This window comes from Rhinatrema bivittatum, chromosome 4 (genome assembly GCF_901001135.1).
Source record: "Rhinatrema bivittatum chromosome 4, aRhiBiv1.1, whole genome shotgun sequence".
NCBI lineage: Eukaryota > Metazoa > Chordata > Amphibia > Gymnophiona > Rhinatrematidae > Rhinatrema > Rhinatrema bivittatum.
This window is the reverse complement of record NC_042618.1, coordinates 230327677-230471855: the sequence shown is the minus strand read 5'-3', so window position 1 is coordinate 230471855 and position 144179 is coordinate 230327677. Positions and strand designations below refer to the sequence as shown.

The 144179-nt window shown below is 44.5% G+C and overlaps 2 protein-coding genes across 12 annotated transcripts in view; both read right to left on the bottom strand.

Moving 5' to 3' along the window:
- Positions 1-8462, bottom strand: part of HDHD5 (haloacid dehalogenase like hydrolase domain containing 5) — a 26490-nt gene extending 18028 nt beyond the window's left edge. The window contains exons 1-2 of the mRNA XM_029599864.1: positions 8280-8462; positions 2905-3108 (exon numbers count right to left, since the gene is read on the bottom strand). Coding sequence (XP_029455724.1) covers positions 2905-3108; positions 8280-8396 — 321 coding nt within the window. The 5' untranslated portion in view covers positions 8397-8462. The remainder of the gene's footprint in view (positions 1-2904; positions 3109-8279) is intronic.
- An 18714-nt stretch (positions 8463-27176) lies between these two features.
- On the bottom strand, positions 27177-140799 carry ADA2 (adenosine deaminase 2). 11 transcript variants are annotated; one of them, XM_029599854.1, is made up of 13 exons: positions 140656-140786; positions 117486-117624; positions 117250-117364; positions 97093-97190; positions 87094-87426; positions 78015-78240; positions 75125-75335; positions 66438-66565; positions 63718-63808; positions 43183-43291; positions 34402-34559; positions 31721-31923; positions 27177-30622 (listed from the first exon to the last, which is right to left on the bottom strand). In XM_029599854.1, the coding sequence occupies exons 5-13, from the start codon at positions 87398-87400 to the stop codon at positions 30511-30513; spliced, it is 1545 nt and encodes a 514-aa protein (XP_029455714.1). In that variant the 5' UTR covers positions 87401-87426; positions 97093-97190; positions 117250-117364; positions 117486-117624; positions 140656-140786; the 3' UTR covers positions 27177-30510. The 11 variants fall into 11 exon arrangements, with proteins under 11 accessions (XP_029455714.1, XP_029455711.1, XP_029455715.1 ...); XM_029599851.1 differs by lacking the exon at positions 117250-117364; XM_029599855.1 differs by lacking the exon at positions 117250-117364 and having other exon boundaries at positions 87094-87423.
- Between the last annotated feature and the right edge of the window lie 3380 nt (positions 140800-144179).

Here is a 144179-nt window from a genome sequence, read left to right as displayed (position 1 = left end):
GTCATTGCCGGCGAGTGGCAGGGAGCAAGAACCGTTCCCTCCCCGGCTGACGCTGAAGCTGGGCTGCTGTTCTTCTCCCCTTCCATCTGTACCAGTGCTTCCACACCCAAGTTGTTTGGATAATCAATGCACAGAAATTGAAGATGAAACAAACAAAACAAAAAAACCAAGAAAACATAAGGCGATACCTTTACATTGGACTAACAATACATTTCTTGACTAGAATTTGGGAGCAACATACAACAAGCAGAAAAGATGACATTGCAAAAAAGTACAAGTGAATCATACAAGACAAACAAGGAATCTTATGAAACCATTCAGCTTCAGCAACGTTACAAGCAAGACATTCATGAGCAAATGTTGCTAACAAGAATAGAAAGACTTATCGTCACTGTCATCATTAATGCAAGGGCTGTTGAATCTGAAGTACAGCAGCCGGAAACCAGCATTGGTTCAGCTGATCACCAGCAGCCACTACTGAGCATGCGGGCACCATCAGCTCTGAGCATGAACCATAAAGGAGCAGCTGAAGACAGAGAAAAAGCTGTATCCTGCCTTCCAGCCAGACACCTGATCTGGTGAAGAACAATACAATCCATCATCAGTACCTGGGAAATGGTCTTATTACTGTCCTCTCTGTACCCTACAATTGATCTTACTGTAATTTTCACTATCATTTATAGAGGTCCATATTCAGCTGCGGGCCAGCTTGGAAAGTTAGCTGGATAAACTTTGAAAATCGGAGTTATCTGGTTAAGATAACTCAGGTGGCTCTGCCCTAGAATGCCCGTGATACAGTTAGATAAGCTTTCAGCCAGATAACAAGTTATCCAGCTAAGTCAGCAGCGGTCAAACTGGTGGGATTTTCAAATTCTGGCATTTGTCTAAGTGCCAAACACGCTGGATATGGGCATCAGTTTTTTCACCCATTTTTAGCATTAGTTCTCTCTTAAGAGAGGTTTAAGAGATCATAAAACATATGGGGACAGACTTAAAGATCCAAACATATATACCCTTGATGAAAGGCAGACTAGGGAAGATATTTCCATGTATAGGAAAGGAGGTTCTAGCATGAGAGGTCATAGGATGAAGGTGAAAGGAGGTAGACTCAGGAGTATTCTAAGAAAATATTTCTTTTCAGAGAGGGTAATGGATGCATGGAACATCCTCCCCATGGAGGTAGTGGAAGCAAGGACAATATCTGAATTCAAGCATACGACAAGCACAGGGAGTGCTCCAAGGGTGTGGTAGGGATTGTAAAGCTGAATAGTTGGTGTGGATGAGCAGACTAGATGGTCTTTTTCTGCCATCACATTTCTAAGTACCGGTGACTGTCTATGTTTCCCCCACCCACACTCCCACCCAAATAACTCAGAAAAAACTTTGGCTGGAGGCACTGAGGGATGTGACCCTTCTAGATTAGATGGTTGAGATGTAATTACTGAGGGGGGGGGGGAAGGGTGTAGCAAAGAAATGAGTGCATGAGAGATTGAATAGAAAACTTATGAAGAGACACAGAACCAAGGGTCTTCTTTAGAATTTGCTGGTTTGTACTTTTTTTTTTTTTTTTTAAATCACCTTCTGCATGACTCTGGCAACAGACATACAAAATAATTACCATGCCAATAAATCTGACCTGAATGCAAGCGGTACCACTGCAAGTACAACCAGAGGGACTAGGAGAGGCCAACATGTTGAACAGCATCAAAAAGAACTATGTTCCACTTGGAAGTGAGTGGGCGGTGGGGGCTGTGCTTGCAGTTTGGTTTTTGTTTTTTTTTACTTTCTGCTGTCAATTCCACCAACCAGCCTGGCATCTGAAAGGTCACTTTTGTCTGCAGGTATTCCGTGCATCAAATTATGCACTCGCTTTACAAAGAAGAGGTGAAGCTCAGTTTTCTTCTTAAATTAATTATTCAATGTAAAATATATTGTCAGGGGCCAACCCGGTAGCTCAGAAGCAAATGCTGTGCACTCCCACACAGAAGACCCAGTTCGATCCCCCAGGTCTGACCACTGCTCCCTGGATGGCGCCATAGCGCTCCTACCATCCCCAACAGCGAGAGTGAGACCTGCCTCTGAACAAAGTCAGCTCAGAAGTCAGCTTTGCTAGCTATTGATGGAAGACTTGCAGGTTTTAATGACTACTTTTGCAAGTTGAAAGCAAAACAAACTGAAGTATGAGCCTGTTATACAGGAGTCACCATGAAATCAAGTATTTCATTTTGTTAACAGACAGGACAGCTTTGCCTCCAAAGTGACAACATGTTGTACAGGTCAAGCAAGCAACTTGATACATATAGCTGGAACCATGGAATAAAGGGAAGCTAGTAAACCAGAGAGACCCCAGTTCCGGTGGGTTGTCTGCACAGACCTATAATTATCTTAATAAAGCCCTTTTGAGGCTTTTTAGTGAGATTGTTATTGGGGTAGTAAGAAATAACTAGCTGTAGCACCCTCTAAGGGTAATTACATGTACAAGCCAAGATTTCTGGCAAACCCCCTGGCCAGCCAGGGCTTGAGGTGGAGACAGTGTTCACCAACCATCAATGCTCAATGGTGACACCTACTGGCCAGAATTAGGCTGCATGCATACATTTCTGAGACACTCATGGTCTGTCACTCTTTGCAAAGGCTGGATTAGGTGGTGGGGGGTAAAGATTATAAAATAGGTCAAATACCCCAGATAGTTTTGAATGAAGGTTCACGGCACTGTAGCTCCATTAGGAGTCTAGCCCAATTGAGCTGGAAGCCTAAAGCAGGAGGAGGAAACTAAGGGCCAATTAAAGCCTTTTTATGTATTTTGCTTTTCTTAATGCCTCCGAAACAGCTATTTGCCAGACTGTCAGGGACATGTTTAAACCAAACTTTGCACAGTGCAACATTCCACATCACCCCCTTTACCTCCACACCCAGCAGACTGGACAGCTCTTGAGCTTTGGTTTGGCGAAGACAGTTCCCAGCATTCGTCACAAACACAACTGGAACCTGAACTTTCCCACTGCGGTCAACCAGTTTCCGAAATGCATCTACAGCAGCTGGTATCGGGTTCCGTCCGCGAACCAGAACGCCATCGATGTCAAAGAGGAGTCCAAAAGAGGGCTGGGGCTGCAAACAAAAGATTCAAAAAAGTTTGTCAAAAACACAAAACTTCAGCTTTGGGTGGACAGAGAGCGTACCAGAGGAAGAATCTGGAGTTTCAGCATTAACCACACTTGTTGCAGCACACAACATACTGAATCATATGTGTCTAGCCAAAATAAAACTAGGGCCCTCTTTGTGAGAGCAGGTTCTGTTTAGTCCAAATGACCACACTCCCCTTACTCATGAACAGGCTGTTCAGCTAACTAAAAGCAATAGTTCAAGGTTATTTATTTATTTTTATTTATTTAGAGTCTTTTTTATACCGAAGTATAGCAGAGAGCCTTCACCCCGGTTATTTTGTTTCAGCTAAAATACAGCTTGCTGCCCACACTTTGAATCCCTGGCTTTGTATGATGCAGGTCTGAAGCCCTGCTGGAGGAGCTAGCTCATGATGAATTGAGGAAGCGAAGGTTTAGGACAGAGCTTTCCAAACTTTTCATGTTGGTGACACACTTTTTAGACAAACATAATTTCGGGACACAGTAATTCAGTCTACTAGCAAACCAGAGGTTAAAGGTTAAACGAACAAAATGTATTTCGACAATTTACGTATGTTTCCTTAAATATATACATAATAAAATGTTTCACGACACAACCTATCTTGTGAAAACCTTTCATTTATATTAAAAATATATAATATTCCAAGATTAATGTTATTGTTATAATTTATGAATAACAATAATAAAACAAAGTTACTGTGTTATTCAATTTACCTCTTTAATGAGATATATGAGCTTGATGGGATGAACACAGCTTTTGAATATTTGGTGTTAATAAAGTCCAAAGGGTCTTCTGCGTAATTTTAAAAAGCTGGCCAGTTTCACACTTCTAGTAAAACTACTATAAAATTATTTAATAGCCATATAGAATTAGTTGAATGAGGCTATGAGAGTGAAGTCTGGAATATATAGGAAGGGACAGAATGTCAATATAAATCCTGCACCTCCAGTTCTGTAACTCTGTGCATCCACTGAAATTCCCCCAAACAATGGAGCTTGAATGTTTCCCTTACAGCTCATCATACTGAAATATATTTTCAAATGCTGGTGTCACCTCACAGTAACAGCAGCATAAACACCTTCCACTGCCAGGCACATTGTGAACTAAAATAAAACCTCGTAAAAAAGACACTCAAAATCTATACTGCAATCCCATTGTAACATAACAGTAATAACACCAAGGACTCAAACAACAATAACCCTACCTGTGAAAAAGCAAGGGTAAATATTACACTGGGTCCTAGAATACCAATACACCACCTACTGAGGAAACAAAACAAACCAGATTGCTATAGATCCCTATGCTAGCAGAATCTCTCATAATGGTCACACACACAGAGCAGAGACAGACCCTCACCAAATACAGAATACAAAATAAAGGAGCACAAATTAGACAAAAACTGAAATGAAAACCCCAAGAAGCCAGACTCTGTGTATTAACAATGGAAAAACAGAACCCCATTCCTCATAAAACAAATAAAATCAAGAAACATAAAGCATCAGTTATAACAGTAAAACCATACTAATAAAAGAATATTTTAAAACTGATAAATAGAATTTCTATTAATTAAAATCATATACATTTTTTACAATTTCCCAAACACCAATAAAATATTTCAAAACAGCACATATATCAAATAACACCCAATAATTAAAACTAATAAGGATTTTAAAAAGCCCCTGCTGTCCATACGTGGGAGCTCTTGATTTCCAGTCACCCTGATATTGTCCAGGATTAGGAGGTTATCCTCTCTCACACAGACTCACATGTCCATTCTCTCTCACACATACACTGTCACATACATACACATTCATGCTCTTATACCCACCATAACCTCTCGCTCTCACAGACACTGACACACTCTCAGGCTCTAAGACCCTCTCTCCCCCTCCACACACACCCCACACACAAACTCTTACTCCCCTGGATTTTCTCATACACACTCTCTCTGGCTCCCTCACATACACACAAACACACACACCCATGCAAGTTCCCAATCATTCTCACATAAACACACACACCCAGGCAAGTTCCCAATCATTCTCACACAAACACACACACCCAGGCAAGCTTCCAGTCATTCTCACACACTGAAACTGACCCCCAGGCAGGCTCCCATTCATTTTCACACCACTCCCTCACCATCTCCCAGGCATGCAAACATTCATTCTCACACACACACAGTCCCCCAGGCAGGCACCAATTCATTCTCACACACACACATATACTACACACTGGCCGGCACCTATTCTCACACATACAAACCCCAGGAAGACACCCATACATTCTCATACACAGACACACCCTCAGGCAGGCACCCATGCATTCACACACATACACCCCTAGGAAGACTCCCATTCATACACATGCACACACTAAAGGCAGACCCCCTCTCTTTCTTTTGCCAGCAACCTCAGAGCCTCTCTCATTCCTCTGCTGCCACTGTCACTGATGCCGCATGGCTACTGGGGAGGCGCTGATTGCTGCTATTGGCACTGAAGCCCATTCTGCTGCCTCCTCTGTGTAGGCCCCGTGGGTTTCCACTTCCTCCATGTTGATCTCGTACATTGTGAGATCCGCATAGAGAAAGTGCTACTCTTGCACATTACCAAAGATTACATGTGCCAATCAGTAAAAAGTAATTTATTTCTTTTTTTTTTACCTTTGCTGTCTGAACTTAGTTTTCTAATCAGTTGGTCACAGGCTTTTTTGTTCCACCTCTCCTTTCTTATTTTTTTGCCAATTCCTTTCATATTGTCTTTTTTTCTATTTCTTTTCTCTCCATCTATCTTCTTCCCTCAAACATTCAGTCAGGTTCTCATTCTCACATGCTTTCTCTCTCTCTCACACACACACACACACAGGCTCTCACTCTCACATGCTCTCTCTCATACAATCATTCATACAGTCTCTCTCTTGCAAATGCTGTCTGACTCTCACACACCCAGGCTCTCTCTCACTCCCACATGCTGTCTTGCTCAAGCACAGGCTCTCACTGTCACATACTCTCTCTCATACAATCATTCATACAGTCTCTTTCTTGCAAATGCTGTCTGACTCTCACACACCCAGGCTCTCTCTCACTCCCTCATGCTGTCTTGCTCAAGCACAGGCTCTCACTATCACATGCTGTCTCTCGCACACCCATACAGGTTCTCACACGCTGTCTCTGCAAACATTCAGGTCCTCACTCCCACACCCAATCTCTCAACGCACCTCATACACGCACCCAATCTCTCAACGCACCTCATACACGCAACCCAATCTCTCAACGCACCTCATACACGCACACAATCTCTCAACGCACCTCATACACGCACACAATCTCTCAACTCATCTCATGCACACACTCTACGGGCCCTCAGCCTCTCTCTTACCTCTGGGCCTCCTCTTCACGGGTCGCTGCAGCGGCCCTGATCTTCTCGGGCCGATCGCGGGAGCGGCGGCCCTGATCTTTTCGGACCGATCCGCGGTGGGGGCCGCCTCCTCTTCTCACACGCTGTAACGACGCTGCTCCTCTTCTGCACGCAGCTGATGCTCCTCCCCCCTTTCTGCCCATGCGGCTCCGGCAACATTTTCCTTCCGGGGCCGATGCGGCCCCGGAAGGAAGCGGAGCATCTGCACGTTTCGACGTGACCTTTTTCTTCAGGCCGTGGTGAGGTGAGCTCCACCACGGACCTCCCGATCTTCCTGCTGTGTGTCTGCGGCACACAGCACAGCGATTCTTTACTGCTCAGCCGCCAGTGGGATGAGCTCCACCGGCGGCCGCATTGGCTCCCACTTGCCGGTGTGTCACGTGCACCGGGCTTGCGCGACACACCGGCACACCTCAGGCGACACACTAAAGTGTCGCGACACACACTTTGGAAAGCTCTGGTTTAGGAGCATCTCAGGTACTGTGGGGAGAGCTAGGCCCAGCCAGATGTCCACTGGCTATGAATAAACCCCCATCATTTATACAGCTGTGCTTAAATAGTAGCCTGCAAAGAAATGCCGTTGCTGGCACATCTCTTGAGAATTTGCAGTTGAATTGAGTTAATGTAGCACCAGAAGGATTGCTAGCTTTTCTGGTATCTCCCTCACTACCAATCTATACCTTGTCTAATTTGGTTATACCCTCCTGTAATCACGTCAGAAAATATGTTTTGTTTTTGCTCTGTTTTCCTACATTAAAGAATCAGTGCAAATGCAACTACTGAGTGGTCCTTCCCCCCCCCCGACAACTACATGACCATCTGCTATAAAATGTCCCTTTCGGAAACAAGTTATTTAAAAAATTGTTCTCTCCCCCCATTCTAAGCCACTTTCAAACTGCTGCAGCAACCTGGCAAACGTGGCATACTTATAAAATTAACTAGATTAGTTCACAAGAATCATGCAGTAAGTTAAGTTATGTGTTATCAAGTAAAAGTAAATTAAGAACAGACTCGGGTGCAGAAAACCTGATCAAGCCACTGGGTTGACCGGGGATGCTGTAGAGGTAGCATCCACAGTACTAGTTGTCAACCTTAACATGGTGATTGTTAAGGCTGACAACCAGTCACTAAATTTAGAGCCCATGATACAGGGTTCCAAAATGAGCCCTGGCCTCAGAATCGTTGTTGCAATGAGCAGACTGGGAACAGTGGGAGTGTGGATCTGTTAAATTAGGGTAAAAAAAATCCACAGGTAGTTTTAAATGAAGGCTCATTTCACCAGAATCCCAGTATTTGTACCGAGTAAGCTGGAAGAAAAAGGGGAAACTACCAGCCCAAAAAACAGTAACATACAAAGTGAGTAACAATATTCAACAAAAACAAAAAACTATGCCTGCTAGTTTAAGAAAATGTGCCTTCTTTTCCATCTCCTCTGGTAAGTGAGAATCACAGAATTTAAAAGAACTTCAAAAAGAAGCCTTAGATTGACATCTTCCTTTATTACTTCTTCTTCCGCCTGCAACTACTTCTTTACCTACTACCTCGAGAATCATACACCCTGCCAAAGAGTAGCAGGGCGGAGCATTATGCACGCAAAGGACAGAAGTCCTTCAAGCCATACTCAGCCAGGTAAGCACCAGCATCGCAGGTGCAGGAGGATACACCCTGCAAGATGGCACCCTGGATACCGGCGCCCGCCTGGTCCACTGCCATTATTACCTCGAAGCAGCCTCCCGAAACGCTTCTGTTCCCTCCGGGGCTCCTATGCGCTACCCACCGGCCGCATTTCAGCAAAGAGAAGCTCCGCTTCATCGCCAAAGTGAGCACCACCGCCATTCGGTCCAGACGCGGGAGAGACCGGCAGCAGCCACTTCCGCCCCCGGCACTGCCAGCTGAGGAACCACTCAGCAGCCCGTTTCCCCGTCATGTGACCGCACGTAACGTTAGAGTCGCGCCAGTTACTACAACTCCCATAATGCACCCGGAGAGATTAACGATAACCTTGAATTTTGATAAATGTAGGGGATTTTTCAGTTCAGTCTTTTATTATTGTTATTATATACTGCATAGTATTTAAAATCCACAAAGAAAAATGACATTAATCAGAAAGGCAAATTATAGAATTCTACCATATGTGGGAAATATATTCAAAAAAGCAAGTTACAGAATTCTATCATATATAGGAGATCCAATAATCAAAACATTTGTCTAAATTCGAGATACAAAGGAAGGAAAAAGATACATCCTATTTTGATTGAACGGCAAACTCACAGAATTATAAAGCAAACTAACTAATAAAATCAATGTGCCTTATCTTCTAAGAATTAATCTAAACAGTTTCAAAAAATCCCCAAGCTGAGAAGGGTTAAAAAAAAAAAAAGATTTCTGATCCTATCTACTTCTACATTAACAAGAGTAATATAGATAAAATGATGTACCTGCCACAGGAACTTCATGCAGGAGTTTTAAAAATTCCTCCATCCCAAGTTGGGTTTTTCTAGCCACATCTGAGTACATTTTTATACTCTAACCCAGAATTTTACATCCCCTTTAGGCAAAAGCAATGTTTGTACCCAGTCACTATCAGAGCCTGTAATAGAGGAATCCAGTAATGCCAGGGCCAGTGGAAGCACTAGGCAGACTGGGCGGCATCATCTCTTCCTTCCAGCCCGCGGCAGGGCCCAGAAGAGGAAGTGCTGTAATGGGTCCTTGGGTGAGGAGGAAGTGCCATCTCCATTAAGAGCGGGAGCACAAGCACATTGTAGCATCAGTTGGCATAGGAGTGAGGAACAAGAGGCCTAGCAGGCAGCCCGTGTGCTGTCAGATGGAAGAGCAGCTGGACCCCCAAGGCCAGTGCAAGAATATTAGGTGCCCTAGAACAACCTTACAGCCTGGTGCTACCCCACCCAATCTCCCACACACAATTAAACATTAACAGGCCGATGCAATACAGTACGCTCAGCCGAGCTCACTGGTTAACTAGCGTGGTTGGGTGTGCATTTTGGATGCTATAAGGGCATCCAACCCCCCACGAAGCCAATAGCGCTCATCACATGCAAATGCATGTTGATGAGGCTATTAGCTATTCTCCCTGACAAGCACACTTTTACCCTCAGAAATTAAGGCCTGCTTGGCGATATTAAGTCGGAGGAACAAAAAGGAGAACCTTAAAAAAAAATTTTTTTTTAAGTGTTCCTGAGGTCAGGTTAGGAAAAGGGACACAATTAACGAGCGTAACAAGTAAAATTGAGCATCAGTTTTCCTAACCCGCTGACAGCCACCTCTCCTGGGCACCCGGTGCCGAGGAGGCGCTAGGGGCCCACAGTTCCCCTAGGCCTCATTTTTACCGCAGCAGCTGATTTAAATATTAAATCGGGCACCCCGGAGAGGTCGATCAGGCACATGTTGGGAGAGCGGGTGCTCAATCATGAGTGCCCATTTTCCCCTCGCCGATATTGCATCAGCCAGTAAGTGTGTACAAAAATATTTTAATGATAAAGGACATCCTGAGATAAAAATAGCACTTACAACATGTATATTATATTTACATGCACAACTGTGATGCAAAAAGGACATTTGGAACCAATGTAGTATTAGGCCTATTTTAATACTGCTGGGTGTGGGCTTGGACCTCAGAAAACCATAAGCAGACTGAATTGCAATTACTATATAGTAAACCTCCCATACCTTAACACTAGCTGCCATCACGCAAGCAGTAACAACCTTACCTATGAACAGGCAACACAGGCTGCTATAGACCACTACACAAAAAGTATGCAATAGCAAAGTAACCCATCTTGGCAGGGGCAGATTGCTCTATCGGGGGATCGGGCATCCCCCGGTAGGCCGGTCGCTCTAGTCTGGTATCTCCTGGGCCGGCCTGGGCGGCGAATACCCGGGCTGGTCGTCAGCAGGAATCCGCCCCTGCATCTTGGTCACACACAAAGAACACAGACCATCACAAAATACAAAATAAAAAGACCATAAAGTATAAATAGAAATATACAGTCAAAAACTGAACTGGAAACCACAATATAGACTCTGTAGGCAGTGCAACAATGGAAAAACAGAACTATTATATCATTCTCGGAACATATTAATCAAGTCTGCGTAATTGGTCCATTTGATCACAACACCCTGTATTCTGCGATATCCCTTGGTTTGCTTTTTGCTGTGGTAAAAATTTATGGGACTTACTGGTATCTTCTGAATTGCAACTCCTCTAATTAGTCCCAACAGCATGCCATGCGAGGCATTTCCCTTGTGAGCATTACTTGGTCTGCTCTCACTCTCTATCAATCACTACGTTTATACATCCTAGCACTGGCAAACATTTACCCTTTGAAATATTACTCCAATTGTGTATCCATGGGTGTCGTTTATTTTATCCAATGTCCCTGTCCATTGTTATATGTTGGAAAAACCACCCATGTGTTAAAAACTAGGATTGTCAAATACCGCTCCTGTTTGTGATCTGCTACGTTTGGCGGCTTGCAAGCTGCTGCACTTACCTCCCAATGCCACTCAGCCTCCACATGCCAGGAAGCCAACAGAGCCCTTCTCCCATGCCACCATTTCTAGAACCTCAATGGCCATCTTCAGCACATTGGGAACACCACCGGCTCCAATCTCCATGACCACGTTGCTGCCAAGGCTCTACTTCCCCATAGGCATGTGTGCGCACACCTCTGCGCACATAATATGTACTCAGTGGAAGGAAGGCAGGATCGGCGGTCTCTGCTGACATCATCCCCTTGGTCCTATATAAGCCTCAGTCTTGCAACACTTCTCTCTCAGCAAACGGGTCTTCTACACAGCCTGTGAAGTGTGTGTTGCTGCTTCTTCATTCCTGGATCCTGGTTCCTGTGTTGCCAGTTCTTGCCTCGTCTCTCCAGCCCAGGCTTGCCTCTTCTCTTTAGCTCCACTTGCCTTGACTCCTTGTCTTCCCCTGGTCTGACCTCTGGATCTGACCTTTGCCTAGTCATTGACCATTCTTGTTTGCCACCTGCCTCTGACCCTAGGAAGGCCCTGGATCAACACCTATGTCACTGCCACAGAGACTCTCTCCTAAGATCTGCTGGCCCTCGGACCCCAAGGGGAAAAGGGTTGGTATAGGTAAAGCTCCTAGTTGGTCTCTCTCTTATGTCGCTCCACCAGCTGTCAGTGAGGGCCTACAGAGCCTACCACATAGGCTGAGTCAATCTCACCACAGCAGCAAGGGTCACAGATCTTACACGATCGGGCAGATTGGAAGCTTCTCTAGTCTCACTGGCAAGGCAAATCTCATATCAATTCTGAGGTCTGATTTTTTTGTAATTGAACAGAGCCATCCATTCAGTAGAGGTGGCAATTTTTCTGCCACTTTGATTCAGAGAGAACAAAGGTGGAGTTTTGAACTCCAATAATTGGCACTTCTAGGTCTTAATCGTGAAATTGATTGGCCATCTTTCTTTTTTCATTTTCACCATCTAGTCTCTTGTCTCTGTATTGTATTATGGACCATAGTCAGCAAATTGGATTGGCAGTTTCTTTTTCTCTTGATACTGGATTGATAACTCACTCAAGACCTTGATTGGCTGTTCCAGTTCAGGTGATATGTATTTGCTTGATTACAGCTTTTTGTCGTGTTTTTTGTCTATAAGATGTTTTTTTATGTATAAAACTATATCTGATTGATTTTTTTTTTTATTAAGTGACTAGATAATTGGATCAGGGAAGAGCTCTCGATATGATTTACTTGGATTTTAGTAAAGCTTTTGATACAGTTCTGCATAGGAGACTTGTGAACAAATTGAGAAGCTTGGGAGTGGGCACCAATGATGTGGAGTGGATTGCAAACTGGTTGACTGACAGGAGACAGGTGTAATGGTAAATGGAATCTACTCTGAAGAAAGAACGATGTTAAGTGGAGTGCCACAGGGATCGATTTTGGGACCGGTTCCATTCAATATCTTTGTGAGCATTAATGCGGAAAGGATATAAGGTAAAGTTTGTCTATTTGCGGATGATACTAAGATTTGCAACAGAATGGACTCGCCTGAAGCTGCAGAGAAAATGAAAAGTGATTTAAGAAAGCTTGAAGACTGGTCGAGGACTTGGCAGCTAGGATTCAATGCCAAGAAGTGCAGGCATGCATCTGGGGTGTGGTAATCCAAAAGAGCTGTATGTGATGGGTGTGAAAGTCTAATATGCACAGACTGTGAGAGGGACCTTGGGGTGATAGTGTCTGCTTCACCACCTTCACATCACCAATGTGACAAGGCGATAGCTAAAGCCAGAAGAATGCTAGGCTGCATAGAGAGAGGAATACGCAGTAAGAAAAAGGAAGTGGTACGGCCTCACTGTATTCGAATCTGGTGCCTGTATCTCAAAAAGGATAGATAGGATGGAGGTGGTCCAGAGAAGAGTGACCACAATGGTGTGGGGTCAGCATCAGACTTATGAGGAGAAGCTGAAGGATCTGACTATGTATACCCTAGAAGAGAGGAGATGCAGGGGAGATATGATACAGACCTTCAGATAACTAAAAGGTTTTAATGATGCACAATCATGAAACCTTTTCCACTGGAAAGAAATCAGTAGAACTAGGGGTCATGAATTGAAACTCCAGTGAGGATGACTCAGAACCAACATCAGGAAATATTTCTTCATGGAGAGGATGGTAAATGCCTGGAATGTCCTTCCAGAGGAGGTGGTGAAGATGAAAACAGTGTAAGAATTCAAAGGGGCATAGGATAAACACCGTGGATCTCTAAAGGCTAGAGGTTGGAAATGAAGAAAAGCATGCAGGGGGGTAAATTGTTGGTGCGGTGGTTACTACCCTTTACCAATAAGTCTAGATACTGTTGATGCAACACCATCATTGCTTTCTGCTTCAACAGCAAGGGCAAAAGAGGAATTGGTGCTGGATATAGGTGAGATTCTTCAAACTTGGACATGTAAAGATTGGCTAAATTGGGGGCCATAGTAGCACCCATGGCTGTTCCGTGAGTCTGCTGATAGAATTGCTCATTAAAAATAATTATTGGATGGATTGAACCAGGCACTAAAAGCTTTTCACATGTATTGAAAAGAACTAAAAAATCAAAAGACAGCTGAATTATCTTCCAACATCATCGCTATGACCATGTAACCCCTCTTTTCAAGTCATCACATTGGCTCCCCATCCAGTTTAAATTTCTTTTACTCAGGTACAAGTGTCTTTACCTCCTCATTACCTATCCTCTCACATCTTAACCTATGTCCTATCTCCACAGGTGTTTTTCTGTTTATTTATGAAATAGTACAATGGTTTAAAACTGTGTAGCTACTTAGAAAATTCACAAAATATACAGTCTTATAAATATCAATCATAGAAAAGTAAAAAAATCTTTATTAATTCATCAATACATAACAGAATCAAATCAAATAACTTAAAATGACAAAATAATCCAAAGAAAAAATATAAACTACCAATACAAATGAACATCAAATAATTTAGAAAATTACAAACATACAAATAAAACCACTAAAATAAAAAAATATTTAAGCATGTCATTTACTAAATGACAGGCCCAAAAAACATACATAAATACATACAAATATACACAAAACAACAACAAAAAAACCCACTATCAAAATATATGAATGCAAAAACTAAAAAAAAGAAAAAGTAAAAAATGGAAAAACTTGTGTCGTTTCTTTGAGTACCACTTTGTAAAAAAAACAATACCCCCAAAATATTCCAAAAAGTTATGTAGTGATCCTGTAGTAAGATAAAAGAATATACAAATTGTTATGGGAAGAGACCTAAGGATGAGAATGTGGGTTTATAGCTCCTCTATGTGGAAGCTGGTGAATGGTATGTCCATACCTGGGAACCTTTGATTTCCTGTCACCCTGAGATCATTATGGGGGGTGAGGGGTTCTGGTAGCAGTATGTGCACAAACTTTTATCCATTGGAGGAGAAGTCCATAAACTACTATTTATCTTAGGAAAACAGCCACTGCTATTACTGGAATTAGTAGCCTGGGATCTGTTTAATGTTTGGGTACTTGCCAGGTACTTGTAACCCATATTGGTCAGTGTTGGAAATAGAATCCTGGGCTTGATAGACCCTTTGTCTGACCCAGTATGGCAACTTCTTATGTTTTTATGAATAAAACGGCTACTTGAGGAAATTGCAAAGTGTATTTTGCAACATTGAACAGCTTTTACATTTTATTTTACATACATATTATACATATTTATTGAAATCTCGTTTTCTTTTCCGCTGTCCTACATCTATTTTCACATGACTATATATATTTAACTCTGTTTCCCTACGCTAGTTCTATGTAATTTCTTTTCTTTGGTTAACTATGTTCAATGTAAACCGGCATGATGTTCTTACTAATGTCGGTAGATAAAAGCCTTTAAATAAATTATACATCCCTTCTGCTATTATTGCCTGCATATGTGACTAATACAGAACTTTTACCATTCCTCATGAAATATCAAACAATAAAATCAAGAAATCTAAAACAATCATAATAGTGAAGCCCTAATTAAAATGATAAATATTTCAAAACTGATGAATAAAACATTCAATAATTAAAAACTCATATACAAATATGTTAAACTTTCCCAAACAACAATAAAATGCTTTAAAAAGCAGACATATCAAACACCCAACAATTAAAACTAATAAAGATTTTAAAAAATCCCCCACTCTCCATACCTGGGAACTTTTTTTTTTTTTTAACTTTTTATTTGTAGTTTTCCAAATGTACAAAGAACGAAGCTTTGCACAAAAACTTAGAAAGTTTAACAAGGAAAATGAAAGCATAAGACAATATGTCATATAACAAATATAATACCCTCTTTAATTAGACCTTCCAACCATTTTTTTTTTTGGGGGGGGGGGGGGGAGGAGAGAAACACAGGAGATTAAAAAAAAGGGACAAAAAAGAGAAACAAATTCGAAATTAGACTAACATGAACCCAACCCTAATTCATACATTGGAATGTCACAACTTATATCAAGAAAGCACTGGGAATCAGCCATTTTCAACCCATCAATAAAGGATTTAAGTTGTTCTGGTACAAAAAATGATTCATTTCAAAATTTTATAACATACTTACAGGAATATCTGAATAAAAGAGAAGCCCCCAAACCTTGAACCTCCGAACGTAAAGCCAAGAAATTCCTATGCCTTGCTTGTATTACCCTAGCCAGGTCAGGATAAATCCTGACTGGGTGCCCCAAAAAATCCGCTGACATTTTTAAAGTAACTTTTCATAATGAAAGACACATCATGTTCACTACAAAAGGAAACTATTAACGTGGCCCTCTCAGTTATCTCAACAGAAGTAGACTCAAGAAACTGAGTTAAGTTAGACAAATCCAGAGAAGCTTGAGGGGCATTACTTAGAATAGGAATTTTCTTAAAAGAAAGGAAATGCATTCTATTAATTACAGGGATAGACTCAACCGGAAAATGTAAAATGCCCAAAAAGAACGTCCTAAGAGTCATTTGGGGTAATTCTTCCATTACCCTGGGAAAATTTGTAAATTGCAAATTATGAGATCTCAAACAATTTTCGCAGAGTTCTACTCTATGGGCTAGGACCCCGCTCTCTTGAACCCTGGTAGCATTCATAGACTCCATTTTAGAAACGGCAGCTTCTAAAATTTTCTCTGAATGTTCCAATGTTGTTCTCTGCTGAACTTGAGCAAGGGACCCCAGTTCTTGAGATAAGGAATCCATCTTGACATTACATTCAGAATAAAAGGAAGAGAGGATGACAATCAAGTCCCACAATGCGTGGAGAGTAACAACGGCTGGTTTAGGAGGTAAGAGAACTCTCTTACCCTGAGATGACTCACCAAAAGCCGCAGAAACTCCAGCAACCATCTGAGTGTTGAGACTTTTCACCCCCAGATGATATTCCAAGCTAGAGAGTGCTTGTGCCGATATACTCAAGTCCTGGGCATCCCCTTCGCGGATCTCTCCAGTCGAAGCGATACCTCTAACGCCAACAGCTTCCTTCACAGAGTTGCTGCTAATGAGGTCATCATCGAGTGCATCGGAGATGTTAGCGCTGCTGCTGCTGCTGCTGCTGCTGCTGGGGGCAGACGACGATCCAGCAGGCTCAACATTGCTTCTTCCCTGGCCAAAAAAGGCTATCCTGCTCCTGCCTCAGCAATGGGGGTACGTGTCTGCGAAGCTTCAGGGTTAGGGGAAACACATTCCATGGTTGTCATTCCCCTCAAGGGGAGATTAGGGTCTGGAGGAAAGACCCAAACTATTTGGATGGCATAAGGAAATTCAAATAGAAAAAAAATCAAGAAAAAAAATGGCAGAGGCAAAACGGAAAGGTTACCACTCATGCAGCTATCTTGACTCTTCCCCGATACCTGGGAACATTTGATTTCCAATCACCCTGAGATTGTCATGGATTAGTGGAAGGAAAGAGGAGGCCATAAACTCTCTCCTCTCTCTCTCTCATACACACATACTTCCTAACCCTCATGCACGCTCACACACATGCCCATTTACATACAAGCTCATTCATCTATACACCCACACACACACACACATGCTCACTGATGCTCATTCACGTGTATACATACCCATAGACACATACATATACTCAATTCACATGCATGCTTACTCTTCTCTCCCTCTAGAACAAGCAGCAGTAGCCTCCTCATTGGGCACCCTCTGCCATTGGGATACCTCTCTCTTGTGGGGGCAACACAGCGCCTGCCTTCAGGTGGCGGCCCTGCTGACACTGTTGCTACTTCTCTTTCAGGCTGTGCAGCCTAGCCAATATTGCTCTGCCTCCTGAGTCCTATCTTCTTCAAGTCACGCAGACCCAACTGATGCTGCTGCTTCTTCTGTGGGCCGTGCTGGACACACAGACACTGGTCTACCTTGCTTCCTCCTCATTCCAGCCAACACTGCTGCTGTGCCTTCAGGCCATGCAGCCATCATTGATGCTCCACCTCCTTTTTCCAGCCTCATGGGCCCAGCTGAAGCTCCTGCTGCTTCTTTGGACCACGGTGCCATCTGTTCTGCTCTGCCTCCTTTCAGCTATTCTCATTTCTTTGGGTGTGCGGCCCACTAACGATGCTGCTTCTACTCCTTCAGGCCCCACTGACTGGGTCTGCTCCTTTCTTTGGAGTCAGCAGCAAAGGCCTGGCTGGCATGGCCTGAAGGAGCAGAAGCAGTAGGGCTGATGCCTATCAGGGCTGGTGGAAGCACTAGACAGCCGCCCCCAAATCTGTGGCACTCTAGGTGGCTGCCTAGTCTGCCTTAGTGCTTCCACTGGCCCTGCAGACCCCCCCCCTCCCCCCTAACCCCACAGTCAAGAGCAGGAGCCAGGAGAAGGAGTGGGGCCACAAATGGTCAGGTGGAGGAGCAGCCCGCGATCCCAGGCACAGAGGCAAATGGCTGCTGTGCTTGGAGGCTCTGGCCACGCCCATTCCCCACCCCAGACCGCCCCTTTTTTCGAGCCCTGGGACATACGCATGTCCCGGGGCTTTATGCATGCCGCCGGCCTTTTGAAAATAGGCCCGGCGCGCGTAGGCTTTGAAAATTTGCCCCTATGTGCGCCAAAGCCAGGAGATATGCGCATGTATTGGCCCGGCACGCACCGCATGGATTTTAAGAAGTGCACGGGTACGCGTGAGTCTCCCGGTAAACAAGTAAAAAAATGTCTTCTTTAAAGGGGCGGGGTGTGGGCATAGTCTGGGCGGGACATAGGTGTTCTGGGAAATATGAATGAAACCAGCACGTAAGTATTTATGCACACCAGTGCACGTCAGGGTCCCTATCTGCGTAACTTTACTTCTGCTATGGATGGCACATAAGTCATGACACACAAAAAAAAAACAAAAACTAGGCTAATCAGCAGGGTTTTAAGAGTCAGGGCTAATAGGGAGGCAAGTTAGCTAAGTTATTTAGGAAGTCCTCTCCTTTATTGGGGCGAACTGGAAATGAACTGGGGAAACAGGTACTGTATTTTCCGGCGTATAAGACGAGTTTTTAACCCCTGAAAATCTTCTCAAAAGTCGGGGGTCGTCTTATACGCCAGGGGTCGTCTTATAGGGCGAATAATTACCGCATTTTTCGCTCCATAAGACGCACTTTTTTCCCCCAAAAGTGGGGGGAAAATGTCTGTGTCTTATGGAGCGAATATAAAAAAAAAATAAAAATCTAACAAACCCCCCCCCCTTCTGACCCCCCCCCAGACCTGCCAAATTAATTTACTACAACCCCCCCCCCAAGACCTGCCAAAAGTCCCTGATGGTCCAGCAGGGGTCCGGGAGCGATATTCTGGACTTGGGCCAACGGCCCTTTGCCCTTACTATGTCACTGGGGTCGACCAATGGCAGCGGTAGCCCCTGTGACATAGTAAGGGCAAAGGGCCGTCGGCGCCATTTTGATTACTGGCAGCCGACGGCCCTTTGCCCTTACTATGTCACAGGAGCTACCGCTGCCATTGGTCGACCCCAGTGACATAGTAAGGGCAAAGGGCCGTCGGCGCCATTTTGATTGCTGGCAGCAGACGGCCCAAGTCCAGAAGATCGCTCCCGGACCCCCGCTGGACCACCAGGGACTTTTGGCAGGTCCTGGAGGGGTCAGGAGGGTGGGGGGTTGTATTTAATTAATTTGGCAGGTCTTGGAGGGGTCAGGAGGGTGGGGGTTGTATTTAATTAATTTGGCAGGTCTTGGGGGGGTCAGGAGGGTGGGGGAAGCTGAGGGATTAGTTTTAAAGGGTCGGGGTGGGTTTTTTGTTTATCGGCTCGGGTGCAGCCAATAAAAAAAAAAACCCAATCGGGCCGGACGAAAAAAAAAAAGATGATGTGAATCGGAACCGGAATCAGAACCGATTCCGGTTCCGATTCACTTCTCTATTACCGGTACCTCCTTCTCTGCCTCTCAGATCTCGCACATGCACGTCTGCGCCGCTTCACTGCAGTCCTCAGGAGTGAGATCTGAGAGGCAGAGAAGGAGGTACTGGTAATAGGATACAAGGGTGGGCCAGAGGGATGCGTTACCGCTCTGATAGTCTTGGAGACAGGGAGGGCTGGGCAGGCAGGGAGAGCTGACCAATCCAAGCAGGATTTGTATACAACAACCAGCCAATGGCCGGTAAGGTACATCGCTTGCCGTGATTGGCTGGTTGTTGTATACTGGGTACCACATACAGTATGGTTATGTAGTGACACAGAAGGGTAGTCTTATACGGTGAGTATATCCCAAACTCTATATTTTAACTGGATAAGTTGGGGGTCGTCTTATACGCCGGAAAATACGGTAATTGCATCAGCACGCATATCTACTAAAATCCCCCTACTTGTGCGATTTAGGCAGCATTTGCGCACACATGCGAATGTCAATGTAAAATAATGCGCACATGTACACGTGTATAGCCAGTTTTATAACAGGCGCATATATACGCACGTATGTTATAAAATCGCCGCGTCCACATGTGCGAGCCGGCAAACATGCACACAGGTGCTGCCTCACACAGGTCTTAAAACTCACCTTTAAGGTAGCACATTTAAAACAAATCAAAGAAAGTATTTTTTTTTCCCCTCAGCGCACACCTATAGTAACAATCTATCAGGCTGATACAGAAAAACGCGCGGGAGAGCACAGGCCACTCTCCTGGGCGCGCGATTCAGGAGGGTGGCCTATGCAAATTAGGGCCCAAGGTAAAAGGAGGAGCTAGGGACACTAGCGCGTCCCTAGCGCCTCCTTTTTGACAGGAGTGGCGGCTGTCAGCGGGTTTGACAGCCGACGCTCAATTTTGCCGGCGTCTGTTCTCAAACCCGCTGACAGCCACGGGTTCGGAAAACGGTTGCTGGCATAATTGAGCGTCCGTCTTCTGACCCGCGGGCCGATTTTTAATTTTTTTAATTTATTTTTTTTTAATTTTGGGGCCTCAGACTTAATATCGCTATGATATTAAGTTGGAGGGTTTTTTCTGCTTTTCTGTAAACTTCCCTGGCGCCGGCAGAAATTAACGCCAGCCTTTGGGCAGGTGTTAATTTCTGTTTCGTGCAGGAATAACTAATAGGGCCATCAACATGCATTTGCATGTTGAGGGCGCTATTAGTTTCGGGGGGTTGGACGCTCGTTTTCGACACGCTATTACCCCTTACTGAATAAGGGGTAAAGCTAACGCATCAAAAACGCGCATCCTACCGTGGGTTAACAGTGCGCACTGTACTGTATCGGCCTGTATGATGGCAGAAAAAGATATAAAGGCCCATCAAGTCTGCCCAGCAGAAGCTGTAACTGCTGCCACTATGCAACGCCTTCTGTTTTATTTTAGTTATTCATTTAAATAACTTATAATCCCGCATTATCATTAAATCTTGATGGGTAACACAAATGATATTTATAACAATTGAACATAAAATTTAAAAAAAATATCACATATATAAAACATTTCAGCACCAACCAGCAGTGATGAAATAAAACCATGATAGCAATGTTGACCCATTTTCACTTTAATTAAAAAACCTGACAGTAAGCCTGCGAACTGACCTGCAGCAGTTATAAAACCAGTCACAGCACAAGCCACATCTCTAAAAGCCTGAGAAAATAAGAAGGCCTTCAGTAATTTACAAACTTTAGGTTTGCATGTTTTGCGATTGCTATTTTACCAGCCAAGGGATCCATTGTATTTATCCCATGCCTTCTTGAATTCCAGTATTGTTTCTAGAAAAACATAGTAAATGACAGCAATAAAAAAATGCAAAATGGCCCAGCCACTCAATGGGAATTAGGAATGTGTTGTGAAAGGATGTGGTGAAAGCAGTTAGCGTAGCTGGATTTAAAAAGGGTTTAGGCAAGTTCCAGGAGGAAAAGTCCATAAAACATTATTCTTCCTCATCCTGTCAGACCAGTCCAGGTATGTGGGATTTGTTCCCCCCTACCAGCAGATGAAGGCAGAGAGCAAACTTTGTCCCAACATCACTGGTCCCTATGTAGCTTGGTACAGCACAGAAGATATCAGTCGTTATCTGACTCCAGCAAAAGGTAGGTCTGGTCCAGCAGGAGAAGGAAAGAAGTTCCTGCGGCAAGGTTAATTTCCCGTCCTAGCTGGGGCCATGTCAGGGGAGCATCGGGGGAAGCTGATCTTCCCCAGGGAATCGGGTTACACTGGAGCCTTGTATTCCCCCTGCTTAGAGAGAACACCTTCCGGTCTCAATAAAGCTGAGTAAAAAAAAAAAAAAAAGAGAAGGAACAACTGTAGCAACACCAGCGGGGTAACCGGGGAGGGGGGTGCCCTTTCTGGCTCAAGGGGCAACTCAGCCCTTTCAATAGTTCCTCTTGTGGCCTCCACGCACCTGATGGAATTAGGTATAGAAAAGGGCAGGAAGCATGGTCGGGGGCAGGTTGTGGCGGCAGCCAAATGGCACCAGTTACTTTTGTAGGAACTAAGACAAAATGGAGCCCTATAGAGGGGGGCAGGAACTGGAAAAACAGGTCAGAGGCCACAGAGAAGGGAGTCAATCATATAGCACCCTCTGAGATGCAGGTGAATTCAGCAGCCATGTTTCCGGCAATGCTAGCATCAGGAACTCAGCCAGAGGATGGTTCTGTCACACCTCTGTGGCATCGCAGCTGTCTAGGGCCAATCCTAGGGAAGAACAGGAGCTTCAGATGCCTGAGGGCAGGGCTGGTGCAAGGGTATTAGGCGCCCTAGTCGAACCTTCTACCTTGCACCCGCACCCCTCTCCCCAGTCCAGGGCTTGGCTCCTGCCCCAAACTCATTCACTCAGACAGGCCCCCTCTCTTACACACATTTAGGTTCCTTGCCTCATTCACACACGCACTCTTACACAGGCTCCATCCCTCTCTCTCACTAACACCATTGCTCTCTCATACACACACACATACACACACGCACAAACAGAGGTGTTTCTCATGGCCTGCCGAGACTCTGCTTTTCTTGGCTACGAGCAGGATGGCTGATGGTCACTGTCTGCAAAGTGTCTGCATTTCTCAGCCATGAGCAGGATGGGTGCTGCTCGCGGCCCACTGAGTCTCTGCGGCTCACGGCAGTGAGTGAGATGAGCTCCACTTGCGATCCCCCATGGCTGGCGCCCTACGCGACTACCTAGTTCGCCTATTGGGACACACCGGCCCTGCCTGAGGGGCCTAAGGAAGAGCAGGATTTTTTGTCAAATTTGTGTTATCATGCTCAAGGCATTTTACAAAATTAAGGGGAGAAAGCACTGGCATAGCAGGCCAGGGACACATGTCTCACTCTAAGGAACTGGACCCTCTGCTGAAGAAGCTTTAGCTAGAGTTGGGGCTGAATATAACCTCAGCAGGCTCAGTACCTTCGCTGCTGGCCCAGGAGGATCATGGGGAAGGAACACCACAAGGGGATTCTTGGGTAGAGGAGGAGGAAGAAGGGGAGCTGACTTTATCTGCAGAAGAGGATTCAACGGTTAGGTTGTTCAGAAAAGAGTAGCTGGGGACCCTCAAGAGTAATGCAGTCCTTGAGGCTGACGGAGGAGCAACTCAAAGGGGACCCTATCCTGGCATGCATAAAGAAGCCAGCCAATGTAGTCCCAATATACGCTGCTATTCAGGATATGCTAGGCGCTGAATAGGATAATCTAGATTCAGCTTTAAGGATTAGGAAATCAATGGAAAGGCTATAGCCTGTGTAGCAGTCTGAAAAAGAGCACCTAGTTTGGATGTCAAACATGGACGCTGCAGTGGTAGCAGTCACAAGCAAAATAACCATTGGTAAAGATTTATCAGATTTTCTAGGTAATTAAGTTTATTAAGTGTAACCCCTGTCATGGTTGAACCTGGGTAACAGTTCCAGAGGCCATATCTCAAACTTCATGGGCCGCTGATGTGGTCCATCTCCTCTCTTTCTTTCCCCTTTTCCCTTCATCCTCTCACACAGGATGACTAGAAGTCATTCTCTCCTTGGATCTTGGTGATCTCAGATTCCACTTGCTGGAACTTCTCCCAGATTATAGTGAAGTAAAACATTAAGTAAGCTTGAGTCCCAAGTTGCTAGGCACTCCAATTTAAATAAATTAAGTAAAATCTTTAAGGTGGATTGGGAGGGTGGAAAGAACTCCCATCCAAATAATATGCTCCATGGAGCCAGAAGTTAATCAATAAAAAAAAATTAGACAATAGTACAGGACATGCTGCCTCTCCAAAATCAAAAAGGGAATCCACACGGTAAAATGGTGCATTAGCACTAAATGCTAGAAGGACATACCCATACCTGGGAACTCTCCAAATTTGGCCCAGAGACTCCGGTTTCTGAACAAATTGCCAGGTCTCCGGGCCAACACTCGAAAATTCTGGGTCCCCTGCTGCATAAGACAATATGAAAAAGTAGCTGGAGCAGTGTATGTTTGAGGAAGAGAAGTATGTGTGTGAGAATGAGTATATGTGTGTGAGAGTGAGTGAACATGTGAGTGTGCTAGTGTGAACTATAGGTTTGTGTACATGCTGCTACCAGAATCCCTCCCCCCGTAATGATCTCAGGGTGACAGGAAATCAAAAGTTCCCAGGTATGGACATGCCATTTACCAGCTTCCACATACAGGAGCTATAAACCAACATTCTCATCCATAGGTCTCTTCCCAAAACAATTTCTATATTCTTTTATCTTACTACAGGATCACTACATAACTTTTTGGAATATTTTGGGGGTATTGTTTTTTTACAAAGTGGTATTCAAAGAAACTACACAAGTTTTTCCATTTTTTTCTTTTTAATTCTTTTGAGTTTTTGCATTCATATATTTTTGGTAGTGGTTTTTTTTGTTGTTTTGTGTATATCTATTATTTGTAAACCGGCATGATATGATTGTATCATGAATGCCGGTATAGAAAAGCTTTAAATAAATAAATAAAAATAAATAAAAATATTTGTATGTATTTATGTATGTTTTTTGGGCCTGTCATTTAGTGAATGACATGCTTATATATTTTTTTATTTTAGTGGTTTTATTTTTATGTTTGTCATTTTAAGTTATTTGATTTGATTCTGTTATGTACTGATGAATTAATAAAGATTTGTTTTACATTTGTATGATTGATATTTATATGACTGTATATTTTGTGAATTTTCTAAGTAGCTACACAGTTTTAAACCATTGTACTATTTAATAAATAAACAGAAAAACACCTGGGGAGATAGGACATAGGTTAAGATGTGAGAGGATAGGTAATGAGGAGGTGAAGACACTTGTACCTGAGTAAAAGAAATTTGAACTGGATGGGGAGCCAATGTGATGACTTGAAAAGAGGGGTTACATGGTCATAGCGATGATGTTGGAAGATAATTCAGCTGTCTTTTGATTTTTTAGTTCTTTTCAATACATGTAAAAAGCATTTAGTGTCTGGTTCAATCCATCCAATAATTATCTTTAATGAGCAATTCTATCAGCAGACTCACGGAACAGCCATGGGTGCTACTATGGCCCCCAGTTTAGCCAATCTTTACATGTCCAAGTTTGAAGAATCTCACCTATACCCAACGCCCATTTTCAGACATATCTTACTGGACCCGCTACATTGACGACATTTTTTTCTTATGGCATGGAGATGAAAATAGTTTGCATCAATTTCTGGACTGGCTCAGTTCCTTGGATATTAATCTACATTTCACGATGCAATTCCATACTCAACAAATTAACTTTTTGGATATTTTAATTACTCAAAAGAAGATTCTTTTGAAACCACTTTGTATAAGAAGCCCACGGACAGAAATGTCCTATTGCACTTCTTCAGCTTTCACTCATACAGTCTAAAAAACAAACAATCTACCCATTGGGCAATTTTTGCACCTTCATCACCTCTGTTCGACTAACGTTGAATTTCTGACACAAGCTCAACGTTTATCCACCAGCTTACTCAATCGTGGATATCCTTCTAATACAATTAAAAAAGCTTTCAAACGAGCCTCTAATGCTCAAAGAGAATGGCTGTTGCTTGAGAAATCCAATAACTCGGATCAATCTCTTCTAGTGTGCACGTTGAGATATTCTTCTAAATCTGCTCATATAGCAGCAATAATCCGTAGATATTGGCATGGTCTAAAAGTATATTCATTTTTTGCAGATTTTCCAGTGATTGCTTATAGTCGGGGCAAAAACCTACGAGATCTTCTCACACATTCCTTTCTATGTCCAGAATTGACTTTGCAAACCGATCTCCCATTAGGTCATTGGCCGTGCCATAAATGTTCTATGTGTACACAAACTTTATCAGGACCCTCTTGGACTGATCACACAGGAAAAACTCACATAGCAAGGACCCATTCGGATTGCACCCCTTCTCATGTAATTTATATGATTATCTGTCCGTGCAACAAATGTTATGTAGGCAGAACCAAACGGCCTACATGCACACGGCTTACAGAACATCGTAGTTTGACTACAGAAAAAATCCAAGCTCCAATAGTATCCCATTGCATATAGCATGTGCACAAATTTGTGGATCTGAAGTGGCGGGTCATAGACAGCATTCAGATGACTAGTAGGGGGGGTGATCCACAAAGTTTACTAAACTATTACGAACAAAGATGGATTTACCGTTTGAATAGCATCTATCCTGCAGGCTTAAATGCTGCCATTGAATGGTACACAATTCTTTAAGTATATTGATTTGGACCAAATGATAGCAATCATGATGCTGGTGCTGATATCCATACGTGGATATCTTTGGTTGGAAGCCCTTTAAAAATGGTGTATGTGCGGCCCCTCTGTTAGAAGAAACATACTACCGGCTGGATGGTGAATTGCAGCTGAAGCTACATTATGTTAGTACGAATATTTATTGTGCCTCATTGAATTATTAAACTTGTCTTTGTAATTTTTTTTCATAAATTTTACAGAAATTTTCGGCCCCATGAAGAAGGCGTATGCCGAAACACGGACTGTGTCGGGCAGCCTCATTTGCAGCCTCTCAATATGCTGGGCTTATAAGTGTTTCTCCAACTAAGCTAAGTAGCTTTAATTTAAACAAAAAGCAATGAATGGTGTTTTTCGCACAGAAGTTCACTTATAATTTCTAAAGAACAATGGACTTTGCACATGAAATGTTTGGATGCACAATGCATTATAAAAAATTTCATTTATGAGCTATGATTATAACACTGGCAGAGAAAAGCCATGCTAGACTGCATTTACGATGATGCCCAAGTATGAGGTCATTTAAATGATACAAAAAATTGACAATAAGGGTCATATATCAGTTTTCAGATGGTAGAAATACATCAGTCTTTTTGTTGTTATTTATATATACATGGTGATTGCCTCACTTTAAAAACTTAGAGAGATTTTGTTGGTTGTATATATGTATATATATACACACACACACATGATATGGGAAGAGGAGCAGCAGACTGAAAACTAGAGAAGTCAGGGTTCTTACCCCACTGATGTTCTTTCTAAGTCACTTCATATCCATTGCCATAAGTGCAAACATCAACATAGAAAGGGGGGGGGGGGGAAGCCTTAGTAAATCAGGCCCATAGATTGTAAGCCCTCTGGAGACAGAGAAATATCTACTGTCTCTGAATGTAACTCACCTTGAGCTATCAATGAAAAAGGTGTAAGCAAAATATAAAATAGACCTGGTTGGCTAGGTTGAAGGACGGCAATCTATTACACATCTTTTTATTACTGAATATTAGGTAAAGTTTCAGTTTTTCACATTGGTTGCACAGTTTGAAACTGAAAACTATCAAGCGAACTCGGTAGCAAGATGAAACTTTGCACACAAATATTACAAATATTCAAACAATAAGTCTGTACATAAATGTTTTTCATTTCAAACAGAACATGGGTCTATACATTTTTTTTTTCCAATCAAATTGGACAAAATGTGTACACTGTAGATTCAAAATCTAAAATCAGATTTACAATTTTTAAACAACTAAATGTTGCTTCTAAACATTGAAGATGTCAACTGAAGAGGACAACATGACCCACCAGGTCTGCCCACCTACTTTTCTATCACAAGGATTACTCAATCTGTGGTCGTTTCCCTTCTTCCTCCTCCATTCATCTGCTCCTGTTGTCCACCAACCCATTCAGCACCTCTTGTCCTTGTGATTTCCTTTCTATAGAAAATGTTGTCCCCTGGTACTTTATTGAAGTCTGCTAGCTGTTTGAATGTTTGTATCGTATCTCCCTTTTCCCTTCTTGCTTCTAGAGAATACAGCTGTAGCTCCTTCAGTCTTCTGTGTATCATTTACAGAGCAAGCCGTGCAGCACTTTGGTGGCTCTCCTTTGAGTTGTCTCTATCTTGTGACCATCCTTTTGTAGATGCGATCTCCAGCACTGAGCAAAGTACCCAAGGTGTTGGGGGGGGGGGTAATCACCAGTTACCCGCAGATAAGCAACTTTACTGCCCGCTTTTTCTCTTTAGGCACTCAGGTATACTATCAGTTTTCCCAACAGCTCTGCCACACGGACTGCCTTCAGGTCAGCAGAGATGATGACTTGCAGGGCTTTTTCATGTTTGGTGACTGCTAGTTCTTCACCTCCAAAGAGGCACGAATATAGAAAAGGTATAGATGTAACAGTTAAAGGCCGGATTTTTAATTGGCCCACGCGCACGGCCGGGCCTTGCATGCACTGCGCGCATTTTAAAAGGGACCCGGCCGCACGCGTAACCCCTGTTACGTGCACAAGAGCCAGGCCTCGGCTGTGAGGCAGTCCGGGGCTAGATGCGCCCGGTACAGCAGCCATTTGCCGCTGTGCCGGCGCGCGCAACTTGCTCCTGCTCCTTTGCTAATGCTGAAAGCTATCAGGGTTTACAAGGAGATCTTATTTTCAAAAGGGTTTCTTAGAGGCCGGTTTCTCAAGTGTATTGGTGCCAATGTCCACATCAACTGAATTGTTTCCAACTTGCTAAATTTATTTGGCAATAGGGCAATTATGCTGACAGAAAGCATTGATGTTAATTTGGTGTTTGACTTAGATGGTATAAAATTTTACTATCCACAAATTAAAAAAATTGTCAGAAGAGGAACAGAACTGTAACAAATAAAATAATCCCCTTCCAAATTAATATATTAAAGGTAACTCCAGAAAAACAGTGGTGAGTTCAGCCAAATCATTTTTCTGACCATCAGAATAGGCACGCCCAAAAATAGTACATTCAATTGCCTTATTTTTAATCATATAGTCTAAGTGTAAAGTCCCCTCATAGTATTTTTTTTTAACATTTTCTAATGTACATAAAATCACTAAGATAAGTGATTTTAAATTAATTTAGAAGGGGATTATTTTGTTATAAAATTTTACTATCCCAGCCATAATCACAACATCATAATAAATCTGCATGGCATTCCAGGTTTAACAAAACTGTTCAAGAGTCAATTCACAGTATTAACAACTCCTTCTCATGACTCTGCAGCTGAGATCCCTCCACCTGGAAATTCACATAATGTTGTGCATGATTCTCTTTGAAAGTAGTTGGAAGCTCTATCAGACAGCTGGGGTGGCAAACACATTTGCCATTTCACCAATAACATCAGCAGCAGCTTCCTTCCTCTCAGCTGTTTACTCACCGTCTGATTCAAATTCTCTGCAGGAGGATGCCCAGTTCCCTCAGACTGGCTGAGCCAAAATTGTCTTATGCCTGGGGTGACTAGATTATACCAAAGGGGTTTAAGAACAGTGCAGTATAAGATGTTACCTCTTCCTTCTTCCAGCTCACACAGGCTGACATAATGCAGTCTTCATTATGTGGGCGAATACAGCCAATACCAGCATCCAGAGATTTCCAGCATTTTTTCAGAGACCCAGCAAATTCATACCAAATCTGGGAGTCTCTGGGTTTTACCCGGAGTGCCCAGATATTCTAATAAGTGAACACTAGAATGAAGTGAAATTTGTAAGAAACATTTGATTTTATATGAAAATCTGTTATATTTGTGCCTGAGACTTAAAATGAAACTGAAAGCCTTACTAGACTTGGGTGGCCTGTTCAAAATGAAGAAGCCTGTCTAAATTTTGGCCACTTCATTACTTACAACTGTTCTCTGTGAAGTGCTATTGCGGCTCTGTTGGATCGCGTTGAGGCTCAATTGATTTTCATTCCGTTTCTTTCGTGCTTCATTGATTCATGTTGATTTTCATTCTCGAGATGCAAAACGTAACTAGGACTGGTGCACTAAGGACTGGAGAGGTGTTCTAGAAGGAACAGTGGTGCACCTGCAAACATTAAATTTAGACAGAATTCCACACAAAGTCCTAAGATTTTTAGTCAGTCTTATGAAAACTGGTGGCACCCGAAACAAATTCCAAGGGTAGTGGCTCCAAAACCAACTGCAGTATTGCCTCCTCTCCCTGACTTTTAATGCATTTTCTTCCCAGAGCTCTGCCCTATGACCCTGTCATGAGTACATGATTGGCAGACCTTAGTCTACCTTACTATTAAGCTCCTCTTTGGGACTGGGTTTCCACTTCCCTTCTCAAATGACTCTTTCCTAGCTCTTTCCTGAGCAGGTTTATATATCCTATTACACCTGTATTCACATCTATACACTGCAAAACTCCCAACAATCAATCTAAAGTGGAAGGTGGAACCTAGAAATAGGAGAATGGGAAAAAAAGAGTGGTCATCTTGATAGGTCACCAACAATATCATCAAGTTCGCATGTAACTGAGATGGTGGCCTGTGCTACAGAATCACACTGCCATCTCTTCTGTCTCATATGCGTGGTTCACAAATTGAGTTTTGCTACACCAAGTCATTAGGAAATTAGATCACACATCCTTCATTCCTTCTTTCTGATATTGGCATCCTTATTTTAAAATTCTTTATCCCATCATCATCATGGCTTTCTCTCTCTCTATTGTGTTAAAGGGTCAGAGTATGAAAGGCGAAAACATTTATGAAACCCGTGGACACTCTCAGAATGCACACTCAGTAAGGCACGGCAGCTGCGGTTTGCTTCTTCACTTCTAGAGCTCGTCTGTGGGAAAAGTGCTGGCAAGCTCATCTATGAAGTTGCTCCATTTCTTCATCCAGATTGCTGTTGCTTTTGTTTTCATCTCTTGGGACAAGGCACTGTAACTACAGACAGGAAAGGAAATTGGTCAGGCCTAGCTTTAGATCATGATGCATCTTGTTCAGGGGAACACCAAACTTACAGGCCGATACAGTACAGTGCGCTCTGACGGAGCGCACTGTTAGCCTGCTATTGGACGCGCGTTTTTTCTTACCCCTTATTCAGTAAGGGGCGGAAAACGCGCGTCCAACCCACCGAACTTAATAGCGCCCTCAACATGCAAATGCATGTTGATGGCCCTATTAGGTATTCGCGCTCGATTCAGAAAGTAAAATGTGCAGCCAAGCTGCACATTTTACTTTCAGAAGTTAGCACCGGGAAAGTGCACAGAAAAGCAGTAAAAACTGCTTTTCTGTGCACCCTCCGACTTAATATCATGGCGATATTAAGTCGGAGGTCCCGAAGAGTAAAAAAAGTTAAAAAAAAAAAAAAAATTGGAAGTCGGCCGGAACACTGCACACTCAATTTTGCCGGCGTCCGGTTTCCGAGCCCATGGCTGTCAGAGGGCTCGAGAACCAATGCCAGCAAAATTGAGCGTCTGCTGTCAAACCCGCTGACAGCCACCGCTCCGGTCCAAAAGGAGGCGCAAGGGACGAGCCTCCTTTTGCCCGATTTTACCGCCAGGCCTAATTTAAATACTGAATCGCGCGCACCGGCGAGTGGCCGGTGCACGTGCTAGGAGAGCGGGCGTTCGCCTGCTCTCTCGCGGACTTTACTGAATCGGCCTGAGAGAGAGGGGGCAGGAACTGGTGATGAGAAGCAGAAAAAACAAACAAACAAAAAAAAAAGATGCTAGTCTGATTTTTCATATTACTACATGGGTAAGGCAAGCTTGAGGGTGACTCATGAGATGCCTGCATGACAGAAAAATAAAAATAAAAAGAAATAGGTGTGATATGATGGATAAGTAATCTGGAGATTCAACATGATAGCTGACCAAAGGAATTCTAGGAACTATAGAAAGAAGTTGGCAAAATTCTCTTCAGAGTGAAATATGAAGAGTTATGGGCGTCAAGAAGAAGCTATCCAGAGACAGAGCCATTCTGTGAGTGTGTGTTTGGGGGGCGGGGAGGGAGGAGGTTGGGGCTGAGAACTATTCTTACCGTATAGAGTTCAAAGCCAGTTGTTTTAAGGTCTTCAGATCAGCCTTCATTCCTCCAATACCCATAAACACCTCGTAGAAGTCGTATGACACACCCTTGGCTCCAAAAATGGACGGATCATCAGAACTGATCACTATAGGATGTCCATCAGCCAGAAGAACAGAAGCAGGATGGTTTCTCAGATCTGACACCATCATTAAGATCTAGAGTGGAAATAGTTTTGTTTTTTGTTTAATTCTACTTTTTTTTTTTTAACCTTTCAGAAAATCATCACTGGTAAGGAGTCATCATAGATAAAACTAACAGAAAAAAAATAGGAAAAAAAGCTGTACACTCAGTACAATATGAAAATGTTTAGATTGAAACAAACAGATTTTTTTTTTTCTCACGGTTTTCTGCAGTCCTAGAAAGTGGGTAGACTGCCAAAACAACATCTGGCCTGCTATTTTCTCATGGGGAAACCTACGAATTCTCACCATGTTTTCCTGACTGAGGCTATATATTGGCAGCCAGCAGAAAAAGTGGTATATAGGGAAGGTGACTTTCCGACAGCCCAGTCAGCAGTAAAGTTTGAGAGGGCCCTGTACACACAGACTTTACCAAGTGTTTTCAAAGCAAACTTATGTGTGTAGGTTTGCTTCGAAAGCACTTGCATAAATGGCCTGAGCACATGCACACATTCACTGGCATTAAGGCAGGCGTAACTTACACCTCTACACTTAATGCAAACCAAAATGTCTATGCGTAAGGTGCCGACTCCGCCCTCCAGCTCTGCACCCTAGAACGCTTCATAAAAGGTACAGACGAAACCAGGTTACCCACACCGAGCCCGGGACAATTTCAGAGCAGCCATTTGTGCACACAAGTCCTTGTTTTATGCATGCACATGGCTTTGAAAATTACCCCTCCCCCACCCCACGAGAGGGTCATTTCACCCATTTCTGCAGGTGAAACCATGCTTTATCCGTGGATATGAACTCTTGCCAAACAGCCTGCCTGCTACAGAGATAAAAAGTACACAGGCAGGGCCTATATGTGCATGATTTTACCAGCAGTCTGGGCAGTTGGGGACAGGGTTTGGACTACCCACATACTTTTGCATTTTGAACAGTACGTGCATATTTTCCCCCTGGGGGAAAAAAAACAAACCAAAAAAAAAAAAACCAAACTATGCGCACACGTTAGCAGGAATAAATGTGTGCGGCCAGCTTTGGTGGGGTAATTTTCAAGAGGGAAAGCCCGCGCCTATTTTCCCTTTAAAAATTGGGGTGAAGTCCACAGAACGGCAGTACTACATAGCTGGTGCTACAGCTTTAAACACTGATGTGCACCTCTGGCAGAATATTCCTGGAAAATGTTAGCGAGGAACCATATATCTTGTATGACCGAGGCATGCATACAGGACCTAATGAGGACACCTTTCAAAGTCATCGAAGGGGGAAAGAGCAATCTGCCCATAAAACCTGACTGTCAAACTCAACCTTCCCCCAAACTATGTAAAAAGCACGTGGCAGCGTTCCACGATACATACACGTGCCTTCAGTCGCGTTTGTGCAAGGTGTTCCCAGTAGGCATTATTTTGGGTGGGGTGAGAGGATAAAACACATGGATTATATATTCAAATCTATACATGTTATTTTCCATTAAAAAAACCAAAACCACAAACTACCCACACCAAAAAAGTAGGTGAAGGAATCCACGGCAATTTTTAAAGGTAAAGCATGCACGCTTTCCCTTTGAAATTTAATGCAAAATCTGTGAGTGAAAGGTAACTGGGGGACTCTGTAGCCAAGTGGCCAGTTTGAAAATTGCTCCCCAGGACTTATTGACAGACAGACTGAATTAAAAGTTGCAGGAAAAGTATTCACCAGTGGAAGAGCTGCATAGGCTAAGCTCAGGCAGTGCTGCTACCGCACCCCCACCTACACTACAATGACTTCTAGGCCTAAAAATGTCTGTGCATTATGCAGAAGGCTAAGACCATCCCTGACTCATTTGGGCAATATATTAATGGACATATTTTTGAGGGGGGGGGGGGTTGGATAAGCGGTGTCTTCTTGTTCCAGTTCATTTGAAACTGGTCTCTATTGGGGCTAAGGCACCATAAGTTTAACTCAGGAATTTTTAACCCTCACCCCCATCTCCTAACTTAGCCACTGCAGTGACCTTCCTGGGGCCCACAGATCACAGTTGCCTCCATAACTTGGTAGAGATACACTCTTGAATCTGGCCTCTGCAATGGCTGGGACTCTCTCTTCCCTCAGTCTTTTAGTGCCAGCATCTCCAACCCTGGCCAGAGTGAAAAGGAGAAGACAGGCTCGGGAACTGAACCCAGATCTCTAGCGTGTCAGCAAGTGGCACTGCTTTTTAGTACAGTAATAGCAATGCTTGATGCCCAGTGAGATGTCAGAGCTTGAACTCTAAGACCGTGCCTGGATGTTGTGGACACAGCATTAGCATTCCCTACAGGAGGCACTAAAACTTTTGGAAGGGGATCAGATGGATTTACCCCAATTCCCCTGATGTAAAGCAATGGAATAGGTCCCAGTCAAAGTCTAGACTATACTAAAGAACAACAGAAAGCTCTAAAGAATAGTCAATCACTATTTTTGTCTCATGATTTTAGGCACCTACTATAAACGTTATCTTACTGGGTACACACTTAGTCAAGTAGGCCCTACCTGGTTAGAAATGGGACAGATTTCTAGAGGGACAACCATATCCAGGGACATTTTCCTGGCTAGCGGGTGTTTGAGGAGAGCAAACCCATGGCCAATCCGGCTGGTGTTTAACAGCAGCGCATCCAACACGTTGTCATCCACCTCTGTGCCCTGCCAATCTAAGGAAAAAGAGATAGAGCACAGAGAGAGAAAGAAACAGAGAGAGGGTGAGTAAGGTTTCCTCATGACAAAGGAAGAGACATCAACAGTGCAGGAAGGGAATAAATCAATTTGAAAATCTTACTTAAAAGAAATACATATTTTCCAAAGACCTTATCCATCTTGTACTTGGGGAGGGAAACTTTCAAAGTGATATTCACAGATTATAAAGTGTTTTACCCAATGGATATTGGCTATCTGAAAATTTCCTACTCTGCATTTGGCTAAAAGTACACACATACTACAACTTCCATTTCTTAACAATATTTTGTATCTCGTGTGCTTGTGTCCAAACAGTTCAATTTTCATTTCATAAGCCCAAAAAACTTTGTTCCAAAAAGTTTCGGGATTACCAAAGGTTGGTTTTTTAAAATATTTTAGACAATGACTTTTGTGATGAGGTTGTAGAAAAAATTTCCCTCTGACAAATCTCCCATGCAGATCATTATTTTATAAGCAACTCTGTACTTCAATCTGTAGACAAGTACTCCAGTGTCAACTAAACTTTTCAGCAGGTCTTTGAAGTGATCTGTGGATTCTGTTTTATAGATCTGAATCAGTTTTCAGACAGTTCTATCAGAGATTTTTCTTGGTATTCCAGATCTTGCCTTACCTTCAATAGTTCCATGTAACTTACATTTCTTAACAGTGTTTCTAACAGCTGAAATTGCAAGGTGGAGATTTTTTTTTATATATATAGCCTTTCCCTGCTTTGTAAGAGTGAATTTTCATCATTTTCAAATGCTCAGTCAACTGTTTAAAGGAGCACATGGTTGTTGAAAATATCACAACATGAAACATTAGAAGGGTCAGAGTATTTGTTCAACCATTTATTTTATTTATTTATTTAAGGTTTTTATATACCGGCAATCATGAGAACATATCTTGCTGGTTTACATGAAACGGGAGTGCATTAAATACATCAAACTAGAACTGAGGTGACCGAAGGTACAGTTACAATTAACAAGGGTAGCAAAACTTGGTGAAGAGGAAGAAATAGGAAAGAATAAATTGGTTAAACGATATACAAGTCAAATTACAAGTTATGTGCAAGTTATGTGCAAGGAATTGTCTTCACCTTCCTAACTGAAGGCCTAACAAGTCAATCAACCTTTTAGGCCTTATTAGCAACTTTTTAAAAAAATGTATTGAATTAATGGAATGGTGTCCAAACTTTTACAAATACCATATTCACTGTTTTATTATATTCGATCCATTAAAATCTGCAAATAAATAGTAATTTTGCATTAAAAATTGCAGACAGATGTCATAATCAACTTTGTACTATGCAGAGGTTGGGTCAGCTTCTGTTCATTTAGGGGTATATTTTAAAAGACAGCGAGCGCGCAAACAAAAGTACGCTGGATTTTATAAGATATGCACGTAGCCGAAATCGGAGCGGCCTCGGAGGGAACTTTCTTTCCACCGCCCCCCGCACCTTCCCCTCCCTAACCCACCCTCCCGGCCCTATCTAACCCTTCCCCTACCTTTATCAGAAAAGTTACTACTGCTTCCGGGCAGTAGTAACTTACCCGCGCTGGCGTGGCAGGCCCCGACACAGGCCGCTGTATTGGGGCACTCGGCCACACCCCCGGACCGCCCACACGCCCCCGAACACGCCCGATCGAAAACCGCGCCTCTGGCCACGCCCCCCGACCGCTCCTTTTTGCAAGCCCCGGGACTTACGCGCTTCCCGGGGGGTTTTAAAAGGGTTATGCGCGTACCTTATGTGCGTAACCCTTTTAAAATCCGGCCCTTAGTGTGTGATCAAGACTTACAGTTTGAGCATGGATGCCTAAACTTTTGCAGAGAACTGTAGTTCCACTACCTGTGTACTTCTCCCTATATTTGAGGGACTCATTCCCGAGTGTGGGGGATTTGAACAGTGTACACAAGTCTGTATTTTCAAAAGTGCAAGCATTTTTTTTTTTTTACATGAAAAAAGTGCCTGCATATAAAGCAGGTACACACATGCATGCCCGAGGCAATTTTCAAAGTGAAAGTACATGTTTACATTCATTGTGAAAACTGCTGTAAAATCTAGGGGTGAAAAGTACTCTGCAGACTTCACACGCAACACGAGCAGTTACGAAAATTGCCTCCACAAGGGCAATGGCAAAAACCTTTTTTTTTCTTCTTTAAATTATATGTAGGACTCCGCATGTAACGTAGCGCCAATCTGTTTAAGAAGGCATTGAAGGAGGCTGTGTGGAGATGGGAGCAATGCAGACCTCTAGCAAAATGAGGATCGATGAGAAGGGGATATTGGGTCTCCAGCTAGTGAAGATGGAGAAAGGCCAGAGGATTTGGGAAAAAGAAGGTTCCACGTTCTGATCTTGTGACTAAATGTAATGGCTTTTATACAGCACCCTGTAATAGTAAGTAAATCAGTGGAAAGTGAATTGGAAGTAATAAAGATAAACAATGAACATCACAAGAAGACTTCACTGTAACCCTGGCAGGGGAGGGGGGTTAGGGGTTGCTCACACTCACGGCGTAACCCCCCAAGACTACTGAAGGGCAGAAACATCTCACTCTTCCCATACCGAGCCAGCAACTCTGCCCACCTCCCTAAACACGAAGTGCTCAGTGACAATCTGGCAAATCACACCCAGTAGGCAATCTGATTTTAATCAGTTTTAAGGCTCAGCTATTTCTTTTAGTAAGCGTGGTGTCCAGCCATCATAAAAATGGCAATATAGAATACTTTGCCCACAGCACAAATGGAGGTGTAGTACGATCATTCACATTTTCTCTATGTCTCCTTTTAAATAACAAAATAAGACAAGCTGACCTCCAAATAGTGATCTGTATTAATTCAGCCGTGGCACTAAATTTCTAAGACAGACAGTCCAGTGTAATAAAAGGGGAGTAAAAAATGGGGTAGATTTTAAAAATTTGCGTGATCGCGTACTTTTGTTCACGCACCAGGCACGAACAAAAGTATGCTGGATTTTATAAGATACGCGCGTATCTTATAAAATCCGGGGCTGGCGCGCGCAAGTGGGTGCACATTTGTGCAACCTGCGCACGCCGAGCCCAGCGCGCTGCCTGTTCCCTCCGAGGCCGCTCCGATTTCGGAGCGGCCTCGGAGGGAACTTTCCTTCACCCTCCCCCCACCTTCCCTTCCCTTCCCCTACCTAACCCACCCCCCCGGCCCTATCTAAACCCCCCCCTTACCTTTGTTGGCAGATTTACGCCTGCTAAAAGCAGATGTAAATCTGCGCGTGCCAGCGGGCTGCTGGCACGCCATCACCCGACCCGGGGGCTGGTCCGGAGGCCTCGACCACGCCCCCGGGCCGGCACCACGCCCCCGGGCTCGCCCCTGAAATGCCGCGTCATTTCGGGAACGCCCCCTCCCCTTTTATGAAGCCCCGGGACTTGCGCACGTAAATCCGGCCGGATTTACGCGCGCAGGGCATTTAAAATCCGCCCCAATGTGCGTTAAAGTTTAGCATGCATTTTCTTAACTCATCCATTAAAAAACAGGTTAACCCCTGGTGCAGTAAGCAAATGCATTGGAAGTTTAAAAAAAAAAAATGAAGTACACTAAGACAAAAGCTGCTCTGTTAAGGTGGTAAAAAGATGCACTACGCTCAGTGCACTATTTTACACTGGCCAGGTACACTAAAAACAGTAGTAAAGTCAAATAGTGCACCAACATTACTACCATTTTTAACTTTAGAAAATGTAGAGGGTCTCGGATCCAGCCTGAGACTCCCGATCCAGAGAGACTCTGCTCTGGGACTAGAGAGTCACCAACTCCCTCCCACTCACTAATCCACCCACCTAACTATTCTCTACCCTTTCAAAGAAATGATGACGTTCTCTGGAGATTCGTAGGACCTGGTTAAAATCCAAGGATAAAATGTACAATTTAAAGTTGTACTTTTGGGCTTAGCGGCTGCCACAAATCAAAATTTGGTGGCAAGGAGGAGGGACCATACACTGGGGCAAGATCTGCTTTCTCCCAGTAGGTTGAGGGACTTGCTAAACTTGCCACATTTGCTGGGGGAGGGCTGGCTTACCTCTCCTGTACAGCTGTCAATAAAAATATGGGGGATGAGCTAAGAATTAACATTATTCACCCCACTTTGAAAAACAGAGCATATCTGGATATTTTGTTTCTAGATGGCTATAAAATCTGGAAACAGAAAGAATATAATACTTCAGAGCAATTATTGTATGGGAACTCTCTTAAAACATTTCAGCAACTAAACTGAATTTGACATCTTAAATATATACTTTTTCAAATATCGACAAGCAATTTGTCATCTATATCTTCTGTGCAGAAAGTGATGCTAAAATGTAGCTCTAAATTCACCTTGGCCTTCTATAATAGTTTAAGGAATAGCAAACAGCAGCAGCTGCAGTTTTTAAGACGGAAATGGGCTGGCAATGGTGTTACCCTTTTCTGATGACTCTTGGGAAAATGTATTGATGTCTTCAAAGATTCTCTCTGTATATTCTAATTTGAGACTTTTTTCATAGGATTTATTATAGCCCAGAAAGGCTTTTCAAAACAGGGTGGAAGGAGTCTCCAAATTGCAGGCGATGTGAATACAGTGGGCACTTTCTCCGACATGGTGTGGCCGTGTGGGGTTATACATGGATACTGAAGTAATACTGCATTAATCATTAATAAGGGTTATAATACAGTAATTCCTTTTAACTCTTCAACTCTCATTTTGGGTTGTCTGGAAGAAGCTGAAGGCATGCAACATATTTCTCATTCACCTGGTGGCAATTTTGGCTTTAGCTGTACCCAAATAACTGCTTTTTAACACTGCTTTGTGTATACCAGGATGCCGGCACACCACAGACCCCATGAGCTGCTCATCCCAGGGGCCTAACTGCACATCCCTTTCTCAGGTACGGTCTAAGGATCACAGGCGTCTTTCTCCTGACTTCTGCGACATTGTCCATCCTCAACTGGAATACCTGTAGATGTGTAACTATTTTTTGGCAAACTTTACTTAAACACAACAGTTTTAGTTTCATGCTACATTAGAATAAATAACCATCAGGCCAATACAGTAAAGTCCGCGGGACTTTACTGTATTGGCCTGTATTGGCTCCTGTCAAAAAGCCTCCTTTTTGACAGGAGCGGCGGCTGTCAGCGGGTTTGACAGCCGACGCTCAAATTTGCTGGCGTTGGTTCTCGAGCCCGCTGACAGCTCGGAAACCGGACGCCAGCAAAATTGAGCGTCCGGTTTTCGGCTCAACAGCCGCCGGCCGAATTCAAATTTTTTTTTTTTTTTAACTTTTTTTTACTCTTTGGGACCTCCGACTTAATACCGCCATGATATTAAGTCAGAGGGTGCACAGAAAAGTAGTTTTTACTGCTTTTCTGTGCACTTTCCCGGTGCTGGAAGAAATTAGCGTCGACCCTTTGGGTCGGCGCTAATTTCTGAAAGTAAAATGTGCGGCTTGGCTGCACATTTTACTTACTGTATCCCGCGCGCATACCTTTTGCGCCCTCAACATTTGCATGTTGAGGGCGCTATTAGGTGCTGCGGCTTGGACGCGCGTTTTCCTCCCCTTACTGAATAAGGGGCGCACTGTACTGTATCAGTGTGTATGTATGCTGGTAAGTTCGCTTCTCTGTAACTTGCCTTCCTCAGAGAAGCTAAAGAGCATGCAAAGGGTTCACAAGAATAGTGCTGCCAGCTCTATTAAAAAAGGGTATTCCTGGAGGCATTCGTGAGAATAAGTATGTGGGCAGGATGGCATTTTTCAGATCCTTGCATGTAGTTTTATTCCCCCTTTTGTCCACCTGCAGAAAAATGAGGTGAAAAGTCCATGGGGACATTTGCACCTTTATATCCACATAAGTAACTTTTCATGTGAGCATTTTCTTTGAAAATTGCCTGCCAGATCTGCAGGTATAAAACTGCTCAAGGGCTTTGCACTCAGGCAAGCTACTGAAATTTGCGCCCACCCCCCATCTTGTATATTTTGATTATTATTTGTATCTTCTGAGTTGCATTCACTCATTTGTTTTGAGATATGGATATTTCTGCCTAGAATAATGAGGTTTGCTAAGTGCAGCATGGTAAGACAGCTCTCAGACTCTTACGATGCACATTGGGATTAGTTGTCTCCTGGACATCCCCTGTGGCCTGATCTTGGTGGAGTCTTCCTTAAAACTGAGAGGGAATCTACCAAGTGAAGACCCCCCCTAAAAAGAACAATCAGAGAATAATGCAAACAGCGAGAAATGAAACATAGATGAGCAGGAGTGTACATCTGGCACAGAAATGATAAATGGTAACAATAGTAGTAGCAGTAGTAGAAATCCTGGCATTATGAATGACTTGAACATGAGTGAAAATCTTGAAGGGCAAAGAAGGAATGCAAGAGTTTGGGTGAATGGGGCAAAGCCTGTTGATATGACCCGATTATAAAGATTAAGTAAGAAAGACTATGGAAAGGTCTATAGGTGAATGAGATATATAAAGACCATGAAACAGGCACAAGTACCAGCCCTGTGGGTGTTTGAGCAGTCCCAATATTAGATAGCAGTCTAATCTCCCTCCCTTGTCACTGTCTCAGTCTCTTCTCTCTGCTCAGCTGCCATGGGTCTGGAGGTGATGTGGGAGGCAGATCTGACATTGGGGACGCTCAAGTTCCCACAGCGCCTAGGGAAAGAGATCAGCCAGGGCAGGAAAGGACTTGAATTGCGAGAGAGCCAGCAAGAACCTGTTCAATGCTGCTCCCCAAGGGGAGGAGCTAGCAATTTATGATACTCCGTAGGCGGAGTTAGTGATCTGCTATGGGTTGACTCCCACAGAGTGGCAGGTGATATAATACCGCTCTATCGTGTAAGGAATAACACTTCATGGAAATGGTGAATCCCTGGGCCGATGGCAGCGCCCTCAAGAGGAGATCCTGAGAGGGACCACTGGCTAGGCTGGAGTATTGAGACAAACACAGATAGTTCTTTATTAGACTAAAAGTAGAACCATCAGAGGTGGCAGTAGTGAGTTGATATGCCCAGCAGGGCTGAAGTCCTTCTAATACTGGAACTGCAATCTCTGAGTTGCTAAGCTGTAAGGAGAGACTATAAGTAGTGAGTAGACAGGGTATGCTGAGCATCTATCCAGTGGTAGATGATACTCTCACAATAGTAGATATCTGCAATGTCTTCCTATGCACCAGAGAGTCTTCAGCATGCAGGAACAGGAGCTGCAGGCGAGTACTGGTTCCTATAGGCAGTCTGGAATGAGAACTCACAATAACTATGTATGGTATGGCTTCTGGAATAGAAAAGAGGCTAGGAGAGATTTAAGAACATAGGCCCTCATGGAGCGAGTACCGGTTCCTATCCATAATGGTAACTCACGATCTCCGTACCTGTGATAACATCGTGACTGAAGGGAGTCTTAGAGATTAGGAACATGGGCCCTTGTGGAGTGAGTACCGGTTCCTATCAGAATAGGACTCACTGTGTTCACGTCTGCGAACGCTTCCAGGCAATAGGAGTCTTCGGGAACGTAGGCCCTTGAGGAGCGAGTACCGGACCCCGTCCAACAATCTGAAATCAAGAAGAGAGAGAGCGGAGCACCCGAGGATCGGGTACTCCTGGTAAATACAAAAGCAGAGTAGCTTGGGAAAATCGGAACTGGAAATGAAGGATTCGAGTCCTTGCTATCTTGATCTGTAGTAGCAAGGACCTTTTAAATTGAAAATGGATGACGTCACTAGGTGGGGGACGCCCCCGAGGCTCGTGCCCTTGCTGGTACAAAGTCTGGAGCGCGCGCGCGCACCCTTACATCATCAGGAACATGGCGGATCCGTGGCGTCAGGCCAGCCCGGGGAATCTGAAGAGATGCGGAAGGAGAACGCCACGGTAGGAACTGTCTGTCAGACCTGGAGGGAGTCGCCCCAGAAGCAGAGAGGGTGGAGCGAGGGTGAGGAACAGGCACGAACGCAACAGAACCTGAAGGACTCTATAAGTGAATGGGAAATAGTAAGATCCTACAAGAGAGAGAGTGAAGGGTCTGAGTGAGTGAGTGGGCGGGAAGCTGTGATTAGCATGTAGGAGACAGCTTGGGGGTTTATGAGTGAATAAGGAAAGAGGATCGTGGGACAGAAGCTGTGGGCAGAGGGGGATTTGTGTTTAAGTGAATGAAAGCAACACAGAAGAATGAGTAGGTAAGAACTTGTTGGAAAAGGGTGAAATCAAATAAATTATAATGATGAAATTGAAGTACTGACGAAGCTCAAGCATAGGAAACAGCATGAGAAGAGAAAGTGGCTTATGGTGAAAGTGCTTATGATCAGCAGGAGAAAATATCTTAATGATTGTTTAAATTTTATTTCTTGTCATAATACCTTGGCCAAGTACGGTATAAAACTCATAGATGGATTCTGCTGACTTGAAGGAAAGTAAAAGCATTTGTGTACCTATACTTTCCTTTTCAAAGGAAAAAAAAAAAAAAAGAGAGTTAGCCTGGCCTATGCGAGAATATGACAATTCCAAGCTCCTACACAGGAAAATTCTCCCATTTCTTCTACTTTGTTATATTCCTCACCAGTTCTAAGGTTGGTTTGTTTTTTTTGTTTTTAAAGATTGCTTACTGGTCTCGCCGGCATGGAAAAAGTAAGGCAGATGGACTCCTTGGGAAGAAGGGATGGTCAAGGCATCTTTGAAATACCAGAGGGAGTTTCCACGATCTTCCTGCCCAACCTGTGAACAAAAAAAAAAAAAAAAAAGACAGATGTTCTGACCTGTGTATGACAAGAAGGCCAGGAGCTGGAGATCAATATCAAAAACGTCAACGGTTTCCTAATTCCAACGTATTGATTTTCCAAGCCATTCCTCTGCATACAATATGGGGTAGATTTTCAGACGAGCGCGAACAGCCTACTTTTGTTTGCGCTCCAGGCGCAAACAAAAGTACGCTGGATTTTAGTAGATACGCGCGTAGTCGCGCGTATCGGCTAAAATCCTGGATCGGCGCGCGCAAGGCTATCGATTTCGTATAGCCTGCGTGCGCCGAGCCGCGCTGCCTACCCCCGTTCCCTCCTAGGCCGCTCCGAAATCGGAGCGGCCTAGAAGGGAACTTTCCTTTGCCCTCCCCTCACCTTCCCCTCCCTTCCCCTACCTAACCCACCCGCCCGGCCCTGTCTAAACCCCCATCCTACCTTTGTCGGGGGATTTACGCCTCCCTCCGGGAGGCGTAAATCCCCGCGCGCCAGCGGGCCTCCTGCGCGCCGGGCCGCGACCTGGGGGCGGGTACGGAGGGCGCGGCCACGCCCCCGGGCCGTAGCCACGCCCCCGTACCCACCCCCAAAACGCTGCCGACACGCCCCCGCAACGCCACGCGCTCCGGCCCCGCCCCCGACACGCCTCCCGACACGCCCACTCCGAAAACCCCGGGACTTACGCGAGTCCCGGGGTTCTGCGCGCGTAAATCCGCCCGGTTTTGGGCGGATTTACGCGAGCAGGGCTCTGAAAATCCGCCCCTGGAGCGCAAACAAAAGTAGGCTATTCGCGCTCGTCTGAAAATCTACCCCCATGGTTTTAAGCATTTAAATAGCTGCTATAAAATAGACTGGGGCTCAGCGTGCGTAAAAGCATGCAGATAACCAGTTTCCATCTGTAATGTTGGTGCCCATTTGAGGCGAGGCATTCTGGAGGGGGTGGAATGGGGCGAATTTGGGCCTTACTCACTTATTTTTTGTATTTTAGAAAGGACGCATGTCTTGTATATTTTTATTTGAATTCTTGACAAATATACACGTTAAACTGCAATACTACCGAAAATTTAATAAAACAGATTTAAACATAAAAAGGATGCACGCAAGTTACACCCTCAAGAGAGTAATCTAACGAGCATGTCTGGGAAGACCTTAAAGATCAAACCGGCACATAGCATGTTACTTGGGGTTTCCCTCACTGAGGCTACTGAAAGTTCAGACATAATATCCAAAAAACCGATTGAGCTAAGACCAATAATCAGAGCAATTCCTGCAAAACTGCAATCACATTTTGCACCTATCAACACTTTAGCAGCTGTATTCTGCAGTAATTGCAGATGCTCTAGTGTAACTTTTGGAAGAGCCTGATGAAAGAGAACTGCAATACCCAACTGAATTCTTGAGGTCATGAATGCATGAATGAGGGTAACCAGCTTGACAAGACACTGACTGTACCTTAGAGATGTGAGGCCCCAGCAAAAGTGGAGAGTCAAGAAAATCCCTAAATTAGAGATTATATTGAAGATCATTCTAAAGTAATACCTGCCCCAACTGCGGAAATACCACCAGAGAGGTATCCTGTCTAAAAGAATGGGCTGGTTGGGTTGGACTGGCCTAATGGGACAGTGACAGGGTTGTGCAAGAAATCTGGGTTCAGCTCCCATGCCCAGTTCCTGCGCCTTGATGCAGGGCGGGAGATACCGCAGAGCAGGCGTTCACAGCCCCCGGTGAGGGAGGGAGTCCAAGTCATCGCATCAGAGTGAAAATTAGTGACCAGACACCAGGGTGCCTATGTATCAGCAGCCATTGGCCATGAATTAACATTGGGGTGGGGGACCCGGGAGGGTAGGTAAAAATGCGGGGAAACTCCATGTAGTTGCAAATAAAGGTTCAAGGAGCCTCTATTCCAGTAGGGACCGATTCCAACAGAGCAGAAAGCAGCAGGAGAAAATTGCTGGACCAAAATAATATAGTGTGGTTCATTTACTTTTCACACTTGATATATTTGAGCCACAGAGGCAAAAGCTTGTCGCTGCACAAGTGACCGCTACAGACTCAGCCATGAGATGGAAGGGTTCAGTCTTAGAGACCAATTGCCTTGGAGAGCCTTCTTCCTCTCCAGCCCTCAACGAACGAGAGGAACAAGGCTCTTCAGAAGCAACTGTTCTGGGAAAGGAGGTGAAGAAAGTTCAAGAAAAAAAAAAAACAAAAAAAAAAAACTACCAGGGGTTGTACATTTATTCCCAAGGATCAACTACATTGTTTACATTTTTTTGACCAAAATAGCCCGAGAACAGATGGAAGGCGATCTTTTATATTTTTGAATAGCAGAGAAAAATCACAGGACAAAGGCCCACTGGGAAACTGCAAAACAAAAAAAATGTGCCTGAGAGCCGTGACAGCCTGTTTAGGAATCAGGGAAAGCTGCTCTGCGGCCTGCAGTTTATAAATCTTCCAAGCAACAAAAGCCAACACAAGAGGGGATTCGGTGGCTAGCAGTCCAACAACTAAAACCTCAGCAAGTGACATAAATATCTGAGCATACAAGACGTCTGCATTAAATAGAACTAGATTCACGGCCAGTGCAAGGGTATTCAGCGCCCTAGGTGAACTTTACAGCCTTGCGCCCCCTTACACCCCTCCCCATCAAGCCCTCCCCACATACAATTAAAAAATATGCACTTATATTCAAGGTACAGTCTTCTGAGGTAAAAATACCACTTACAACATATATATTATGTTTATTTGCACTGATGTGCAGCCGAACAGAAAACTCTGCAAAAGAGACACTTGGAATCATGGTTCCCTCTAAGCTGAGTGCATGAGTGATCACTCATACATTTTGAAGCGTTGCTCACAAGTTTTACATGGTCGCTCACATGCTTAAAGGTGAATTTTAAAAGCCCGCCGTGTGCATTAATTAGGGGACGCGTGAAGATTTTAAAAGTCGCCTAGATATGCGCATAAATGCCAATGCGCGCACATCTCAAAAAAAAAAAAGGGGGTGGGGTGTGGGTGAAGTCTGGGCAGGGCATGAATGGTACATGGGTGTTTTGATGCTTGAACCAGAAATTTGCATGTAAATACTTCCGCGCTCAGACGCGCGCCAAGGTCCCCTGCTGCGTGACTTTACTTCTGCTATGGATGGCATGTGAGCAACGCTTCAAAATGTATGAGCGATCACTCATGCACTCAGACTGTGATACATTACAGGAGGACCTTGCAAGACTGGAAGATTGGGCATCCAAACGGCAGATGAAATTTAATGTGGACAAGTGCAAGGTGTTGCACATAGGGAAAAATAACCCTTGCTGTAGTTACACAATGTTAGGTTCCATATTAGGAGCTACCACCCAGGAAAAAGATCTAGGCATCATAGTGGATAATACTTTAAAATCGTCGGCTCAGTGTGCTGCAGCAGACAAAAAAGCAAACAGAATGTTAGGAATTATTAGGAAGGGAATGGTTAATAAAATGGAAAAATGACATAATGCCTCTATATCGCTCCATGGTGAGACCACACCTTGAATACTGTGAACAATTCTGGTCACCACATCTCAAAATAGATATAGTTGCGATGGAGAAGGTACAGAGAAGGGCAACCAAAATGATAAAGGAGATGGAACAGCTCCCCTATGAGGAAAGGTTGAAGAGGTTAGGGCTGTTCAGCTTGGAGAAGAGACGGCTGAGGGGGGATATGATAGAGGTCTTTAAGATCATGAGAGGTCTTGAACGAGTAGATGTGACTCGGTTATTTACACTTTCGAATAATAGAAGGACTAGGGGGCATTCTATGAAGTTAGCAAGTAGCACATTTAAGACTAATCAGAGAAAATTCTTTTTCACTCAACACACAATAAAGCTCTAGAATTTGTTGCCAGAAGATGTGGTTTGTGCAGTTAGTGTAGCTGGGTTCAAAAAAGGTTTGGCTAAGTTCTTGGAGGAGAAGTCCATTAATGGCTATTAATCAAGTTTACTTAAGGAATATCCATTGCTATTAATTGCATCAGTAGCATGGGATCTTCTTAGTGTTTGGGTAATTGCCAGGTTCTTGTGGCCTGGTTTGGCCTCTGTTAGGATGCTGGGCTTGATGGACCCTTGGTCTGACCCAGCATGGCAATTTCTTATGTTCTTAAATAATAAAATAAAGAAAACTAGGCAGATCGGTAGGGTTTTAAGGGTCAAGACTAACTGGGGGGGAGGAAGGCTACTAAACTAGGGGGGTTTGGAAGACCTCTCTTAACTGGGCGAATTGGGAACAAACTTACAGTTAGGCACGCATGTGCGCGCAGCCAGGCTAATGCATGCCTATACCCTCGTATGTTATGCAATAGCCATGTCCCTGGGCATGCACCGTACGCACATGTGCACCAGTTTGAAAGTTACCATCTTATTTTCTTTGTGCTATATACAGAAATGCAACACTAATACTGGCGCACAAAAATTGTTGGTTTAAAATAATTATAGAAACATAGAAATGATGGCAGAAGAAGACCAAATGGCCCATCCAGTCTGCCCAGCAAGCTATGCACTTTTTTTTTTCCTCTTACTTGTTATGCTTGGCTCTTAGTACCTTTTAGTTTTATTTCCCTTCCACCCCACCATTAATGTAGAGAGCAGTGTTGGAACTGCATCTAATTGAATATGTAGCTTAGTTAGGGGTAGTAACCGCCTCAATAAGCAAGCTACACCCATGCTTTTGTTTACTCGACTATGTAATTTAGTCCTTGTTGGTTGTTGTCTATATATATATATATATATATATATATAGATACTCTTTTCTACATTGCCCCTGCCGTTGAAGCAGAGAGCTATGCTGGCTATGCATTGAAAGTGAAGTAACAGACTTTCTCCCCTGCCGTTGAAGTAGAGAGCTATGCATTGGAAGTGAAGTATCAGACCTTCTCCCCTGCCGTTGAAGCAGAGTACTATGTTAGATATGCATTGAAAGTAAAGTATCAGGCTTATTTGGTTTGGGGGTAGTAATCGCTGTAACAAGCAAGCTACACCCTGCTTTTTTGTGAATGCAAATCATTTTTTTTTCCACATTTCCTCTTGCCGTTGAAGCTTAGAGCAATGTTGGAGTCGCATTAACCGTGTGTATGTATATTGAATAAGGGTATTATCTCCAGGTAGTAGCCTTCATTCCCGCGAGCCACCCCCTCTTTATTCATGTCCTCTAGATTTGATGGATCCACAGTGTTTATCCCACGCCCCTTTGAAGTCCTTCACAGTTCTTTGTTGGTCACATGAAAAAAAAATGTGCACACACCTAGTCACTCCTTGGAGGGAACATTGCTTGGAACCCATATTGCAACAGGGCTATTGTAATGCAATAGACCCTCATAAATTCTTATATAAATAAAATTACAATATAATAAATCTCCCAATCCAAAACAGCTACACTCAAACAGCAACAACCCTACCTATAAAAAGGCAACACTGCAAGTATTACATGAGGCTCTAAAACACCAATACATCTAGCCAAGTTGATAAAGATCCCTATACAGAAGCTATATGCTAGCAGAATACCTCACCTTGGTCACAGAGAGACCACATACCTTCAAATACAAACTAGAGACTCCAACAAGCCAGACTCTGAATACAGAGCAACAATGGAAAAACATTACCATTCCTTGTAAAATATCAACCAATAAAAGCATGAAATATAAAACATCAATAGTAGCTGTTGCGAGTGTGGATCCTTGGACCGAGGTGGAGTTGGTGCAATCTGCAGGAAGGAGCCCTGCAGGTCCCAAACATCCGCTAGCAGAGCTGTCTCTGGCAGAGACCCAACTGGAGCTTCATTTATACCAACCTTTGATCCCCTTAGGTTGGACCCTTGGGTGCTGGGGCCAGCAGGTCTTAGGAAGGGGCTTCTGCAGACAAATTGGATGTCTGTGGAGACAGTCAAGTCACATGCCAGGGTCTGGGGCAGGCTGCATTCAGACATGGTCAGGCATGGGCAGTGGTCAGGGGCAAGCAGAGTTCAGGCGTGGTCATTAGTGAGGCAGTGGTCAGAGACAGGCAGAGTTCAGGTGTAGTCGAGTGTCAAGCAAGCTGAACTCAGGAGCAGAGATCCGTCCAAGGGAAGGTGGGATGGATAGACAGGCAGGGAGGCCAGGAATAGCACATGTGGGCAGGCGAAGACACAGAAGACACTGAAAAACTGAAGACTGACCACAAGATAAAGACCTGACATAGGATAACCATAGATGAAGACAAAGTACAGGAACTTAGGCGCAAGGAACGAAGACCAAGAACACAGGAACACTAAAGCAACTTGCTCTACTTTACAGTGGTTGACCTATTGCCGAAACAAGGAGGAGCTACTAGGATGGCCTTTTATAGGCTCATGTTGGTGATATCAAGTGCTGCTAGCCTTTTCTCATCTTTGGCCCTTTAAGAGGAGTGAGGTTGGGTGAGTGCGAGCACCTTAGGCAGGGCCCAGGGAGTCAGAGGCAGGCTGAGCATGGTGGCTTGCCATGTGTCCATTCGGGGGCATTCCCCAGTATCAGAGGAAGCAGTGGAATTGGAGGTGGCTGAGTGTGGCAGCTTACCGCACATCCATTCGGGGTCCTCCTCAGAGTCAGAGGGTTTTGAGTCGGGCTCGAGGCTGGAGGTAAGTGTGGCTGTCTGTGGCCCTGCCCCACAGACCACCAAATGCAACAGTACCCCCTGTCTTAAACCCCCTCCCAGAGGGTTTCTTAGAATATGAAGTCTGAAATTCCCTTAGGTTGGTGTCCAGAATTTTGGAAGTGGGTTCCCATGTATTTTTTTTCAGGACATACCCCTTTCAGAAGATGAGGTATTCCCACCTCTTGCTTCTGCTCCATGAATCCAAGATCTCTTTTACTTCATAAATCATGCTATTCTCACTGCTCACTTCTTGCGATTTAGGTAGTGCTCTAGAGGGCCAGGAGAGAGCTAGAGGCTTTAATAAGGGCACGTGAAAATTGTTGTGTATGCCCAGCGTAGGATTGTAAAGGGCCCAATGTATCACAGAGCAAGATGCATGGACGACACACTGAGATGTATGTGGCAAGTGCTTAAACCACACCTTCTTGCCTGCCTTAAATTGAGGTACAGACCTCCTGTGCACATCAGTGGTCTTGTTGGCCTTTTTGGCTGCCTTTTGAATTAAGGTGTTGGCGTGGGTCCAGAGCTTCTGGAGTTCCTGGGCAGACAGCTAGGCTGCTGGTGAAGGTACTGCCATGGGGAGAGGCATAGGAGGCAAGGGTTGCATCCCGTAAACCACTTGGAATGGTGACCAACCTGTAGAACTGCAGACATGGAAATTGTGTGAGAATTCCCACCCAGAGCAAAAGGGATGCCCGATTATCGTGAAATTCATTGGCGTAGGCCCTGAGGAAAGTTGTAAGTGCCCGGTTAGTCCATTCAGACTGTCCATTTCCCTGTGGCTGGTATGCCGTTGTGAAGTCCAGGGTGATATCTAATTTTTTACACAGTGAATGCCAGTATTTTGCCATGAACTTACTCCCCGGTCCAACAAGATGTGCTTGGGTAGTCCATGTAAGCAGAAGACAAGGAGAGCAAAAAGGCATGTTAGCTCTAGGACGAGAGACCAGGAGTGAAATGGAGTGAGCCATCTTTGAAAAGCAATTAATAACCATCTCGATATGGTGGCAACATCTGAGAGTGGAAGATCCACTATAAAATCAGTGGACAAGTGGGTCTAGGGTCCTCTGGGGACTGACAATGGCTGTAACAGCCCCCAGGGTCAACCCTACAGTCTTCTGCTGTGCACAGGTGGGGAAAGAATCCATGTAGGCCTTAACATCTTGCTTCATTTGAGGCCATCAATAGTATTGTTGGAGCAGTGCAAGAATTCGGGGCCTGTCCAGGGTAACCTGTGACACAGGAGTCATGGGACCATTTCAGTATCTTTTCACAGAATTGAGTAAGAATGACTATCCTCCCTGGAGGGACAGTCATGGAGGTTGCTAGGATGACTTTAGCTGGGTCATTGTGTCCAGGAGGCTCTGAAGTGTCCTCTGCCAGAAAGGGGTGAGAGAGATCATCTGCTTGGAGATTTTTTAGAGCTGGAAGATACCTCTGTTCAAAATCAAAATATGTGACAAACAGGGACCAATAAGCCTGTCATGTATTTAGTCATTGGGCATGATGAAGGTGTTTCAGGTTTTTGTGGTCCGTATATATAGTGATACGGTGCTGAGCACCTTCTCGCGCCATTCTTCCAGTGCTAGCTTGATCGCCAAGAGTTTTCTGTCACTGATACCGTAATTACATTCTGTGGGTGAAAATTTCTTTGAGAAGAATGAGCAGGAATGAAAGACCCCTTTAGTTAACTACTGGCTTAGTAAGGCCCCTACACCCAGGGTGGGGTGTCCACCTCCAGGATGAATGGGTGCGTAGGGTCTGGGTCGTGAAGGCAGGATTTTTTTTCAAGAAGGCATTCTTTAGTTTTTGAAAGGCTGCTACAGCTTTGGGAGGCCAATCCTTCATGATAGCTCCCTTACGAGTGAGGGCAGTGAGTGGTGCCACACTGGCCGAGTAATTTGCAATGAAGTGGCGGTAATAATTAGCAAAGCCCAGAAACCTTTGTAGGGCTCGCAGTCCTACTGGACACTGCCAGTCTTGGATGCTCTTAAAACTTTCTCGGAATCCCTCCCTGAATACGATATACCCCAGGAAGGGTAGACTCTTTTTCAAACAGGCATTTCTCAAATTTAGCATATAGATTGTTTTCTCGCAGTCACTGTAGAACTAGACGTATGTCCTGGCAGTAGGAACTGAGGTCCTTGGAGAATATAAGAATATCATCAAGGTATAAGATGACACAGACAGAGTAGATGCCGGAAGATTTCATTCATAATTTATTGGAAGATGGCCGGGGCATTACAGAGCCTGAAGGGCATCACTAAATATTCATAATGTATGTCACGTGTATTGAATGCTGTCTTCCATTCATCATCAGGTTTAGTCCGGATCAAATTGTAAGCTCCTCAGAGGTCCAATTTTGTAAAGATACCAAGCTTTCTTAGTGATGGCATTTAATCCACAGTAATCGATACAAGGCCTTAATGCCCCATCTTTTTTGGCCACAAAGAACCCGGTCCCCACCAGGGATGAAGATGGTTGAATGAAACCCCACTCCAAATTCTCCCGGATGTAATCAGACATCATCGGATCTCAGGAAGAGACAAGGGATAGACTGTGCCCCGTGAAGGCTCAGTGTCAGGCAGTAGTTTAATTCCACAGTCATATGTATTTGCTGTACTGAAGAAGGTGGCCTGAGTGTGTGGTGGCCAGTGGCATATGGAGCAGAGGTTCCACGTGTTCTAGGCATGAGTTATGGCATTGTTAGCTCCAGTGAGCGAGCTGCAGCATGGCCAAATAGAACTGTGGGGAATGCTTCTGGAGCCAGGGAAGTCCCAGCACAATTCGGTGGGCAGTTCAGGTGATGACATGGAATGTTATCAGTTTTTGATGGAGTAGGCCACTGTGTAAGGTCAATGGTGCTGTGGCAAGGGTGATCTGGCCAGGCAAGGGATCCCCGTAGATGGAGGTGATAATTAGAGGAGGCTTCCTTTTGATGGTGGAAATCTGTAGATTGTCTACCAATTCCTTCATCATTAAATTTTCACAGCCATGAAGTCCACCAGTGCTAGGTGGAGAAATCCTGATTGTCCATAGTGATTGTCACCGGAAAGATGAATTGGGGAGCAGGTGTCATGAAGCCTAGGATCATCTCCTCACCAGATCCTAGGCTTGGAAGTTTCCCAGCTTATCCAAACATTGGGCAAACAGGTGACCTGTGCCTGCACAATACAAGCACGGCTCAGCTGGCAGTGGCAGAATTTCTCCTCTGGTGCAAGGTGGCCATGGCCTCGCTGCATTACTTCGTCCGAGCGCACAGAGGAAGGAGGAGCAGAAACTGGTGGCGACCATGGCCGCTAAAAATGGAGCCAGCATGATGGCTCGACCTGGAGGGAGGACCTCCCTGGCCTGTTGTTGCAGATGATGGTCCTCCCTGCCAGGTCTACCAGATCCTCCAGAGACTCTGCTAATTCCCATGCCACCAGTTCATCCTTATTCCTGGAGGGCCTGTCTTCCAGGATCATGCTACAGAGGCAATCATCCCTCCAATCAAAGTTTAGTGGCTAGGGTCCAGAACTCTATTAATGTACTCCGCTAGAGCCCGGGTACCCTGGCATAGATGCAGGAGATCAGAGTCCACATCGTGGCCAGCCAACTGAGCTTGAAGACCCTCTTGAAAGCAGAGACAAACCAGATACAAATGCTCCCATAGAGGAGATCCCCAGGCCAGGACCTTGCCATCCAGGAGAGAAAGAGTATTAAGGTGGTCTTCATGAGGTCAACAGGGAAGAGTGCCACTCTAAACCAGTGCTATATGCACCACACTTCAAAACTCATGGCACTTTTTCAGATCCCTGGTGTACCAAGGTGGAGTTGGGAGATGCGGAATGGGGCAATTCTGTGCAATAGATATGGGTGGTGCCATTGATGGCTGTCCAGGTGCAGTCTAAGCTGAGGCTGCATCCAACTGGGTGGTGAGTTACTCCATGGAAGTTGCTAAAAGTTAGCACAACTTGCAGGGAGGAGCCCTGCAGGTCCCCACTGTTGACTGCCAGAGCTGATCGTGGCAGAGGCCCAACTGGAGTTTCACTTATACCAGCCCTCATTCTCCTTAGGTTGAGCCTTTGGTGCCGGGGCCAGCCAGTCTTAGGCGGTAGCCTCCGCAGATGAGCTGGGTGGCCATGGAGATGATAGAGTAACAGGTCAGGGTCGGCTGTGTTCAGATGTGGTCAGGAGTGGGCAGTGGCAGGTGGAATTCAGGTGTGGTCATTGGTCAGGCAGTGGTCAGAGACAGTCAGAGTTCATGCATAGCCAAACTCAGGAGCAGAGATTGGATGGGATGGATAGGCAGAAGTGAAAAAAAAAAAAAGCAAGACCGGTGCCTTGGGAAGAGGATTTATTCAATTGATCAGAACCAGCCCAACTCAGGCAGAGTTTTGCCTTTATGGCTGCATCAGGGGCTCTTGAGATTAGATAAAATCTAGAGTATAGGTTCAGGCACCATATATGATTATTGGATGTATCCACGGGTTCAATCATTTTTGGTATGAATGTAGGAACGACTTTAAGATCATATCTTGGTGACTAGTCCTTCAAGTTTTTCTTAAAAGCCTGGCAACGATATCCTCCATTCAATAATAGCAAGTAGAAAGCCTCGGCCAGAGTCGGGCTGGTTCTGATCAATTGAATAAATTCTCTTTCCAAGGCCCCCGTCTTGCTTTGTTTTTTTCACATCCATGGCTACTCTTTGTGGGTCTTTCCTTGGGCAGAAGGAAGGCAAGGAACAGCACAGGCGAAGACACAGAAGACACTAAACAACTGAAGACTGACCACAAGATGAAGACCTGACAAAGAACTGAAGGCTGACTACAGACAAAGAAAGACCAGGAATCAGGAACAAGGACCAGGAACATAGGAATGAAGTCAAAGACATTGGAACGAAGACACAGGAATTCTGAAGCAACTTGCTCTACTATACAGTAGTGGGCCTATTGCCAAGGCAAGGAGGAGATACTGGGGTGGCCTTTTATAGGCCTATGCTGGTGATTTCATCATCAGGTTCACTGGTCTTTTCCTGCCACGGGTCCTGTAAGAGGACTGGGCACATGCACATCTTAAAAGTGGTGCAGGGAGGCAGTGGCATCGGAAGCAGGCTGAGTGCGGCGGCCTGCTGCACGGCCATTCGTGGGCATTCCTCTGTGTCAGAAGGTGTCTAGTCGGGCTCAAGGCTGGAAGTACGTGTGTTGGTCCGTGGGCCTGCCCCAAGGACCGCCATATGCAACAGTAGCAAAGCCATATTAATAAAAATATTTTAAAAACTGATGAATAGAATAATGTTCAATAATTTAAAAAACTCATAAAAATTTTCCAAGCACTAATAAAATATTACAAAACAGCAGACACGTCAAATAACTTGCAATAATTATAACAAATAAAGATTTAAAAATATCCCATTCTCTCCATACCTGGAAACTTTTGATTTCGAGATGCCCTGAAATTGTCGTGGATTAGCAGGAGGAGGAGGGTTGTTGCACATAAACTTTCTCCTCTCTCTCATATATATACACATCTCTGCTCTCATTAACAGATATGTTTACATGCTTACATATATACACCTGCTTTCATATAGACATGTTCACACGCACCTGCTCACCCCACTCACATATATACACACATTCCCTTGCTCTCATTCACACACATGCTTACATACATACACTTGCTTTCACAAACAACCCCCTGCTCTCACTCACACATATGCCTACTCGCTCACTCACAAATATGTGCTCACACACATAAACCCTATTCTCTCTCACACAGATACATGCTCACACTACTTTCTCATTCATAGAAATATGCTCACATGAATACCTGCTTTCACTCCAACACATGTTCACACGCAAACATACGCATGCCACTTCTTTTAACTCACACACACTCCCTCTCTCACTTATTCACTTTTGTATCCCCTCTGAAACTTGGAAGCACAAGCCAGGTCAGCAGCAATAGCCTCCTCGTCCTCCTTCAATCACCCCACCTATAGGACAACTCCTTCTTTGGGCTAGGTCAGGGGAACCCTACTCTGGCTCTCTTGTTCCTTTGCCGTGTTGTTCCTTCAGGCTATTGGGGGCAAGGTCCGACTGCTCTTTTGGACTGCTCTGCGACTTCAGGAGGTGGGGGGGGCAGGGGCCAACACTACTCTAGCCGCCTGCTCCTTCAGGCCATAGGGGTGGGGGACTGGCCCTACTCTGGCCTCCAGCTTCCTCCCGTGGCACAGGCCGCACTGCTTCTTGGGGCTGACGCTGCAGCCTGCTTCTCTCCCAGACCGCTGCTAATCCTTCTGTCGACGGTGAAAGCGATGGCATACCTTTCTTTTCCTCTTCCAGACCTGCGCTATAGGAAAAAAAAGGACATGCCACTGCCGTAGTACTCTAGGCAGCCACTTACTTCGCCTAGTGATTTCACCAGCCCTGACTAGATTCACAAAAATATTTTGGGCTCAAGTCACTGAGGCTTTTTCTTTTTTTCCCAGTCCTGTATCGATGGGAAAAGATCTTGAGGAATCAGGTCTTTAGTTTCTAAAATAAACTGCTGAGTGCTTCATCATGTTTTTGGAGTACCTAGACGATTATTTTGCTTACATATATATGCAGGCCAGTTTCTTACAGAAAATGTATGATAATATGCAGAAAACTTAGACAACAGACAATGAATAAATAAACAAACTGGCATCATTTTCATCTGTATTTAACACTACGAATCAGGTCTCTTGTTTTAAAGTAAAGAGATTTGCTAATATAAAGAAGAACACTGAAAGTGACAGGTGACTCAGTGCAGAAGGACCTGGGTCTTTCACTTCCTGGTTGGCTGGGGCTGGGGCTGCTGCAGAGTGAGGGACGACTAAGATGACTGCACTAAAATAAGGGTTAGTGCAACTAAAGACAACAGTTCCCCGCCCTGCTTCCAGGGCCGCTTTTACCTATGGTCAAAACTGGCAGCTGCCCTGGGTCCTGGCTAGCTGGAGGCCCCACTGCATGAGCGCACAGGGCTCTGCCCCTTGACTCTAGTTGGCCGGTGCAGAATCTGTACAGCCTTCTGATTCCTCTTCCAGCACCTCACCCCCTGGGCAGCATGGAGGGTGGCAGGAGGGGGGGGGGGAGGCAGGTGAGCCAGGAGTTGAACAAGCACAAGGCATGGAAAAGAGAGCCATTTTTCTCCCTAAGTCAGCTCTCCATTTCCTGTCATTCAGGGAAAGCAGAGGAGGGGAGAGAGTAAACCTGGAGCAGACATTACAAAGCAAAGAATGGATACTCTGCTCTCTAAACCATCCCCTCTTATTCCTTCCCCTCTCCTCCTTTCACAGAACAGGTAAGGAGGGATGAAATTAGAATGTACAGCAAAGAATTCACTTTTTCTCTGCATATTTCTATTTATAAATTTCTGATTACCTATTCTGTATTTGGTGAGAGTCTTGTGTTCTGTGTTTGTGACTGAGGTGAAGTAATCTGCTTCTAGTGTGTAGGTTCTATGTAGGGATTTGTGGCAGTCCAGATTGTTGTTTTCCCGAGTAGGAAGTATATTGGTGTTTTAGGGCCCAGTGGAATAGTTGCAGTGTTTCGTTTGCATATAGGGTTGTTGCTGTTTTAGTTCTGGGAGTTAGTGCTGTTTTGGTATGGCAAGAATGCTATATGGGTTGTGTGTTACTTCACAAACCGTCTGATAATGGAGGAATTCATGTCACTGTTTCTAAGGTGACAACAATTTGATTTTTTTTTTTCTCTTTCGTGAAAGCATCCTCCCTTCAGCTCAGCCAGTCTTTTCAGAGATTACCTTCAGTCAATGCAGAATGGAATTCTTTTAATTTATAAATGTAGGTATTTATTGAATTTTTTTTTTTTTTTGGTGCTGTCTATCCCCCCAAAAAATCATAGAAGACACATTCATCAAACACTGATGATTTCTAAAAAAACATTTAATATTTAAAAACATATTTAATATCTAAAAGTATGATGCCCAATTCTATGTTTTTACAGCCTCGCAGCTGTTCAAAGCAGCCATTTAGATCCTGGCAGGGGAGGAAGGAAGTCGCTTGGGAGAAGCTTCAAGACTGCCCTCCTCTTGTTTGCGGTCAAAGGAGTCGCTGAGAGAGGGGGGATACTGGTGGAACCAGGAGGGAGAGAAGCAGAGATCGTAGGGAGAGGGTTGATTGTGCTGTCCACTGCCAGCAATGTTACTCTTCTGGGGTGAGTGGGAGAGAGGGGATCTGCAAAGTACATTTCTACAAATGTTTGTTTTGGTTTTTTTTTTTTAAAGGGTCCCCAGTCTCCTGCAACAATTTAGTCACGACAGGCCAATTTTTCAGCAAGGGCCCAATTTTACAGCCTATACTGTGCCTGCACAATCGCAGGCAACCGGGAGCCCTAATTGCAAATTAGCTAAAGCACCTCTTTAAGGCATGCATGAAGGGCATCATAGATAACTGGAAGTTATAGCACTGAGTTGCTGTTTCAACTGGTCCCTTGCTTATAAAGCAGGTGTAGAGAGACTCTGAATGTGGCTTGTCTTAGCAGTGAGCATCTATACGGGATTCTCCTTGCAGAAATATGATCAGTGAAGGATGTTTAAGTACAGCTACGAAGTGCACAACCGCTGAATGTTTACTCTCCTTGAGACACTCCTAACTTTCAGCACTGGCTGCATCTGAATGTTTGTTAGAACAGATTAAGCAGCAGCCGGCTGTGAGACTCCCTGCTCCACTTGCAAATAAACTTGTGTGAGTACATAAGAACATAATATTTGCCATACTGGGTGTGAAAACAAGCAGTGATTCCCAGAGGCCTGGAGCCAAACTAGTCTAATTCCAGCCTCTCTTAAACACACGTATCTTTATTACAGCTTCACAATCACTTCCCTTCAGAAGTGTACTCTCTTTACTTACTGTTCAGCTTCCTCTCAGTTCATTGTTTGGACAGTGTTACGTTACAGGAGCTGCCTTTCTCCTGGAGGTCTGGTTATCCCCCACCTGGATCCCCAGTCTCAGGTTATGCCCTCTGAGCCCCACCTGCCACGCAAGATCCCACTCATAGAGCACACTCTCTTTAAGGAATTTAAGATGGACCAGGCATCTATCCTGGTCCTGCACAGATAAATAGGGGAACATTAGGGGGCACTATCTCACACATCCCTCACTTCAGCTTGGACCTGCAGGCTAAGCATCCCATCCAGGAGAATCCAAGACATCCCATTCCCCTTCCTCTGGTTTTCCACCAGCTACGCTTGGGAACGGGGACCTAGTGACATGTTCACCCCCATCTCTTAGGATTATCCTCAAGAGCATCATGACCACCACCTAGTGTGCCATTCATGCAGTTCACATCCCAATTCCTTTAACAAGTCTTTTGCAGCCTCTGGGCTCAAATTCCACCCCTATGGAGCTTTATGGACTAACTAGGGAACCACAAGTGACGTTTCCTCTATAACCAGCTGTACCCACTTCCTGGTATCTTTGATGTAGTGCTCCTCCTTAGCTCCTCTATATCCTCAGTTGCTGGAGTCTCCATAGAGCCATCCTCTGGGCTCTCTGTGGACTCTTCCTCCTCTATACAGTCTGCAGCACCTCCCCCTTGACTCTCTGAAGTTTCCTCATCTGTAAACTCTGCAGCGCCTCCCTCTGTGTTCTCTGCAGTTTCCACCTCTGTACGCTGTTGCTGGCTTCTCTGCAGCCTCACTTCACTGGGGTTTCTCCATGGGTTCTTCATGAAATTTCTCGCTTGCCTTTCCATACCCTCTCTCTCGAGCGTTGGCTCTGGACTCCCGGTAAGTATTTGGGTCTTCCTCAGGACCTTCTGTAGCAATCACTTCCAACTTCTCAATACTGCCTCCTGGGCTGTCTGTGTTGCCCTCTCCAGGGATTTCTAACACTCCTCTCTCAGGGTTCCTCACTCTCCCTTCTCTGGGCTTCTCACGGGAGCAGTCTCTGGACTCCCGATAGTGTTTGGGCATCCTTCAGGGTCTTCATCCGGACTACCTGTAGCGCCATCCTCTAGCTACTCAATGCTGCCCCCTTCTGGGCTCACCGCAGCCTCTCCTCCTAGGGCGCATTGCCAGAGCTCACTGAGCACCTGGTCAATCTCTGCTGCAATCACCTTTATCTCTGCCACCGTCTGCACCATCCATCTCCCTACCCAGCCAGAGACCCTGGGAGCGGGCTTTCTGGCTTCCGAGCCTCGGCTTCTCTCTTGAGCACCTGTGCCTCAGCCTCAGGAACTCTCTTCCCTCTGGTTTTGGAAAGCTGGGCACTCCTACCAGCCAGACATACATGGCTGCACTCCTTCCCCTGCAGGGTAGCTTGCTTTGTAGAGGAGAGCCCCTCCCTCTTTCCATTCACCACAACCCATTCTAGCAGCTTTTCCAGGGCCACATCCTGTTTCCTGTTCAGCACAAATCTGATGCACTAGTGTTCCTTCCTCTTTTCTTTTTTCAAGGCAAAAAAAAAAAGTAAAAAAAAACGAAAACCTGCATAACTAGCATTGACTAAATCACTTTTTTTTAATTAAACTTTTCATTTTCAAAAAGATATTACATAGTTTGTATATTCAATAATAATTAGATATATAACTTCCAAGATTAATTTCATTTACATTCTGTGAAACCAAGAAATTAACAACATTAGTAATTACAGAAGCTGGCTAGTAAGAAAGAGAGCAGTATATAACTAGATACTTTTAGCTAATATTGTGTCTGAACCATAATATTTTCAATTCCTCCCAATAACTCAGGTAAAGGATGAAATTAGGAGTCTAGGTACGTCCGCAGTTGTTCTGGATAATCAAACACATATCTCGTGTTCTGATATAAAATAACACACTTACAGGGAAATTCTAATATGAATTTGGCTCCTCTTTGTATGACCTTCTCTCTCTCATTGTCAAAAACTCTTTTCTTCTTAATTGTGTATTAAGAGAAACATCAGGAAAAATTCTAATTGGAAAACCATGAAAATGAGAATTCTGATATTTGAAATATGATCTGAGAAGAAGATCTCGCTGGGAAACATCTGCAAATTGAACAATTAATGTGGCTCGAGTTTTTATTTCCATATCAGATGATTCCTCAAGAAGTTCTGATAAATTTGTATCATCTTTTTGATCTTCCTGCTGCTGTTCCGGTAAATCACCTCTTGCAGCTCTTTGAATAATAAATAGAATATATCCTAGATATTACAGGTAATGTTGTATCTGTATATTTCAAAACTTTTACTAGATAACTTCTAAATAATTCTCTAGGAGACAATAAATGAGTCCTAGGGAAATTTAGAATTCTTAGGTTAACTCTCCTAATTTGATTTTCTAATTGCTCCAATTTGTTTAAATGCATTTTTTCTGATTTAATTAGGTTTAATTGAACTTTTTCCATCTCACTAGTTTTAGAGCCTAAGTTATTTACTCAACCTTCTAACTTTTCCATTCTTATTTGTAATGTTTTATTATTATTCAAACCTTCGTGAACCACCAATTTCTTCCAATGTAAACTTAATAGGTACTATTACAGGTATACCAGCTACTGCTCCCCCTTGCCCTTCTTCCATCCCTTTCACCTTAGAGTCCAATACGGTACTGGATTCCTGAATTTGATCTTCTAAAACCTGATTATCAGGAGATGACAGAGACCAAGTTCAGGTTCGGATCCTCGAATAAAAATTCTCCTCCTCCTCTTCCCATTGGTGGTTCTGGTGTTACTCACAACCGGTGTTGAAGTAACTGTTTTCCCTGACTAAATCACTTTTAATCCCTATTTACCTCCAGCCGGGCTTCTCCCATTAGCTGGTACAAACCTTCCACTTCCTGGCTGTCCCTGCAACCTGGTCCACTCACAGTTTCCTCTCTACCTGAAACTTTTAAACTTTGGGATTTTTTTTTTCTTCAGAGCAGCCTGAGTCACACCCTTTCACAAGCTAATGTGCTCTGTGCACCACTGCATTCTGTACTTTGTTTTAGAGTCACTGGCCCCCTGTGTTCTGTACTACAGGTCATCTTCACAACTCTTTCTGTACTTCAAACAGACACTTTCTTGGAGGCTGGGGGGGTTTTCTGTGCAAAGCTTTAGAAGTAAAAACCCATGCATGACACCATATGTGGGAATGAGCGGTGTTTCCCACAGGACTGGAGACAAACTAGTCTGATTCTAGCCTATCTTAAAACACTTATCTTTGTTACAGCTTCACAATCACACAACAGTAGACTGTCTTCCCTTCAGAACAGTGTACTCTTTACTTATAGTTCAGCTTCATCTCAGCTCAGTGTTTGGACAGCGTTGTGTTACAGGAGCTGCCTTCCTCCTAGAGACCCGGGCCTAGTCTGGTTATCCCCACCTGGATCCCAGCTCCTATTCCTCGGTCTCTGGTTATGCCCTCTGAGCCTTACCTGCCCTGCAGGATCCCGCTCTTAGAGCATAAACTCTCCTTAAAATAATCTAGCCTGGTCCTGCACAGGTAAATAGGGGAACACTAGGGCACTGCATCACACTGGGTCAGACTGAGGGTCCATCAAGCCCAGCATCCTGTTTCCAACAGTGGTCAATCCAGGTCACAAGTACCTGGCAGGATTCCTAAGGTTGATAGATTCTATGCTGTTTATCCCAGGGATAAGTAGTGGAATACCCCAACTCCACCTTAATAATGGTTTATGGACTTTTCTTCCAGGAACTTGTCCAAACCTTTTTTAAACCCAGCTACACTAATAGCTTTCACTAAATCCTCTGGCAAAAAATTTCAGGAGTTTAATTATGCATTGGAGTATAACAGTATATTCTCCTATTTGTCTTAAATGAATCACCTAGTAACTTCATTGGATGTCCTCCAGTCTTTGTACTTTTTTTGAACGTGTAAACAACCAATTCGCTTTTACCCATTCTACTCCACTCATTATTTTACATCTCCCCTCAGCCATCTCTTCTCCAAGCTGAAGAGCCCTAACCTGTTTAGCCTTTCCCCTAGAAGAAGACTTATTTCAAGCTCTGGCTTTCAGAAATGTATGTTATTGTTTAAATGAATTAAAACAACTAGCTAATAAGCAGGAAAATACACACTTTTCTAATCTTGACTTTTTGGGTAAACCTTAGTAAATACTGCTTTAATTCATACCCTTTGCTACACCCCCAATTATTCAGCCTTTGAAATCAGCTTCTGCAGTTCAACCAGCTGGTGCAAAGCCAGACTAAGGGGTACGGTGATAACTAGGGGTTGGCACAGGATGCAGTCGCTCAGGGCATAAAACCTCCTGGGGGTGCAATAATTACTGTGGGCTGGTAAAAAAGATGAAAAGCCAGGAACAGTGCTGCCTTTCTCCTCTTCTTTATTTTTAAATGTTTTACTTAGTTTATTTTAATTATATTTTTATGGTTGTATTTTAAATATGTACTGGTATTTTAAAATTTTATTATTTTTACTAGCTGCTTGTGTATTTGAATTTTATGTAATTGTTTTTTGCTATGTTATTTATTTATACATTGTAAACCACTGTGATTGATTCAGAACAATGGTATATAAATATTACAAATAAATAAATAAATAAAATAAATACCATCCAGGTTGTGGGGGGAGGAAAGAGGAAAGAGGATTAATATGGAAGAGGGGGCTGGAGGGAGAGAGGAGCAGGGATTAGGGTGAGGTCACAAATATGCTTCCCTGGATCCTAAAATGTATAGTTATGGCTCTGCCACGAATGTCTCCAGTGTTTTCTTAACAATCTCAGCTTCCTGGACTTCCAGAACTCCAAAATTAACTGCAAGGTCAAAATATATAAAGGTCTGTTATAATTTTTCAAAATGTTTTACCAAGTCAAAGCCTGCAAGTGTCTCAGGAAACGCCTCCTTGAGATCCAGGGCTGCCTGAATGGCTTGTTTAATCATGTCCAGATCCTGGTGCCTGACAAAATAGAAGCGAGAGAGAGACACACACACACAAGTGTAACAGCAGGTGGCGCCACACCATTGCTGATGAAAAACACAGCAGTCAGGCCTGTTCCATCCAGCTCCATGGGATCAAGATTACCTTTGTTCCACTGCTATAATGTTTTCTGTCTGCTCCCTTAAATGTGAATTTTCAAAAAAGTTACGTAGGTAAAAATTAGCAGTTACACAAGTAGAATAGCATACATACGAGTATATACTATTTTAGAAACCTGATTTGTCCGGATAAGTAGCAGTTTTACAGTTACTTAGCCAGATACATTGGTACTTATCTGGATGAGTGCAAAAATATATTCATGTGGGTTTTTTTTTTTTTACATGCATGCACATGTTCCTGGGTACATTTACCCGTATTTTATAATCCGTATACATGCTGATTATAAAAACCAGAGCAGTTTTGTTTGCACCCATATAGGTGTGAGTGCACACACGTTTTAAAATTATCCTTAGAGGTTTATATAAAACTTTTTTTTTTTTTTTTTGTGAAACTTTCCCTCCGAGCAGAGGGTAAAGATGTGGTGGCAGAAAGTCAGCTGTGGCGGCTGGGGTAACAGAGCAAATGGCGCATGGATAGAATAAGGAATTTGCAGAGGGCAATATTTAAACTGTCCACACTGATACTAAGTCCATGCGTACTTTTTACCTGTAGACTTTCGCCAGTTCTCAAGGGGGAAATAAAACTGCCCTGAGGGTGAAAAGTACATGCAGAAATCTGTCCCTGCTTTTTCCACAAATCCGCATCCCAAGTACATTTCTCCCTTGAAAATAACATGTGTAACAGTTAAAAATGCAAATCTACGTGTGTGCGTTTCCTCTCCCGAACTAAACACACCCCGGGAACGCCCCCTGTATATGCAGGTAAAAACACTCGTGCTGCGGAACACACAAGCTTTCATGTATTTATTTAGTCATTATTTACATTTATAAAGGGCCTGTCACTAAAGGGCTCAAAGCAGTGTGCAATCCAACAGAAAATACACACAAACAAAAGCACAGAGAAAAAAAAACCAATTTAAGCAACTTTAAGAAAACAGAAGGGCAGAACAACAGAGTTAGGATAAAATGCAAATGAAGCCAATTCCAACAGCTAGTTCCCAGTATTAACAATTCCCCCCAGTCTCAGTTTTCACCTTGAAATCTAATAATCCAAACTAATGGTTCATCAGAAGCAGCTGTACTTGCAGAAATGACCAGTTATAAAACTGCCTGATAGGCAACTAATCTCACACACATAGGTCCTGTGCACGCGCGAGTTCGCCTGGCCTGGGTGCAGGTCTTCCCGGGGAGGGGCTTACATTTATGCGTGTGCTTTTGTATTTTCAAAAAGCATGCACCTAAAAGTTCCTGAAAAGGTTAGGATAAAAGCCTGAACTGGGCTCCTTACGGTAGAATGAGGGAGTTGTCTGTGCACTCCATCACAGGGACATTTACTATATTGTTATTGTAATTCAGTTTACCCATGGCTTTCTGACCCTCAAGCCCAAATCCAATATGCGTTACAATAGGCCTTTTTGGGGGGGTTTCCTAGTTGGGAACATAGTAGAGGATGTAAATATAATATACATTTTATAGTTAGTGATATTTTTACCTTAGAAGATTGTACTTTGAATGTCCTAGTCATGTAAAATCTATCATCATAAATGCATAATTTGTAATTATGTGGGGGGGGGCATGGACTGGGGGGTGCAAGGCTGTAATACTAATACTCTTGAACCAGCTCTGGCTCAAGGAAAAGCAGGATTCCATCCGGAGCTGTGCTGCTTTGAGTCAGTGGCTCTTCCTACCCCCACACATACATTTTATATCAGAGAGTCTGTGTGCATGTGTCTCTCTCTTTGCCACAGATACACACACTCTCTTGCTGTCAGACCAAAGACATAGCCACATACTGAGAGTGAGAGAGTGCATAAGGATATGTCTTGTCTTTGCGTCCCAGAGAAACTGTGCTCATGTGCGCATGTGTTGTCTGCATCAGCGAGAGACTGCGCGCATGTGCGTTGTCTGCGTTAAAGAGATTGTGTGTGTGTGTGTTGTCTTTGTGTCCGAGAGAGACTGTGTGTGTGTGTTGTCTTTGTGTCCGAGAGAGACTGTGTGTGTGACACTGTCTGGAAGTATGGTTGTCTCATTACTTATTGATTTTTTGACAAGAGACATTAACAGCAGACCAGGAATCCAGGATATAACTATGAAAAAGTAACCAAACTTGTAAGGAGGCCCAACCAATGAATAGATAGAAGGGGTCTGCAGCTCAGTTTAAAATCTGAAATTTTTGTTGGAGATTTTTTTGACTCAATTCTGCCAGATTCCAGATCACATGATGTACCTCTTCAGGGTCAACTTGTCATGATTTTGGGGGCTACTGAAGCACATGCTACAGGGAAAGCGCACAAGGAGGTCACACGGATAACCCTGTGGGCTGGTTCTGAAAAAAATCCCCCAGGCTATTTACTGCCATTCCCCTCTGTTCACATATGCACACTCCCCTAACTCCAACTAATGTTCACCCTTACTTCTACAAAAGTTTCACTGCTCACGATCCATATGCGAACATACTTCACCTTTCCTTCCTATTGTAAGCATGGTACCTGTGTGCTGTAAAGATGATCTTTGCTCCTAGGAAATCGGGATGCTCTTCCACAAACTGATTGGCAACATCTCTATAAACTGCCATAGACCAGGACTTGTTGTGGATTGTTCCATCCAGTTCATAAACCTGTGAAAGTGACCATATAGTTAAAGGCGGGGGAGGGGGAGCTCCATGGGACAGACTAGACAGGAAAAGAGATAACGAGCATATAAAGCAGCTGATGCCCTTATCTATAGAGTGAAGAGTGGCATAATCTTAAATTAAAAAAAAAAAAAAAAATAGGAGGCTGCAGCCACTAGACAAGAAAGAGCAGCAGAGACTACTGGGAAAAGAGAGCCAGCCTGCAAGGGGAGGAGACAGAGAGGTCAGGGGTTTGTACATAGTAATGTCGTCAGAAGACGACCAAATGGTCCATCCAGTCTGCCCAGTAAGTTTCTTTTGGTAACTGCTGCTCCGTGCAGGTTACCCCTAAGCTTTATGTTAAGGGTAGTAATATTTAACCATCAAATCTAAGCAACTGTCAAACCCATAACAAAAATTACTGCTAGCAATATTTTTATGGGGTGAGCAGCCTTCTTGATCATTCAGAAGCTTGACTGTGCTTTGCTTTTGCACTTGGCAGTAGCAGCAGTCCTGTTTTTTTCCCCCTAATGTGTGTGTGTATCAGTACCCTGGGACCATAAAACTCGGGGCCCAGCATTAGCTGTCTGAATCCAGTTCCCTTTTTCCCCCTCCATCGAAGCAGAGAGAGCGATGATGTAGTTGCGTCAAAAGAATGAAGGATAATTGATCTGCAAAAGCAGAAGCGTCTTATAAATAATTGCTCTGTACCACCACCCAGCCATGAATTTGTGACTTCTATTGCATAGGCTGATCACCCCATCTTTATTGCTGGTCACCCCAAGCCTTATGTTAAGGGCAGTAACTGCCGCTCCATGCAGGTCACCCAGTCTGAAATGTTACACCTAAAGTTCATGGTGGGGGGTGGAAGAAAGAGAAAACATGGATGCAGTGGGGAAGAGAGTAAGAGAAGGAGACAAAAGTGCATTAGAAAGAGAGGAGAGAGAATTCAGAGAAACAAGATTGAGAAGAGAACAGATACAGAGAAATGTGAGTGTGATGCTATTTTCTGTAGGAAGGAGAAGAGTGTGACAGAAAAAAAGCAGATGAAAAAAGTGACAACCCCCACCCCGAAGACATTGGATGCAATATTTTAATTATCACAAAATATCTGCAACAATGGAACTTTTTCTTGGGATGGGAGGGGACTGTGTTTCAGATAAATGCCCCTCTGGCAAGGTCTAGATTGGTTTCTTGTGGCTTTCTGCACCAAGGAGTATCTAAAACATTTCTGGGAGCGGACTGAAAAGATTTTCAGCCAAGTCTCTTTTCAAGTGTTTGAAGTGGAATGTTTGGGTAGCTTTCTGCAAATCAAGGGGCTGATGTAAGCACATAGTTTAATGCATACGATAAAAAAAAAATTAACTCCTGGTGCAGTAAGCTAATGATATGCTAATGCATCAAGAGTTTAAAAAAAAAATGCACAAAAACCCAAAAATGTGCATACAGAAAGTGCTTGTGAGGATGACTGAGCAAATTGTGTGTGCTGGAGCAGGAACCACACTGACTCCAGCCTGTTCTCATGCAACTTTCACTTTTATTAACAGAAACTAATGCTAACAATCACTGCCTACCTTTGCAGTATTCTTGCAGTTTCAGCTTACACGCAGCTTGGTAGATTGCTTTCTCTCAGGACAGTGTACAGCACAATACTCACAACACACTTTTTTTTTTTTTTTTTTGAGAGAGAAGGTCAGGAGCTCCTACCTCCTGGAGAGGTAGGGTCCCCTGATCCCAGCTGGGCTCACACTCAATGTGTCCCAACAGAGTTCTCCCTGCCCTCTATGGGATTTAAGGTGGATCGGGCTCAATGCCTGGGTCCTGCACAGATTCAAAGGGGAAAACCAGGGGCACACTGCCACAGTACTTAATTCTCATAAACGTATGATTTGTACACATAAACCATGGATAGTGTGCATAAAACATGATTTATGCACACAAAACGTTTTCCGCGCAGAAAGTAATTTTAGTGCAGAAAACATGCTTCATGAGCACAAAGCACGTTTTGTGTGCATAATATCCCAACTACAAGTCCTGCTTTCTGTTTGTACAGTAACATTTGCCCTGGAAACTTTATTCACCTCTGACTAGGAATTAAGTTTCCAGCGCAAAGAAAACACGAGATAAGCCAGCACATCTCTCTGCCATCATTAGCTCAGGATTTGTATGAGAGGGCCCTAACCTGTACACACAGGGCCAGATTTTTAAACCTACGCGCGGGCGTAGATTTGTGCACGCAACCCGGCTTACACAAATCTACACCCAATTTTATAACATACAGGCTCCCATAGTCGTACAGAGCCTCTTACATGCTCTCACATACATGTTCACATTCCCACACAAAACACACAAGCTCTTATATGCTATAATTCACATGCAGGCTCCCACTCCCATACACACATACACTCCCACTCTCACATGCTCTCTCTCGCACAAACACACCACCAGGCAGGCTCCCATTCACACATGCACACACACCCCACCCCAAGCAGGCTCCCATTCGTACATGCACACACCCCACCCCAAGCAGGCTCCCATTCGTACATGCACACACCCCACCCCAAGCAGGCTCCCATTCGTACATGTACACACCCCACCCCAGGCAGGCTCCCATTCGTACATGCACACACCCCACCCCAGGCAGGCTCCCATTCGTACATGCACACACCCCACCCCAGGCAGGCTCCCATTCGCATACCCATACACACGGACACAAAACCCATGCAGGCTTCCCATTGGGAGCAGAAGGGGGAGCCTGTTCTGCTGCTCTTCCTCATGTGCTGGCCCTGTACTATTCAAAAATTGTGGGGCTAGCACTTCCTCTATGCTGATCTCATGCATCACAAGATCAGCATACAGCACTTGCTAGCATACACCATAGATGCATAAATATGCATGAGATAGAATTACATAAATGGAGGCAGATCATGCAAATCTCTCTCATGCATATTCATTGTGGATATCCTGAAAACTAAAACTGCTTGTGGTTCCTGAGGACCAGAGTTGTCATCCCTACTATAGTTGATCCAGAAAATCAGACACTGTCTGAAAAATAACCATCACAATAGCATTAATAGATGTCTTGGTCACTGCTAAGACTCCATTAAGGAGAAGAATGTGGTGAATGTGGAGCAATATTAAAAATTAAAAGCAACAGAAGAGGGTCAGCACTGTGCTTTAGCAGCACTGTGTGCTTTCATGCTGAAGACCTGGGTCTGAGTCACATATGCAGGAGGATGACATTCAGGACCAGATACATATTTACTAGGAATGATGGCAAGAGAGGACACTGTAGGGTTCATCCCAGAAGGCTTTGTGCTTGGATTACAAAGCACAAATTTCAGGGGATTCTGAGGTGCACAATGAGGAGTGTGAAAGGGGAAGACACCCAATATCCAAATATAAATAGGCTGCTATTTGTTATATCCCTTTAGAGAGGGTGAGAGTTGCATTCATGGATTAAGAGGTCCAAGAACTAGTCTCCTGAACCTCCTCATATAATGCAGCTATACATACTTCATTTTTTTTTTTTTTTGCCCAGCAGTTTTCTCTTTGCTTTTTTGGGTTTCTAGCTCAACTAAGAACTGGTATCTGTTCAGTTATGGTGCCATGAGCCTTCATTTGCAGCTATCTGGGGTTTCCCCCCTATTTTTGTATCACTTCCCAACTTATCCCAGCCATTTCAATGACAGTCCTTGGCCAGGAACACAAACTGCAGTTCCCTCCATTTAATGTGGACCCTTGGTCTGGCTACTGGGTACCACCACTGAGCAATGGCACAGACACCCTCCTCCTTCCATGCAGAGGTTTTGAATGGAGTCTCCGCAGCATCCATAGCCCCAGCTGGCTTGGGAAGCAGAAGACCCGACTCGGGAATTGACACCAGGTCCATTTGCAAGGTGATACTGAACATTTTCCATTAGGTAAGCATATAAGAACAAAAGAAGTTGCCATACGGGGTCAGACAGAGGGTCCATCCATCAAGCCCAGCATCCTGTTTCCAACAGTGGCCAATCCAGGTTACAAGTACCTGGCAAGTTCCCAAATATTAAATAGATCCCATGCTACTAATGCCAATAATAAGCAGTGGCTATTCCCTAAGACACTTGATTAATAGGAGTTCATGGACTTCTCCTCCAAGAAATATCCAATCCTTTTTTAAACCCAGCTACTCTAACTGTCCTAACCACATCCTCCAGCAATGAATTCCAGAGCTTAACTGTGCGATGAGTGAAAATAATTTTCTCCAATTTGTTTTAAACATGCAACTTGCTAACTTCATGGAGAGCCCCCTATTCCTATTATCTGAGTTCTAGTCCTCTCATAGTTTTATAGACCTCTATCATATTCTCCCCCCTCCCCCCCCCCCAAGCTGAACAGCCCAAACTTCTTTAGCCTTTTCATCTCCTTTATCATTTTGGTCACCCTTCTCTGTACCTTCTCCATTGCAACTACATCTTTTTTGAGATGCGGTGATCAGAATTGCACACAGTACTCAAGGTGCGGGCTCACCAGAGAGCACTACAGAGGCATTATGACATCCTCCATTTTATTTGTCATTTCCTTCCTAATAATTCCTAACACTCTGTTTGCTTTTATGTCCGCTTCAGCACACTGAGCAGACAATTTCAATATACTATCCACTGTGACACCTAGATGGTACATAATGGTACATGGATGGTACATAAGAATAAGAACATAAGAACTACCATAATGGGTCAGACCAAGGGTCTATCAAGCTCAGTATCCTGTTTCCACTGTGGCCAATCCAGGTCACAAGTACCTGGCAGGATCCCAAACAATAGATAAATCCCAAGTTGCTAATGCCCAAGGATAAGTAGTAGCTTTTCCCAATTTTGTCTGGTTAATAACAGTTTATGGACTTCTCCAGGAACTTGTCCAAACCTTTTTTAAACCCAGCTTCACTAGCTGCTTTAACCACATCCTCCAGAGCTTAATTGTGCATGGAGTAAAAACCTTTTATCCAATTTGTTTTAAATGTGCTACTTGCTAACTTCATATAGTGCCCCCTAGTCTATTACCTGAAAAAGAGTAAACAGCTGATTCACAGTTACCCATTCTAGTCCTCTCATGATTTTGTAGACTTCCATCATATCCCCCCTCAGCCATTTCTTTTCAAGCTGAACAGCCCTAACCTCGTTAGCCTTTCTTCCATCCCCTTTATCATTTTGGTTGCCCTTCTCTGTACCTTTTCCAGTTCAGATATATCTTTTTTGAGATGGATCAGAATTGCACACAGTACTCTAGGTGCAGTCTCACCAGAGAGTGGTACGAAGGTACTATGATATTCTCCATTTTATTCTCATAGAAACACAATGGCAGAAAAAGACCATATGGCCCATCTAGTCTGCCCATCCATCCAATTTATGTAGCCCTTACAATTCCCATCATTCCTTCAGAGATCCCTTGTATTTATCCCATGCTTTTTGAATTCAGATACCAATTTCATCTCCACCACCTCCACTGGGAGGCCATTCCATGCATCCACCAATCTCTCAATAAAGAAATATTTCTTAAGATTACTCCTTCACCCTTATCTCATGGTCCCTTGTTCTAGAGCCTCCTTTCTGTTGAAAGAAGTTCACCTCCTGTGCATGGAAACTTTGGAGGTATTTAAATATCTCTCTCATATCACCCCTATCTTGTCATTCCTATAGGGTGTACATGTTCAGATATTTAAGTCTGTCCCACATTCTCTAGAACGAAGACCACTGATCATTTTAGCAGCCACCTTCTGGACCAAATCCAACAGGTTTAAAACCTTTTGAAGATGTGGTTTCCAGAATTGTTCACAGTATTCCGAATGAGGTCTATGCAAGGGCAATATCACCTCCCTTTTTCTGCTGATCATTCCTCTCCCTTTGCAGCCAAGTATCTTTCTGGCTTTTGCCGTTGTTTTATTCACCCCCTTCAAATCATCAAATACTTAAAAATACTAGCTCGGTTATTAGCATTGCGACTTAATAAATTCATACCGGGATTAGTGCACACCGATCAAGTTGGATTCGTGCCCCACCGCATGGCGGCGGACAATATCTGCAAAGTTATAGATCTTATCTGGTGGGTGCGGAGGGAACGAATACCGGCAGTGTTACTATCTCTGGATGCTGAAAAGGCGTTTGACTTAGTGCACTGGCCGTTTTTGTTTCAAACCTTGCAAAAATTGGCTTTTGGGCCCTACTTTATTAATTGGATACAAAAGTTATATGATCAACCCAAAGCGAGGGTCAAAGTAAATAATGGCTATGGTCTGGCGTTTAACATTGGCAGAGGCACCCGACAGGGGTGTCCATTTTCTCCACTGCTGTTTGCTCTTTATTTGGAACCTCTGACCACTAGGATCAGAGCCTCCCCTGATATACAGGGAGTGCAGTTGGGTGACACTCAATATACTCTTTCTTTGTTCGCTGACGACGTGTTATTAATGCTGACAGATCCAGAACAGTCCTTACAGGGAGTGATGCACGAACTTAATGCGTTTAGTAGAGTGGCGGGACTTAAGGTGAATGTTGAGAAATCAGAGCTACTCAATATCAACCTGGACCCCACCGCGGTGCAATCCCTACGGGAAAGGTTCCCATTTAGATGGGCAAAGTCTCATGTTAAATACTTGGGAGTGCAGCTATCCCCTAATTTAGCGGGGTTATACTCATTAAATTACCTTCCACTTATTCGACACCTCACACTGGACATGAGCAGATGGAATAAGAAAAGTTTCTCCTGGCTTGGCAGGGTAGACATTACTAAAATGAATATACTAAGCTGTTATATCTTTTTGCCTCACTACCAGAGTATATTCCTTCTCCGATTCTACGTAATTAGCAGAAAAAAATTTTCGATTTGGAGTAGGCGGCCGCCGAGGTTATATCTGCCAAAATCGCAGGGAGGTTTGGGGGTTCCCAATCTTCTGGGCTATTATACAGCATCTCAATTGAGAGCAGTCATAGACGTGCATCGAACGGCTGCCCCAAAACAGTGGATATCAGTAGAGCAATCAATTGTAGGGCCTATGGCGATGTACGCCATGCCCTGGCAACCCCGACCCACCTGGCGAAAGGTACAAGCTATACCATGATCGCTGGATGTTACTCTTAAAGTGTGGGCCCACAGTCGATGCAGACTCCTTGGGGATTATACATTTTTTTATCAAACGTCCCTGATGAATAATGTCCGGTTCCCAAGTGGGTACCAAACTCAAAGGCTACACTACTGGCAGGAGATAGGGATCACCACTATCGGTCAACTACTTCTGTCTTCAACTTCTCCTGCATGCCTGACGTCGCCCAAGAATCTTCTCTTCATCAGCAGAGGCCCCCACCTAAGACCTGCTGGCCCCAACACCCAAGGGCTCAACCTAAAGGGAACATGTGCTGGTATAGGTGAAGCAGTAGTAGCACCTCTGCCTCGCCCAACTCGACCAGCCAATGGTGGGGACCTGCAGAGTGGAGATCTGCAGGTTGCATCAACTCCACCTCAGTCCAAGGGTCCACATCCACAATACATACCAAGGGTGCTCAATTTATTTATAAATCTCCTATGCGGAACAGTGTTAAAGGCCTTAATGAAATCCAAGTACACTACATTTAGTGCTCTCACTTGATCCAAGTCTCTGGTCACCCAAAGAAATTGATCAGATTCTTCTGACAAGATTTAACTCCGGTAAAACCGTGCTGCTTCAGATCTTGTAACCTATTGGTTTACAGAAACTGCATTATCATCTGTTTTAGCAGTAATTCCATTAGTTTGCTCACCACAGAGGTCAGACTAACTGGCTTGTAGTTCCCAGCCTCCTCCTTACTTCCACTTTTATAAACAGGAACCACATCCGCCTTTTTCCTGTCCTCTAGGACTACTCCAGCCTCTAAAGAGGCATTGAAAAAGTCAGCTAGCAGAGCTGCTAGGATATCTCTAAGTTCCCTTAGTATCCTCAGATATATCCCATCCGGCCCCATCACCTTATCTACTTTAGGTTTAGTTAGCGCCTCATGAACACTCAGTTCTGAAAATCAATTAAGGTATACCTAATTTCCAATCTTATTTGGGTTTGTTTTATGTAGTTCTGCTCCAGGCCCTTCCACAGTGAACACTGAACAGAAATATTAAGCAATTTTGCTTTTTCCTCATCAGCCTCTACATATTCCTCCACTTCACCTCTGAGTCTGACAATACCACTTCTTCCTTCTATTACTAACATATCTGAAAATAAGTCTCATCTCCCCACCCCCATTTTACTGTATTTGCTATTTTTTTTCTTCCATTTGAATTTATATTTGAATTTGTAACTCCTAAAATGAAACCTAACATTCTGTAACTACAGCACGGGTTATTTTTCTCTATATGCATCACCTTGCACATGTTCACATTAAATTGTATCTGCCATTTGGACGCCCATAATGTTTTCTAGGAAAGAAATGTAGTGTAGCAATGAGAGAATTCCTACGCTGTGCTGAGTTGGGCACATGCCAAGTACCAAAATTCTGAATTCTCTTCATAGCTGAACTCACAGAAATATGGGTAATCCTAAAAAAATGAAGTGCAACTTACTGGGTAAAGCATGGCACGCATCTCAATATACTGAATGTTGTCTTCATACAGTTCCAGCAAGCCTTCATAGTAATAGTCCTTGAAGACAGGTGCATAGGAGATGAGGTCACTGGCGGTAATAAAACAGTTTTCAAATCTCCTCCATACGATGTTCTGCACTGGATAGGTCGTCTCGGGGCTGTCCGTCACCAGGGTCAGGTTCCTCAGCAAACTGCAAAAGGCATAAAATGGAGACGCGCAGAAGGTGAGACGTAACCTGCAGAAACCACTGGAATAAGCTCCTAAGCAGTCAAATCAGCTGCAGAGATGCTCTTTCATTTTTAAACAGCAGGGAAATCTCAATGACATTTGTTTCTTTGTGTTTCACTTCCCATCTGAAATGGCACATAAAACGAAATGTCGTTTCGTTTCTGCATTTTACCATGCACTAAAACAATTTAGAGCTCACTTAAATGCAGAAATGAAATAAATTTAAAAAGCAGTAAATGAAATGAAATGTAATTTTTTCCCATTACATATGCATAATCAGCTTTACAGTCTGCTCCATCAAGACTTGGTCTATGTTGTCTTAGAAAAAAACTGAGAAACATCAGTTTCCTTCTGAAAACCTGAAATAGCGTATAGGAACTGAGTGCACATGTGCATTGCCTAGGGAACCTTGCATCTAATCAAGCCATTGAACTTTTTAGTATAAAAAAATACTCTTTATGCAACTCTTCTTCCAGGTTCTCCTTCCCAAGATGCTCACACTCTGATCTGCTCTTAAGAAAATGTAAGGACACTTCCATAAAGAATGTGCCTTTTTCCTGAGAAGATTAGACTCAAGATTTGCAAAGCTATTACTTCTAAGTAGCAAAAAGAAGTCACCTTGCAGAAATGCTAGAATTAATACCAAAGTTACAAAATGAATAGAAGGAAATAGAAAATGTCGACACTGGCATCACTATTTTCCCTAGCAGGCTCACGTTTCCTGTTCTACATGGTTCAGATGCAAGAGAGGAGAGTTCAAGATCATAGAGGGCATTGTACTACCCTGACAGGCACTAAAGAAACCAGCAAGGATGCAAACTCTCAGAAGATTTCCTTTCCAGCATTCTGCCAAGTCGGGAGCTTCCTAACAATTTAATAATACCAGATTTCAGATTTATACAATACGTCCTTTCAAATGGGAAATTCCACTGTGCTTTTATATAAATCTTCAAAAACATGCACAAAGTCATTACTGGGATATAGGGCCAGATTTTCAAAGCCCATAGAGAGGCTGCAGGCCTGTAGGCACTTTATACCTGTGCATCTGCAAGCTCATTTTGAAAGGGAAGCTTTTCACGGAGTTTCCCTTTCAAAATGTCTTACTCAGCGGGACCCACAGAGAATCCCTTTGGAAACTGTTCCCCTAGAGAGCATTGCGGTATGATTTGCATGATGTGGGGACTAGATGGCTTAGGCAATGGTCACAGCATTAGAAAACCTTTCATGCATAGGCCTCCATTTTAAATCCCAGCTCAGGTGGCCTATGTGAGGTGGTGGTCTCAATCAAGTTCCAGGTGCCACAGCAGAAGCTTTCACACCACAGCTCCTATCAGATTCTTACAAATCTGAATTATTCTGCACAGCTCCTCACAAGGCCACAATGAGAGAGAAATCTGCAGGACAGCTTTCAAGGTGGAAAGGAAGAAGGAATAGTGTCATGTATCAATTATACTTGGTGAACCAGGGCCCAAAAATACAGCAGCTTGCTCCAGGACATGCATAGTTAGTAGGGGACAGTGATATAATCTTGTATCCTTCAAGACTTCCTTGACCCATAATTAACTTTTCCGCCCCTGACCTTGAGACCTCAAACTGTTTTTATGATTAGCTCAAATATGTAAATTAATTAACCATTCTTGGGCCAAACTTGTGATAGAAACTGCAGTGAAGGTTCATAAGATATCTATAGACAGACATCTATATAGATACAGACATATATATATATATATATATATACACACACACACACATATATATATATACACACATATATATATATATATATATATATATATATATATACACACACACATATATATATATATATACACATACATATATACATATATACACACACATGCATATGTATATCTTATGAACCTTCATTGCAGATATCCTAAAAACCTAATTGGAACCTTCAAAACTGGATTTGAGAACCACTAGACCACAGTTCCTCCCTCATCAAATAGCCTTGCTTGTTCTGTTCTAGTACATGTGATGTTCTCTATGCAGAATGAAATGGTTTGAGGTAATAAATCAATGGTGTTTATTCAACTGACAAGTATTTATTTCAGACAAGAGGCACTCATCCTAGGTGAATACTTAATATCCTGGAGTTGGCTAGAAAGAGAAGCAAGCAGGAAAGACTAAAGAAGTTAGGACTTTTCAGCTTGGAGAAGACACAGCTGAGGGGGGATATGATAGAGGTTTTTAAAATCATGAGAGGTTAGAATGGGTAAATGTGAATCGGTTATTTACTCTTTCGGATAATAAAAGGACTAGGGGGCACTCCATGAAGTTAGCATGTGGCACATTTAAAACTAATCGGAGAAAGTTCTTTTTCACTCAATGCACAATTAAACTCTGGAATTTGTTGCCAGAGGATGTGGTTAGTGTAGCTGTGTTTAAAAAGGGATTGGGTAAGTTCTTGGAGGAGAAGTCCATTAATTAAGTTGACTTAGAAAATAACCACTGCTATTACTAGCAACAGTAGCATGGAATAGACTTAGTTTTTGGGTACTTGCCAGGTTCTTATGGCCTGGATTGGCCACTGTTGGAAACAGGATGCTGGGCTTCATGGACCCTTGGTCTGACCCAGTATGGCATGCTCTTATGCTACTCTGCATTTCCTTTCACATACCTGTTATCGAACTCTGAAATGTTGCTCAGCTGTTTTCTGTAGGTCTCAAGTAAAACCCATTCAGAGCAGGTGGGTGGTGGCTTGACTACGGGAGCCGGATGGGCAAAAATGAACCGGACAGTGCCCAAGCTGGTGAAGCAGATGTAGCAGTTGGGCCGGTAGGTAACATTTTTCACAAGCCAGTCAACGCCAAGAATCCCGAAGTCGTGTAAGTGTAAAGCAGCACCTGCAAGAGGCAGCAGGGAAAAACACAGAAACACGTGAAGATGGAGTACAGTTCAGATTCAGTCCGGACACAATGTATTTGAGGAGATGTAGATCACACTTACAGCTTTAATCTGCCCCCTCCCTCTGCATAGAGTCGCATTATAAAAAAAAAATTAAGCCTTCCAGTTACTTACCTGATTGTTCCTCACTTTTAACCTGGCAGTTTCCTCTTGCTCCTTTGGGCTTCTAGCACAACCAGAGTTTCCACTGGAGGTTTTTTAACCCCAGTTTCTAACCTCATTGCTGTCTAGCCCAGCCCAATGCAGGGACAGTCCTTCAGCTGAAAGGCATACATCACAGTTCCCTACAGATCGAGGCACGAGTGCATTCTTAAGTGAATCAGTAGGTGTCACTGTGGCACAATGAATGGGGCTACCTCCCTTCTGGGGTAGAAGCTGAATGCTACCTTCACAACATTCACTAGACCTGTCTAGCTTGAGGGATCTACTGCACCTCAGTACATGGCTCTTCCAATAAGCCATCAAATTGTCCCCCAGCACTGTCTTTTTTATTATTATTACTTATCAGTTCACGCATTTATAGAATTTGCTACAAAATTTGGGATGTCATCTTTCCTAACATCAAAGTATGGGGGAGGTTATTATGTATTTTGGATCCAGCAGTTTCTTACTGGTCCTTTGGACTTCCAGCCCAATGGGAGCTATGGTGCCATGATGAGCTTTAATTCATAATTATCCTGGGTATCTCATCCGGCCTCATCTCCCTTTCTTCTAAGCCAGTGATGACGAACTCCAGTCCTCAAGTGCCACAAACAAGCCAAGTTTTCAGGATATCTACAATGAATATGCATGAGAAAGATTTGCTTGCACTGCCTCCACTGTATGCAAATTTATCTCATGCATATTCATTGTGAATATCCTGAAAACCTGGCCTGTTTGTGGCACTCAAAGATTTGAATTTGCCATCATTGTTCTAAGCCAACCATCGAAGCAACAGTCCTCGGATAAAAGGCCAGAGAACCTCCAGAACCGGGTATACATGTACCCTGTTTTTCTAACCCAACAATAATTTTTGGACGTCAAAGACAAAAACATGCCCTGGGCTTTACATTTTCCCCACAGACCGCATTTCTGTGAGATAAATGTGCTGAAGGTTTTGTTTTCTTCCCTTTCTCAACATCTCTACAGTGGACGCAACTGGACATGTTCCATCTCACGGAATCTGCCTCCCCTGTGCTGGTCATTGATGGTACATTACGCATCAAACATCATGAGTCTGACAGCATGGCATATGGGATAAAGGGACAAGGGACAGGAGGGAGTTCTGTGCTCCACTTCTTCTCTGGTGCGGAAAATGCACTGAGCTATTAAATATGCATCAGGCAGATTTTAGCAGCTGACTGGAGCCCAGCGGCTTTGAACCAAGTTCATCTGCAGAGTCCCAGCCAGAGACAGCAAATCTAGAAACAGATGTGGCTACAGCAAGAATCCAAAGAGTGGAGAGGGCTGCAAGGGTTGCCTCTTGAGGCTCAACATGGACATGACTCTTCCATCTTTGCATCAATAAAAAGCATTTCACTCTTTATTGCTTTTCACAAAATGACAGAGAATTGACTCCATTCAGCCAATTAGACCTGGAATTTGTGAATGATAATTAGCACATGAACGAGCAGTTAGAGGAGAAGAAACATGTGATATCCTGCCAATTCATGTCATCAGGGCCAGAGCTAGATTTTTTTGCTGCCTTGAGCAAACAATTACTGTGCTACCTCCACCTTGTTCTGGGTTTTTTGGGGGTTTTTTTTTGTTAAGGCTTAATTTTTCATGTTTTTCCAATCAGGATTTTACAGCCTGGCACCCTGCCCTCCCTACGGCCTACTCTACACACACACACAAAATTAAAAATAGGGATGATAACTTTGAAACATATGTGCAAGCGCCCATACATACATGTATATGGACATGCAAAAATCTACTCCTGCATTTTATAACCTGTGCGTATTTGATATACACAGGTTATGAAATACACATAAATGCACCCTGCAACATGCATGTGCATGTACAAATAACACATGAATACATATTGCAATTATCCAGATAAATTCCAATTTATCCAGCTACGTAGTGTCACTTCTCCGGATAAGTTCTGATTTATCCAGCTAGGTCCAGCCCTGCCCAATTTCCAGGGGTTAAAACAACCAGCAGTCCCATCATGACAGGGGAGTTACTAGTGGTGTGCCACAGGGATCAATCCATGGACCTGTTCTTTTCAATATTTTTGTGAGCAATTGTTTTTAATCAGATAGACTCTGGAAAAGTCACTACTTATCCCTGGGCATTAAATAGCATGGGATTCTGCCAGATACTTGTAATCTGGACTGGCCACTGTTGGAAACAGCATACTGGGCTTGATAGACCCTCTGTCTGAAACAGTATAGTAACTCTTATGTTTTTATGTAAACTGGTGGATAAGGTGACTGCAAATGCCAGACAGATGCTTGGGTGCATAGGGAGAGTAATGGTCAACAGAAAAAAAAAGAAGGCAATATTGCCCCTGTATAAGTCCCTTTGAAATTTCATTACTATAGGAATAGACAATCTAAACATGTACATCCTGGAGGAAAAGTGAGATAGGAGAGATATGAGCGAGACATTCAGGGCCGGTGCAAGGGTATTAGGTGCCCTAGGCGAACCTTCTCCCTTGCATACCCCCCCGGTCCCAGCCATTGTTGTCCTCTCTGTCTCGCGGCTCACTAACGATCTCCATCCTCCTCCCCCAAGCAGAGGAAGCATTGGCTCAGGTGACTTACCTGCAGGCTGCAGCCTGGATTTCCTCAGCGTAGGCAGGCTAGGCAGATACTCTGCTTCCCTCGTGGATATGGTCAGTGGGGCGCGGACCATGGGGTGGGACAGGTCTCTTCTTCGCAGTGCCCTGCTGCACTGCTCCTGTTCCACTCCTCCTAGAGCGTGCGCACAGCAGATAGCACTAGATTCCCTGCTGTGTCTGCGCACTCGATTACAGATAGCCTTCTGTTTGTGGGGGAGGGGGGAGGGGGAGGGGCACCAACTCACCAATAGAAGTGAAGAGAAAAGACGCATTTAGGGGCAAAGGCTGACTCACTGAGAGAAGAGAAGCCTTTAGTCGGGGTAAGGACAGGTCACTGAAATATCCTGCCAGTTGCCACTGATGCAGTAGCGGATGTCTTCTCGGCATGTCAGTTGCCCTGATTAATTTATTTGCAGTGTGACCATCATTATGCTGGCTGGTCTTGCTGCCATGGCTGTTGCCCTTAGGATCCTGGTGCCCTAGGTAGCTGCCTAGTGTTTCCACTGGTCCTGGAGACATTTAAATACCTACATAATATCCATGCAGAGGAGGTTGGCCTCTTTCAAAGGAAAGGAGGCTCTGGAAGGAGAAGTCATGATCTGAAGGTGAAAGGGGTTAGACTTAGAAGTAATCTAAGAAATATTTATTTAGAGAGAGGATAGTGGATGCATGGAACAGCCTCCCCATGGAGGTGGTAGGGACCAGAACATATCTGAATTCAAGAAATCAAACTCAAGGAATCTCTGAGGGAGTAGTAGATATTGTAAAGCTGAGAAGTTGGTGTGGATGGGTAGACTAGATAGGTTGTATTGGTCTCTTTCTGCCATTTTATGTCTATGTAACAAAGGAAAAATAGCATCACCACCATTCTTCATAAAAAATCAAATAATAAAATCATGAAATGCAGAACAACAAACATCGATCATAATAGAAAAACCATAGTCATAAAAAGAATATTTCAAAACAGCTGATGAATAGAATATCATCCAATAATTAAAAACTCATATAAATTTATTTTTAGTTGTTCAAACACCAATAAAATATTTCAAAATAGCAGACAAACAATACACAATAATTAAAACTAATAAGGATAAAAAAAAAAAAGCCCGTGCTCAGACCTTTTGATTTCTGGTCACACTGAAATTGTCATGGATTGGTTGGGGATGAGGGAGAGAGAGACGCACAAACTTTCTTCTCTCTCTCTCACATATACACATAATATCTAATTCACACGTTTTTCGTCTCACACCTATGCTGATTCACATATGCTCCCTCTCTCACATACACACATGTTCTCCCTGTCTCACTGTTGCGCTCTCTCTCATACACATACTCCCTTTCTATCTCACTCACACACTCCCTCTCTCTTGCTCTCACACAAACACACACATATGCTGACTCTCTCACTCACTCACACTTACCAGGGACTCTCTCTCGCCTTTGTTTGTTCAGCTGCTAGTGGGAGAGACTCCAGAGGTCCCCCTGGGGCTTCTCTTCTTTCAGATGTGGGAAGGATGGGTTCCGCTGGCAGCCCCACCCAAGGGCATCTTGCTCTCTCTTCTTTTTTCAACCACAGGTTGGATGACTCCACTGGCAGTCACTCCAGGGCCTCTTTCTCACCTTTGGTTTTTCAGCCATAGGTAGCCCCAGGGCCTCTTCTTTTTCTGGCCACCAACAAGATGGGTTCTGCCAGCAGCCTCACTGGGTCCTCTCTCTAGCCTTCCTTTCTTCTGCCGTGGTGGCCCCAACAGGCCGTTCCCTGTCTTTGCCGCTACAACCCCAGGTTTGCCGCCCCATGCAATTGCAAGGTTTACACACCCAGTAGCGCCAGGCCTGCATTTCAGCCTGCTCAAAACAGGCTACACAATAAATTGATCTCAGAGCTTAGAAGAATTATCCTGCACTATTAACTTGACAAATTTTTAATTTTCTTTCCCTTTGGCCTGGCAGCTTCCTCCTCTGCCTTTGGGCTTCCAATTCAATTAGAACCAGCCTTTACTGAGCTACAGCAACCTTCATTCACAACTATTCATAGTTATATCTATCTATTATTTTTAGATCCCCCCTGGCAATTCAACTCAGCCATTTCAGCAACAGTCCTTGAACAAAGGCCACAAACTCAAGCTTCCTGCAGAACCCAGATAATGTGAACCTTAAGCCTGGCCACTAGGTGTCACAACTGAACAATGGCTGAGACTTCCTTCCACCCTAGGGGCTGCGAATGCTGTCTCCACAGCATCCCCACTTCCAACTGGACATGGAGCAGAAGTCTGGACTGGGTAATTGAGTCAAGGTCCTTCATTTGACGGTGCACAGCACTTGAGCCACCAGACCAACCTACATTTCTATCTCTTTCCCATCTAGCCTAGTGAGAATTCTCCTAGCTGGAGAATTTAGTGCCCTATGCTAAAATAGCTGGAATCCTCTCTTTACCAAGAGAGAGGCAATAATCATTCTGCCACCACATGACACCTAACAGCTCAGTCTAGTCTCAGATCAAAGATGCATCATGTGCCACCACACCATATGCACTCTCCTTAGTTACAGCCCTGAGCCTAGTTACCACAGCACTGCAGTTCCCTCCAAAACCTGGCAACAATGCAATCCTGAGTCCGCCAGTAGTTATCCCCATGGTGCAACAGTTTGGACTCTCCTCTTGGGGGCTGGTAAAGCAACCTCTGCTACATTCCAAGCCCTTATCTGGCCTTCAGTACAGATATCAGGCTCAGGATTCAAACCTAAGTCTTTCACATCAGCCATTGGCCTACTCTGATAAATTTCTCTCCTGCTAAACTTTCAAAAGGGAAACTTTGATAAAATGAGAAAAATAGTTAGAAAAAAACTGAAAGGAGCAGCTACAAAGGTAAAAAGTGTGCAAGAGGAGTGGACAGTGTTAAAAAAATACCATCATAGAAGTACAGTCCAGATGTATTCCACACATTAAGAAAGGTGGAAGGAAGGCAAAACAATTACAGGCATGGTTAAAAGGTGAGGTGAAAGAGGATATTTTAGCCAAAAGATCTTCATTCAAAAATTGGAAGAAGGATCCAACAGAAGAAAATAGGATAAAGCATAAGCGCTGGCAAGTTAAATGTAAGACATTGATAGGACAGGCTAAGAGAGAATTTGAAAAGAAGTTGGCCATAGAGGCAAAAACTCACAGTAAAATCTTTTTTAAATATATCCGAAGCAGAAAGCCTGTGAGGGAGTCAGTTGGACCGTTAGATGATCGCGGGGTTAAAGGGGCACTTAGAGAAAATAAGGCCATCGTGGAAAAATGAAACAATTTCATTGCTTTGGTATTTACTGAAGAGGATGTTGGGGAGATACCCATACCGGAGAAGATTTTCATGGGTAATGATTCAGATGGACTGAACCAAATCACAGTGAACCTAGAAGATGTGGTAGGCCTGATTGACAAACTGAAGTGTAGTAAATCACCTGGACCGGATGGTATACACCCCAGAGTTCTGAAGGAACTAAAAAATGAAATTTCAGATCTATTAGTAAAAATGTGTAACCTATCATTAAAATCATCCATTGTACAAGAAGACTGGAGGGTGGCTAATGTAACCCCAATATTTAAAAAGGGCTCCAGGGGCGATCTGAGAAACTACAGACAGATTAGCCTGACTTCAGCACCAGAAAAAATAGTGGAAAGTGTTCTAAAGATCAAAATCACAGAACATATAGAAAGACATGGTTTAATGGAACAAAGTCAGCATGGCTTTACCCAAGGCAAGTCTTGCCTCACAAATCTAGATAAAAGTAAACTGGTAGATGTAATGTATCTGGATTTTCAGAAGGCATTTGACAAAGTTCCTCATGAGAGGCTTCTAGGAAAAGTAAAAAGTCATGGAATAGGTGGCGATGTCCTTTCGTGGATTGCAAACTGGCTAAAAGATAGGAAACAGAGTAAGATTAAATGGACAATTTTCTCAATGAAGGGAAGTGGGCAGTGGAGTGCCTCAGGGTTCTATATTGGGACCCGTGCTTTTCAATATATTTATAAATGATCTGGAAAGAAATACGAGTGAGGTAATCAAATTTGCAGATGATACAAAATTATTCAGAGTTGTTAAATCACAAGCGGATTGTGAGAAATTGCAGGAAGACCTTGTGAGACTGGAAAATTGGGTATCCAAATGGCAGATGAAATTTAATGTGGATAAGTGCAAGGTGATGCATATAGGGAAAAATAACCCATGCTATAGTTATACAATGTTAGGTTCCATATTAGGAGCTACCACTCAAGAAATATCTAGGCGTCATAGTGGATAACACATTGAAATCGTCGGTTCAGTGTGCTGCGGCAGTCAAAAAAGCAAACAGAATGTTGGGAATTATTAGAAAGGGAATGGTGAATAAAACCGAAAATGTCATAATGCCTCTGTATTGCTCCATGGTGAGACCACACCTTGAATACTGTGTACAATTCTGGTCGCCACATCTCTAAAAAAGATATAGTTGTGATTGAGAAGGAACAGAGAAGGCAACCAAAATGATAAAGCGGATAGAACAGCTCCCCTATGAGGAAAGACTAAAGAGGTTAGGACTTTTCAGCTTGGAGAAGAGACGGCTGAGGGGGGATATGATAGAGGTATTTAAAATCATGAAAGGTCTAGAATGGGTAAATGTGAATCGGTTATTTACTCTTTTGGATATTAGGACTAGGAGGCAAGCCATGAAGTTAGCATGTGGCACATTTAAAACTAATCGGAGAAAGTTCTTTTTCACTCAATGCACAATTAAACCCTGGAATTTGTTGCCAGGGGATGTGGTTAGTGCAGATGGGTTTAAAAAAGGATTGGATAATTTCTTGGAGGAGAAGTCCATTACCTGCTATTAAGTTGACTTAGAAAATAGCCACTGCTATTACTAGCAACAGTAACATGGGATAGACAGTTTTTGGGTACTTGCCAGGTTCTTATGGCCTGGATTGGCCACTGTTGAAGACACGATGCTGGGCTTGATGGACCCATGATTTGACCCAGTATGGCATGTTCTTAATATATTATGAAAAGGCACCAATGTGACTAAGTCTATTTTAATCTCCCCTTTAGTTAGTGGCATGCACTTTGTTGCACAATACAGAGTATGCGGGGAACAGCAGAACCTGTAGAACAAAGTCTCCATCTTTTCAGCAGGATTTATTTATTTTATTTAGAGTTTTTCTATACCGGCATTCGTGATTAAAAAATCACATCATGCTGGTTTACATATAACAAGGGGGTGTGAACGCAGAAACGAAACATTAACAAGTGCAAAGAGGTCATAAAGTTACATTACAACAAGGTTTATATAACTGGGGAGAGAATTAGAGCAAGATAACCGAGCAGTTAGGATTAACTATTTACATTATATTGTGGAGTCTCTTATAAGATATTGCTGTCATTCAATTGGGATCTGGGAAGGCTTGCTTAAATAGCCAAGGATTGAGTTTTAGCTCTCTGATATGTGAGCACCACCTGCACAGATTTCCCACGTCATTATGCCACAGTAACACGTACCAGGGGGATTTCAGATTTCTAATAGGCGTTTTCTTCCTGCTAATTTGTCTCTGATGGCCCAGAAGAACGTGGCCATCCATGAGGCTGAGGGATAACGGGAGTCCAATAGCTATAATGGCCTTTCATACTCAGTAGGGATGTGCATTCGTTTTTTCTGTTTCGGCAGGTATCGTGCTGCCTTTATAGTACACATGAAAAACTGATATTATGTGTGTATTTTTAATAAGCAGTTATGCAGATACCTGTTTTTTCATCTGTACTATAAAGTCGATGAGGTACACAAGTACCCACCAAAATGGAAGAAGCGAATGCACATCCCTAATACTCAATCACACCTTTATGTATTTCTCAACTTATTATGAGTTCACCTTGGCCCTCAATGTTTCCAAAATTTCTACAAAATGATGCCCCCCCATTCATGGAATTTTACTGACGAATTGCAATGCTTTCTAATAACCTTTAAAATTTGTTTCTACTATTTCCTGTAGTCTGGTATATGTCTGATAAATACCAACCTTTTGGCATTTTTTTTAAGATGTTGAAGATAGCACTTTGCTCAATGAGATCCTTTGCCCTGAAGAAATGCATGCTGGGAGGAAACTGTCCAGTCCTCAAGGCCTCCGTTATCTCTGCGACTTTGATACTCATCAGCTTCTGGTTGACCTGTTTCTCCCTCATATCTAAAATCACATTGCCGCCGGTCCGAAGGAATTCCTCCTTGTTAATTACGGCTTCCCGGTCTTTAGTCAGCGGCATGAGGTAGCACATGGAAACCAAACAGAAGAGGAGGACAGCCAGCTGGCCACCACTGCCAGCCTCCATGTTCAGCAGTCCAGCTGCCAAAGCTGCTAAAAAGACAAGTGAAAACATTATAGTGTTATCATTCCCAGCCCATATGCTAGTTTTAAGATTTTTATACTATTTGTACTAGGAGTACTGATGTTCGTACATATATATGTGTGTGTGGATTTATATAGTAAGGGCCTGATTTTAAAAAGCCTTTACATGCGTAAATGCACTTTACCTGTGTAACAGGGTTTTTGAAAATTGCTACAATATATGCCATAGGATATTCACATGTAAGTGCACTTTACGCATATAAATTTTTTTTTTTAAATTGCTATGATAGTTTCTTACATTTATATGTGTAACTCCTTTTAAAATTACCTCCTAAGGATAGCTCCTTATATTCAGTTCGTGCAAGTTCATAAGCCCAACAAAATCACTACTGATGAACCTCTAAACCTAAAGAAATGCCAAAATACGAAGAAACACCTGAATATCCAGAACAGAGTTCTTTCAGTCTCTCTCCTGGTTTGTCCTCCTCAGGTAGTTAGGAGCTAGCAATCCTACCTCCAAGGGTCTCCTCTTTCCTTTCACATGGAAATCATTTAATAACTGAATTTTTATTTTTATTTTGGGGGGGGGGGGGGGGGGGAACGGGACAGCAGCAATCTCCTGCTCCTTTGTGCTTCTAGGCTCAATCAGACATGACCTCGGCTAGGGCAATGCCATCATGAATTTTCATTCTCAACTGCCTGTGGACTTTCCCTTTGTATTTTGTTTTGTTACTCTTAGGGGGCATATTCAGCAGTGGGGCATCCGGCTATGTTAGCCAGATAAACCTTTCCAGGTTGCATATTCAGCAGCACAGTCACACCGCTGAATATACCCGTCTATCGGAAACTTAGCTGGATAAATTTAACCAGCTAATTACAGGACTGCTATCGCTCAGTCCTAGAGTTATCCTGATAACTTAGAGGTCTATTTACCAAGGCACAGGGGAAAATAACACAGGATTCACAAAACTGCAGTAATGGGTACCACCGTTTTGTCAATCCTGCGGGAGTTTTCCCCCATTGGTAAAATATCACTGGGAAAAATACCAGACTGAAGTCCTCCTGCTCTGCAGCGTGCACTGGCAGCCCTGCAGCCTGACGCTGTCATCTTCTTAAAGAGATGAAACAGTGTCCCCATCCCCAAGTATAACAAAACCCCTTCGAGACCCTCTGTACCATCCCCCCCCGAATGCCCCTATTAGCAGCCAAAACTAAAAATATAAAAAGAAGTTTTCAAAAAAGTTAACAATCCCCAGATGCAGGCCCCTTCCCCTCCCACGCCACCTCTCCCTTTTCGGAAAAAAAAAAATCCAGACCTTGCACACCTTCCCCAGCCTAGCCCACCTCCCCAAACCCCCCCCCCCCCCCAAATAAAAGCAAGCCCTGGTTATCAAGTGGAGCCCAGAGCAACCCTAGGGCTCCAGACCAGAGACACTGCCATTTTCAAAATAGCACCAACCAGTTGATGTTAAACTTTTGCCCCTACCACATGATGGGGCAAAGGCATGATATCGGCTGGCTGGCGCCATTTTGAAAATGGTGGCTCTGGGCATATAGGACAGGCCAGCTGTGATAGGCGGCAGAGCTGGAACGCAGTGGCTGCAGCTACAAGAAAGACTCCCACTGCATCATGAGCCCTGGCTTTAATCCTCCTTCCTTCCCATCTCCAACAGCAAATTAGGCCAGGCTGGATCCCCATCTTGGACTACTCACTCCGTGTCCTTCTCCGGGGTCTGCATTTTAAAACGGCAACAGGCCAGGTAACTAAATGAATAGTTTGAGACACTAGCTCCCATATGTATTCCCACGGAGAGGCAGCGGGAAGATACAGAAAGCGAGGAGAGAGGCAGGAGGCTGAAGGGGTAAGGAGGAGGGACAGATACTGAGATATGGAGGAGGGGTAAGGAGAAAGAGGCAAGAAGGCTGGGGAAGGGGAATCAGGATGCAGAGAGCAGATGTCCCAGAAAAAAAATGAGAGAGAGAACTTTGATGCTGACTCTACATTCTCTGGCTCTCCTAGGCCCTACTCTCTTATCCCTTCCCCCGGTGCATGTTCCTATCTCTGGCTCCCCCAGTTTATGCCCTGGTAATGATGGATTGCAACTCTGCTCCCCCAATCTAGATGCTTCCCTAGATGCTGGCACCTCTCCTCTTACACCTGCATGACTCAATGAACAGATGTTTTTTGAATCTCAAGGGGGCTCTAAATAGTTCAATTAGCTGATCGTTGAGCCACGCAGGCAGGAAACAAGTCAAGGCATGGCTATTCACTCAGACCTTACTGATTCTTTTCAAAATCAAGGACAGAAAACTTTAAATTTGAAACCTCATCCACGGAGTCCAGCCTGTTTTGTCAAGGCACCTGTTCCAAAAAGCTAAGGTAACACACATACACACAGAATGTTTCCAGTACCGAGCCCAGAAGGTTAACCTTCTCTCCACAGAAAAGAATCCATCCCTTTGGAGATAGAAGAGTTGGAGAAATGACAGAGGAGCTATCCCAGTTTAAGCAATTCTTTTATGGCCCTTTGGAATCAGACATATAACCCGAAAAAGTGTTACCCATAAGAATGGGCATAAGATTGGATGGGATCGTGGAGGGAAGACTGGGGACCTGGGGATTCAATAGGGATTAGGGGTAATCAGGAATTGGGCGGGAGAGTGGAGAAGAAGTGGGGATTTGGGGACTGGGTGAAAAATAGGGGCTTGAAGATTGAAGGGGGATGTAGTCACTTGGGCTGGAGAGAATGAGTGGCTGGTTTGAGAACATACTAACATAGTAGATAAAGACCAAAAAGTTCCACCAGTCTTCCCAGTAAGGTGTTTAGGATTGTAACTGTCACTCCATGCAGGTTTTCCACACACACACACACACACACACTCTCACATTTCGTGCCTTCTATCTGGGGTCTAAAATGAGAGATGGGCGTAAGAGAAGGGGCTGAAGGATGTGGAGAAGTTGAGAGATGGTGTGAAGGTCCTGGAGGGCATTGGAGGGGGTGAAAGGCAAGGGAGGCAGTGAAAAGAGATGGGCCTGAGGAGGAGATGAGAGGATGGAAACAGACCTGTGGGTAAAAGAAAGGTAATGGAAGGCTGGATGAGGGTAAGAGAGAAGAAAGGACCTGGAGGGGATGAATGACAGGGAAGAAGCTGGATCTGGTGAGGGCAGAAGAAAGTAGACTAGAATTGGGGAGGAGGATAAGTACAGAGGGTAGAAATGCAGTACTAGGGAGTGGATGAAAGGGGAAATAGGCTGGGGAGGAGTAAGAAGGGGAATGGAGGAGAGGCTGGTGAGGGTAAAAGAAAGATGGAAAGCTGGTAAGTAAGCAATAGGTAAAAAGAGGGAGACTAAGGACTGGAGAGTGAGGGGGAGAAAGGGATGAAATCTGAGTGGTTAGAGAGGCAGAAAAGAAAGAAATGGGAGAAAAGAGTTGAAAGGGAAAGATCAAAGTCAGATACTCTAGAGGAAAAGAAGAAGCAGCAGAGAGAAGACATGGCAAATAAACAGGAAACCCTGGAAAAATAATTAGAAGACAGAGGAAAGCAGAGAAGTGAGACTGGGACCAATGCGATTAGAAACAAATGTTCAGATAATGAAAAAAAAAAAGCATTTCATTTCCAGTTTAAATGACTGGAATGTGTCAACTTTGGGAATATGCATTTCTTATACGTTTGTATTTGCTCAGTACAGGAGGAAATACATTCTATTTCTCTGGTGTTGCACTGCATGCAGAGTCTGGCTTTTAGGGGTTTCCAGTTCAAATTTTGTCTGAATATTCCTGTTTCTAGTTTGGGTCTCTTCTTCTGTATTTGGTGAGGGTCTGTCTGTGTTTTGCACATGTGACCAAGCTGGGGGATTCTGCTAGTGTGTAGTTTCTGAGTAGAGATCTGTAGCAGTCCAGCGTGTTCTATTTTCCAAGTAGGAGGTGTATTGGAGTTCTAGGGCCCAGTGTAATATTTGCAGTGCTGCCTTTTCATAGGTGGAATTGTTGCTGTTTGAGTTCTGTCTGTGCTGTTATGGCATGGCACGTTTGCTGTGTGTGTCAGCATTGAGTGGGCAGTCATTCCTTCAGTACAAGGGGGGAGAGGGAGGAGTCAGTATCTGTCACGTGGGGGGATATGCTTTCTTCCATTGCCAACCGTCTGATCTGTGGCAAGGCTGGGAGCTGTTGCAGGGAAAGGGTGGCAGATGCATCATGGGATACAGGCAGCAGACGTAGGTGCAGAGAACAATAAAAGAGAGGTGAACACATCTAATTGAGGAAAGGAAGAGTGGTAGGGGGAAATGGCAGTAGGCAGGGCGAGTGTTTCATGGTGCAGGAAAAGACGATAGGAAAGTGAGAGGGTGCAGGGCTATTTGGAAAGCGGTAAACAAAGGAGATCATAAACCTAGGCATGAATGGTATGCACATAGGACAGAAAGTACAGGCTACAGAGGAATAAGGCATAGCATGTACATGACTTGTGGTACAAGATATGGCATACACATAGGACATAAGGTACAAAGGAGAGTGCACACAGGGAAGAAGGGAAAGGTGCAGAGTAATAAAGGTATGATGTTCACACATGACTGGAGCTTCAAGGTGCAGAAGAATGATGTATGGAGTGCATAGAAGGCACAGAAATAGGCAGGATGAGGATGCATGGATTTATATTCCGCTTTTAAGGCACTTCAAAGTGGATTACATTCAGATACTCTGCATATTTCCCTGTTCCCAGTGGACTTACAATCTAAGTCTGTACCTGAGGCAGTGGAAGGTGAAGTGACTTGCCAAGGACACAAGGAGCAGCAATGGAATTTGAACTCTAGTTTCCTTGTTTCTCAGCCCACTGCTCTAACCACTAGCCTACTCAATCTATTTATAACCTATGAGCTCCAGAATAAAGATCTTTGGCACAATGCAAGTATTTAGGTACAGGCAAGACTTCAATGTTTGAATTAGGAAGTCAACATTTGTACATAATCAAATTCTGAAGTCTGATTAATTTAGAAATAAGAACATAAGAAATTGCCTTGCTGGGTCAGACCAAGGGTCCATCAAGCCCAGCATCCTGTTTCCAACAGAGGCCAAACCAGGCCACAAGAACCTGGCAATTACCCAAACACTAAGAAAATCCCATGCTACTGATGCAATTAATAGCAGTGGCTATTCCCTAAGTAAATTTGATTAATAGCTGTTAATGGACTTCTCCTCCAAGAACTTATCCAAACCTTTTTTGAAACCAGCTACATTAACTGCACTAACCACATCCTCTGGCAACAAATTCCAGAGCTTTATTATGCGATGAGTGAAAAAGAATTTTCTCCAATTAGTCTTAAATGTGCTACTTGCTAACTTCATGGAATGCCCCCTAATCCTTCTATTATTCGAAAGTGTAAATAACCGATTCACATCTACTCGTTGAAGACCTCTCATGACCTTAAAGACCTCTATCATATCCCCCCTCAACCGTCTCTTCTCCAAGCTGAACAGCATTACAATAATTCCATCATTGTAATGCAAGATGACAGTTAAATTTTTTCACTGATTTTAGGGTATCAATTTTTAGGTGTGAAATGAAACCAAGTGCAGATAGAACAGAAAAAAATACAAGTGTGCTGATGAATATGGTACTGGGATACAGGAGTTAGAATGACGACTAGGTCAAAGTATAAAATAAAAGGTGTAGAAGTCTAATAATTCTGGAATTCCTGTCTACTTTCCATCAACAATCTCCTAACAAAGCTTAATTTGATACTTAACTCCAATAAGACAGAATTTCTGCTCATCACTCCAGATGGCAACCATTCCTCACTCAACACACACTCCTTTTCTCCTCCAGCCTTCTCCACCCAGGTCAGAAATCTTGGGGTCACCATGGACAATCTGCTGAACTACAAAACTTTCATCAATAACATCATAAAGGATTGCTTCTTTAAACTTCAATTATTAAAGAGACTAAGACCCCTATTATATTTCCATGACTTCAGATATGTTCTACAAACAATAATATTCTCGAAAATAGATTATTGTAACTCTTTACTGCTTGGTCTACCCGCTAACACTTTGAAACCTCTACAATTATTACAAAATGCCACTGCGAGGATTCTAACCAAATCCAACAAAAGGGAACATATTACACCCATCTTAAAGAACCTTCACTGGCTCCCCATCAATCAGAGAATCTTCTATAAAACCATAACAATAATCCACAAAGTCATCAAAAACTCTTCTCCAATTGAACTCACCATCCCTTTACAACTTCACACCTCTTCCCGTCCAACGAGGCTAGCCCAGAGAGGCACGCTTAAGGCCCATCCGCTCAAAACTTCTCTTAGTAAAAGAGCTCTTTCCACCGCTGGACCTAAACTCTGGAACTCTCTCCCTCCTGACCTGAGATTGGAACAATCAACTCCCACCTTTAAAAAGAGACTCAAGACTTGGTTGTTTAATCAAGCATTCTCCTAATCCCAATAACTATTCTGATCTTTTCAATATTCGACCTCAGGCCCAACTCATTCAATTCCGAACATATATTCTCCTAAATTATTTTGTTGTTTAAATTGTACTCTCCTTACTCCGTTGAAGTTATTTATTGTTCTCATTAAGTTATTTTATTTTATTTTTCCAAGTTAAATCTTCCCTGTTCTCTGTAAGACATTATTCTACATTCTGTCAATTTTATTGTTACAATGTAAACCGAATTGATTAGTAACTTTGTTGCTAGAACTTCGGTATATAAAACTGTTAAATAAATAAAATAAATAATGTTGAGAGAAGAGATACAGCATGTTAGTACTCGAGCGCCAAAGAACAGATAGATTGAGAGGTCAGGGGAGGATATCGAGAGTGCGTAGAATAGTGTGGGGAAACGAGGGACTTTCAGGCCATTGCAATATCTCGTATAAACGTGCCCCCAAGTTGGGCGCACATCCATCTCTCCTGAGTGCTCGATGCAGTAGGCAAATGAGCTGCTGTGCTAAAAGGGACACGCAATGGGTAATTTTTGCATCCCTAGCGCTCTGCATCGGGTACCTAAGGAGACGTGGCTGGGCGCCCACAACAGCTTGGCCAGAACTCCCTCCCCACACTCAGCAGGGCTCTTCCCGACTGACAGCCTTCTGAAAGGGGATTGGTCCATTCACTGACATGTGACAGTGAATGGACCAGTCAACAGTAAGTGAAGGAGTGAATAAATTAATATTACGTGCCGACACTTACTATTAATTTATTCACTCCTCCACTTACTGCCGGCAGGGGTTCCAATTGAACCAGACCTTGGGGATGCTGCTGTCTATCGTTCCCCCTATGAGGAACCACAGAAAGCAGGATTTATTTTTTTTTCGTTAAGCCCTTGAGTGCAGCATGATTCTGCTTTCTGTGGTTCCTCCTAATTAGTATCACGATGTTAGTAATATGAGGAATCACAGAAAGCAGGATTTTTTGGGGGGGTTTTGGGTAAACACTCTAGTGCGGCATGCTTTATGCCAGCTCCCAGCAGGCGTTAAATTTGCCGCGTTTAAATGGATGCCTTGGCTTCACGGCAATTTTTGGCATTGCTGGGTAATAGCTATTAGCCTCATCTACATGGAATTTGCATGTGATGAGCGGTATTAGCTATGTGCTCGATTGGACGCGCGTTTTGGGATGTGCTAATCCCCGTACTGCATCGGGGGTTATTTTACAGCATCCAAAAACGCACACCCAATAGACCGTTACCTGGTGAGCTAGCCTGAGCGCACTAGATTGCATTGGCCTGAGAGAGCGAGTATACAGGATTGTGATGTGGAATATAAAGTGATGAACAGAGCTAAAAGAACACAGGAAAAAAAAAACCCACCTTTTTCCTGTGCAGCTCCCTAATCATGGAACGCTCTTCCAAAAGTAGATCACCAGAGATTATTTTAATTTTAGTAAAAATTAGTAAACCCACTAATATTCTTATCAGCTTTTAGTTAATTTGTCAGGTCTGGATTTGTTATGATATAGAGTTATGGCCTGCTAGATCATGGAATTTATAACAGTTTAATTTTAGAGATTCTATTATTTATAATAATGGTTCTACTGTGTCATGGTTAAATTATTTATGTGCTTAAAATTTTAACTTTTTGAGCTGCTGTCTTATGTAATCTGTTTAGCTTTAATTTACCCACTGCAGACCAGGGGGCAGGGGAAGGAGGATACCCCGCTACCCTCACTCACTGCTCACTTGCATATACTAAGTGCTGAACACTAGTGCACACTCACACACACACTCAAAAAAAATAGAGGGAACACTGCTAGGGGGCACTGTGGGCCCCACTGCACCACCAGGGTTTTCTAGGTAAAGGATAAGGGGGGCGGTTTCAGTGGAAAGGGAGGGGCAGGGGCCTGTGCCTGAGGATCCTCATCATTTTTTTTTTTTTAATCCAGCAGCTTTAATGGGTGGCAGTGAAGGGGTGGGATGGGGTCTCTTGGTACCCCCCAAGGGTTCTGCTATACTTGGAGGTAGAGGCCCTTTAAATGATAGCCACAGGAGCATCAGATTAGTATCCTGATGCTCCCAAGGAAAGTTTGCTACAGCTCTTGAGCTGTAGTTAACTTTAGATCAAATAACGCAGCTTGTGAATTTTGAGACAAACAGTGTTATTTGATATACACAAATTTGCATAGCAATGAGCTGATTTGCATGCATTGTGCCAGTTTTGTGGGGGGGGGGGGGGGGGGAGAACGCATGGCATTTGAAATACTGTGCATTATCTGCACGTTAAGGCTTTTACCACATGTTAAAGCTTAGTAAATGACCCCCGTAGCTCCGCCCCTGGAATGCAGGAATAAACCTGATGCATTCAGCACACTGGAAATTTTTAACCCTGTCATTTCTCCGGCTAAGTCCCAAACTTAACCGGACAAATATGGACCACTTAGATTTTTTTTTTTTCACCCAGCAGTTTCCTCCTGCTCCTCTGGTGCCATGAGCCCTCATTTACAGCTACCCTGGGGATTTTTTCAATTACTTTATACCCGCCCCTCTCCTCTAACATGCCTATTCCGGCCATTGCAGTGATGGTCCTGGGTCGGGGCCAAGCACCAGGGCTTCTTCTGGAATCCTGCAGCATTGGGCCCTGAATCCCGCCACCAGGTGTCGCCCTTGAGCAACGACCTTAACTAGCTCTCCTGGGTGAGGGGGGCTGAGAACACTGGCTTCCCAACATCCCCAGTCTAAGGAGCAGAAGATATAACTTGCGGATTGAACCAGCGCTTACCATCTGAACAACTGGCCCAGCCCTTCAAGGGAATATTGAAGACAGTGTGTACACATTCCTGTCCTTAAGTACCCTCTCCTCCCCAGCACATGTCCAGGAATAACCCTGGGTAATAATTAAACACTTCATCCCTGAATGAAAGCCACCTGCAGTGTTTGCAAGTGTGGTGTCAGTCTCTGATCCATTTATTACCTTCAGCTTATCGGCAAAAGATAATCATCCACTTCTCAAGCAAGTAGGACCTCAATCTTTTAGCAGCTCCCCACCACCACCACCAGTAACTCAGCCTCAAACTGTTCTCTAGATCATTTCACTGGGACTGTGTGCTGTACAAGTAAGGAGCTGGCTTTGCTATAAGAGCCAAAGCATACACTGAACAGGCCAAAACTACACCCAGCAGCGATTGCCATCAATAGGCAAACACCGACCACTGATTTCAGTATACTCACCCACGTGCACAAACTGAACCTGGTGTTTAGGCGAAATCCCAAGATTTGCAGTCTCCACGTCCCTTCCACTCTACCCCTCTCTTTCTGAATACTTGAACCTGAACAATAACAAAAAAATAAAACAGAGGATGCCAGCTGGAACTCTGTAGAAGTGCTGTAATCTGGTGATCTCAAGGTCTCCCTAGGAGTACCTGTGAGTGTATTGCTTGTCCACCCTCATTCTGCATAAAGTTCACCTTTCATCTCGTTCGTAGCGAGGAACAAATCCTGCTACACGCCTCTTCCCCCTAAAAGTGATCCCGGCGAAATAGAATAATAAACACCTCCAGGACCATTACTGTTTTGTTTTTAAACTCTTTATATTAGGATGGGTATAGTACATAGAAAGTGAACAATTCATGCACCCCATTATATAAGTGTGCAAAATACTGAAATCCTAAAAAAAAAAAAAAACATACCAAAGACAATTTAGGAATGTTTATTCAATTAGTCAACTCAATAAAGTAACTTTCATATTTATGACAGCAACCTACCAAATGAAAGATACTTCCACAACGATGTACAGTGAGCCTGATACTGTCATTTTACTTTCTATCTTTCGGGCCGATGCAGTAAAGTGCACTCAGGCTGAGCGCACTGTTAGCCCCCATTTGGCCGTGTGTTTTCGACGCACTATTTTTACCCCTTATACAGTAAGGGGTAATAGCACGTGGAAAACACACGGCCAACGCCCCCGAAACCAATAGCGCCCACAACATGCAAATGCATGTTGATGGGCCTATTGGTTATTCCTGCGCGATTCAGAAAGTAAAATGTGCAGCCAAGCCGCACATTTTACTCTCAGAAATTGACTCCTGCCAAAGGCAGCCGTTAATGTTGGCTGGCACCAGGGAAGGGAACAGAAAAGAAGAAAAAAACTGCTTGTCTGTACACCCTCCGACTTAATATCATAGTGATATTAAGTCGGAGGCCCCAAAAATAAAAAAAAATTAAAAAATTAAAAATCTGCCCGCAGCATGGAAGACTGACGCTCAATCATGCTGGCGTCCATTTTCCGAACCCATGGCTGACAGCGGGTTCGAGAACCGACGCCGGTAAAATTGAGCATCGGCTGTCAAACCCGTTGACAGCCGCCACTTGTCAAAAAGGAGGTGCTAGGGATGAGCTAGTGTCCCTAGTGCCTCCTTTTACCGCAGGCCGTCATTTGCATACTTTGTTTTTCTGAATCGAGCGCCCAAGAGGAGAGTGGCCTGGGCGCATGCCGGGAAAGCAGGCACTCGCCGGCTCTCCCGCAGGTTTTTCTGTATCAGCCCGATTGTGCCATGAAACTCAGCACTGTCAAAGAGTTTACGGGAACTCAGGAGGCCAAATGCCAGAGCAACAACCGTCTTGAGAATTTTGATAGCTATTTACAGGGCCGGTACAAGGAGAACTTTCAGCCTTGCAAGCCCCCTCATCTTCCAATGAACTTTCAGGCCCATGGGCACAGCTGGGAAGGTCTGAGTTTTGCTCACTCTGAGACTAACGGGGGCGGGGCAGGGGGATGGCCCTGCAGACTCTCTCTCCCTCCCCCCACACCACCCTGAACTACTTTCTTCTTAATTAACATTCACTATCAGATAGTAAAATATTTTCTAACCTTTGCTGGCTCTGGTTTAATTTTCTGGCCCAATGTCTTTTTTTATCTTTCGGATAGTAGAAAGACTAGGGGGCACTCCATGAAGTTAGCATGTGGCACATTTAAAACTAATCAGAGAAAGTTCTTTTACACTCAACGCACAATTAAACTCTGGAATTTGTTGCCAGAGGATGTGGTTAGTGCAGTTAGTGTAGCTGTGTTTAAAAAAGGATTGGATAAGTTCTTGGAGGAGAAGTCCATTACCTGCTATTAAGTTCACTTAGAGAATAGCCACTGCCATTAGCAATGGTAACATGGGATAGACTTAGTTTTTGGGTACTTGCCAGGTTCTTATAGCCTGGATTGGCCACTGTTGAAAACAGGATGCTGGGCTTGATGGACCCTTGGTCTGACCCAGTATGGCATTTTCTTATGTCCTTATCTCTATTCCTTTCTTTGTTTTCTGTCTCTCTCTGATGTCCTCCATTTGTCTTTTCTCTTTCGGTTCCCTCTCCTTTCCGTCTTAATCTCTTTCCTTCAGCAGCGGATACTTTCTCTTCCTTCTTTTTCGCATCCCTTCACCTGCTTTGTTCTCTCTCTCTCATCTTGTCTGCTGTGCTTTCACACTTCTTCCTGTTTGCCCTGCACTCTCTCCTCTATTCCTCATCCCCTTTCTTCTACTTTATCACCCTAGCTTCCTCCCCTCAACCCCCAAACCCAGGGTCCTCTCCTATCACCCCTCGTCCTCTCTCACCCTTTTCCCTTTCTTCTCTTCATTCCCCATCTTTTCTCCCCCTTGCTCTCATCTTCCTCTAATTTAATCCTCTGCCCTTGCTATCGCCTTCTCCCCCATCTTGCTCTCAGCTTCTCTACCCCCAACTCGTGCTTTCTCCTTTCCCCATTCTTATACACTTCCCTCGCACTCTCCCCTCTCTTTTCCTCACCCCACACACTCTCACTCTCCCTTTTGCTCTCTTCCCCCAACTCTTGTTCTGTCCTATGGCTGTCCCCTCTCATTTCCTCCACCTTCTTGTCCCTTTCCCTCCCCCATCCAACGTTCTTGCTCTCTCTCACAAACACACACTGTACATACACTTTTTCTCTAACTGCCCATCCCAGCACTCATTCTGCTCTCTCCTCTCACTGAGGCTCCTCGCGCCCCCCCCCCCTCCCCACACACACACTAATTCATTCTCTTACTCTCTCCCCACCCCCCCAAATGCACGCTCACAGTTTTATTTATTTATTTATATTTGATTTATATTCTGCCTTTCAGGCACTTCAAGTGGATTAGGTTCAGTTCTCCTCAGTTACTCACATACGTCCCTCCCCTTTACTCTGGTCCAGGCAAGGGTTGAAGAACAAGAACCTGCTTCCTCACCTCTTGCTGCTAATTGGTCCTATCAGAAGGAGCTACTCAGAGGCAGGAGGTGGAGAATTAGCAGCAGAGCTGCCTCCTACCTCGGCCTCCATCTACTTCTAAACGCCCACCGTCAATCTTCCCTTTAATTTTTGATAGGCTGTGTGCGCGCAAATATTTTCATTTGTGCAACTTTTTATAGGCCGGGTTCAGAGATTTGTGCCCTACAAGCCAAGGGTGCCTGAGCAAGCATAATGCAAATAATATCAGGATTTTTAAAATGTTATTTAAGTAATTGTTTTAATTTACAATAACTCTACATTAAGTTATTTCAGGATAACATTTGTTTTAAATAAATAGAAAAAAATACATTTGATTTCTTTTTTTTCTTTTTTTTAAGGTTGAGCATAATTATATAGTAAAGATGTATATGATATTATACCATTTTATGTGTGCGCAGGGCTCACAACCTGAGTGCACACGCACATGCACACAGCTTAGAAGGAACAGTGCCCACCATCTGCTAAAGCACAGAAAGCAGAAAAAGGTAGCTTGCCTGAGAAGAGGCGGCTCTTAGAAGAACCCAAAGATTTTGGCTGCTCTCCCAGAGACCCGCAGTCAGGTCTCTAAACCCAGAGTGTCTTGGTCAAACCCAGAGAGGTCCCAGGTATGCCCGTAAGTGCAAGTACTACCCCCGAGATGTTGAGGATTAAAATCATTGGTTGAAGGCTATATATGAAATGGGTGACTGGCCTGGCAGGCTAGGCTGAACTAGGATGTTTTCCTTTGCTAGTCACCATGCAAAAAATATTCTAATTTTGTTGTTGTCACCTCAATAACAGTAAAACAAACTCCCTCCATTATCAGGTATTTTGTGAATTAATGTAAAGCCCTTCAACAAAGATATTCAGAAGCAGTATAGCAAACCTGCCATACTAAAAGAAGCACAGTCAGAAATCAGACCCACCACCCTACCTATGAAATGGCAGCAATGGAAACATTACACTGAACCGCAGAACCCCAATACACTTCCTACTGGCAAACAGAATAAGCAGGACTGCTACACATCTGTCCACAGAAACTACACTCTAACAGAATATCTTACCTCAGTCAGACGCACAGGACAGAAGTGACCACAAATACAGAACAGGTGACCTCCGATTTCATAGACAGAGGATCTTTATGAGAGTGATAGGGAATAGGGATTGTAAAGATAGTTTGTGTGGAATGGCAGACTGGATAGACCATAATGGTCTCTGCTATGTCATGTTTCTATATTATAAATAGAAATATGCAGACAAAAACTGATTTAGACAAAGAGAAACAAACACATTTTCACCTGTGCTAAGCAATATACAAAGAAAGAGATGCACATACCCAGAGCTGACATATTCCAGTCACCAAACTAAAAATAAAGGGCCAGATTTTCAAAAGCATTTATGCAAATAAAACCTGGTTTTGGAAAACTGAAAGGGGAGGTTGTGTGCATAAAAGCACACACGTAACTAATTTACGCACATAATTTTACATGCACAAAAGATATGCATTAAAGGGCAGTGTTGAGGCAGGAACTCATATGCATGTACATTTGATTTTTCAGGCATACACACATAAATGAATGCATACATATTTACACCTACCCTGGATGTGCAAATGTGTGCACATAAGTCTGGCAGGGTGTCCGTGCGCACCCCTAATTGTCAAAGCAGATAAGTCTGCTTTGAAAATTCAGGATAAAGTCTGCGAGTACTTTCTACCTGTTGACTTGTTAGTCATGCATTTGCTGTTATAAAATTGGCCTAAAAATATTTTTTGTTTACCTTTATTCTCTGGGTATTCTAGGTTTCTAAATCATTTTGGTCTCAGTCTCTTATTTTTTTTCCACTTTCTTCTTCTGATTTGGGAGATAACTTTTTTATTTTGCATTGATATCGTAATGTTGGCCGTAGAATTGCTTTAATTCCCATTGCTTGAGAGGGCAGCGCAGAAAAAAAGGGGCAGTGGAGAGATTATAAGGTCACCTCTGGCCCCTGACCTGGCTGCTTGATGTACCAAGGGGCCTCAAACTCAATCTGAATCTGGTTCCTATAAGGCTATATTCAAAGGCTTTGTCCAGGTATATTCAGCGACAGGCTTATCTGGATAAGTGTCACTGAATATCTAGGTGTAGTTACCTTGGTAACTTTCCCACTGAATTTCTACCTCACAGTCTTTAATGCAATCTATGATGGGATCTATTCCGTGTCTGGATTTCCCCTCTTCATACTGCTAAAATGATACTGTTGATTCTAGAAGTAGGGATTTTGAAAGAATTTTTCTACGTCTTCCTTCTATGTAACCTTTTTATTATTGTATTACTATGTACATTTTACAGTATAATTTGCAAGGTTTAGATGCAATGCTGGGGGTTGCTTTTGATCCGCCTTAAAAAAAGGATCTTCTTTGGAAAAGCAGAAAAGAAATTTCAAAATAACTTAAAAATTCTTGCTGGTCTTCTCCTAACTCCCTTTCAAGGTCTCCTTTCCATTTCTTCACTCTCTTCCTGTCTTTTTCACTTCCTCCCTTACATCCATCTCCGACATTGATCTTTCCTGTTCATCTTTTTTTTATTATTATTATTTCTCTCTTCTCTGCTTCTGTCCATTCATAGCTAAATTTTACCTTTCCATATCTCCCTCTCTTCCTCTCTAGTTCTCAATGTTCTAATACTTCATCTCCCCAACTCTTCCCACCATTGCCCCTCTCAGCCCTCCATCTCCTCTTCACTTGGTTGCTTCTGCCATCAATCTCCTGCTATCTGGTTCCCTTCTCCCTCAGCCACCCCTTCTGAGGCTCCTTCACCACTACCCATCACCACTGACTCTCCTTCTCCAACACCCCTTTACTCTTACTCCTAGGTATTTCATTTCACTCACCCCATCTCATGTTCATCTATCCTATTTAGTCTGACTCCCTCATCTCCAGTTACCTCCTCACATGCTCCTCCCATCATCTTCTCTGATTCACTCTCATCCCCAGTAATCCCCTTACAAGCTCTCTCCTTCTCACCAATAAAGTTCCTGTCTCTCTTCAGGGAGATGGGATTTACCCTCTCCTCTTTCTCCCCCAACTTTCATTTCTTTTTGTCCCCAATATTCAACCCCTTTATACAACCCAATCAAGCAATCACATTTTCCTCACCTCTCCCAATATTCGCCATCTTTCATACCACCTAGACATTCACTCCCTTATCACCAGGGCAAGAACAGAAAGCAGAGTCTCTCTCTTCTGTGCTCTATCTGTTCCAGACATAGGACGAAGAGAGGAAATGACAGGAGGAGAGGGGATGGATTACGGAACAGAGTAGCTCTTCTTAGCTCTGCTCTGTCCACTCCAGCCTCGGCCCTTTCCCTCCTATTCCCTGCATACTGCCTGAAAGGAACTGGAGCAGTAAGTTTTCTGCTGCCTAGAGATTCTGAGCAATGGCTATAAAAGTCAAGGCACTAGCACTGTGAGCGACATAGCTATTTCTCAGCTGCTGTGGGAGTGCTTCCTGACAGCCTGGCTCTGAGTCTTTCCGTTCCACCAGCAAATGTCTTACAGGTACTGCAAACCTGACCATAACAGCTTACTTGCAACATTGCTCTTACCTGACCTTTCAACTTTTTTCCCACCACAGTCCTCTATATCTGTCTCAAGTATGCCCAAACTCTGTTTCATTGATGACCTCCATCACCTTTGCTAGTAGGCCATTTCAGGCCCATTTAAGGATGTGCCATCGTTTATAAATGTATGTGTAAAATTCTACGAATGAGGATATTTTTTGTTTATTCCAATGGGAATCAATTGAAAATGGCTTAAGAACATAAGGCTTGCCATATTGGGCCAGACCAAGGGTCCATCAAGCCCAGTATCCTGTTTCCAACAGTGGCCAAGCCAGGTCACAAGTACCCAATGTTATGAAAGTGGACCCTTGTTTCGAGGTAGTAGTTACTGAAGGGCGAGGCCTTTCGAACCGAAGAGACTTGCTAGAAGACTTCACCCTGGAAGCACGCGACCCCCCTAGGAGGAGCCCTTAGGGGTCCGGCTGCTGGGACTTAGGCGACTTCTCTGAAGACTGTAAGAGGTCTGGATGCAGGCGCCTCCTGCAGGTCGTGGGTTCCAGACTTCACTTTCAATGCATATCCTGCTTCAACCGCAGGGGAGAAGAAAAACTGATACTTCACGCATATCCAGCATAGCTCTCTACTTCAACGGCAGGGGGGAAGAAAAACTGATACTACACGCATATCCAGCATAGCTCCCTGCTTCAACGGCAGGGGAGAAGAAAAACAACCAATAAGGGCTGAATAACACAGTCTGGGTAAAACAAACATGGGTGTAGCTTGCTTATTGCGGCGGTTACTACCCCTACTACCCCTAACTAATCAAGCTTGATATTTCACTTGGTTGCAGCTCCATCACTGCTCTCTACATTAATGGTGGGGGTGGAAGGGAAATAGAACCAAAGAGCTAAGAGAAACAGATAAGTATGAGAGAAAAATGTGAAGCTTGCTGGGCAGACTGGATGGGCCGTTTGGTCTTCTTCTGCCGTCATTTCTATGTTTCTATGTTTCTATGTTTCACCAAATATAGAATAAAAGACCATAAGGTACAAACAAAACCTGGAATGGAAACCCCAAGACCACCTTCTGCATGCAGTGCAAAACTGGAGACTAGAAACAAAAATATATTTCTTCCTACACTAAGCAAAGTTCAAAGAGAAGAAGAAATGCATATTTTCAAAACTGACATAGTATGGCCCATGTACCCAGTCACTCCCCTTCATGCCCCTATCACCCCTCACTTCTCCCAACTACTCAATCATCCCTTCACATGCTCATAACCCTGTCAACTTTCCCCCGACACCCCCCACCCCACATCCTCTTCTTCATGCTCCCTTTCTGCCCTTCCTTCTCATCTTCCCTAACCAGAATACCTCTGCCCACCTTTCCTATCCCTTCCTGCTCAGCATCCCCCACGCCCCTCTCCCTCAACCCAGCTGTCTCCATCTCTCCATGTCCATCTCTCTTCCCTGCCCAGCAGCCCCAATGCCTCCCTCCTCCACCTCTCTCTACCCAGCAATCCCAAACTCCTTTTCCCCATCTCTGATTTCCTATATCCCCATGCCTTCCTGCCCAGAAGACTCTTGAACTCCAATCTTCCCATGTTTTGCCCAGTAAATTTCCCCCTTCTCCTGGCTCCCAGCCAGCAGAAAAGACTTGTCCAAACCAGAGTCTCCCTCCCTCTTTATCAGCAGCAGATGAGGGCAAGAAGTATGAGGAGACATTAGCAGTGGATCTACAGAGCACGAACCTTTCTCCCTCATGCTCCTGCTTTCACATCCAGGCCCCATGGGGTGAAGAAAGCATCAGCAGCCTCACAGCCAGGCAGAAGAAGATAAAGTTGGTGCCCTGCCGGGCCCATATGTACAGTAGTTGGTGATATCGTGCTTTGATCAGAGTGAAGGAGGAAGAAAAAACCTCCCACTGGCCAGGAAGAGAAGGAGGCGGCAAGAACAGCTTCCTGTCATATGCAATTAAAAAAAAAAAAAAAAAGAAGTCAGCCAACTCCTGCCCAGACTGATGAGGAAAGATCAGCCTTCTGCTGGCTCTGCGACACACTAGTGTGTCCCGACACCCCTGTTGAGAACTACTGATGTAACATTCACCCAGTCAATACTAAGGTAATTGAAATCACTCATTATTACTGTGCTACTGATTTTGTTAGCTTCCCTAATTTTTTCTTAGCATTTCATTGCCCATTAGTTCATTCTAGCCAGGTGGATGGTAATACACTCCCATTACTGTTTTGTTCCCTTTTTCACCCAGAATTTCTATCCATAAAGATTCAACATTGCATTTTGTTTCCTGTTTGACTCAATGCTCTCTTTAACATATAGCGCCACCCCTCCACCAATTTGATCCATCCTATCATTTCAATATAATTTGTACCCTGGTATCACAGTGTCCCATTGGTTATCCTCCTACCACCACATCTCAGATGCCAATTATATCTACCTCTTCATCCAGTGCTATACACTAACTCTCCCATTTTTTATTTTTTTTTTAGACTTCTAGCATTTATATATAGGTATTTCAAAGTATGTTTTTGTTTGTATTAACAACCTGCTGACAGGGGTAAATTGGAATCTTTCTGCACTTTAAAGACACCCAATCCCCTTTGGCATTTATTGCGACCTCTCTACTGGGATGCCCTATTTTCTCTATCCTCTTAGTATCCTTCAAAGATACATCATTCAGAACCATACGCTTCTGACCAACTATCAGCTTTCCCCCATCAACTAGGTGGAGCCCGTCCTTCAGAAGAGCCCCCCCCCCCTTCCCCAAAATGAATCCTAGTTCTCAAAAAATCTAAAACCCTCTTCCTTGCACCATCTTCTCATCCACACATTGAGACTTTGGAGCTCTGCCTGCACATGGAACGGGGAGCGTGTCCGAGAAAGCTGAAATCTGGAACCTCCAGGGTAGCATTCTACCTAAAACCCTCAATTTGGCTTCCAGAACCTCCTTCCTGCACTTTCCTATATCATTTGTACCCACATATACCAAGACAGCCAACTCCTATCTTAAATCCTATATGTAATGCATAAGGTTCACCACCTTCACACCAGGCAGGCAAGTTACCAAGCAATCCTCACGTCCACCAGCCACCCAGCTTTCTACCTTCCTAATAACTGAATCACCAACTATAATGGTCATTCTAACCCTTTCCTCCTAGGCACGTGCCCCTGGAGACATATCCTCGGTGTGAGAGGATACTAAATCATCTTGAGGGCAGGTCCTAACTACAGGATTGCATCCTGCCTCATCAAGCTGATGCTCTCCTTCCAGGTAACTTTTCTCCTCCAAATCAGCGCAGGGGCTACAAAATTGGAGGTGGGACTTCTCTACTATGTCCCTGAAGGTCTCCTCTAAATACCTCTGACTCCCTTAGCTACAAAAATACCCAAAGCAGTTTTAGTTGTTTCGTATACCTCTGGAGGGATCAAGCCTGGGCCCATCACCTAGTCTAGGACTGGCACCTGGATCCAGCCTGAGGCCAGGTCCCATCGTTGAAGTCTTCATCAAAATGGTGCCATACGTTCTAGAGGAAGGCACTGCAGTGATATCATTATGCGTCCTTCAAGCAAACTGCAACATTTTTGGAAGATTGCAGAAGGAAGATGTTGAGAGGCCTAGTCCTAGGTCCCCAGGCTGGGCCTGGGCCTCAGTGATAGGACCAGGCCTCAGGCTGGGCCCTGGCATCAGTTCTTGGCTTTAGTGATGGTTCCGGAAATTAGGCTGGGCCCCAGCACCGGCACCAGACCTCGGGTCAGGCTTCTGAACCAGGCCTAGGTGCAAGAACCAGGCCTTGGGTTGGGCTCCAGCACCAGTGGCTGGCTTAGGGCCAAGCCTAGGCCCTAGTGCCTAGACCAGGCCCAGGAGGAAGCCTTAGGCTGGGCCAGTGTCAGGCCTAGGTGCCAGGACCAGGCCTTGGGTCGAGCCTTGGAGATGATTCCAGATATCAGGCCATGCCCCAGTACGAGGCCTAAGTGATGGGACAAGGATTTTGGCCAGACCCCAGTATCAAGGCCTGGTCTTACCAGAGACCTCTTTCTTTGGGATATTTTTGCAATTCTTTTTTTTTGTTTTGGGGTTTTTTACTTGTTTAAATTTTTTTTTTTTCAGTTTGGTAAATGTACCAAACTAGGAAAAAAAAAACAAATTCTTGACAAACCCTGCCTGCCCCCCCACCCCCCCATATGAAAAAAAACCTGAAACAAACTGAAGATTTTGGGCTGCACATTCCTACCAAATTTTGTCATAATCCACACAGCCTGCCAAGATTACTGAAGCTATTGTAAAAAATATTTAACCCCTAGCCTTCTTGAAGCTCAACACCGTTGTACCACTGCTGTTTATGGTTGTAACCACCACTCTTGTCCAGTTATCCCATGCATTCCTGGAATATCACTGTTGCTTGGGCTCTAACCACCACTCCATGCAAGTTAGCTTAGTGCTTCATTACCATTCTCTTGCCATTATGGATACTCTTCTTTTCCCCACACTTTTTTATATTCCGTTGCCATTTTTGGTCTCCACCATCTTCAGGTACCCATTACCCTCTCCATGAAAAAATATTTCCTAATCACGGAACACATCTCCTCAGTATCTCAAAGTCATCACAAAGGTTCATGTGGAAAGTATTTTCTCTTGGAAAGACATGGGAAGAGAAAAATAAGTCGTAAGAGTGAAGTTAAGCAGTGCTGGAGAAATAAAGCAAGGAGAAGATAAGAGAAAAGGACAGGGAGCCAACAAATTCAGTCACCTTATCTCCAAATTCCTTAGCCTGCTAACCACTGCTACTCCCAAGTCAGAGCTGAGTCGAAATCACCCATAGCTTCCAATATCACTTCCGGTGGTGGGTGAGGGCAGAAGATCCTGAATGAAGTCCTCTTCAGGCTAGATGAGAAATTACCCAGCAGAGGAGGCAGCAAGATAGGAAAGTGAGGGGAGAATCCAAAACCACTGCAGCTATCCATACACTTGGCACCATATGCCCCACTGGAAAGGAGGCTCGAGTAAAGGTTTCATGTTCTACAGCATATTACCACCGAGCCTGATATTCATTTTTTTCCTAGTCTTAGATACACCTCTAAGTTGGGTTTTTTTTTTTCCTATTTTCAGTATTTCTCAAGCCTTTGCCAGCAAAGATAGAAGTTTTGGCCCAAACCAGTAAGAGCACTGCCCCATGTCCATGTTCCTAGGCTTGTCCAAAGCTAGAGTTACTATGATTTCACAATATAAGGCCATTGCCAGGAGTTAAGCAATATCCTTTTGCCCGATTTGCAAGCAAAGTAGGGAATGCAGGGAAAGGTTTTTGTTTCATTATTTGTTTTGTTGGGAGGAGGGGGGAGGAGGGTTGTTTTGGGGTTTGCTTTTTAATTTTGGCACACTCTAAAACCATTCAGCATGCACTAAAACCATTTAATGTGCACTAACTGCTTTTAGCACATGCTAAAGCATAAAAGAAAATGTTTTGAAAAACGACACAAAATGTAAAAACACGTGTCATTGTTGTTTCTACAGCCTTTCAAAATGAAAGCACATCCCTAGAGCAAAGTACAAAGACTATCCGGATACTAGTGCACGGATAAAGTCAGGGATGAATTTATCAGCCGGTTGTGGCTCTAAGAGTATATCTGATCATTCTCTTTGTGAACAAAGCAAAGCAAAATCGAGTTCCTGAAGAACATAAGACACAAAACTGTTCAGACACCATGAGTTTACTGTGCACCACAGTGAAGCAAGAATCTGGTACACAGGGATTGTTTACTGCTGTCTAAAAGGCTGCCTTTTACAGTTAACATTGAAATGCCCTGATGTTGTAAGTGTATAATCATGGTCTTAGCTCTGACATCTGCGCTCTGCTCTGCAATTATGATGTTAACATGCTGCTGCAGTGAAAGTAATGAAACGCTGTCGAGATGAAAGCTACCCACTACTTTTAGACGTCTACAAAACTGCCTTCCCCTAAATCATCACGAACAAGCAAGCGCCCGAGTGCGGGTAACCTCTTCCCAGTTTTTGTTTGCTTCCTTCTAAAAAAAAACTACAACTGTGTCTGATATTCTTGCCCAGAAAATGCAGAGTCTGGACGGAGGTGGTAGTAGCAGCAGCAGCAGCAGCAGGGCAAGGGTAATTTCCTGTCTGCCAACCTTGGCAACTCAATCCGTGTCCTGAAAAAGGTGAACCAGGCAGACGCAAGCAGAGCCGGGATCCTTGATACCACAGCACCGAGCAGGGCACGGCAGTGCAACGTGCAGCACGACAGAAGCTGCTCCACGGGACTAAAAGCCAGGACTGCTTTTCTCATCTCTCGTGGTTAATTAGTGTGTTGATGGGTAGATGGGCCCTGTGATCCCATGCACATCACAAGAACAGCGCAAGGCTCGTTAGCTCAGTAGTAAACTACCCATTAAAATTTGAGTATATGCTGTTTTAAATTGTTATTGCTTATTCTGTATTGTTTTAATGGACTGTTATACCTCACACCTTGGGCATTTCGGTGGGAAAGGCATGTCATAAATTAAACTTATGTTACCTGAAGATAATCCAGTCGTTCGTGGGTTAGCCCTGGTTTTCATTGCTCATACTTGCTTCTCCGGGTGGCTTGGGCTGTGAGAGTGCTACTTCAGTGCAGGATGACAGAGTCAACCATGTCTTCTATGGCAACGCTCATATGGTAACATTTTGTAGCCAGAGCCGGATTCAGGTATACACAACCTAGGCAGATGCTTTGGGCACAAAATTTTGAAGGTGTCTTAAAAAGTGGGATTCTCTCTGCTGCTGCTGCTCTCTGCTTTCTCCAGGGGGAGAGGAAGGCAGGAACCCCTTACCTTAAGTCCTCTGCCTATGGGCACTGTCATTTTAAATCAGTCCCTGCTCTCAGCAAGTCAAGGAGAAGCAATCAGGCCTATCCTGTAAAGTGCGGCCGCGTTTACCCTGCTCCTAAGCCGTTTTTAACTTCGTTTTCGGCCGCGTTAGCCCTTCCTGCGATTCCGAATCCCCTTTAACCTACTCCTACCGCGTCCTAAATTCCCTGGGCAACCCCTTCCGCCCGCGGCATGCATATTGCATGCAAACGAGCAAATTAGCGCGATATTCCATGCAAACGAGCGAATTAGCTATTCACCTGCAATCCCGTAACCCGCGCCCCGACTATCGCTACCTTTCCCTGCCGTTTTGTCACGCGTTTAACCTGGAAACTTACCGCCTACCCTGACCCAGGCGGTAGAGGCATGGGTAAGGGTAGGTGGAAAGCTTTCCCCCAGCCCCCGCTCGCCTGCCCCGGCCGCGATCATGGGTGCCGGTCTCCGTGGCAGCCCCAGTCCTCTCCCCTGCTCCCGAAGCCAAAAAAAAAAAGCGTAAAAAACATTGCAGCCCCCCTCCGATGTCCGGACTGGGGCCGCCACGGAGACTGCAACGGCAAAGCGACATTTCAGTGTCCCCCCTCCTCTCGGAGCAGGGCGCGAAAAGCCGCCTTGCTCCGAGAGGAGGGGGGACACTGACAGCGGCGAAGCAACGACGAAGAAAGCGGCGAAGCAACGACGAAGAAAGCGGCGAAGCGACTTTTCAGTGTCCCCCCTCCTCTCGGAGCAGGGCGCGAAAAGCCGCCTTGCTCCGGGAGGAGGGGGGACACTAGCAACGATGAAGCAACTTACTTTTCTGAAGCCATCATCAGGAACACATGCGATCGTAGCTCCTCCCGATGAAGACAAAGATGGCCGCCTGCACGGGGAAAGCGTGCAATTGGCCGCTCAAGACGTGCTGTCGTGACGTCACGTCTTCAGCGGCCAATTGTACGCTTTCCCCGTGCAGGTGGCCATCTTGTTGGGAGGAGCTACGGGAGCCAGATCGTGTTCCTGCTGATGGCTGCAAAAAAGATAAGTTTTGCCGGCATTCAAAAGCGACTTACTTTTGGGATCTTGACAGATCCCAAAAGTAAGTCGCTTTTGAAAAAAAACAAAATTTGCTCCCCTTTTTTTTTTTTGCTTCGCCGCTGTCACCTCTTCTCCCCCCTCCCGGAGCAGGGCGCGAAAGCAGCCTTGCTCCGGCAGGAGGGAGAACAGACTGACAGCGGTCAGGTCGGGTCCGGTCGGGTCCGGGTTGGGGGTAAGCTTCGCCGCTGTCACCTCTTCTCCCCCCCTCCCGGAGCAGGGCGCGAAAGCAGCCTTGCTCCGGCAGGAGGGAGAACAGACTGACAGCGGTCAGGTCGGGTCCGGTCGGGTCCGGGTTGGGGGTAAGCTTCGCCGCTGTCATCTCTCTCCCCTCCTCCCGAAGCAGGCCTTGCTCCGGGAGGGGGGGAGAAGCGCTGTCGGGTCAGATCAGATGGAAAAGTAAGTTGCTTCGCCACTGTCATCTCTCTCTCCACCTCCCGGAGCAAGGCCTGCTTCGGGAGGAGAGGAGAGAGATGACAGCGGCGAAGCAACTTATTTTTGCATCCGATCGGACCAGACTTCCTGGTATCTGTCATTTCAAATGACATTTGAAATGACAGATACCAGCGTGGCGTGAAGCCTTAGGTCCGCGCACCCAGGATCCTGTATAGGCGCTCTATCCAGTATCCTGGGTTGCGCGGGACTAAGGCTTTTCGGACGCGGCTTACATTTACATATAATTAGGCTTCAGGATCGAGCGGTAGGTGAGCTGCACTGTGCGAGCGGTAACCGCGGGTGCCGTAGGCACTAACGCAGCTCTTCCTACCGCTCTGTACTGGATCACCCTGAATGGGAGTAAATGAAAGTGCTGCCTCCTGTTGTCTCAGCCGAGGCAGATCATTGCAATGCTTACTCCAGAGTGTGCGCGGGAGAAAACAAAAAACAAAAAAAAAACAGAAAATACTGGCAATAAACCAAATCTTTCTCTACTTTTCTTTCACGATTTTCGGACTATACTTCAATCACTCATCTTTTCGGGGCTTGACTACTGTAATTCTCTTTATATAGGTCTCCCAGATAACACACTTCACTCACTTCAACTGATCCAAAACGCAGCAGCACGTATCTTAACAAACTCTTCCATAAAAAATCACATCACTCCGATACTTCAATCATTACATTGGTTACCAATTAACTACAGAATACAATTCAAGATCCTGTCCATTATACACTCTCTCATTTACACTCCTAATTCAATTACCTTATGTTCCATTCTCCGGATTTACAAACCCACCAGACATCTAAGATCACTGGACAAAAACCTCTTAGACATCCCATCACCACGACAGGCCCTTCTTGACATCACCAGAAAAAGATCATTCTCTGTCATTGGACCAATCTTATGGAACGCATTACCAGACTCTTTAAGATCCATATCCAACTCCAAACACTTCAAAAAATCCCTAAAAACACATTTATTTCAATCTGCTTTCCATATATCACACACTAAATAACATAACTACTTCTCCATCACACAGGGCACAACATTATTATATATTGATTTATTTTTTATGTAAACTATTCATTGTTTTAGATTTTTATTTTTATTATATATTTTTGTAATTTTGAGCTTTTATAATTTGATAATCTTTATGTTCTTTTAAATTTAAATCTTTATTTACATTTGTTTTTTATTTAGTTATGTAAACCGTTTTGATTAAACACTGTTTGTAAAGACGGTATACAAACACTTTTAAATAAAAAAATATAAAAAATAAATAAATCTTGAGTGCAATCATATTCCTCCTTGAAATATCCCTCCTGTTGGTATTAATGTGGCAGGAGCCAAGAAAACACCTGGTTGGTTCTATTTGCTCCTGCCAGCAGGACAATGGACAGATTTAGCTTCTGAATTCCTTCCTGAAAGTGGGAGGGAGTTTTCTCCTCTAGATTCAGGCAGCTGCTGCCATGTAAAGCTCCCACTAGCCCCATCACCTAACAGCAAGACTGTCAAATATCAGCTTCAAGTCTGCCTAGATATGCTAACAAACAGGTCAAGCTGTATAGAGGGGAACTTCTACATAGATCACTTCCACAGTCGCACTCACTTTCTGGGACAGCAAACAGGCCAATACAGTACGGCACACTCGGCCGAGCACACCATTTAACACCCGTTTGGGACACACGTTTTTGACGCGCTATCACTCCCTTAATAGCACGTGGAAAACATGCTGCAAATGCATGTTGATGAGCCTATTATTCGCCCAGAATACTGAAAGGGCAGGCGTTAACTTTGAAAGCACCGGGAAAAGTGTACAGAAAAGCAGAAAAAAAAAACTGCTTTTCTGTACACCCTCTGACTTAATATCATAGTGATATTAAACTCGGAGGCACCAAAAATACAAAATAAATAAATAAATAAAATAAAAACCTGCCCAGAAGCTCAATTTTGCCAGTGTCAGTTTTCCAAACCACGGCTGTCAGCGGGTTCAACAACAGGCACCAGTAAAATTAAGCGTTGGTTGTCGGACCCGCTGACAGCCGCCGCTTCCACTAATAAGGAGGCGCCAGGGACACGCTGTTGTCCCTAGCACTTCCTTATTAGTGCCCGGCCTATTTTAAATACAGAATCGCTCGCCCAGGAGAGGTGCCTGGGCATGCGTTGGGAGAGCGATCGCTCAACTCGGAGTGCCGGCTCTCCCGCATCTTTTATTAAATTGGCACGCAACCGTGATGAAAAATACCAGGGAAATCATTTACTTTTTTTTTTTTTTAATGGAAGCTGCTTTACCATGGAATGTTGATTTACATAAACAAGTGAAAGGGGTTTGCACAAAAATTAATGAAATTTCCTTTGTAATATTAAAAACAGATAGAGCCAGATGTTCTAAGCAATTTTTCTATATACACAAAATGAGAAAACCCCTTGAGTACATCTTATCCTTCAAGTTTTTGTTGCTTCTAATAAATCTACTGTTCATTACAGGCTCAGGATATAAAAGTGCAGAAAAGCTGTAGAGTGAATTTCAGCCAGTTGTAGATAAAATAAATCCAAACAGAAGTAAGTCAGGTTACTTGTGACCGCGCTTTGAAGGATACTGGGTGCCTGTAGGTATGATGTTTAAAGCTCAGTAGAATGCACTATGGTCTTTGATGGGACCATCAGTTGTTACATGGTATTAATATGTTATGGAGAGAAACCATTGTTTGGCTGAGATGCTAATCCAAGTTACTGCCTAATCTGTGGACACACGACCTTCCTGGCACTTTTTGCAAGAGCAGAAATATTAATCCTGGTGCCCTGGTAAAAATTCCAACATGTGCCGCAAAAGCCACTAACTGTACAGATTAAACCTTATGTGCTCAGGCTAATAGGAGAGGCTTCATATACAGAATTAAAAGAATATATAAAAAGATCATCCCAGTGCTTGCAAAGCAAATCACTACAAGATACTCCTCAGATGCCAAAGTGTATCAGTATCAAGGATAGAGTAAATAAACAGTACAAAAAGAACAAACTGTGTGCACTTGAGAATTGTGGGCAACTTAATGCAAAAAGAAACACAATCTCTTTGTTCAATAAACTGAGATGTTGATGCATTAGAGCTGTGCATAGTAAAATCCATTTACTGTGTGCACTAAAACCCTTGCAAATTAAGTCCCTATCATTGAGAAAAACGCACACTCTTGGGCCAGAGCGAGCCTGTGGTAAAGCTTATTGCACCTGTATAAACTAAACAGATAAATAGCCTGGTAATAACATGGTAATGAGTAGTAAGGCTATTAACCCATATCATCAGGAGCTAAATTTAGCAGTGCCCTAAAATTAGCTGCTAGTCCAGGGCTGTAGTCAACTGTTAGCTGCTAGCACATCCACGCCATGCTAACTGAGGGAAGCCAGCATCTTCAACAACCCCATCACGTCTCCCCTCAACAAAAACACACTGCACCAAAGTTATCCCATCTTCTATCCTAATCTCCTTTAAAATTACCCCTGTCCCTGTACAGATTCTTAAAAAGGACACTCCCCCTTTATGATTCCCTTCAAAATGACCTCTTACATCAGCAAGAGTGCTTCTTACTTCCTTCTAGGTCTTCATCTAATGCTGAAATGGCGGTGAACACCTCTCTCTCACAAGCACAGATGGAAGTGTGAAACGGTGCTAAGCGCTGCCATTTCAGAGTCAGATGAAGAGCTGGAACTAGGCATTCCTTCTGATGGTGGTGGGGAAGAGGATCACAGTGGGAAGGCTTGAGGGAGTTTCAGAGAACCCACAGTGGGCCAGGGGACCGTGCATGGCCAGGTTTCCTCTTAGGAACAGGAGGCATCTGCTTAAGGGTGTCTGCATTGTGCAGAGGTCCATGGGCACCCCTCTAATGTGATCGCCTCTCCCTCCCGCCAGCCAACCTGGGGGGAAGCCACTGATAATCCTGCGTCTAGAGGTGTGCGAGATGTAAATCTGGCCCTGCATCAACGGAATATGACTGAAGAGGGTTCCGCCTGGGAGGGGGAGGGGAACTATGTTTTGACGGGGATTGGATCAATGTTCCCCCAAGCTCTTTATGAAAAAAAAAACTGAACAGGTTAGGGCTCTTCTGCTTGGAGAAGAGGTAACAGAGGGCATGTGCCAGAGATTTATAAAATCCTGACTGGTGTGGAACAGGTAAATAGGGAATCGTATTTATCATTTCAAATAGTGCAAAGTCTAGGGGACACTCCCTGAAACTAACTGGTAGCAGATTTTAAACAAATTTAAAGGCGGCATTTTTCAGTCAACGCACAATTAAGACTTGGAGTTTGTTGCTGGAGAATGTGGTCAAGGGTCATAGTATAGTTGGGTTTAAAAGAATCTTTGGGTAAGATTCTGGGGGACATGTCCATTAACAATAATGGACATGGGGATCACCACCTCTTACTAGGGCTATTGACAGGGGTGGGCCACACAGGTTCCTGCATGCCAGGCCACCGTTGTAACGATGGCAGCAGAAATAAGTTCCTGCAAACACTCCTGTACAGCCACATTATGGGCTGAAGCAACCCCTTTCACACACCCCCCCCCCCCCCCCCCCCCGATCACCTGCCGAGCACTTTTCAGCATAACAATGGTCCTGGGAGTGAACAACAGGGAAGAGATCTTCCCATTAGGATCTGCCGGGAACTTCCCAGGGTCCCAGGCTGACCATTGTTAGACAGCATTCTGGCACTTCTTATTTTCTCATAGGCTTAAGTGACCCATTAGCAGCATGGGAAACTCTGAAAACATAATTACACGGAAAGAATGCACTCGCTTAAAGACCTGTGCTCACTTTAACAAGAGCCAATCAGCAAGCAACCTCTGTGTATAATCATGTGGGTCAGAGACGGGTTTACATCTCATGCGCCGGCTGGCATGATCCATGTTCTCCCTCTCCCTCCTTCAAAGGCAGGGAGAGAGCAGTTCTTCTCACCTGCATCTGCCTCCTCCTCTGCCAGTTCAATCTACTACTACTACTACTGTTTAATGTTTCTAAATCACTAAGGAGGTGTACATAGCACTGTGCAAACACACAAAAGATTGTCTCTTCTTCATGCAACTTACATTCTACCATAGCTGAGACATACAGACAAGTCAAATAGTTTTCCAGTACTCACTTAACTATTAAAGTAAAACATGTTTAACGTGTGAGGGCCAAAATCGGGAAGAAGCAGGGGGTTTTGGGTTTAAAAGAAAACTCAACTTGAATAAGGGTAGAGATGGAGAAAGTTGCATCAACTCGGGAAGGCTGTTCCAGGCACGAGGAAGGGCACAGAGAGGATCAGCTTGCCTGATGAACGGAAGTCATGAGGAGGGATCTACAGGAGAGGTAGTGTGGAGCCGCAGGGTGAATACACTTGTTGGTGAGAAGCAGTTTGAGCTGAACGCAGAAGCAGATGGGAAACAAACGTAGGGGTTGTGAGAAGAGGGATAACCTACCTGGTCTTAATGGCACAGCTGAATTCTGAATAAACCGTAGCGAAGGAGGACGGTTCAGCAGCAGACCTGTGAGGAGGAGGTTGCAGTAGTCCAAAACAGGAGGTGATGAGAGAGAGGACAAGGGCTTTTGGTGGTCTGACTAGAAATAAAAATGCAGGATTCTGGTGAGACGATACAGAAAGAAATGACACATTTTGGCAATGTTTTAGACGTGAGCAGAGAAGGAAAGGGAAGCGTTAAAGATGACCGCAAAGCTGCAGGCAAAGGAGAACAAGACAGATGACAGTTTTATCCAGAGAGAAAGAAAAATGGGGGGTGGGGTGGGGAAATGAGTTTGTGTCTAAATAGAGAGTTCAGTTTTGGCCATGGCTGGTCCTTATTCTCATAACTATTTAAGTGCATATAACATGGTTTCATGCACATAAATAGTTATCCTAAAATTGACCCGGGCTCAGTGTGTGTGAAATTATGCGTTTAACTCAGTTTTGTGTCCATTTTTATGCGAACTGTTGGGGGGGAGGGAGGGGAGAGGGGTAGAGTCAGAGCTTATGAACCTGCTTTTCAGTTTTACAAAGTATACACGTTAAGTTCATTCACCCAAGTTACGTCCTCAACAGAGCAGGTGTAACTTTGTGCAGATACCACAACACTTACTACACAAATCTTCAAAGCAAACTCACGTGCATAAGTTTGCTTTGAAAATCTGGGATAAAGTATATGCATAAAAGGTACGTAGAGACTTTACCCCACTGCCACAATTACATTTAAGGTGGTGGTGGGACATCCAGGCAGCTAGATCAGATAAACAAGGCGAGATCGGAGACTGGATTCCAGGTGAAAGTTCTGGTGCATTGAGAAACAGAGATGAGAGTCATCGGCATAAAGATGGCATTAAAAGTTGTGGTAGGAGATCAGAGCACCAAGCGAATGAGTGCAAAGAGAGAAGAGGGCCCCCAACAGAGCCCTTGGATCATGTTAAATCGATAATGGGATATTGGTGGAGGAGGAGCCACCAAGAGGTAGGCTGAAGGTGAATCTGAAGATGCAGAACCGGCAGGTAAGGCGAAACCACAGGTCCTACGTGGGTCAGAGTTTAGAATGAACCCAGAAGAGGAGGAAACAAACACAGAAAAGACTCTCTACTCTCCTCCTGTCTGTGGGAGGGAGGGAGAGATCGTGGCAATGACACCATGCAGTGCAGGCACCCCTCGGAAGACCTGGATTTAGACAGGCAACTACCTAGAGTGCCAGATTTTCAAGGTGCCAAATATCCAGGCCAAAGAGAAGCCAAAGAGAAGCCTGCCTCTGCTCTCTTTAAGGCCATGTGCCGGCTGAGCTTCAAATGGTTGCCACCAAGGCACTCTTGTCTATGGGTGCCAAAATCTTAAAAATCCAGCCCTGCCCCTCAGCACATCCCTACTGCATGCCAAAAAATGCCAGAAACTGAATATCAAGAGAGTGTACCACAAATACGCAATCAGACAAGTTGTGTCACCAACCGTTCAACACATCTTCAATACAACACATTAACTAATGGTAATATAATTAACTAATGGGTTGTACTGAAGATGTGTTGAATGGTTGGGAAAGTATCTTGTCCAGTTAAACAAATGTGCGCTAATATCAGACTCCTCCCAATTTTCTTTTGGTTTGTTTTTTTTTTTGGACCTGGCAGTTGCCTCCTGCTCCTTTGTGCCTTCCCTAGAGCCTTTATTCATAACTATCCAGGGATTTTTCCCCTAGTTAATATTCTTGACTCCCCACCCCCAATATTACTTTGATCATTACAATGACGATGCTGGGCCAGGGACCATGTACCAAGGCTCCTTCCAGAACATTGTAATCATGGGTCCCGAATCCAACCACTAGATGTCACTCTTTAGCAATGACCACATTGCCTCCATAGCATCCCTAGCCCCAGCCAACCTGGGGGCAAAAGATCTGACTCGGAGACCTTCCGCATGGTAATGTAGAGCACTTGTTTGAGGCTTTAGATTTAAATTACTCCCCTTTCCAAATTAGAGCTCAAGGCAAGTTACAATTCAGGTACAGAAGGTAGTTCCCTGCCCAGAGGCCTTACAGTCAGGGGTTGGGGTGATTTACTAAAGGTTTTCTCCCATTTTGTGTCTCTGGAAAAAATGCTTAGTAAATACAGCCCTAAGTTTGTACCAGAGATAACGGAGGGTGAAGCGACTTGTCCAAGGGCACAAGGAGCATCAGTGGGCTTTGAAGCTACAGGACAGCGGGCCAGCCCTGACCCATCCAGTTTCAGTGTGCATTTAATACACAGGCCTGGTAGAAACAATGGGGTAAAATCTTATCTAGGTCACCTGATTACCACCATTATTAGGATAACAACACATCAAGTTAGTGAGATGAAATTTTTGTTGGATAAATTGTATAAAAGGAGGAAATAATTGTTTGCTAACGCAGGATATGTTCAGTAACTTCAGATAACTTAAATGTCAGAATATTTGATAACGGACACACGTGGAATCCCATGCAATACCCCAATGTGTAAACAAGTTATTTGCAATTACTATGTAAATATGTAATCAAATAACTAAAGGGTTTTATTGACCCCCTTTTCACAGCTAGAATGGAGGCTGAGACAAATAGCTATGCAGGCTGCTCAAGAAAAAATATTTGCTGATCAAAACTGGAGCAAGCAGAATCTGTGCAGGAGGCAAGAGAGAGTAAAAACGGGTATTTAACGATGCATGTTGGGCCTGCCCTGCTCTAAGCTGTGGAATGTATTAGCTGCCTCATTTCCCTATACATAAGCCTCGTTATCCCTTATTGAACATTTGGGGTCCTCTTTGCGAAAGAATGATGGCTGTAGGCAGGCGTATGTAGTAGATCCTGATAGCATACACTCGTCAGAGTAATTGTGAGAGAGAAGCATGTGTGAGTCATGGGTTGAGAAGCTTGGGCAGTACGTATTGTCATGAGCATTGGCTGTTCACTCACAATAGAGGCTGGAGGCCATTTAGTGAAACAGGAACTTTTGCTATTAAAACACCAGTATTTACAAGAATAACTTGGCTCTGCAAGCTTCCTATAGAAATCCCCTGCTTCACTTCCAGGTTCATTCCCATTGTGCCACCTAGTGGTGACCCCATGTATAGCACAGTATCCACTTACAAAAGTTAACTTTTATAACAAGTCAATACTGCTTTTCAACACACAAATCCCACAATGTGCAGCTATAGTATTATAAGCAATGAGAAAAGGCTCCAAACAGAATTTCTTTGTACATTTTTTCTGAATTTCTTTTTCCCAATTCCATTCTAAGGGAAATAGTGTAGCATGGGCTCACTCCCGCAAATTTCCATAGTAAGGAAAGAAAATTAAAAATTAAAAAATTTCTTCCTACAGCAAATAAGGAACGCTATATGAGCAAAAGCAAGGCTGGCTGCACTCACGCCTACTCTGATCTGAAGTAAATATATTTGAGACAGGACTATCTAGGAGGTGAATAAAAGCCATGCACCCAGGCAGTTGATTTGACATTTGTGGACAGGAGCAGAGGCAGAATGGAACCCTGATAATGAATACGAGCAGGCTCCACCTTCCGCATGCTCCAAATATTTTTTGACAGCTTGAAAACATGCCAAATATCCCTTTTTAGTAGATACTCGAGGAAAACCTGATATTTGGCTGGTAATTGCCTCCCAGAGGTCAAAACCCACCAGGGAGGAATCAAACCCAAAGAGTTTAAATTCCGAAACACAGACTGCACAATCTGGTGTTAAGCTGAAACTGCTCCCATTAAAAAGATCCTCTTTAAGCACTCGATTTCTATGCTTATTTCCCTTTTATGATATTACACAGCGCTTTGTTCAAAAGCCCTACAGCTGCTTAGAGAGCTATCAAAACTTTTTTTTTTTTTTTTTTTTTTTAAACGCTGTAGATCTTTTCCTAGGTCATCGTGGGAAATGCATACATCTCGTCTGCAACATCAGGACCCCAGTCTCCTACCCCTTTCACATTCCTTGGACATAAAACGTGAAAGGCTTTTTATGCATCATCGTCACTCATGAATGAGTAAACCACACCAGGGCTCAGCTCATGCTATTTGTGCAGCTGTATCTCGGCCAGTGAGACGCACCGGAACGGTGCAAGGGGGGTGGGGAAGACAACGCATGACTCCTGAGGGAGTCTGTCTGTTGTGCTGCTTTGGGAAATTATTTGAGTCCACACCATCGGCTTAATGATTATCCGGATCCCTAGGAGGAGAGCTCTTTAAGAGGGAAGATGGGAGCTCTCTGAATCCTTGGCCTCCAAACCCCTCCAGCTTTACCTCAGCTGGGGAAAGGAGGAAAGTAGCAGACTCCTCTCTGGAGAGAAAGGTACTCCATCTTATGCCTTCCAACATAAAGAATGTTGGAAAGAATTGTGTAAAAAGGGATCAATGTCCCTCTCTCTGTAGGTAACAAAAAAAAAAAAAAAGATAAAAATTCACCAAATTTGTCATGTAAGAAGAAAGTGTGAATATCTTGGATGAGTTTGAAAACCAGAAACATCAGATAGGTATTTTCAGAGATCAGAAACTCTATAAAATATCTCCATTGCTTTCTATGGAAAAACTATTAGAAGCTAATTGAACTGTAAAATAGTGACCAGCACTTAATTCTCTGTGCCTCCCCCCCTCCCCTTCCACAGAACACAGAGAGATAAAGACGAGGAAAATTAACTGAGACTACCAACAAAGGATGGCACATAAAGGTACTTCCAAAGTGTATGCACACACACCGCTTTCACCCACACACCAGCCTCCACACATTCCTACACCCCATACCGATGCACTCCCCAACATCTCTCACACACAAACACATCTGCTCCCAGCACACCCACAAACCCCTACACCTCCCAGAGACAAAAAAAATAAAATGATGCAGCTTCTCAATTCACACCACTATACAAATACACACTTACCTCAACCATACCCTGCAACCACACCCCCCATAGCCATACCCCTAAAAAGAGAAACCCATATCCCGCAACTCCTCTTACACACACAACCCTGCAAAACATTAATCCCCACACACAAATCCATCCATATACGCTCCCCTCCACATGTAAGTACACACTCATATCATTGTGAAGGGTAGCGGGTGGGTGAGCCTGTGGTTACTTGAGCAGCAGCGGCTTGGGAACTGCCATAGTTAAAAAGAGGCAGACTCTGGCTGAAACTTAAGTGCAGTTTATTTACAGTGAAATTGAGAAAAGTGCACAGCAAAACAAACAGGCAGCTTGCCTTGACTTCAGGCAAGTCCCAATCCTAAACAAAGCAGGTCTTTAACCTCTCAAACTTTTAATGTAGCAGCATACAGTGGGTCTCTTTTTGTTCTCCAGGGCCCATTTAATCCTTCTAGGACCTGAGATCTTATACTCTAGTGAAAGGCTCCTCCCTTCACCCAGGATTCCCTGTGGATCTCAGTCTTAAGAAGAACTAAGTGAGACAGCTGTGCCCAGTCCTTTAAAGGTAGTCTGAGGGAATTTTCTGTATAAGCCTTCACATACCCTCCCCCTCAGCTCAGCCTTGCCAGGATGAGTGTCTCTTGACAGAAAATCTGCACTGGAATTCTCCTTTCTTGCCCTATGTCAAATCTTACAGTTGAAGGGCTGTAGGGCCAGGAACCATCTCATTACCTTCATGTTGGACTTCTTGTGTCTATTCATCCATAGGAGTGGTTGGTGGTCTGTTATGAGTGTGAACTGCCATCCCAACAGGTAATAGCATAAGGTCTCTAAAGTCCACTTGACTGCCAAGGCCTCCTTCTCAACTGCTGAGTAGCACTTCTCGCGTGGCATCAGCTTCTAGCTAATGTATGCCACAGGATGTTCTTGGCCATCCCTCTCTTAGACTAAGATGGCTCCCAAGCTGATTTCTGAGGCACTGGCCTGCACAATGAAGGGTTCACTGAAGTCTGGCTTATCAGGACAGGTTCAGAGCATATTACCTATTTCAGGACCTAGAAAGCCTTCTCTGCTTCCCTAGACCACTGGGCTTTCTCTGGTGCTTTCTTTACCAACAGGCTTGAGAAGGACTCCACCTTCTCTAAGAGCTGGGAATAAGCCTTCTGTAATATCCCATAAGGCCTAGGAATGCTCTCACTTTTTCTTTTGTTTGTGGGACTGGCACCTGGGTAATTGCCTCAATTTTCCTGGTCTGTGGATGGACTTTGCCCTTCCCCAGGGTGTAGCGAAGATATTGGACCTCGCCCTCCCAGCAAGCACTTCTTAGGGTTAGCTGTTAGCCCTGCTTAATTCAGACTGATTAGCATTGGAGTTGGGCTGTAAACCATGATGCCATCCAAGTAAGCTGCTTACTCTTGATGTGGGTGGAGCAGGTGGTCAACCAATCATTGGAACATGGCAGGGGCGCCATAAAGGCCAAAAATGGAGAAAGGTGAACTGGAAAAGTCCACCAGGTGTCGAGAATGCAGTCTTTTTTCACTGAGGACATGAAAGGCACCTTCTAATACCCTTTTGTAAGATTGAGGGTAGACTGGGCCGATCCCAGATGCTCAATCAGTTCATCCACTTGTGGCATCAGACAGGCATCAAGTTTGGAAACCTCACTGACCTTTTTAAAGTCAATACAGAACATTATGCTTCCATCTGGCTTCAACATCAATATTATGGGTGAGGACAAATCACTATGTGACTCCTCTATTACCCAGAGCTCAAGCATCTCCTTCACTTCTGTCTCAATGATGCGACACCTGGCCTCAGGAATCTGATAGGGTCATTGTTGTACCACAACTCCAGGAGACATAATGATATCATGTTGCACCAGGTGGGTACGACTGAGCAGGTTCAAGAAGATCTCCTTGTTTTTCTCTACCAGCTGCTTTAAGTCAGTTACCTGACAGCTGCTCTCTGAAAGTTACCTGGGTTTGGTTCACTTCAGGTCCGACCTCGGGACCAAACTCTCCTTCCTGTACCACTCAGCACTTTTGTGCACCTCACTTCTTCAGGAGGTTTACATGGTAGATTTGAGTTCTCTTTCATTTATCTGGATGAGCAATTTTGTAATCCACAGGCCCTGTTTTCTCCAAAACTTCATAGAGTCCTTGTCAATGGGCTAAAAAGCTTGCTCTCTGAAGATGGGAGGAGGACAAGGATGCAGTTCCCCGGCTAGAATACTCCTTGGACTATGGAACGACTGTAAATTCAGACTTGGGAGCTCTGAGCCTTTTCCAGACATAAGTGGACCGCCTAACAAGCCATTTTTAGGTAATCCTGCACTTGGAGGACGTAGTCAATGAGATTCTGGCCCGGGTTCACTTTGTCTTCCCAGGTCTCTCGAGCTAGGTCCAAGATTCCTCTCAGTCTCCTCACATATAGTAATTCAAATGGAGAAAACCCTATCAAGCTCTGTGGTACTTCATGGATTGTGAACTGCACATAGCATAGTAACGTGACCCAGTTCTTGCCATCTTCATACACAAATTTCCTCAATATTTGTTTGAGCATCAGTTTGCGGGTGATACACAGATCCGCAGAGTTTTTACCTTGAGCAAGATGCAGAATTGTTTCATGATCTTGGAGACAAAAGGAGGTACCTTTAACCATTAGAATCTTCTTGGGCAGTCCAAGTTGTGAAAAGACCTCCATTAGAGCAGTTGCCACTGTTAAGATCTTCATATTCCATAGAGGCACTGTCTCCAGATATCATGTGGCATAGTCCAGTATTACAAGAAAGTACTTATTTCCTCCAATCAAAATCTCTAATGGCCCCATAAGATCCGTGACCACCCTTTCAAAAGGGATCTTGATTATAGCCATTGGTATAAGAGGTGCCACCCATACTCCGGCAGGCTTAGGTAGCAGGTAGGGCAGGACCAGCAATACAAATGGATCTGTTTATGAAAGCCTGGCCAAGACAATTGTGCCAGTATCTTTTCCCGGTTCTTTTCCTCCCCTAGGTGACCCCCTAGAAAGTAACTGTGTGCTAACTGCATAACCTGCTGACAGAGTTTGGGAACCAGGAGTTGTTCATTCACCTCCCCTTCCATACTTCCCTTTGTGACTCTGTAAAGTAAATCCCCTTTTATCACAAAATAGGGAGGAACTAGGTCTGTAAGCTGCGCTCCTGGGACTACTTTTCCATCTACCCTTTGTATATGTGTTACGTGCATGGACCCTTGGGTCAAGACTAGGTTGGCGCTACCTACAGAGAGGATCCCTGCAGGTCCTCGTCATCAGTAGGCAGACCTAGCTGGAGTACAGGCCCAACGGGACCTTCACCAATACCAGCTCATGTTCCCCGCAGGTTGAGCCCTTGGGTGCCAGGGCTGGCTGGACTTAGATGCAGGCCTCTGGCTGGCGAAGGATCCAGCGAAGGCTGGATGTCAGAAAGAAGAGCAGTCAGTACAGGCCAAAGTCGGATAGGCAGCAGGTGGAGTCGAAGACGCACCAGAGGTCAGGCACGTGGCAAGCAGCAGACTCGAAGAAAAACCAGAGATCGGGGTAAGCAGAAGACTAGCAAAGTCCAGAGGAAGTCTGAGGTCAGGCAAGAGTCGATCCAGGACAAGAACAATCCAAGGTCCAAGCCAAAGAGACAATTCAAGAGGGCAAAGGGCAAAAAGTCAGGAACCGGTAGTCTGCAACCAGGAGTCACCGGAACAAGCAACCAACTAATCACAGGGATTAAGACCTGTTGCTGAAGCTGGTCCAAGCTAGCCTTAAATAGGGATGCCCAGTGATGTCAGTGGAGACCGTCACGGAGAATTTCCCACTGCGGGTCCTTTAATTACGGCTGACTCGCATGTGCGCTTAGGGATGCTCACTCAGCTGAGCAGCGTCCTCAGCGCAGTGCGGCCTGGCCTGCGCGGCTGCCTGCTGCATCTCGGGCTGTGAGGATGTTTTGGCAGTGGCGGTCTCTCCTCTGCCCGGTGTCCCATTCCATGCATCTCAGATGCATGGAATACTTTTAGGAGGTTCTTGTCCATGATGTTTGAGGAGGGTTTCCAAGTATTCTCTTCTGAGTTGTACCCCTCTTAGGAGATCAAGCATTCCTACCTCTTGTTTCATCATCAAATGTCCAGTACTTCCCTTACTTGGTAAACCTGGTCCTCATCGGTAGATACTTCCAGGGGTTCTCGAACCTTCCAGGTTGGCTATGATAGAACTAGGGGCTTGAGGGAGAGAAACGCGGAATACGATGTGAATCTTCAATGAAGTGGGTAGACATAATTGGTAGATAACTGGCCCTATTTGTTGGACAATAGGAAAAGTCCTGATGCAGCAAGGTGCAAGTCTCATGGAGGGTACCTTGAGCCGGATATGGCGGATACTTAACCAGACCTTATCTCCAGGCTTGAATTGTGGGGCTAGTCACCGGTGGATGTCTGTTGCCCTCTTTGCTCTTAGGACGGCCCTCCAGATCATCGCCTCTGTTCAGACCCACAGCTCCTGGAGTTCAAGTGCTGTTAATTGAGCCGCTAGAGAAGAGACAAACAGTGGAAGTGGTAGTGGAGGGACAGGCTGTTTCCAATATACAAACAGAAATGGAGAGGATCCTGTGGCAGCATTAATGTGAGAATTATGGGAAAACTCTGCCCAAGGGAGAAGGGTGGCCCAGTTGTCCTAGTGTTGACAAATGCCCTCAGGAAGGTTTTAAGTGTGCGGTTTGTTCGTTCTGCCTGACCATTGGTTGGCGGGTGGTAGGCTGTAATAAAATCCAACACGATGTTGAACATCTGGCATAGTGAATGCCAATATTTGGCCGTAAACTGGACGCCTCGATCTGAGACATGCCAAGGCAAGCCACGTAGGTGAAATATGTGGGTGGTAACTCCGCCAGTTCTGGTGCAGAGGGGAGGCCTGGAACAGCAATGAAGTGAGCCATTTTAAAGAAATGGTTGATGACCCAGATAGTACAACAGCTGTTAGAGAGGGGGAGGTCCACTATAAAGTCGGTGGACAGATGGGTCCAGGATTCCTTGGGGGCAGGCAATGGCTGTAACAGCCCTCAAGGTTGTTCCACCATAAATTTTTGCTGAGCTCATGTTGGACAAGAATCCACATAGACCCTGACATCTCTCTTTATCTGGGTTCACCAGTAATATTGCTGGAGCAGCGCGAGAGTCCAGGCCCATCCAGGATGACCTGTGACATGATAATCGTGGGACCATTCCAAAACCTTCTGACAGTGTCGGCATGGAACAACAGTCTTTCCTAGAGGAACAGTCCTGGTAGTAGCCAAGATAATCCACGCTGGATTGATAATGTGGCCGGGAGGATCAGGGATGTCTTCTGCCTCGAAGGACCGAGAGAGGGTGTCAGCCCGAGTGTTCTTGGTTACCGGCCTATATCTCACCACAAAATCAAAGCAGGTAAAAAACAGGGACCACCAGGCTTGGTGGGCGTTCAAACGCTGGGCATGGCGGAGATGTTACAAGTTTTTATGGTCAGTATATACTGTGATGTGGTATTGCGCCCTCCAGCCATTGTCACCACTCTTCAAGCGCCATCTCTATGGCTAATAACTCCTTGTCCCCAATGCTGTAATTCCATTTGGCAGGAGAGAATTTATGGGAGAAAGAGGAGCAAGGGCGGAGGACCCCGTGTCAGAGTGTTGACCCAACATGACTCCAACCCCCATGGAGGAGGCGTCAACGGATGCGTAGGATCTGGGTGGCAGAGACATGGTTCCTGTAGGCAAGCCTGCTTTAACTTGAGGAAGGTAGACACCGCTTCAGGAGGCCATTCCTTGGGATTTTCCCCCTTCTTGGTGAGAGCTGTGAGGGGTGCAGCACTCAGAGTGGTTAGGGATGAACTGTCGATAGAAATTTGTGAACCCCAGGCACCTCTGTAAGGGGGTGAAGACCAGAAGGTTGGGGCCAACTCTGGAAACAGGCTACCTTCTCAGGATTCATGTGGAAGCTGGTGTTAGAAATTATGAACCCCAGGAAGGATAGGCACTCCTCCTCAAAGACGCACTTTTCTATTTAGCAAACAGTTTATTGGCCTGTAGTCAATGAAGGACTTTGTGATCGTCCCAGCGATGGGATTGGAGATCTTTGAAAAAAAAAAAAACAAGAATGTCGAGGTAAATCACCACGCAAACATACAGGAGATACTTGAAGATCTCATTCATCATATTTTGGAATACCGCAGGGGTGTTGCACAAGTCTAAGGGCATTACCAAATATTCGTAATGGCCATCCCACATGTTGAATGCTGTTTTCCATTCGTCACCCAGCTTGATTCAGATGAGGTTGTATGCCCCCTGCAGAACCAACTTTGTAAATATTCTGGCTCCTTGAAGATGATCAAGAAGTTCTGAAATAAGAGGCAAGGGGTAGCAATCCTTCTTGGTGATAGCATTCAGACCCCAGTCCTTTTTGACCACAATGAAGAATCCCGCCCCCGCTGGAGATGTGGCGGGTCGGATAAACCCTTTATCAAGGTCCTCCTGGATATACTGGGACATGGCCTTGGTCTCTGAGAGAGATAAGGGGTACATCCTTCCCCATGGTGGGGTAGTGCCTGGTATTAGATTAATGGTGCAATCGAAGGATCGATGTTCTGGTAAGGTTTCTGCCCTCCTCTTGGAAAAAATATCTGTACAGTCAGCGTACTGCAGTTGCAGTCCCAAAGATGTTGAGGCTAGTGGAATGGGTGATGGAGGCCTGACTTGGAGGAAGCATGAGGCATGACAGCGAGGGCTTCAATTCGTCAGCTGAAAGGTTCCCCAGTCAAAACTAGGGGAATGGACTTGCAACCAGGGAAATCCCAACACGATGGCATACACTGCCCTTTCAATAAAGGTTCTCTCTTCCACATGTAGAATGCCGGTGCAGAGACACAGTGGAGCTGTTGTCATGATCTGACCAGGGAGAGGTTCCCCACAGATGGAAGAAATACTTAATGGCAGGTCCCTGGGAACAGTCAGTAGTTCCTGCCAGCACCGGAATCTACCAACACGAGGGTGGAGAATTCGTGCTTGTCCGTGGTGATCACCACTGGGAGTATAAGTTGGGGAGTATAAGTTGGGGAGCAGGAGTGGTATAGCCTAAGATAGTCTCCCCACTGGCTCCTAGGCTCGTTATTTTCCCTGCTTCATGGGACATTGCGCCAGAAGGTGCCCCTTCCCAGTGCAGTAGAAACACAGACCTAGGGCATGAGGCAACTCTGTCCAAGTTGCATGGGCTCCTGGAGTCATACCAATGTGGGTACTGCCGCTGGACCCAGGACAAGGGGGAGTAAAAATGACAAAGTGAGCATTACGTGCAGTCATGGGGTTTGCAACTCCCAGGCCCGCTGCTGGAGATGACGATCAATCCTCCCAGCTAAGTCGATAAGGGCATCAAGCATCTCGGGAGCTCCCTCGCTGCTAGCTTGTCCTTTACTCAAGAGGATAGTCCTTAAAAAAAAAAAGATACTCCGAAGGCTGTCCTCCTGCCAATTTAATTCAGTGGCCAGGATACAGAATTCGATGGCATAATCCATCAAGGGTATGGTGCCCTGTCGAAGTTGCAGAAGGTCAGATCCAACAGTGGCCAAACGACCAGGCTCATCAAATACATGCTTGAAGGCCTTGAAGACTTGCTGCAGGTCCTGAAGTAGGTCTCATAGGGTGGAGGCCCAAGCCAAGGCCTTCCCATCAAGAAGGGAAAGGGTGAAGGTGGTCATAATGGTGTCACTGGAGAACTGCACCAGCTGGAGAGTGAAGGCATAAAACACTGGTTTAAGAAACCATGGTATTGCTTTGGATCTCCCGCATACCTGGGCAGTATCAGAAGGCATATAGTAGGCATGGCTAGAGCAGTCACTGAGGCCGCAGTACTGGTCATGGTGGTGGCGTCTAGGCAGGTGCTGAGGAATTCCATAGAGTCTGCCAGCATTTCCAGGAAGTGTTGCTGCTGCTGAATCTTCTAGGCCAGGCCCGGTATGATCTTGAGGCCTGAAAGAGCCGCCAGGTCCATGGCCTCAGCAAACTGTTAAGTGAGTAGGCCCTTGGGCAAGATGAGGTTAGCACTACCTGCAGAGAGAACCCCTGCAGGTCCTCGTCATCAGTAGGCAGACCTGGATGGAGCAGAGTCCCAAACTGGACTTTCACCAATACCAGCCCACATTCCCCACAGACCGAGCCCTTGGGTGCCTTTGGATGGTGAAAGATCCGACTAAGGCTGGAGATCAGCCAAGAAAAGCAGTCAGTACAAGCCAAGGTCTGATAGGAGGCAGGTGGAGTCAAAAACAAACCAGAGATTGAGGCAGGCAGAAGACGAGTGAAGTCCAGAGGAAGTTCAAGGTCAGGCAAGAGTCAATTCAGGAAGAAGGCGAAGTCAAGAGCAAACAAAGGTCCAAGCTGAAGAGACGATCCAAGGGAGTGAAGGGCAAAGAGTCAAGAACCAGGAGTTACTGGAATAAGCAACCAACTACTCAAGGGGAGTACGACCTGTTGTGAGGACTCTAGGGCTGGTCTTAAATAGGGAGGCCTGGTGATGTCAGTGGAGAGCACCATGGAGGATTTCCCACCGTGGGTCCTTTAATTACAGCTGACTCACATGTTCCTAGGGACACTCACTCAGCTGAGTGGCATCCTCAGCACCATATGTCCTGGCCTGCGCTGCGGCCTGCTGCATCTCAGGCAATGGGGCCATCTCGGCATCGGTGATCTCTTCTCCGTCTGGCATCCCAGGTAAGAGCGGCCGGTCGCGGGGCAAGCCCACGGTCAGCCATGCGCAACAATATGCTCCTGGGCCCACTTAAAGGATTCATCCTCCCTCCGAGCCCACCTAAATTTTCACGGACCAACCCATTTCCCACTCCAAGGGGCCAGATAAAACATTCTAGGTGGGTGGGTGTTCTCCCTCCAACTCCAAACCCTCCTCCCCATCTGCCTCTAAATTAGCAGCATAGGTGTATTTGTCCTGTTGGCTCTTTAATAGAATATATTAATAACATCTTTCCACGGCATAAGGTTGTCCCTTTGTTGTTTTTTTGCCTTGGCTACGTGGGACCGCCTTCCGATTTGTTTTATTGGACCCTCCATGGAAAGAGTTCAGGAAACTCCCACTCTTCTTGGTGTATTTGGACGAACCTACTGTAAGCTGGTTCCAGACAGACTTGAAGTTTGGACAGTCCTGTCCAATGATCATGAGATAGGGTAGCCTCAACCACATCTTGGCTGGCTGGAGTCTTTAGTCATACCTAGCTTGCTGGATATTTTCAATGGCCCTCATGAATGCATGTCAGGGTCACTACCATGTTGTAGTCAATTTGGACTTGCTTCACCAAGTCCCTCCAAACAAGTATTTTCACATGCCCAGAGTCCATTAATGCTTGTGTTGGAACACCATCTAGCTCGACAGAGATCACAAAGGTAGAAACTCCCTGGTTGGAGACATCCACGAAGTTACAAAAGTGTGGGGTTACAGCATTAATGTCCATTGCCTCATCTTCCTGCAGATAGTCTCTGGTGAAATGGCCCCTTTCTGCACAACTGAAGCATGGCGGTCTGACTGAGGGTTGCACGTGAGGTGAAAGGTCTGGCCAGACCTGTACTGCAGACAGTCAAGACCTCTGAGTCTTAGGACTCTGCTGTCCTCTATCTAAGTTGAGGGGCTCCTTTTGGAAACGTGGAGATTCAGACATGGTCTGGTCCTGATAAACCTCCTCTACTTCCAGGGCCTTTTCAACTATAAGGCTTGGGTGTCTGAAAACCCACTGCTAAAAGGCCGGGTCAAGGCTGTCCTGGAACTGTTCCTGCAGAACCTCGTTGACTATGTCCACTCCAGTTTTCCTTTCCAGGTACAGCCACTTCCAGGTGGCATCCTTACACCTGTGGAATAGGTTCCTAGGGTTTTCGCCAGTCTATAGCATTCCCTGCCAAAATCGCTGTCAGTAGGCTTCTGAGGCGAGTCCCACTCTCCCTAGAATGGGCGGCTGCCTTGATTTCCAGGCAGTGGCCCTTCCTTCCGGATTAGCTATTTGGTAGGCATCTTGACTAGCCCTGTGAGTAGATTTCCCCAGAAAGGTAGCCCACCTGTCATCTGGCCAACCTGCCAGTCATGCTGTGCACTCAAAGTTTTTAAAGAAGCCATCTGGGTCTTCTCCAGGGTTCATCTTGAGGAATGTCCATGGACTAGTTACAGCCATTTGCACAGAACTGTATGCTGCTTCGTCACCTGTTCTCGCAATGCCTGCTGCTGATTAATTTGTATTTGCAGGATGTTTTGTAATTGCTGCTGGCAGTTAGCAAGGACCTGGATCACCTGCTCCATCTTCCCTGCTTACTGAGCTACCTCCAAGTTACGTACCTCTCCGGGGATAAGATAGCGGAGAAAAACAAAATAAACCTGCTGGCCTATCCGACCCTTACTCACTACTTGCAATATTTGGCCCCTGACTATACAGGTGGGGATAGCCCCCTTGGCCTGTTGTTCAAGACTGAGGGAGTGAAATGGGGAGGGCCCAAGAAAAAAAAAAACCCAAAAACTCTGCAGGGTTTTTCTTTTTCTTCTATTGCTGTGGCCTCTTGTCTGAGCTTCTTGCTTAGGCAAGAAATCTCTCTTCTGGCACCATATGTGGTAATTCAAGTGGTTCTGCCAGAGGAAAAAGGCGGCAAACCCTGGCTATTCCTTAAGTGTGGTTTATTTACAGTGAAACTGAGAAATGTGCACGGCAAAACAAACGAAATAGGTAGCTCGCCTTGGGGTTCAGTCTCTCAAAATTAACACAGCACAGTGCAAAGCAAAATAAATAAAGTAGGCAGCTCATATTGACTTCAGGCAAGCCCCAATCCTAAACAAAGCAGATCTTTAACTTACTATCACTCTTAAAGCTTAAACGCAGGAAGTTTTCTTATACAGTGGGTCTCTTCCTGTTCCTCATGGCCCGCTTGACCCTTCTAGGCCCTGAGATCTTATATTCGGGTGAAAGGCTCCTCCCTTCACCGAGGATTCCCTGTGAGTCTCAGTCTTAAGGAGGAATGGGCGAGACAGCTATGCCCAGTCCTTTAAGGTAGTCTGAGGAAATTTTCTGTACACTCCCTCACAGAGCCCTTTGTGCTGTGGCATTGTTGATGCAGTCTCAAAGGCGAACCCACGAGGCCTATGCCAGCAGCTGGCAAATGCACCCTGTAGTGGGACAGTCTGGAGCTTCACCTTTACTAGCCACTTCCCCCACAGGTTGACCCCTTGAGTTCTGGCAGCCAGCAGGACTTAGGTGGGACTCTAGAGAAGTGAAGATAACTGAAGTCCAAAAGCACACCAGAGTCAGGGCAGGCAGCAGACCAATGGAGTCAGAGGGAGGCCAAGGTCAGGAGGCTAGCAAGAGTGGTCAATTCCAGGCAAGGTGTCACATCCAGATAGGCTATTGTGTTAAGGTCCAGGCAGAGAGTCAGATCAGGTGGCAGGCAACTGTGGTCAGGTCCAAGCAAGAGGTCAGGATCCAGGTGGCAGGCATTCCCTGGACAAGACGGCTAAGATAAGGCAATGCTGGACAAGGAAAGCTGGAGAAGACAAGGCTGGAGGAAAAGGCTGCATGAAGCAAGGCTGGAATGCAAGGCTGGTTGAGGCACAGGAGTCAGAAACTCTAGACAACAGGCGCTTTAAGGCAGAATATCCGTTGCAGTGGAAAGGAAGAGCAGAGTGGCTGGGCCTTAAATAGGGTGCCCAGTGATATCAGCAGCAGGTGCCATGAAGCGGCTTTCCCGCCAGGGGGCCTTTAAGGTGGGTGTGGTTGTGAGTGCACCTAAAGCTGGTGTGGAGAGGAGGCGGAGCAGCACCCTGGCGGCATCCCTGCCGCGTGGTGCTCGAGGCCTCAGCATGCATGGGGTAAGTGCAGCCGATTGTGGGACCTGCCCGCAGCTGGACAAGCATAACAATCCCCTTCAAGCATATTCGCTACCTACAAATACACAAGTATACCTCTAAAACATACACCTGCCCATTCACATACACCCACAACCTTCAAAAAAAAAAAACCCTCTACCTACCCAAAAATTCACCCCAGTACACACAGCTTTGTACCCCCTTTATAAACACGTCCCTAAGCACACACCTCCACCACTCACACCCACGGATATCCCCACACACATCCCATCATACACCCGCATTCTCTATTTCCTTCAAACACACCCTCACCACAAATTCCCTCGCACCCCTAATACAAATGTATTTTTGAAAGCATTCCCAAAGCTATGCCGCTGCATGCTCTCTCTACTATTTTTTTTTTTTTAAACTTCCTTGCAGACTAGGAACATCCTCTATTCCCTTCTTTGCTTTCTCTTTCCATGACAAGGCAGTAGGCTGCAACTTGGTGTGCCATAGGGAACAAAGTCACCATTCAGACCCTGAAGAAAAATGAATTGGGAAAAATGTTTCCCTGAAATTGCACAAGTTCATTAAGGTGTGGGGGGGGGGGGGGGGGAGGATTAATTAACTTTCTTCTAGAAAGGGAATAACCTGGCTTTGCCTAATCCCAGGGATAGGGTTGCTGGCTGGCAAGCTGATTCAGTCCTGTGTTTACCCCAGCTGTATGGTCAGGGGCTGCCAAAAAAAAGCCCTTACCACACGTACAAACAATTGGACCCCATATCCCATGAGGTGGCCACAACAAAATTCAGTTAGAAAATGAACTGCCCAGGTAAAAACCACCTGAGACTAAAAACCAGAGTTTGGTGAATCCTTGAACATAAGAACATGCAAAGCTGGGTCAGACCAAGGGTCCATCAAGCCCAGCATCCTGTTTCCAACAGAGGCCAAAACCAGGCCACAAGAGCCTGGCAATTACCCAAACACTAAGAAGATCCCATGCTACTGATGCAATTAATAGCAGTGTCTATTCCCTAAGTAAGCTTGATTAATAGCCGTTAATGACTTCTCCTCCATGAACTTATCCAAACCTTTGTTGAACCCAGCTACACTAACTGCACTAACCACATCCTCTGGCAACAAATGCCAGAGCTTTAATGTACGTTGAGTGAAAAAGAATTTTCTCCGATTAGTCTTAAATGTGCTACTTGCTAATTTCTTGGAATGCCCCCTAGTCCTTCTATTATTTGAACTTGTAAATAACCGAGTCACATCTATTCGTTCAAGACCTCTCATGATCTTAAAGACCTCTATCATATCCCCCCATAGCCGTCTCTTCTCCAAGCTAAACAGCCCTAACCTCTTCAGACTTTCCTCATAGGGGAGCTGTTCCATCCATCAATAGGAAAATCCATACAGGCAATGGGTTAAAAGCAGGACAGGCTCAGCTTGTTCTGAAAAAAAGACTGGAGCCAGCTGGCAACCTTACCAAGGAGCTGCAACCAGATGATCCCAGTTTATCATTTTAGGGACTCAATGACCTGTAGTCCTATTTTCTCAGAGAAAAGCAGATCTGGTTTTCATTGCTGATGGTGGAGCCCCTGCAGTACGTTGGCCCCCTCTGGCTTGCCATACCAGGAAGTGCCTGAGGAACTGTATATTTAATCTATTTTCAGTTTCATTTATTGCCTATTTCAGCTAGCAGCTAAGGGGTGGCTGCCTCCAGTCCTCCAAAGTGGAGCTGGTTTTCCCAATAAAAAAAAAGCCCAAGATGTATCTGCATTCACTGCCTCCATTACTGCTGCAGACCCAGATCCCTGCTTGTATATAGTTGAAATGAAAAGCTCTCTGTTGATTTAACTGCCTGTGCATCCACTGCTTCGAACATGACACTGGCAACCAGGATGGCATGCAAATGGGGCATGCATAAGTCCCTGCTGGCAGATCTAGGAAGCTACTGTGGGCCTCTCCAGCACCATGATCTTTCCTGCAAAGCACCCCAGGTCAGTAGAACAAGTTGCTGGTGGAACATGGTTTCTCTTGGTCATACGGAAGAAGTTAACCCTTCATGCCCCAGCAAATGGGACAACTATGCAGTAAGGCTGGACTTTATTTGGCAGCTAGTGGCATACTAGCATAGGACTAATGATACTAAGCATGTTCCCCGACAGACACAAAATGGGAAAAACCCTTTAGCACATCTGGCCCATTGAGAGGAAAAGTGCTGTACTATTTAGTGTTTGTGAGTCGGACACCTTTCACGTGTTCTAGGCCCTCCTGGCACCTGTGAAACTCGCCCAAGAAGTCATGAGGATGTTCTGGCGGTATTGAATGACCATTTCCCATCCCAAACCTCGGCAACAGCACAGTTTAATGTTTTCTGCAAAACAGAATCAGGGCCCAGGGGAGAGGGTTTCCATCTTTTGCTAGCGAACACTGTAATTTCACAAATTTGAAGGACCTGCAGAACCCAACTGCTTGCAAAGAAGTAACAGCCATAAAACTCAGCAGCAGGAGCAGGCCCAAGGAATCAACAACCCCCTCCTCCCCCTGGCACACATATTTGTAGGGGAGCAATTCCACCAGGCGCTTCAGTAGTTGCTCCTTTAGGAAAAAACAGGACTATAAGTCCATAGATTTAATGGTGAAAAACAAGGGCTGGCTCACCCAGTCTCTGATGACACAGTCATATCATAACCCTAGGCAAGAGGAGCAAACAAATAGATTTGAATGTTATCCACATCTACTTTCTTTTTTTTTTTTTTTGATCTGACAGTTTCCACCTGATCTGGCACCATGAACCTTCATTCCCCTAGCTTATGTCCTTCCATCCCTATAACGGAGGACTGGGGTGGGAAATCATCATTCAGTACCACCAGAATATCCTCCTGACTTCTTGGTGGGTTTCACAGGTGCCAGGATGGCCTAGAACACATGAAAGGTGTCTGACTCACAAACACTAAATAGTACAGCACTTTTCCTCTCAATGGGCCAGATGTGCTAAAGGGTTTTTCCCATTTTGTGTCTATCGGAAAAACGCTTAGTATCATTAGTCCTATGCTAGTATACCACTAGCTGCCAAATAAAGTACAGCCTTACTGCATAGTTGTCCCAACATGTCTCGTCCAGTCATTGCAGCAACGGTCCTGGTTCAGGGGCCACGCATCAGGGCTCCCTTCTGGAACCCTACAATCAGGGGCCCCGAATCCAACCACCAGCTGTCACCCTTCAGCAAGGACAACTCCCTTCCCCCACCCATCGGAAGCTGTGAACGCTACCTCAGCAACATCCTCAGCCCAAGCCAATCAAGAGAATGAAAGCCATGTCTATTTTTCACATAGAGATCTTTAAAAAAAACACACAGGTATATCCCTTTGTATTTTGCACATATTTAATATTCATGATATAGAAATTTGTGCATTAAAAAGTTTAGGTATAAATATTTGAGAAACTGCATAAAACGACCTTGGTTGGTACTACAGCTGGGACATACAAGCTATGTGTCAGACTCTAGTTTGGCTCGGCTCCAGATTCTCGTGGAACACAAGCCAAGCAATTGCTAAGCCCAGATAAACAGGAAGTGAAAGTAGTGGGACGGGGAAGGGTCAGAATACTTTTTACTTCCTGTTTCAAGACCCCATGACTCCCCACCCACCCACCTCTCCACCAATTCAGCTGGGGAAAAGAAGAAGTGGAAAATTTTAATGACTGCAAACTGGTAATGATGGACAATGTGAGTCCTTTGAGGCAAAAAAAAAAACAAAGAAAAAAAAAAAGCTTGTACTCATTTCAGCTTTTGGGACCAAACCACTGAGAACAGATGAAAACAGGGGAAAATGCATGGATTTGTAGACTTGCATTTCTTGGGAAAAAAAATCGGAATTAAAAGTCCATGTAGGGGATTGGGGAGAGCAAAACCAGAACAACTGGAGTCAGTGGGTCACCTTTAAAGGAATGAGATAGGAAAGGAGAGAAAGAATAACCTGATGAGCGAAAGCAAGAAATGGGAGGAAAAAAAATGAGAAAAAGAAGGGAGGGGAAGGAAAAAGAATACACATAATACATACACAGAAAGATGAAGGAAGAAATGAGATGATAAAAATGAGAGAAGTAAAATGAAGAGACATGAGAGAGGCAAAACTGTGATGGAAAACAGCAAGGAATAAAAGGAAGGACAAACAATAGAAGGCAAATCACATGAATGTTGAAAAAGCATTTATTTTATTTGGGTTAGCACTGGATGCTGCTTTTCTTCCCTTAGTAAACAATTTTTGGCTCAGCTCATGTTGGACTTCTCAGATTGCCTCGCCTACAACTCTTCTGCTTTTCCCCCCCATCTCTGTTTTGTGCTCACTCTCAAGCAGTTGGTATCCCTTTGGTGTTTGATGCTCCATCCCCTACTTCTAACTTTACCCAGGAAGGCCCAGTCAGAGGATGGAATCCCGTGTTAGAAATGGTTGAACAGGGTGAAGGCTGACCCCGGACCACATGGTCTCCTTGGAAACTGGCAGAAGCACCTACGAACTAAGGCTCGGGGTCTGAGTCAGTATTGGAGAAGGGTACCTAAGGGAGGTCACATGCTAGGCTGTCTTGCTGCTCAGTAACTGCTGTAAGCTTATTATAGTTCTGGGATTTTGTTAGGTGAATAAAGCATTCTATCAATACAAGGTGATTGTCCCAAATTATGATTCAAAATCTCACTCTGACAGAGCCAGAATCTTTTTGCCTATGGGACGGACTGCTGCAGTCCTGGTTTTACCTAGTTGTGTCTATGTATTTGGCAGTCGCAAGACAGGTGTAGGTACAGTCCACACAGTTCAAATGGTATCATAATCAACAGGTTGCATAAGACAGGTAATGGTGTAGTTCATTAGCATTTAAATGAAAAGTCCGGCAAGTTCATAGTGGTATAAGTGACTGGGTGACTGTATATGGGCTTTGCATGGGTTAGTGGGTGTGACCAAAGGCTGCCTCAAACAACCAAGTCTACAAATTTTCAGAAGGTCAGAGGCAAGCCTGTTGTGAGGGGGAATTCCTTAGGGTGAGGAAGCACCTGCAAAGGTTCTCTTTCTGGCGTTCACAAGGCAAATGGGATCTCAGTGATGGGATCTCAAGGAAGGCCTGAGAAAGCGACTGGAGTGAGTGAGATGGCACATAAGGCATGAGGGAGATGCTGAGGTAAGTTAAAAAGTTAGGTCTTTGAGGAGTTTATAGGTCAGGGTCAAATCTTGAATTTATGGCCAAAATGCTTGGACACATGAATAGTCCTGTTATGTTTCCACTTTATAAAATCATTGACAAATGGCCTCCTATTGATGTGTCCATTATAGTTAAGATGTAAGTATCAAGAAATTGTTTCATGATTATTTTTAACAATTTTGACATTTACCTTACGCTGTGTGAAAAACAAAACCCAAGTTAAATAAAAACAACCTAACAGCTCTGTATTTATCCAGTATGAACTAAAACCTGAGAACATTTCAGTAGACCACCATGCTTCAAGAGACACAGCACACCCTGTTACTTTTCTTCTGCTAGGACTCTGAAAGTAATAACAACTCATGTCCCAGACATCAGTAACAACAACCTAGTTGGTGCCATGCCCCAAAGAGACACCAGTAAACTGTCAAATAAGATGGCTAGGACACACTTTCACACTTCTGCTGCCTATTTGTAAATTCAGGAACAATCTGGGAAGCCATTGATAGGTTCTGCATTTTAATGACCTGTCCGCGGGGGGAAAGGTATAAGGTTCATGCTTAATTGCATGAGGGGGAAACGCATGCCAGCTGAATGCCCTTGCAATGCTTTGCCAGGACTTCAGTTAGAATACCCTGCAATACAGCAGCCTGGCTTTTACAGCTAAGGAAATGGTAGGGCGCGTGCCAGGACTTCTTAAGTCAGTCCTAAAGGATTTTATTTTTTTTTTAAATCCCTCTTGTTTGCTGGTCACATAAAGGAGACGTTGCCCGAGCTTCTGTGAGCAGGATCTGCACCACAGAAACGGTATTAATCCTGCCCATAAGAGGCATTTCCGTGTCCCCAGCTGGCAGATCCAAGGGACCAGACAATAGCCTCTTTGCATTCTTGTACCACGGAGACGCTGCCAAAGATAATATTGGCAAGCCCTGAGAAATAAGTCAGTACTCCTCCACTGCGCCCTGCTCGAAGACGACAGCTAGGGCTCTACGGAAAATGCCTGGCCAGATGGTGCCTGCCTCCATGTGCATGCCCCCGGGGAGAGGGCACTGCCAGGGCTCCACGGGCGATTAGTGGGTGACAGACGGTGCCTGCCTGCGTGCCCCTAGGAGACGGGCACGGCTGCCTCGGTCCCTCCAGGCTTGCTCTCTGGGACTGTAACTTCTGCATGTATTACAGTAACAATAACGAACCTGTGAGGCTGGCCCTGCCAGGAAGAAGAAAGGCCGCGTTCACCCTCGCTCCCCCCCTCCTCCTCGCCTTCGCTGCCTTTGTTCCTCGGTCTCCCGGCCACAGCACAGCTGAGCAGAAAAACAACTCGCCACCTGCTCCCACCGTTCCCCCAACTCCCCTTCCCGCGCCCCGCCCCTTTCTCCGGGGACACGTCTGCAGCCCCGCCCCTTCCCCATAGTCTCCACGGGACTTTAGTTCTTCCAACTCCGCCCCCCTCCTCCCTCGGCTGACCTCCGATACGAGGGAACTCCTCTGGTTTTCCCCGCCCCCTTTTTTTTTTTTCGTTACCCCGCCCCTACCGCTGCCCCGCTTCCTCCTGCAAGCAGCGCAGGGTCCCTGGCCCTCCCTCCCGCAGCCGGGCCGCGCCCCTTTTCCTTAATTGGGACGGGAGGCGTGCGAGCAGCTGAGAAAGTGGTAATTGACTTTATTTTTAAAGAAAATTGCCCGGCACTGCTTCGCAACGCAGCTGGCGTGGGAACGAGAGGCTGTCGTTCATAAGCAGCCTCAGACCTTGGAGACGCGGGAATGGGTCCGTCAGTGCTTGGATTTTCAGAAACATCTGCGCTCTTGCGTGCTTCCAGCTTGCAAGGGCACTGGGATTCGTCCGGACCCTTGTCAGTGGGCCCGGGTCAGGGGTTGGGGTGATGTAATCTACCGCCTGCCATTTGCCTCTTTCCTGTCGCCAAAAGGGCAGCCCAGTAAGAGACCTGGTATGAGGCATGTTATACTTTACTCAGAAAGGATCTTTTTTTTTCGTTTTCTAAGGAAAAAAATCTTGATTGAATTAGATCCATAGAATCAGCCCTGCTAGCTAGGTTACTGAGAACTGTTTAGTTTTTTCTTTTGATTTTTTTTTCCAATACATATGCTTATATTGTATGGCTTAAAATGCGTTTCTGAAGACAGACAACGCTGGGCTCCGACTTTTAAGGTCTGGAGTACTGATACATTGACATTGGGGATAAATGCCAAGCCCAAAAACAAACAATGTTCAGTCGGCATTGTCTGAATTATCAGAAAGGCTGCTCACCACCTAAAAATGTGGCAGTAATTTTGTCTGGCTGGGACAGCGTGGACTGACTCAAGCATGCCTGCCTCATTCTTTTCCAGTAAGCATGCAGGTTCTCATTCTTCCAAACTATATAGGTCAACCATTACTTTTTTTTTTGGGGGGGGGGGTGTAATTCCCTGCCCCCAAACTCCATCCGTTCTATGCTGACTCCATGCTGCTGCCCTGCCATCAATTCTGCTCATCAGACTGGCAGGGAGGAGGACAGGCATTTTAAACATGGTAAGGTTTGATACAGCTTTAACCAAGAGGATGATCTGTATTCTAGAGAGGAATCAGTGGCCACCCTTGACAAAACACATACTACATAGGGCAGGGTGTCTAAATCTGGTCCTCACATGCTATCAACAGGCCTAAGATAGATTTACATACAATGGAGGTAGTGCATGCAAATCTATTTCATGCATATTCATTGGGGACATCCTGAAAACCTGACTTTCTAGGTCTGTCATGAGGTTTGGGTTGAGAATCCTTGTCATATTCAGTTTACTATCTTTGCAAACCAGGCCTGTGTCCGTGATAAACAACTCTGGTCCTTAAGATCTACAAACAGGCCAGGTTTTCAGGATATCCACAATGAATATGCATGAGATAGATATGTAAATTTCTCTCATGCATATTGTGGATATCCTGAACACCTGACTGGCTAAGTGTATCCTGAGGAATGGTTTGAAAACCCCTGAACGATGGAGCTGATGCATCCCCACTCTGGCCTTGGAAAAATTTCTAGCAGAAAATGCTAAGAAATGCTACTTAGAGGTCCTGCCCATCTTGACAATCCCAAATAAACTCACTTTCTGTTGGGATTTAGACAGGGTTGGTGAAGAGTAGTAGGCGCCCTAGGTGACTTTTGCCCGTTCCCCCCCCCCCCATTCATGCAGCCCCCGTTCATGCCAACCCTGCTGGTCTTGGGCCCGACTCCTGCCTCGTTTACACTGCCCACTGTATGCTTCTCAGGGCCTCGAGCAGCCTTAATGGACATGCTGGCCCTGGATTTAGACCTGCAAAAATTTCTCACGCACCACCACTAAAACACGTGCAAATAAAAAAAAAAGCACTCTGACACATAGTACATGCTCAGCTTCATGACAATATATAAAAGGCTCATCATCCCTTTCCAAATATACAGCCACTCTTGTGATATCAGTAACACTTGGAATTAGGCAGAGAGAGCACACAGCTCATGTTCATGACATGATATCAGCATGCTCTAAAGGCAAGAATCCGAAAACACTTGACCACACTTCAGTCGGTTCACTGCCTCCTTTCCGTGTCCTCCAAAACATGTTTTAACTGCTCCAAAGGAAATAAAGGGGTTGTTGGGGGTAGGTGACGAAAGCAGGGGAAGCAGCAGCAAGATGCACACAGAGTACCTTTTAGGTAAAAACAAAATTCTTTAATGCCTCAAGAGGTTAGATAGAAAAGGAAAAGAAGCTGAATTCAAAATTAGCTGCAGGAAAAAAAAAAAAAAAAAAGAAGTCTACATGAAACTAAGGATAGGACTGAAAAGCCACAGCCACTGGCACCCGAGGCAAAATATAGCACAGATAAACTGAGTCAGCACACCGCAATAGAAAGGAGCCAATGTTTATGCTGTAATCCAGTGTTTTTCAAACTAGGGTCTGTGTCCCTGCCCCGAGTCACAGCGACCCTGTTCTCCATTACAGCTCTTCTGCAGAGTTTCCAGGAAGCGCAGCAGGTGGTAGTATTTTGCTGCCGACTCAGCTGTGACTGGCTCTCGGAAACTTTGAGCTGTGCGGCACCCACGTTACTGCCCTATTCTCCGGATGATTATCAAGAAGTGCGGGAGTGCAGGCATCACCCGGCTCGAAACGACCAAGAGCTGTATGGAGCCAGCCAGGAGGGGAGGTCTTTCAAACATGATGGAGAGCTGGGACCCGTTCCTGGCTGACATCTGCCTTGGTTATGAGCTTGGAGCCCTTTGACTTTCGCCTGCTTCTCTTACCCCCAATACCATTCCCAGACATGCATGATTTCAGTAACTCGGTCAAATAGGAGAGCTTCCTGCAGCGCAGGCCCAGGAAGCTCCACCCTCCAGGTGGGTCATAGATGGAGAGAGGGTGAGCAATGGGAAGAGGGTGTCAATGTGAGCAATGGGGAGGTCAGGGAGGGTATCAGTGTGAGCAGTAAAAAGTGGGAAGGTGGTGAGAGTGAGCAGTCAGAGCTGAGGTGGGGAAGGTAAAAACTAACACTGAGAGTTGGAGAAGGGATGGTATGATTTAGCAGTGAGGGCTGGGAAAAGTTAAAAGTGCTTTTCTTCTTCTGGGTCCTGAGGGAAAAAAAAGTTTGAAAACTACTGCTGTAATCCAATGTTTCAACCTGACATTGAATGCTCACCACGACTCACAGAACTATAGCCAGAGCCTCTGGCCTGCCACGGTGCCAGAGCAAGGG

Bases quoted from the DNA above. Each gene is read 5' to 3' on its own strand.
- ADA2 (XM_029599862.1), bottom strand. From the start codon at position 87,400: ATGGAGGCTGGCAGTGGTGGCCAGCTGGCTGTCCTCCTCTTCTGTTTG. The intron at 63,809-66,437 runs GTACCATGCTTA...CTATTTTGTCAG, and splicing joins ATCATCTTTACAGCACACAG to GCACCAGGATCTGGACATGA. The intron at 34,560-43,182 runs GTAAGCAATCTT...CTTTTTCCTTAG, and splicing joins TTTCCATGCCGGCGAGACCA to ATTGGCAGGGCACAGAGGTG.